General features: G+C 45.8%; 2 protein-coding genes and 1 non-coding gene across 6 annotated transcripts; 2 read left to right on the forward strand and 1 right to left on the reverse strand.

Annotated features, from left to right (window-relative positions):
- Nucleotides 1–406: 406 nt before the first annotated feature.
- Nucleotides 407–5,968, forward strand: LOC112560737 (malignant T-cell-amplified sequence 1-like). Its single transcript, XM_025232764.1, has 6 exons — nt 407–561; nt 2,087–2,239; nt 3,516–3,616; nt 3,992–4,125; nt 4,857–4,924; nt 5,438–5,968. The coding sequence occupies exons 1-6, from the start codon at nt 551–553 to the stop codon at nt 5,517–5,519; spliced, it is 549 nt and encodes a 182-aa protein (XP_025088549.1). The 5' UTR covers nt 407–550; the 3' UTR covers nt 5,520–5,968.
- A 1,134-nt stretch (nt 5,969–7,102) lies between these two features.
- On the reverse strand, nt 7,103–7,174 carry Trnaq-cug. The gene has a single exon. It is a non-coding gene; the product is annotated as a tRNA-Gln (tRNA).
- Nucleotides 7,175–7,419: 245 nt separating this feature from the next.
- Nucleotides 7,420–91,973, forward strand: LOC112560735 (ETS-related transcription factor Elf-3-like). Of its 4 annotated transcripts, none has more exons than XM_025232761.1 (10): nt 7,420–7,570; nt 52,505–52,615; nt 57,049–57,310; nt 83,066–83,212; nt 84,408–84,488; nt 84,772–84,903; nt 85,889–86,005; nt 86,480–86,539; nt 86,735–86,927; nt 87,491–91,973. In XM_025232761.1, the coding sequence occupies exons 2-10, from the start codon at nt 52,508–52,510 to the stop codon at nt 87,597–87,599; spliced, it is 1,209 nt and encodes a 402-aa protein (XP_025088546.1). In that variant the 5' UTR covers nt 7,420–7,570; nt 52,505–52,507; the 3' UTR covers nt 87,600–91,973. The 4 variants fall into 4 exon arrangements, with proteins under 4 accessions (XP_025088546.1, XP_025088545.1, XP_025088548.1 ...); XM_025232760.1 differs by lacking the exon at nt 7,420–7,570 and adding an exon at nt 44,456–45,069; XM_025232763.1 differs by lacking the exons at nt 7,420–7,570; nt 52,505–52,615; nt 57,049–57,310 and adding an exon at nt 59,789–59,891.
- Nucleotides 91,974–124,588: the final 32,615 nt, after the last annotated feature.

Genomic DNA, 124,588 nt, shown 5'->3' on the forward strand with positions numbered 1-124,588 from the left:
TGGACCTTCTTTAGCCTTTCTTTTTTGTTCAGCGTGTGTGTATGGCCGGAGATCTCGGTCCCTGAAGAAACAAGGGTGGGGTGGATTGTGTTTTATGGCGAGCCAGCAACTAAGGCTATATCACGGTAGGGCAGCCAGCCCTGTAAACAGATGCCACATGCAGAGAAAGCGTACCCGAGACGAGAGGTGAATCCAGGACAGTATTGATGACAGGTGTTAACCTCCCCTCCCCCGAAGAAACGGCATGCGATGCATTAGTAAATAAAACATACGAAGAGGAGTAGGGAACAGTAAATTTAACATAAATATGCCTTTCGATACATCTTGACTACATATGCGGTATAGTTACTCCAACCAGAGACGCAACACAAAGGGCGTCTGCTTGAAATCCATTCTCCAGACAGGAAGGAAGGGGACACTACTCTGTCAAACTTTGTTTGCTTCCGGTCTAACCCACGTTTGGCTGTGAAAGGAGTCAGCAAATCTGGAAATATTGACATATTGAATATCAAAACGTTCGACGCTACTTTCAAAAACCTCTTAGACAAAAATGTTTAAAAAGTAAGTATTTGATTTTTCGAGTCCCTGACTGTTTTGTCCCAGCTTTATACCTACAGCTTGCACTGTTCTCCTTTTTGTTTTATATGGAATTTGTTTTCTTGCCTGTAATATTTTTACATAAACACTATATAGATTACAAGGCAAATCATTGATGGTGCCTTCATTGTCTGTCATTGCCAGAGCAAATAGATGTTGAAGAGCGTTTAGGAAGATTAACGTTAAACCTGTACTTTAAAGTATTGCAATATTAATCACTACACAGAAGGTAACAAGCATGTCTTCCAGTAGCGCATCATTGATCACAACACAAAACTATTACACGACGGCGTTTTCCGTTGGAATCAGTTGCGGACTAGCACAAGGGAAGAGTTAAGTCAGAAGTGAAATTTTGCATCATTTTAAATCTTATGCCTTTCTCTGTACAGACATGTTTGTTTCTAGGATTCCGGCCTACCTACTACCAATAACCACCATTTAAGAATAGGGTTCGCAGGGTCCTTACCTATCCTTATAAGTCCTTACGTAGAGAATTTTCGCCGTAAGGCCTTATATAAGTCCTTATATTTGCCATGCGGTCCTTACAATTCCTCACACGTCCTTGCATTTTCTATGTGACCCTTACAAGTCCTTATATCGATAAAATATTACCACAGATTTATTTTTCATGCCTCTTATAAATCCAAAAATTTTTTTTCGGAGTAGACTGTGGCGCAAAATACAGACGATTCTTCACCTCACTGGTATTTTAATCACACAACTGCCAAGTCTCGCTCGCGACGATAACTTTACTTACTTTTCGTGAGATTTTAGTCTTGACGGATGACCACACTTTTTGTCTTGTTGACGATTCAAAAAATGCCAGTCAAGTGTTCTTTTCAGGAGAACTGGCTAAAGGAAGAAAAATATAAAGACTGGTTGATAAAAGACTCTAAAGATAAACATTGTGCACAATGTGCTGCCGGCAGAATATCCTTGAATCTTTCGTCAATGGGCGAAAGTGTTTTGAAGAAGCACATGCTTACTGATAGACACAATAAGAGCATGAAAGTATTTCTGAAAGATATAAACGTTTGTGTTATGGCTTACTTTTGTAATTTGTCAAGTCAGATGTACTTAATAAATGTGAAACTGTCCTCCAACCTGTGCAGGTTGATATATGCAACAGTTCTAACCATGTCAATCTGAGCATGATAGAAGTTGGCTTCAGGGTTGATAGACTACTTTGATTATTTATTACTAAAATAGTAATACATGTCTTTCAGAACATAGAAAAGACCAAAGATTCATAAATAATACCTCTTTTCTGACCTTTTTTACATCTGGGAACCCTGTAATAAGTGTGGACGAAATCTGTTATTTCGTTAATGCCACGTGCAGTACTGTGTATCAAAACGAGACTTTAAATTTTAGGTCTACCTGACCACAATAAACATGTTCTCAAATAATGTTGTATTTCTATTAGAAAACATTTTATCAGTCAATATTCTTTGTCTGCTGTCTTACTTCTATATCAAATCATTTTCAGGTTCAGTGGCAAGGAAATGGTCACTAATGTGAACAACTCCAAATCCTCAGTACAAAAGGGAATCAGAAATCAGCTGGTTGAACAATTTCCTTTTATTGAAGATTATCTGGATGAAATTGTGCCAAAGAAGGAGCCACTCAAAATTGTTAAATGGTAATATTTATTTATATAGTGCATATGGAAGGATGTGAAAGTAATCTTTTATTTAAATTTTGCTGTATTAGTAAATGGATGTCATTATTGCAAACAACAACTGTAGTATAGTATGCTTGATTATAAGAGATATTTTTGTTATAGAGGAATATTTTGAGGCCAGACTTGAAGGCTTCAAACATAGACACAGTTTTAAAAAAAGGGCACAGTATGCTAAAAAAGGAGGATCCATAAGAAGGAGAAGAAACTTCTTTTGAATTTCTCCTATCTGATGCATGGCACAGAGAGGAGAGTAACACATGCAGACTGAAGAGACTAGATCAGATCATAAGGCATCAGTAGTTCAGACCAATATACTGGACAAGGCTGTGAGGACAAGAGTAGCACAGTGTAGCCCTCTTGTCATCAATGCGAGCTCAAACTAGCAGCCAGTGAAGCTTGCAGAGGAGGTGTGTAGCATCTACAGGGTTGAATGTTTCAAACACAGCCAACAGATCTAGCATTGACTGATGCAATATGATTCATGTTGCCAGCTAATACTAGATCATTTGGTGCTCAAATCATCTGCCACTTATTCGAATGATTTTCTCACAGGCTGACTGGGTCAAGTAGATTTTGGCTAGAGAATCATTCAGGAGCTGGAGTAGCACAACCATTTCAAGTACTTTAGACAGAGAAGAGGGCACTGGAGACAGTTTTAGTTTTTGAAGTTATTAGGTTCAATACTGGGTTTTTTTTTAGTGTGCTTAAACCAAGGGTACATCTTCTGTGGACAAGTGATTGATAATGCAAGTTATGGTATTTTATCTTGTGGGATTTAAAAAAAAGTATCGTGCAGAAATTATTATTGTAGACATAAATGCTAAAGGACTGATGAACAGTAGCACCAAGATCTTCAGGAATTGGCATCACAGTGAAGAGTGAAGAAAAGCTGTAATCATTCTGTAGTTTCACATAGTTGGGATCATTTATTGTAGAAAAAGCTTTAAATCAAAAATTCAGTGCAGCATAGTTGCAGATAACAGTGGCACTTGCTATACTGGGAAGTGTTTAAAGAGGCAGACAAAAGACATTCTGGACACACAACATCAACCAATGGCCTGCCCTTCACAAAGTCTCGCAGAGTGCAAGGAAAGCTGTCAGAGTAGGCAATATAAGAATATAATGGTTAAGGGACTAATGAAGGTGGGGGATAGTTTAATAACTATGTAGTTAATTTATTTCTAACATGATGTGAAAAATGCTTCTTGTAAATTTTTCGTCAACATTTATTCAGCCAAGACCACCTTGAACTTCTAGCATCCCAAACTGGAGAGCTGCTGTTTTTTAGACAGAGAGATGGACCTTATTATCCTACTCTTCGGCTTCTTCACAAATGTAAGCCATTTACCCCATACCAATCTTATTTTATTTTTCCAACCTACCCCCTTCTTCTGTAAGGAGATAACATTGTTTCACCGTTAGTCACATAAAATATGACCAATGCATTGAAACGTATGTCAACATAATGGTCATGTCCAGTCATGATTCTTTATCTAGGGCAGTCATTAGGTCTTAAGTAGAAAATTTATACTTGCATGCTGTTTTTTAAGATGGTGAAATATCACTTATTACTTGGATAAGTACAATATGAGTGTGTGAACTTTATTTTTTTTACAGATTTTTTGGTTTTGAATATTTAGAAAGTAATTGGTTTTATTTTATTTCTTGGTCTTAGTTACTGTTGACATTTTAACTTTTATCCTGTTTCAGATCCCTTCATATTGCCACACATGCAGGTAGATAAAGGTGCCATTGGGTTTGTACTAAGTGGGGCGAACATCATGTGTCCAGGCCTGACCTCACCTGGTGCTCGCATGACAAAAGTTGACAAAGATGCTATTGTCGTATCCTTTTAAAATAGCTTATTGTCAGTAGATTTATTGAGAATTGTTATACGGAAGTGTTTGGAATATTTTTATCTCTCTCTTGTTTTGTTGCCATCCTTGCTCACTGCATATACCTTATTACCTCCCCTAGCATGCTCCATGGTTTCAACGTTAGGCATGATGGCTTTTGTTCTAAGAAAGTCAACAGTCTTGAAGAAACAAAGATGTAAGAAAAAGATATTCTTGAATCAGCAAATTAAGACAGTTTATAGTTTTTTAACTTAACTTGCAGACATGCAAGTTTTATCATTATGAACTGAAAATAGAAAACGCCCTTCTTCTGTAAACTTTACTCCTAACACCCTTTCACACAATGCTAGTGCTTTTTCACACCCTTTCCTTTTGCTATATATGCTACCCTCAGTTCTTGTTATTTGGCTCCTCTTTGTGTTTTCTGTATTTGATTTTATTCTTTATTATTACTATTGTTTATTCTTTTATAGTTTATATGTTATTTGTTTTCTGTCCCTCGTATCCTGTTCATGTTTCGTTCTTGTTCTTAGGTGCTTAGAGCATACTCTTTAGGAGTGTTAGTATACGTTTTACAAATTTTTCATTATTATTAAGAACATTGCTTTGTTAGTTTTTCTCTTTTTTTCATAAAACAAACCAAAGCCTGCATTAAACCTACATATCCTTTTATTGTTTTATGAGAGATATAATATGTGGTTTACCTTGACTAGCATAAGGCTATTATGGCAGAGGGAAAGGAAACAGCACTTGCAATTGGCCTCACAAAGATGTCTACGGATGAAATGTAAGTTACATTTACTGTGCTTTTCAAGCAATGCTTCTTCTTGTTCCTAATCACCCCCAGTGGAACATAGGGCCACAACTACACCATGCCATTGGATCCAGTTCTAGCCATCCCTTTCCAGTTGGGACCATGTCATGCCAGCTGCCTCTGCCTCGTTGTGGACCAGTCCCCTCCATGTCTGTCTGGGTCTCCCAACCCTGGGCCTCCCTGTGGGTTCCAGCACAGAGCTTGTCTTGTTAAATTGTCGGCTGGATTTCGCAAGGCATGTCAAGTCCTTATACAGCTGCTTGATGATGGCAATGAACTTTGGTGGAAATTGATAGTGCTCATTTTTTTTCCCTCATGTACTCCTCTACCTCCTTTGGAGAATGCTATGAATTGAAAAATTTGGTAATGACAACACACATTAGATGCTATTGTGAAATCTACGTTAAAAAAGAAATCGTGATTTAAATTTTCCATCTTGTTTGATTAGATACTATAATAACCTGTTACCAATGTTTTCTTTTGCAGTTTGAGCAAGAATAAAGGAGTGGGCGTTGACAACATTCATTTCTTGAATGACGGTCTTTGGCAGATGAAGGCAGTAAAATAGTGCATCTCCACCTTTTAGATACTCAATTCTTTGCATGTATGTTTGTTGTCCCATGCTCATGACACTTCTTGTGATATGGCTGACACCATTACCATCAATGCTGATGAAGATAATTAATATTTCTCACGACTGCTTAGTTTGTATGCCAGGTATACATTGTGTACAGTTTATGGCTGTTCTGGGTTACATGAGAATGTATATTTCACAAGGTGAGATGGGGATGATTGTCAAGCTTGTTAGAAGTGTTGGACTAAGGCTGACTAGAGCAAGAGAGTGGAAAGTGACTGAGAATCTCGAAACGCTTGTGTCAGAACTTGATAGAAAAGGCCGGATGAAATAAAGAGCTATTGTGGAGGATTCCTAGGAATGTTGCCCTTCCTGTCAGTATATCATTGACTTTTAAAGATTGTGCTTATAATGTATTGGTCAGTAAATCTATTCCAAAAGATGGCATTTTGTGATAACAAGTGACTTCAGACATGATTGTGACCTTACTGTGCTGGTTCACATAATGTACTTGGCATTAACTGGGTGTTACTCAAGCACAAAATTTTATGTAAAAATTGTGAAAACCCAGACATCACTATGGTTAACTTGATTTAACCCCAGATGCCACTCCTACATAAAATTCAAAGCTTCAGTAACAATTGGGGTTCACACTAAGGAGGTGAAACCAAAGTCTATGGAGAAAGATAATGGTTAATGCTGATGACAGTGATTTGATTGTCAAAAAGTTGCAGATGAAGGAAGTTAAAACATCAAGTCCTACATTTTTTTCAAAAATACTAATGGGTAGAGAAGTGGGGTTATGGGGTGGAAAAATGATGATGCATAGTAAGTAGAATGTTCTCTAAAACGTGGACAAACTTTTCGTTGCGTAGGTCACTGTACAAAAAAAAAAAGAGGAAGAAATAAGCTGCAAACAATATTTGCTGCAGCAGTTCAGAGTCCCTGTTTAAAAAGGATAACCTTTTTATGTGCTACTAAATCAGGATGTTTGTATGAGGATGCTATCCTTTAGACTTTTACTATCAGAAGTAAGTGACGTTTAATTTATTTTGTGAATGTAAGAGGGCACTCACATTTCAGTGAAATACTGCACAATGATAGTATTTTACTACCCAGAAAGATCATTTAATCTTACGTAATAACTTATTGAATTGTGTATAACATCTCACAAGTGATGCTCTCACTATACCTACAAATTTGTTGTTTATAATGACAAAGATCGCAGTTACTGCTTGTGGGAAGGTGAAACAAAGAGCACAATAAAGATGTGGCCATCAGAGGTGAAATATTTATATAGGAGGAAATTCAGTTTGTTCTGTAGTTGTAAGTATCAAGCCCCTAAATATGAGTAGATCATTTAGCTTATAACTAGTTGTAACAAACAGAAGTAATTTGAGATTAAAAATTTGTTGTTGTTGCGAACGTCCTTGCTTAGGGTATTCACCATAGCTGCCATGTGACTTTCAGCTTCACTGCCTGTTAATTTACATTGATTGAGTACAGTAACTGTACTGTAGAAATTTTAATTACTATTTACACAGTTATGGAATGGATTAGAGAAAAAAAATATTTGTAGGTCCCACCGAGATTTGAACTCGGATCGCTGGATTCAGAGTCCAGAGTGCTAACCATTACACCATGGGACCCTACTGCAGGTTGTTCACTCTATATTCCTTATATTTTTAAAGACAATAATTTTTACAATTTGTTGGAACATTTACTTGGCCATAAAATTTTATTGCAGATTTTTTTATGCCTCCTCCACTAGCAGCATAGTTCTAAAATTGCTTTAGCAGCATTATTTCTTATAATGCTACTTTCTTTAGACTAGCTTTGCCTTGACGTCATTGTAAGGGGTGTGACCTGGCGCCCACGAGCCAATCAGAAATGCGGGTGCGGGAAAGCCCCTGATGGGATTCCATGAAACCGAGCCTTTGAGATTATTGACATTTGTGTGGTTGTGCGCGCGCGAGTTCATGGATTCTGGTGCCGACGATCGGTGACAGCCTCGCTGACGCTACTACTACAACTTGCTAGCAGCCGTGAGTAGCACTTTTGGTCATTTGCAAAACATGCTGCTTGTTTTGTTGCAGGCGATGTTAGTCCAGATTTGAATGGTGTCGGTGTGCTGTGCGTACTTTTGCCCGTCGATACACCGGACGATCAACACCGCGACAGCAGCTTCCACGCCACTGACCGCGCACGATTCAATGTAGTGCACTTGGTGCAGAATATATATGTGTATCATTTTCTAGACTATCTTTCCATAAAACCTTTCCCATTCCTAATCCTACCAACTAGACCACACAAGCAGACGACAGACATGAAAGCAGGGCTGCAACTGATTTCGAGTGACTTTAGTGCAGGACGAGGGACAATCGCACACAGCGCGATCGTGTCAACCTAGCACGTCCAAGGTTGCATCGATCAGCCATTTGTGTGCAAGAATTTGGGTGGTAGTTCTGGGTGGAGGGTCATGAGAGTGGCGAAGCTAGGTTTGTAGGTTTGGGTCGTAACCACGACACTCACTTCCCTGCGGCATTGTCGCGCTGTGCTTGGAGCACCAGCAGCTGTCTCGCGGCGGAGTGACTCATGGATGTGTCTGCTGCGGCAAGAACCCCTCGGCTGCCGCTCACGGATCAGTCATTCATGCATGCGGCATGCAGCGTGCGTCAACTGCCTCGCGGAGGGCAAGAGGAGGAGAAAAAAAAAATCCGGCCATCGATGCTTGGTCACATGACATCGGTGCGGGTGGTATGCGGAACGGCCCGGCGATAAGTGTGATCAGTAGGTCTCTCTGGACAAATAAGTTAGTGAGCTGCTTTTGGAGACAACGGACTTCTGCAGACCACGGCTGAAAGACGATGGCAAGCATCATTTGAGAGAGGTTTTAAGAGGCACACACACACATGCACTTACTTTGGTGGGCGTGGCAGTAGAAATGCCAAGCGCAAAACCCGGTAGAGTGTGGGTGGGGCTTCCAGACGGTGACACAGCGTTTGTTGTCATGGAGGGAAGAGTGCAGATGCACCAATTATGCGCATCACAAATACATCAGTTTCTCTCACTAATGCTTGTGTCTTCTCCCACACACTCTCTGCCCTCCTCTCTCTCTCTCCTATAATTATATGTCATTTTTATTATAATTGTACTGTGACCGAAGGGCGTTGAAACTTTAGGTATAAATAGTTCCAGCTGAAGGAGAATGCGTTATTTGGGTATTGAGGATGTTTTATATCTGCTGTTGTGCTTGAACTTGCTCGTCTCAATGACTGTCATTGTCGTTAAGGTAATCAACCGTGAAATGTGCTTATAGTTTCTCTCACACTTGTATGCACACACACACACGGATGCCTATAACATGGATGGAGAGTCCAAGCGTCCTTTCGATTGCTGATAAAAGTCTTGGATTTACCAGGTTCTGCTTGCCGTAATTTTATTGTGCATACGGTGACCTTTTTTTTTTTTTACGAATTTTCTGGTCATCAGCTGCGGGATGCTTTCAGTAGTTAAACTGGCCTGTCTGTGTTCCACCTCAAGCACTACACACACATATGCCGACCCCCATACATACCCCCACACACATATACACAAACACATTCATATTCACACATATTCACCTTAACGCTTCACTCTACGTCAACCTTCAAGTCACCCACGACAAGTCGGACAAACGCTCGTTTTACACCGTGCAGACAGAAAATCTGTTTTCATCTCTCCTGGCTCACCAATTGTGTCAGTTGGGACTGTACATCGTACATCTTGTCAACTAAACAACCTTGAGCAGAGATAGATACCTGTATCATGTCACCGTGTCGGTACTTTCTACACCTGCACACTATCACACTGCCACCCCTAGCACCTCGTCTCCCCGTACCGTGTCAAAAAGCAGATACATCGCCTTGATGCGAGTCTTTCGGGTGGGTTTCTTCATCAACTATGGCCACTCTTTTTATTACAAAGTCATACCAGTCATTTTTGTAAACGTGTGTTGCTTGAAGATTCGGAAGAATCACGGTCTGGTTCATAAAGTAATATAGATGTCAGTGCTAAGTGTATTTGTCACTTATATGCCACAGATGCATAAAGTAATATAACTGTCAGTTGGAAAAATATTTGTCACTTAAATGTCACACATGCTTTGGGGAAGATATTTTTGGTCTTCTCATATATTGCCCATGAATAGCCGTGTATATATATATACACTCGCGTGATTTTTTTTTAAGGCCATAGTCTCAGAAGAGAAAGAAAGGTTGGAGGGCGGAATTGTTTATCTGATGGGGCAAGGATTTTTTTCAGATTGTTTCGTTAGAGAGGATTATCAGCAATGGAAATCAAAACACAAACAGTATAAAATATTTAACTATAATTGGTATGTGGCATCGTCCCTCGTGAAACCAATCCCCAACGGATATCAAACTCCGCTGATTGTCAAGTCTCGCAAATAACAAAGCCTATTACTTGGATACAACCTACTCTTCTATATACCTTAAATCATCTCTATGTTACTTACAATGTCTAATACAACATAAATGCTATTTAAATATGAGTTGTTTAGGAAATAACAATAAGACAAAGTCGTTAACTGTTCAGTACAAACACAATCATCGTAGGCTTAAATACACAGTACACATCATCAACAGCTTTCCATTTTGTCTTTCACCTCATTTGCTATCTCGTTCAACGACCTGAAAGAGAACTACGGAGAATTTCATTGTTTGAAACTTCGTGCAATTTATGCTTCTAAAATTTGTGACCGGCGGTTGGTCAAGTTCGAGGATGGTGAAGACTGACTGGTGCACTCATTTCTATTCAAATAAACGCTGTCGGTTCTGTTTTTGCTTGTTCGCCTGTCCGTTCTGTTTTATATATGTTTGCTCGCTTTCCTGTGTTTTCTCTTTTATCAACCAGTTTACTTGTTTGCCTGTCTTTTTGTTTGCCTGTCTGTTCTGTTTCATCTGTTTGTTTGCTTGTTTGCCTGTCTCGTACTTCTCCCAGCGTTTTTGACACGAAGGCGTGTGTTCTCTCCTTAAAAACCGTCATCGCTCGGGGTTCGCACCCCTCCCCCTCCACCACCCCCGACTCGTGTAGGGAAGGGGGTAATAAGAGACGGAAGGCCGTCATCAGTCTTGGTTTTTCCCTTGGTTTGTCCTGACAGCAAGAACAATGTGCTTTCGGAGAAAAGTGCTCGCCGTGTGTCATCGTCCTCACCTCACCCCCACCTTTAACGGTCTTTATGAAAAACAACTTTATCTTTCTTTTTTTTTTCTGCTGCAGATTTGATGACAGTAATCTTAGGTGATAATATTTAAAAGAAAACTACAGCTGCCAGTGAATGTACAAAAAAAGGGGGAAAAGCTTTGATAAAAGCTCATCTCGGAATAATTGTGATGAAAGTGGAAAGAAGCGACAGATGATTTGAGGCCGAGTGTTAAAAGGTCATCGGTCAGTGTGGTGACAGGGCTGGGAATAGCCGATAAACCGAGGTTAACTCGCAAGGTAATGCAGTCACCACTTAGCCACCTCCAGCGCAATGGTGATTTACACAAGTAATTAGCTTGCAGCTAAATTTAGCACCATGGCGTCAGGGTTGGAGGTCAGATGGCGACATACATAATTACGGCGCCTAGCAACGCACCACTCGATGTTTTTCCGAACAGCGGTGGAGTGAATCAAAAGTTCGCGCTATTTTGGGGTAGGGGTAGGGGCTGGGAGGGGGAAAGAGCTGCGCTGCGCAGTAAAATGTCCTGAGAGTGGCCGGACTAGTTTTCTCCCGCGCAAGCCGCGGGCGCGGTGTGCAGTGTGCGCTGGGCCAGCGAGTGGCGCCTGTCCGCGGTGAGTGAGGGTGGCGGTGAGTGTGTGCGTGTTGGTGTGAGATAAGACTGACCTCACGAGACACCGGGACTGTCGTACGCTGCACTGTTGTGGCTGTTAACATACTGGGGACAACGACATGGTGTGGCAACCACCGCCAATATGTCATCTCTCTAACACAGATTAGTGCGCTCTTCGCATATTTGTGGCAGTGCGTATGTGTGTGTGAGAGAAAGAAAAATTTAGTGAAAGTCGGAATTAATAGAACTTTCATAGTAGTGATTTGCAAAAATGTGTAACAAAGCATATACTCTCTCTTAGAGATGAAAGGAAGCTGGAAAACTTTGAAATAAACCAACGAGGCGAATGGCCTTTAATTTGTGAGGATTGTTACAGAATAATGTGAAAATTTTTATTCTTCATCGGCAAGTTCGCTGTTTCAGTACACGATGACAACACGACATAATTCCTGCCTACATGTCCGAGAGCTCAAGAGTGAAAGAGAAAGACACACGATACGGTGTAACACGGAATTAATTAAAGTGCCCATGTCCACATCAGACTCTTAATTAAGACTCTTAATTGAGAAGTGTGTGTGAGAGAGGAAGACGAGACAGCGAACGTAGGAACTGAGAGTTTTATGCTTGGTCTGGATTTCAGGATGTCAGGAAGAAACCTGATAGACATCCACCCGCTTCATCCCCAGGTAGTTCAGACTGTCCCTGACATAATAAATTCCACACAAGTATGGTGTGTCGTATCTGCCATAATACTGTATGGTGTTGTATCGGACATAATACCGCAACAGAAGCCAACGCTAAACATTTTTAATTCAGATACTAGTGAGCTGTGACAGGCTGCGAACAACAAACAGCTAGTTACCGGTGACAGTACGACTGTGACAACATGCAGACAGACGGGCAGTGACAGCTTCCAGACATTTCTCATGCACTCTGCGCACACATGCAAACAGAGGGACGAATGGACGACTAGTTACCTCTAGTAACCTTTCTTTGGTGACTGTCACCTTCCGTGACGCAATCGCGAAGCTATCCTCCCTTGGCTGACTCTCGACAAGAGGAAGGCAAGGCTTGAAGAGGAAGGCAACAGGAGGGATGGGTGACCAGCAGCACCGGCCTCGCCCCTGGGAGGGGAGGTCAAGGAGTGCGAGGACTGGCTCGCTCCCCTCGTTGCTGACCTCGAGAGGGCGATGTGGGCAGGTCACAACGGCGGCGAACTGTGTCGACAGTCGACTGCAGTGCACGGTTTGGGGTCAAGTTCCTTCAATCAGGTCAGGTCTAGAACCGTTTCCACCGTCGTGGTGCTGCGCGTGGTGAGCTGGGCTCAGCAACACAGAGGCTGCTCATCACTACAGGGATAAAAAGAGTTAACTAAAATGGTCGTAAGATACCAGCAGTTATGTACCCGATGCTTTATAAGAGAAGATAGAGGGTGTGTGTGGGGAGTGGTAGGGATAGAGAGCACGTTATAGAACAGGGGTGGGCAACATACGGCCCGCGGGCCGGATCCGGCCCGCGACGGGATTTTGACTGGCCCGCAGACTGTTTCTGATCGTACATGATAATGTGGCCCATGAACATTAACAAGACAAATCTGCGTTCCAGTCTAACTGATATTCACGTGCAGTCGTTACTGAGGAATTCTATGTCCGACATGCAGCCAGACTTCAAGCAACTTGCTGACAACTTTGATCGACCGCAGCTGTCTCATTGACTTCAGCAGCTATTGAAGTACATTACCTTAACATCATTAAATACTGTTTTCGGTCTCTATGCTTTAAAATTAAAGTTTGCGAGTTTACATTAAACACGATTTATTCCTTGCATATGTAGATAAATACGCGATTAAGGTATTGATCCAGTAATCTGGCCCGCCAAGGACTTCATTTCCCCATATCCGGCCCGCCGACCGGAGAAGTTGCCCACCCCTGTTATAGAACATCCTCAAGGAAAACTGATTCTGCTAGAATCATCAAAATACTTTGGTGACCTGTTACACGACACCCTTTGTTCACCCTCTTGCAATAAATGTAGCAGTACGAATTCAACAGTATCGAAGGTGGTAATGACAACAATCCTGCTAATAAAAACATTACAATAGTCAGTAATTATTCATTACTTATAAGATGATCTTTAGCTTGTTTCCGCGACATTCACAGAATGCTGCAAACCATTTTTATTTCGTTTAGCTTTGTCGGCATTCTGAGGGAATTTTTAAGAAAAAAAAAACCCGTTCACTTTCTTTAAAAACAGGTTGTATATTGAATACGTGCGCGGTGAACATGTAAATGTATAACAGAAATGTTTGGGTTAACTGCCCAGACAACCTGACAATGTCAGACTTTACTCGTCGGTACTTCAGGGTATCGACAGCTTTATTTCTCTCGCCGTGTTGGTTTATAGAGTACAGGGAGGTGCTTTCCCGAGGCTTCCCAGCATTCCCTCAATGGAGGACGTTACAGTGTCGTGAGCTGCACAAGTGAATACACTGTTTGTCGTCTGCTTACACTGTCAAAATACCGGCAGGCGCGAGCTGTCGGCAATGGGTGGTTTTCACGTGACGTCATCAGTTTTTGCGAGCTGCTTCAGCGGCCATTTTTCCTCCCCTCTTAAAGCAGTGGTTACTGAAGCTTGCTGGCAACTGATCGGTTATCATGGTCGTCTGCGGTATAAAAGGATGCGGAAACAAGCCCTGCAGTAAACGAAATGTTCCTCTAGATGTATCTTTTCATAAAATACCCAAAATTATTTTGAACCAAGGCGACGAAACAAGAAAACTTACAGAAGAACGACGTCGTCTGTGGAAGGCAGCCGTCTACCGAAAGGATATTACAACAGAAGAGAAGTGGAACAAAATACTTATCTGTTCGAAACACTTTGTTGGCGGTAAGAAACCAGACGCTTTCCAAATTGCTAAAGTATTTAACGTTGTTCTGCATGTTGTACACATTGTGATAAATATTTTCTTCATTGTAGGTTGGTGACAGTTCACGTGATTTGAGTGAACATCAAAACAAGACTTTCATTATGCATGACCATGACTAATAAACTATTGCTATAGAGAGAGAGGATAAAAAATGTTATTTCTACTTCATTATTTTTCTTTTTAGACGTGTATTTGGTTTATTTTGTTTCAGTGCTGATAATTATTATTTTTTTGTAGTTAATATCACAAAGATGTAATTCATGGGTTGTTTTATTCTTGTGTCTAGGAAAGCCAGCCTATGTGAATTTCCGGAACAGCCCTTCCTGGCTTCCCACTCTACACTTGGGACATGAGCAATCAAGTACTTGCTCAGAAGCTGAGACTTCGAAAAACAGGTATTTGAGGCTTGTGTCTCGCAAAAGAAGTAATGCATCTGTCCCTACTCTACATACTGCAAGCAAGAAGCGAAAATCAATCAGCAGTGAGACAAGCCAGGAAGAAAAATTATGTGAAAGTGATTTTGGTTGCTCAAGTGCTTGCGAAGAAAGTTTACATGGTGACATAGAAGATTCATGTTCAAATGATCAGAACACTCAAACAGATTTGACTGGACTAAATATAGATGCAATCATGCAGGACTCTGAGACCAGACTTCTTGATTCAGTTAAAAACAGACAACATTGTTCTATTTATGAAAGACAGGTGTATGTTGAAGATGAAGCTAAAGTTCCATTCTACACGGGACTTCCTTCATTGGCAGTAATGGACCTTATTTTCAGAACGGTAGAGCCATACATGTCTAATCAAACACAGTCACTGTCCAAAGAGCAAGAGTTTTTGCTGTGTTTAATTAAGATCAGACTGAACTACCAATTCCAGGATATAGGGTATCAGCTGAAAGTATCCGTGTCAACTGTGCAAAGGAGTTTTCATAGAACTCTTGATGTACTTGTAGCACGGTTGTCTTTTTTGTTGCACTGGCCTTCAAGAGAAGCTCTGAAACTGTCTATGCCTATGTGCTTTAGAGAAAACTTTAAAGATAAAGTTGCTGTTATTGTTGACTGTTTTGAACTTGAAGCACAGAAACCCTCAGGCCAAACCAATCAGATCCAAGTTTATTCCAACTATAAAAAATATCATTCTGCCAAATATCTGATTGGGATCACACCACAAGGTTCAATCAGCTACATTTCAGATGCATTTGGTGGCAGGGCTTCAGACAAACACATCATTGAAAATACTTCTTTGTTGTCCAACTTGTTACCAGGAGATGTAATTATGGCCGACAGAGGTTTCAACATTGAAGATGAAGTTCTTTTTTATCAAGCTAAATTAATAATTCCAGATTTTACCCATGGGAAAAAGCAACTTCACCCACTACAAGTTGAAAATTCGAGAAAAATAGCCTCTGTACGAATTCATGTTGAGAGAGTTATAGGCTTTGTTCGCAGAAAGTTTGGAATTTTGCAGTCTAAAGTGCCTATTGACCTGATGGCAACAAAGCCTGGTGATGATAATCCAGTCATAGACAAAATAGTTCGGCTTTGTTGCTGCATTGTAAATTTACATAAATCCATAGTGCCTATTGAGTAGCTATACTGCAATTTTTTAGTTTGAAATCAGCATTTATTTTCAGAATGCATGCTTGCAATCTGTATATGTTTACATTACCAGAGAAGTTATTCTCAGATATAAAATGCACAATTACCTTACTGTAGTTCTTTTTCTTTCGCACTTTATTTATAATAGCATGACGATATTCAACTGATCAGATAAGTTACTTGGTAAATTGATGTGAAACTGTGAACAATATAGAATTTGTTCTTTGCTGGAGATGTCATGCTTTGTATGATGTTGATCAAAATATTTGCTGTTGACAGAATATTGTTAATATTTTTTGCTTATTAACAGGCTACTCAAACATGTATAATTGAATCAAATGTTATTGTCATTTGAATGCAAATGCCGTTTTCCTCAGAAGCTAATTCAGAGCAATATTGATGCCAGAGCTTCTTTGTGGATTTTAGATTACCTAACCAATAGTTCTTCTTAGTAATCCATATCAGTGATGTTATTTAGATTGGGATTTTGATATGTTCCTTCTTACCCTGTAATGATTTTTTTATGTTATGTTCTGTCAGCAGACACAAAAATTTTCTGAAAAGAATTAATAAATATGCATTTGAATGTGCAAAAGTTCTTGTTTGATGTTAAAGAAGAAAGAAAGAAAAGGTGTGACTGGAGAGGGAGAGATTGGGGTAGCAAGCAATGAGTGAGGAGGTGAAACTGGAGGGGAGGAGGATTGTGTTTCTTATTGAAGGGAGAAGCCACTGCCGGGACAGTGTGTTTTAATAGGGAGAAGAGAAAAGGATTCGGAGAGAGGTGGACGCTTGTTTAAGAGTAGAGAGCCATTTGCTAGACAGTGTGTCTCACTAGTGTGTAAGAGATCGAGTACATTTTAGTTTGGAGGTTGTGTTAGTCGAAGTGTGATTGCCAAGACAGTGAGTTTTAATAGTAGATTCCGTGGATTTTTGTGATTGTGCTAGAAGAGCCATTGCCAAGACAGTGTGCTTCATAATGTGTAGAAGATTCAGTGGAGATATGTGATTGTGTTAGAAGAACCATTGCCAAGACAGTGAGTTTGAATAGTGTGCAAGGAGTTCGGTGGACTTGGTAAATGTGTTTGACGAAAGGAAGAGCCATTGTTATAGTGACTGTGTTTTCATACGGTTTTTTATTTATTTATTTTTTTTTTATCAATAAACATAGGCAGACTCGTATAGGCAAAATCGTTTTGTTTATTTGAGTGAAAGAGCACGCAATTGTCCGACTCCGCTGGTGTGCTCGAGAGACGCTAGCGGTGTCGTGACACAAGCCGATATAGAGCCGCTGAAGAAACGCGAAGCGTTAGGGAAGGAAGATGGCGGACAGTGCCTCGTTGCTAACGTGTGTATCACGTGAGTGAAAACGACCCATTGTTCTGCTTCACTGCTGCCGTCAGTGTATCCGGGAGGGTGCGGCCATGTTGCCTGACGAGGGTTTGCAAAGTCGTAAAGCAAAGCTGAGCAAAGTGTCTCGCCTGCACACCCGCATGTTGGCAGTCGCTCGCTCTATGAAACTATCTTTTTTCTTTAATTCATTCCCTCTCTCTCTGTCACACACACACACGAGACACATATGTACGCACAGTCTCTACACACAAAGGCGCGCATACATACGACTCTCTCTCTTTCTCTCTCTCATTCACACATGAAATACAGCTGATTCAGCAGCTAGCGCTGATGCTTCGATATTAAAATTATCAGCAGTTATTAGCTTGGTTTTCTTTTAAAATCACATGTTTGTTTGTCTTCTAAAAAAGTGCAAAACGTATTTCCACTGCTTGTGACCAGAAGCGCCATTAATTTTGCTCCCACCACACGCGGAATGACACTTTGCAACTTTACTCTGTGAGATTATGTCTCAATATGCGCTCGTGTCTGCGTGTGTGTCTATACGAGTGTGTAAGATTGTGTGTATGCCTTATGCTTGACTGGAGGTGAATAGGAACAAGAAGGTGAGTGTGTATGCGAGAGCGTTTGTGTGTGGGTGTGTGAGAGAGTCTGGGGTGCGGTGGGTGGTTCTCTTGATCATCACAGACTAATAACATCAAAACTGTGAAGCTGACATGCGAGATTAATTATCGTCAAAACGGTCCATCGGCGACTGGGTGACAAATTGTTCACTGACCATGTCAGGCACCCGGTCAGACCTGTAACACGATCTCCTCGTCCTCTGTATCTTCCATCAGCTCCATGCAATACTCACACCTCCACACACTCACACCATCACAGCATGGCTCATACCTCATTCTGTAACATTCATTCATTCACGGAGGTGTTCATGTGTTCTCTGTGCAATGTCCGTTCATTCTCTGTGTATCCCCTATATCTTTTGTGTGTCACAATGTGTAACATTTGTTTAGTTTATGTTTCTGTGCGATGATTATACCGATCATTGTACTGCTATCTCTGTAATATCTCTCTGATTAATTCCTATCTTCATTTATTGTCACCTCATGATTGTGGGTTTGTCTGTTCAATCGTCTATCACTCGATGTGAATGACAAAGCCTAACTAAATATGCAACCTCTGTACTGACCAGGGGTCCATGTACATGTGCCTAGTGAAAATGTTTGTTAAAACTGCTGAGGATGCGAGAAAGTGTGTGTGCGCGAACAGAAATATGAAATAATGTTAGTAGGTCTGTATTGTAAGTAAGGATGTGTTTGGGTGTCGCTGATAAAGGATGCTGGCCTCCCGCAAACGTTGGGTCGCAATAGGGACGCACCTCCTGATGTCGTCCGAGGAATGAAGCCACGCGCATGTAGACGTTGGTGACCTTTGCACTCATGAACTAATTGTGTTGTTTTGATGTTCTATATATAGTTGTTGGTTGGTTTTGTTTGTGCACCGAACACAGCACAGTGTTTTAACCAACAAACAAATCTTTCACCTGACCTAAAACCGAAAACAAAAAATTTGTATCACACAAAACATGAATACTGAGTGAACCTTACTCGTTTGTCACTTGTTGAAAATGACAAACACTGCTTCCCTGAAATGTTAGTTTATAATGATAACCGAACATTTATCGTTTTGATATTATGTAATTTTATTTTAAAGAAGTCGCTAGAGCCTGGTCGCTTTAAAGTGCAAACTTAAAAGTGCAGTGAAATGATGGGAACTAAGGTGGTTCTGTTTTTAAAGAACGTGTCTGATGTTTAACTCCCTCGACAACAAAAAACAAACAAACTTTTTTCAAAAAACTTTTTGTCACATCTGCTTAAAGAGTCTGTACAGATAGCGTCTGAAAACAGTATTGAGCACAGCTTTTAAAAATTTGTATTTTATGGTTTGTGACCGCCTTCCCGTCCCGTTAATCACAACTTGAGCCTTGGGTTGTTTTTCTAGTCCCGCTGTCGTGTTCTGCTCTGTTTCGCACGCGTTCCACAGACAGCACTGCTGCACTAACCCGATGGACTGAATATTGCAACGACCTGTACGCAGTCTGAAGGCAGGGCGTTCACCTAGCGTTCACAACCTCTTAGCTGAATTGCTCAAGGAGGATGGGGAGGGAACAGCAGGACACTTACTATTTGTGCCAAAGAGTCTGGAACGCGATGGCCTGAATGGATGCAATCACTAGTCATACCCCTCCCAAAGAAAGGAAACAGCAAACAATACCAGAACCATAAGCATAATCAGCCACCAAAGTAAAGTCATGCTGAAAGTCATCCAGAATCACCCCAAGACCTTCGTTGGGGAACTGCTAGCATAACAGGCAAGTTTCGGACCAGAAAAACAAACAAACAAACACATGAAGAGCTGCCGTATTCTGACCCAAAAGCCCCAAACAAATAAATTTGTATAACGCCATCGACTTTAAAAGAGCATTGGACAGAGTCTGGCACGAGGGGTTGTGGCACGTGATTCGAAAATTCAAGTCATGGAACACTGTTTAAGAGCTCAGTGAGATCAATTTTATTCGATAACCGACTTTGTAACTTCTTTCCCCACAGCAATGGATGTCCTCCTAGGGTGCTCCCTACCCCATGTTCAATATCTTGAAAAACATCCGAGAACCGCTTCTGGACCATCATACCCGTATTTCCCAGGTGAGCCGATATGCAACTTGTCCTCTGCGGAAAATATTGATGTGATGGTGGGCACCAGCAGTGGACTGCAAGACCATTCCAGCAAACTGACAGACAGGACAAACACGTGGAATGGAGACCAGCACTCACAAGAACAAAGTCATGTTAACACCAAAGCAACAACGAACCCGATATTTATATGAACAGAACTTAGCTCGAAGACATGAACATTTTCGAAGATGTCACTCACACGTCAGACATCTATCGCCAGTTGCTTCCTCTCTCCAATTGTCCCCCTCATCCATTCGCACCCCGTCAACGACCTACATAGCCGTTCGTCAACTGCTACCAGTCAAGTGATGGATGAATAAAATTAAACGTCCCGAAAACGCGTTGTCTTCCTTGAGACATTTGAATAGAAGACTGTTTGCTTCCATCGGAAGTTCACTTGTTTGACTTTTTCTTAAAATAGTATTTCGTTTGTTTCCCTTTCGGCTCGTTAGAAGAAAAGCACTTCCTGATAAACGTCCGTATGATCGCGGAAGCGTGAAGAGCTGAAGGTCAGTCATTCTCGTGAAAAATCTCGTGAAATAAATAAAGACAACCACTCTCGCCCATTCACGCCCTGATTTTACGCTAACCGTTGGTATCTCCATCGGTTATGTTTGTCATCGGCTGCAGCTAAAGTATTCACGTGGTTTACCGTGACCAACGCCCTTCACAGCCCGAGGCGGCGGTTTGAACAAAGCCAGTCGTGCGGAACCGTGTATTATTTTACCTGATCTTTTGTTTTAAGTGCCTGTTGGGGTGGAGCTGATGTGGTCCAGACTGTAGATAATACAGTCATTATTATTATTATTATGGTGAGATAATGCAGTCATTATTATGGTGGGAGTATAATAATAGTCGTCCGTCCTAAAACTTTCTGCACTAGGCTTTGCACCGTTAGCACTATGTTCAGCACGGTCAGCACTACCCTTTGCCGTTGAAAACAAAAACTGAGGTAGGCCGTGAGGACTGTCAGAGCTCCTCCCACAGAAAGGGGGCACTGTCAGGGCGGCCACGTGAATGCACGCCCTGTGAAGCGTCAGAATAGTCGCATTGTGAACTCCAACATTAAAGAACTCTTTGCGCGGACAGCCAGGTAACGTTTGGGGGCTGACGACGAGGGTTTTCTCTCCTATCTCACCCCTTTCTAAAACACACCCACTCATCACTTCATCCTGCCCTATCCTCCATTTTGAAAAAGCTCTCAAGTGCGGCTTAGAGGTCACAATAAAGGTGGGAATGTTGTCGGATTAGACGTGGCCTTGACCTCTCTCACCTTAACACTCACCCCTCTACACCACCTCCCACCCTGTCACGGTAGCGTGGGAACCAGGGAGGGGTGGGGTGGGGAAGCTGCCCCCTCGAAGAGTTACTGAGGGGCCAAGAATGTGAGCGTTGTTCTCTGTCAACATGGTTTGCCACCCCTTCCCCAAGCCGGGCATGCCATTGCACCATCATCATTACCATCGTCATCTTCAACATCATCACTCTCATCGACAGCAACAGCTAACAAGAGCAAGACGACTTTAGTTCTCCATTCTTGTGTCTGTAAGTGCAGCGGCACTTCTGGGTGTCTCGTACTCTGGGTTGAGGTGCACGAGCTCACCCTCTGTCCACACGCAACATTGCCCCATAATGCTACAGCGAGAAGGGGCATTAGGGGCAGTAGGGGCATTCTTATGCAGAGATAAAGAGGGTCGTGAGCTCCGGTCATGCATCCTGCCGCAGTTATGTATGCTGAGGATGCGGGATGTGTGAGACATACTGGAGCTGTCGGCTTCCTGTTGACTTTCGCTCGTGAACTGCATTCCCGTGAGTGAGTGAGAGAGGGAGTGAGTGAGAGGGGGAGTAAGAAAGTGTGTGAGTGAGTGAGAGGGGGAGCGAGAGAGAGTGAGTGAGAGGGGGATAGAATGTGTGTTCTCGGTCGTTACTCATTAAAAAGCACAGCACCCGGTGTTTCACCGGTGTCTTTCACCACTTTACAAATCCAACGAATCGAGTCTTGATGTCCTTTAGGTTGCTCTCGACAAACCCTGAAGCCGTGAGCGGTTCCCTTGACGGGAAGACAGATGACTAGGCACTGACGATGGAGAAGTGATTAACTGACCGTGCGATTTTCTGCCGAGGCGTGGGTCTGTGAGTGAGCAGCCGTCACGCAAGAGTGCCTCCGAGCTCAGATGTGTGTGGTGGTGGTGGCGGTGGTGGTGGTGGTGTGGGTGAGAGTGTGCACGGCCAGAATGTGTCCGCTAGATGGCGCAATCGTGACAGCCGGGACTCGAGTCTTGAGGCGATAGGCTCACCCCACACTTAACATGACAGCTCGGGTCTTTGTGTGAGTGTGTTGTTCGTGAGGTGTGCATGTCTTTCAAGTGTATGTGCACGTCTGTGTATCTGTATGTGTGTGATCGTGTATATGCTTACATATGCTGCCGTTTATATGTATATAAGTATATTCGCGCGCTCGGTATAAGCCACAAAAAGAAGCCCAGGTGTTTAAAGAGGCAAATCAGTTAATGATACTATTTTGCAGTGATGGTGCCGAGTGTGACGGTTATGTTCACTCCGAGGGTGGGTCGGCTGTTATCGAGTTTCCCTATGTTTAGCCCCACAATCGCTTGGTGTCTGTACTTGTAGCTGATAATAAACAACAGCAACCTGCGCTGGGCGGCTGACATTGTCAACAGAATCACTCAGTGTTTCGCAATAAGTTTGCGGAGATGTCAACGTTGCGATACTTCTTAATGTGATTGTGTGATAACGGCCACCGTTACTTGAATTTTGATGAGGGTGCGGCTGATTTTCTCTCCACCACACACACACAGGATATGTGTGTAGGAACACAATATTCTACTGCAATGAACAAAGACATTTTGTGTTGAAAGCTTTTTTTGTGGAAGTAGTTTTCGCATGTATGTTGTTGTCAAACTATTTTCTAATTGCTTATGTTTGTACAGGTATGTGCCGAAATTTTGTCGGCGTTAAAAAAATTTTACCTGTTCAAGAAAGGTCATAAAAGACTTTCACTTTCAATCTAGTTATTGAGTTTGATAGACGCCAAAAAAGGTGGTAAATATTTAAATCCGTCGAAATATCTCATTTCCTTTCCTATTATCTTGTTCACTCTTTCTGTGGAGGTAAGGCATGGAAAGAGAGGTGAGGGGCTACAAAATACATTGTATTTACCAGATATATAATATCAAACATGTGATTGTGTTGGGTAAAATTTTATTTGAAAAACAAATTGTCAATAAATAGAATCGTTTGTCAGTAAATTACAGCGCCGAGCGAAGGGAAGACAACTCGTCCTACTTTCGATATCGCCGACATGTAGACACCGACACCTCCCCTTCTCTGTCCTGTAGTTATGTCTTCGTGGAAACGGTCCCTGTGTGATATCTTTACAAGAACGAGGGCTAGGGTTCCTGGCGTCACGATCCCGTGGGCTTTCTCGTATCCTACTGCGCACCTCAAACAGCGCAGGGTACCTGCGAGTCAGTCATTAAAGCGACACCCAAGCTTCTTAGGATCACGTGGAGGGTGGGGTCACAGATGAGCGGTCGTCATCCACGTCGTTGAAGACGCCGATGTCACATTCCTCTGACTCAACCTCGCTAATGTCTGACCCTGATGTAAGCTCCAGAATAAGTCCACGAATAATCCACGGCAATCTGTGGACAGATCACCTCCTCTGGAGTAAATGCTAGGATAAGTCCACGATTAATCTACGGCAGCATGTGGAGGGTCTAGTCTTAGAGCGAGGATTAACGCATAATTATAATACAGCATCCTGTGGAGAGTAGTCTCCCCTAGGAAGGGTCGTCTCCTCTAGTCTTAGAGCGATGGTTAACCATAATTATAATACAGCATCCTGTGGAGAGTCGTCTCCCCTAGGAAGGGTCGTCTCCCCTAGTCTTAGAGCGATGGTTAACCATAATTATAATACAGCATCCTGTGGCGGGTCGTCTCCCCTAGTCTTAGTCCCTAATTATACTACAGCAGCCTGTCAACGTGTTGCCGTCCCTTTCTGTTGGTTTCGACTCCAGTCCACTCAACTGCTCAACGTTCCAGTTTTTGGCCTTTTAGCTCTTCCTTCCTTCCGCTCGTCTCGGCCTTAGACTTGCCTGCTCTTGATCCCCTGTCTCGACTAGCTGTGTGATTACTCCCCCTGAGACAACAGAACCGTTATGTCACACCATTTTGTCACACGCGTGGTAGTGATTAATCATGGCGTCCACCGGCATCGACCTGCTAGCGAAGCAGGAGTGGGGGGTTGGATGGATGGTCCCTTAGCCACTGCTGTCCGCTGAGATGCAGACGTCATAAAAGCGAAATGTCGATGCACTTGCTGCTACTACTGCCACCACTACTTTTCAGTGTTGTTGGTGTAGATGCCGTTTGTCACCGAGCCGTTGGCACTCAGGTATGCACTTCCTGCTGGCGGTGACCTGCAGAGCGCGCGAGTCAACACTGCTGCGAAGAGTTGAATTGAGCGAGTAGTAGACCATCGCCGCTCTCTCTACTCTTCCACCCCAACCTTCTGCCCGGAACTTTGGCAGTAGTCCTACTGCACCCACCATAAGTACTGAGTTCTATTTCTGGTACGTTGATCACCTGGTGCTGCATTCATGGTCTCTCGGTCCGTGTGTATGTGTTGCGAGGTGGGGAGGTGTGTGCGTGCGTACACACGGAGGGGAATCGTCCTTCATGAATTGCCTTTGTGAAGTGTGCAGTCTTGTAGAAAGTCTCCAGCACGCACACAATGTCAGGTGTTGTCCCATCGACAGCTTGCTGCCATGGACCAGCCTACGGTCCTCGTTACCTTAGCGACTGAGGTCATTGGAGCATGTTCTCTTGTGACTGATTGGCCTGTCTGCAGGTCTCAATCGTCTGTGTACCATAATGCCCTAGTATTCTGGATTTGTAAACAGTCGCAGCACGTGACACTGTTGATACCAAGGAGAGAAAGAAAGTGCGCGTGCTATTGTGAAAAAAATCGACTAAGTGCTATTGCCACTGATGACGTGTGAGTGCGTGTGCACATACCCTGGGTAGCTTGGATTCTTGAAGCCGTGTGTTTGCTTTCTGAGGTTTTATTTTACTGGAATCGCTGCTCACGGCATCCATCAAAAGCGCTTGTGACATCAACTCACGAGTTCTCTTGGGAGTTTCACTGCTTCCATTTCTCTGAGGCGCCTCTTGCTCAGATTCAGATCACAATTGTGATTCGTCTACACTTATTTTTAGGAAGCGGGTAGCTGGTAGACTTTAGGATACTGTTTTCCGAGGCCGCAGCATGCTCCCCCTCCACCCTAACTGTTGGAAGGACGCGCAGGGAGGTAGAAGACACCCGGCAGTTTGTACCATCTCACTCCCTCAGTGATTGACAGGTCATGGGAATATATTTACCTTTATATTTATTTTATTGGCTGTTTTTGTGGCCATTTCCTCGTAAGATTCTCAGAACTAAGGGCAATTATAGCTCAATGATGTACTCGACTTAGCGACGGTCTAGTGAGGTCGCCAAAGGTCAAGAAGGTTTGTCTCTGGCACCCTCACCCTTTGCAGAACGGTGGTGAAGAGCGAAATACTTTCCAAACCACGCAGCCACGCCCACTCTGCTTTGCGAGGAGAGAGAATTTGAACCAGGTTAGCGAGAAACTGGAGCCACGTGCTCTGGTTTTTTTGTTCCTTTTATTTTTCCTGTTTGCGGGACCGACAACAGCGTCCCCCAACTAGGTCAGCCACCATCAGTGTCAACTAGGTCACCTTCCATCATTTCAACAAGACCATCCTCCATCCTCGCCCGAAGAAGCGACGCAGAGCTTGAAAAATTACTGTTCGTGTCAGTAATGCACGAAAATGACAAATATTTGTTTTTGTGTTGTGTTTGAAAACAACTCCGAGATGGTGTTTACTCTGTGACTCGCGTGTTGGTTGTCGTGTTGCTTTGATAAAGTCTGCTAAGTTCGTTTTACATGGTTTCGATTCGTTTACAAACGTGGTGCGACCCACCCCGTCGCTGCAGCGTTGGACCGAACCCCACCCCAGCTCCCCTCCAACGCCGGGTGTATGCAAGACTTTCGCGGTCAACTTACAGCAGCTACTGCGCATGTAGCGTCAGTCAACCGAAACGGTGCGCCTGGGAGGTGGGGTGGGGTAGAGAGAAGGTGAGGGTAGGGAGAAGGTGAGGTGGTTAGTGCTGACACTATTGAGCGAGAGAGAGAGCTCACCTGGGTACTGTGCCTACCTGGCGCGGTGGATAGTAGGTCAACTGTACACCTGTATAGCGTCACCACCCTGAACACGACACCCGGACTAGAGGACTTGGAGAAATAAGGGTATGGGGTCGGGGTGCTGGAGATAGGATATATGTGTAACATGTTTGTGTTTGTGGGATTGCCAAATTACAGTTGCAGCCGGTACACGAGGACCAGGTACATCACTTGTTCTCCGGATCCAAGTAATCAACAACAACTACAGGACCAGCAATAGGACAGTACAGGTTACAAGGTGAAGGCCGACTTGACGTCCTTCACCTCACCTGTCAAAACAATGCATAAAGTACACAAGGGAGTGCGAATAGATTGTGTATGTGTGAACTGGTATATGGACGTGTGTGTAAGTGAAGTATAAATTTATTATTTAGTAAACTTTAACGGAGATTCTCCCAGGTGCGAGGACTGCCCCAGCCTGCAAGAACTCTTGGGTCCCTCATGGGACCTCTTCGGGAAGAAAGTTGGGTCCCTCTCGGGTTTTGGAAGCGGGACCCTAAGGGGACCTCGTAGGGAATTCCCACGGGTTGCCATGTTTTCCCACGAAAGACCCACCCACCTTCCCACCAAAAAACCATTGCATACCCACCGATCGCCCATGAGAAGTCGTGTTTTCCCATCAAACTCCCAACTCCCACTCCCTCTTGCTGCATTCCTCACCCTTTCTCACTTTTACTTACACTGGTACACAGGCTTGCACACCATGAAGAAAACATTCAACAGCTTTTCAAAATCTCGTTTCCTCACAACGCATAAATAGTAGGCAAGAGATATCATTAAACAATTTTATTATTTACACCAAAAAACTATTTTAACAGTTTACATTATTTAAAGCATTAAAATTGTTTTTGAACATAAGCATTCATCCAATTATTTACATAAAAATTGCAGTCAATAATTCTTTTACCCCATGAAAGTTATTTTTGAAATAATTATTTATAACATAAAGTCAAACAATTTACATAAAAGATAGAAAAATATGACACCAAAAATCGATCCATGAGTGGTGGAATCCCTGTAGAAGAAAAGAAAAAAGTTACAATGCATTTACATATTTTGATTTTTGCTATGTAAGTAGAACTAACCTCTCACATAGATGAAAGCTTAACTCTTCCTTTATGCACTCAACACGGGTGGCCGATTTTGCCCTGCTCACTTGTTACGCAGTATTTACATTGGGCTTATGCATTGTTGTAATTTTTTTAGGCCTTTACAGCTCGTGGTTTAAAAGAAAAAATTAATAAATAAGATAGTTTAGGCCTTTATGAACACAATTATCTCCCTTACATGACGAAGGACGTACGTTTGAACGAAAGTCTCGCCGATATTCTACACTACCTGTCCTTTTCGATGGTACACATTGCGAAAATCATGCATCTGAAACGTCGAATAACAAAAGAAAGAACATCCCAGAGGATATTCCTGCTTCAGATGAAGGAGAATTTGACCACGAATGGTGTAAAAATGGTTTTCATCTGCTCCCGAATTTTTTGTTTGAAATGTGTAAAAAAAAAAAAAAAAAATTTCCAAACTTCACATAATATACCTAATTTTGGTTGGATTATCATAAAAGTGAGTTCACGTGCAAGATTACGGTAAAATTGTTCCACTTCTACACATTTTGATCTGTCATAATCAATTTAAATTTCTGTTCTATCTTGTTTAGTTATTTTTTAATAATTTTTTGAAAAAGGTTAAATTCATGCGTACAGGGGGGTTGACCGCCTTTAGCCTTGTGTAAAGAAAGAGTTAAAGCTTTCATAAATCTACTAATTACTAGTGAGATTACAAGAACTTGAACAAGAGTGGAATAAAAAGATTTTTAAACGGTAATGTCTTGATGGCCATTTGTGTGTATAAGAAGTTTTGGATAATATCTGAAAGTAACCAATTAATCTTTAGTACAAAAAGTAAAGTAAATAGGCCTACTGAATAAATCCACGAAGAATAAAACAATGCTCACATTAATAATTTTAACTTGACAACTCATTTTGTAATTCCACTCACCATTAGATGGCATCACCCTTCGAATCATTCCTCAATCCATGTCTCTTGGACTGCAGCTGTGCACAAATAGAAATTGTAAGGTAGACTTAAATGCTATTGTACACAATAATAAATTTGTAAATGTAGAGAAAATAATACTTAGATTCACTATTTTTTTTAAATTGTTCGGAAACTTGTCCTTTTAAGTTCATATTGACGTACACCTCAAAGAAATCAAAACCAAACAAAAACTACACACCAATTAATATACTTCTCAGCTGAAGTGACTGGAAACTTTTTCCCCTTTGGTTCCACTGAGCCAACTCTGAAGATAGCAGCCGTTTTAAAATTCTCCGTGCACGAGAGGTGCTGAACCTGTTAAAAAAAATCTTTAGTTGTTTCCACCATGTAAAATACTACAATACAAATGCGAATAAAATTAATTCACTGGATTGGATATGTTTAAGATATAATGCTGAACCCTACTCCACTGATGAGGGATCAATGGTTGCATGATGAATATAGCTACAAACCAGACCCAGTCTCTTAAATAAACCCTAGTGGGACTTCAGAGAAAATAATGGCATTAAGTGACTCAAATCACCAAGTTAATTAAGAGTTTAATCAAAGCTGTTCTTTATGAAAGTAGAACAATTTTAGTGGTCATAGTTAATAGACACACACAGACTGCTCATTTTGACACCATGAAAAGCAAGTGACAGAATTATTTTATAAATAAAATCTATGCATATAAAATACTACATTATTTTGTACTTCATAAAATGTGTATTATTTTTAATGCAAATATTACACTGACCACACATTCTTGTCAGGAGAGTTAACCTGTAAGCCGATGCTATGCCTGCCTGTTGTTAAATGGTTTATCAAGACTGTAAAGCATAACATACATATTAACTGATATATTAGCTAAAGCTAAAGGTAACATTTAAAAAAGGTGTCTAGTACTAACACATTATACTTAAATGACATACCACTTTTGTTCTAATTCCTTTCTTCATCAGCTCCTCTTTCCCCATATTTTGAAGAAGCAGGGTGACCTGATTCAGTTTGTGAACTACATTCTGTAGTGTTTTGCTCTGCTCATCAACTTTGCTGAGAACTCTGTTCAAAAATGTATTTGAAATCAAAATATTACTTTTAGTCTTAAAAGTAATGACAAAACAAAAACTATGGATGCAAGTCTATTGACAATTTTTTTAATTAACAGAAAAATGTTTAGATGGATATAATAAGGATGTGCATGTAGACCACTAAAAACACAAAACCTGTGCTTGTATAGTGATCCTGATGAAATCATAGAGGGAGACAAAATAAACTTACTGGTAAAATTCACTGAGCCAGACCTAGTCAGTGTGATCTGCAATTAAAGATTGTTATAATTAGTTCTTTTTGTAAATCATGTAAAATAAACTGAAAAAATGGCATGCAGCATTTTAAAGACAAAGAAAATATATGTGATCAGATAAGTGATTGTTAGAAAAATGACAGACTTTGACAAAGTTCATTGCATAGCATTGGATTTAATACATTTTGTTTTAATTTCAAAGTGTATAAGTACAAAAATAAAATTCTTTCTTTTGCTTTGCATTAATTTTCCAAAATTTTAGTTGTTCAGAAAGCAATGTGATTGTCTTGTTGCTTTCCCCTAGAATGCACCAAGACGGACACAAACGTTTGGTAATCGCCGCACCGCTGTTATTGAGAAAGCAGACGACGAATTTCAAGCATGACTCAATGAGTTCATGTCATAGATTTCAACTTCGAAGTTAATCATCAATGATACGAGAGATTGTGTGTGTGTGTACTTTACCTCTTGACTAGTTGATTTGAACCCATCATGCACTGTCCTCTTGCTTCTGCCAATCGTATTCGCGCTCAACATTTCGTTTCTGTAATTAGTAAATACGTGCAATTAGTAGGCAAGAGATACGATTAAGCAATTTGATTATTTACAACAAGAAGGATATGGTTAAACCATTTAAATTATTTACAGCACATATAGAAGACAGCGTCATGTAAAAGCGAGTTGCCAGTGGATGTATGTGTGAGACCTGCCGGGTACAACACGTGAAACATTTCACAAAAAGCACTACAATACTTATATATGATCATAAATTATTCATGACTATCCACTGTTATAAAGTATAGTTGTTTTAATGGCATCTTTCACTTAACTTTATTAAGACTTACTTCAGAAATCGGCGGTGTTTCACTTGAAGATGGACGTACAGTTCAAAATGTCTGCGCGCCGGTCAAAGCTGAACCGGACGATGTGACCTCTGATTAACCCTACACGCGGCGATGGCGAAAGAGGGGGGAGGGTGCCAGCGGGTGGAAGGATGCGACACGATCACGTGGCTACCAAATCGAGAGCGGCTGAAGAAAAAAAGCGCGATGGACGCGTCCGTTTAGGATCGAATTACACGCTTCCCATCCCAAAGTCTCACTTCCCTATAGGGGCCGTTCAAACACCCAAAGCCCATGCACGCTGGGGCCATGTGTTTCGCGCAAAAAAAGAAGAAAATATTAATATGCTCAACAGTCACTCATTTGCTTACATTTACATGCAGAGATCACGCCGAGATATACAAATCATGTGGAAAAGAGTGGCAAGGGGCTGAGGGTCTAAAACATTAATGATGTGGGTCGGGAGTCAGAAGATCGGTTATCTGATGACACGAGTGCGTGAAATTGTTTACACGGGAGGCAGGCGTCTGCGGGTGGGGTCATAGGGGTGGGGAGTGGGTGTGAGTGGTTCAAGTGCTTTTCCCGTGGCTCTGCCAGATCTTTAACACGACAAATCGTTGTTGTTGTTGTTTTGGGGAATTGGACTCACGAGTTTAGACGCTTATCAAAGAAATGTTTTCTGAATTTTGCATGTTTCCTGAAGGATTTCTCTTGTCTTCAGTTCGTGGAGGGTTTCTCGAATTTAAAACTTTACTACGGAGATCACTGAATGGAGTTAGCTTTATCTATTGCATTGACATTTCTTTTCTTGTATTCTGTGTGTGTGTGTAGAGTGTAGACAGACAAGGAGATAGAATAAATGCAAACACTCTAGCCCTACGCGTTGTTTATCCTATTGGCAGGTCTGCCAATGATCCATGTCCCAGCTGAGAAGTTCAAGATTTAAATTCCAATCGGGGAAAACACACTTCGCTATTATCTATTCATCTTTGAACTATCAGAATAAATATATCACTTATAATGTTGCTGCAGACCGACAGACATATCTCCCGTGCAGTCTTGCAAACAATATAAAATTACCCTGTAGACACAATGAGACAAAATATACTCTGTCCACGAAGACATCATGGGAAAATATAAGTAAAGAACCGTTACTCATATCAATGACACCCTAATTAATAAAATGTTAAAAATAAATGTGGTATTTAAGTCTTTTTTGTAGTCGTTCGGTTCTAATAAATTATTTTGCATTGTCGAACAAACACTGTTCTTTTATCCTCTTGGATCGGTAACTGTCAACATGAAATGCCCAGAAAAGATATTCTCTGTAAATGAAACGCTTCTACCAAACTAATAAAAAGTAGTAATAGCTGTTTGCAACAACTAATACTACATTTAACAACCACCTGACACTACTCAAGTTCATACGTTTGTCTTTAAAAACAACTTTGCTTTGTTTTGCTCTTTGGTGGGCTGTGTGCACCAGTGATTGGCGCTCACCCTCTTATTGTGTGGACAGCTGAACAGTCAAAGACAGTCTGGTTGTTGTGAGGTCTATAAAGATAAGGTTCCCCACCATAAACACATATGATTCCCCTCCACAATGTGGAGTTGAGAGTTTGACGATCGTAAACTGTATTTTTAGGTTTTGACTCAGCGAGGTAGCGAGGTAAGATGTGTGTGAGTCATTTATTGTCTCGCTGGAAATTCCGTTCATAAACCCAACCTCCGGGTATCGTTACAATTTTTACCACTTTCACCATGGAGATACAAGACAACACTTTCGTAACTTTTTTCCCATTACATACTTTTATTTTATTTAGGTAGAGGGGAATTGCGGAATGAAACGTTCGCCAGTTAAACTTTACCCACCAATACAGGACATGTCAGGAAACACCAGTCCCATTCATAACTGTTTCTTGATTTCGTTACATCATCACTGCATCAAGGTAAAATAATTCAGACAGACCTGTCACCAGAGATTCGTACTGTTGACATCATCTGAGGAATGTGAATAAAGTTATTTGGCGTCCATTGCCCAACGGGCTGCACACCAAGATGGCGTTTGGATGGCGTCTGTTCCGGGCGACTTGACATTCCCGGCTCGACCACCCTGTTGTCACAGTTTGTCTTCCTTGACCAATGATTGTCTAGTCTTTTTCGACAAGCCCATATAAAATATTTGTCAAACCCTGTCACATTATATTGAGCGCCCCTACAGATTGTTCTTAACCGGGCAAAGTGCCTCAAAGTCTCGCTGTGTTGGCAAAGGTATTATTGGCAATGTATTGACAGACAAGTTTCAACTTCGCTCAGCCTGTTGACCCAGAATTTCCAACTTTCGCCCCAAAAGTGGTTGGGTTTTTTTTTTTCGTTTTATGTTTTCTTTTCTTTTGTTTTTTGTTTTGTTTTGTTTTTTTCTCTTGTGCCCTTCACAAATTACTTCGCCAGTCATACTTTCAACATTCAGTTCTTAAGAAGTCTATAAAGCAAAAATAAAGCAGGTAGTAGAGCTCTCTGTCTCTCTCTCTCTCACACACACACGCAGAGTGAGAGACAGAGAACCATTCTTGTTGCTAACCTCGTGTGTGACGTAGCGGGCGTCGCTTCTGTCGACCTGAGGATCGGTGACGTCTCACCTGGCAAGGTACCTGCTCACAAGCACGAGATTGAATGACAGCTTTCTGAGAGTAAACGGTCAGCAATTCACTCACAGCACTTTGTTTGACAGCAGAGAGATTCACTAGCAATGTACACGGGTGCTTACAAGGAGCTGGAAGACTACCCGAGAGACTTTACAAATCTGTAAAAATATATTCGTACAATCGCATATGCCACCCGTCTGGAAGAACATGATTTTTAATCTCTCCCACTCACACGTTCCATACATGCACTCGTACACACGTGTGTATTGCATGCATGTGCGTGTGAGAGATAGGGTTGTAGAATGGTAGTCAGGTAGATGGTGTTGTACTATTGTTAGCTGCGCTCTGACCGTTTTATTTAGTGCCTTCAGTTTGTCCATATCTGTTACACCCGTTTAACAATGCATTGATCAGGATTTATAAAGGTGACCCACCCAGGCGTGGTTTCTGGAGGTCACAGTGGTCTTGTTGTCAGTCTCTATGTTTGGTCTTCTACACCTACAATCCCTTCTTTGTCCCTCCACCTGAGGTCTCTACAGTCATCGCACGCTCCTCTCTGAGCGTCATTAAACCGTACATTATTTCCTCCTTATTGTTATTATTCAGAAGACAATATACAATCACCTCCAATTTTCATGTGTTCAAAGTCTCTTAAAAACATTAGCTTCCTGTTCAGAAGTTCATTTCCCCCCTTACCCCACGAAAGAACAACTCAAACTTCGTGAAATAAAGATTGTAGCTTTTCTCTGTGGTCGTTTTGGTGTCCACTTGCTCCCAGCTGGTCCCCAGCATTCATTCCCCATTCCCCCCAACACACACACATTAACATTATTTTACTTTATCTGCACTTACCAAACTTTCTTGTCACGAGTCCCTCCCGCAAGGTACTGCACCGTATTTCTTGTCACTGGTCCCCACCCCGTTTAGTCACTACCTGTTTTCTTCTTTCTGTCTTCCTTTCTTTCTTTTCTATGCCGCCACTTTTAACGCCGCAGTGGGTTTGTAAGAAAATTTCCATCACAATGTGCAGGCAAAGTTCGTTTCTATGACAGGAGGCACTTGCTTGCTGGGTGCACTTTGTTGCCAGTTGCTAACCTTTGACACACCGCAACTACACTTTGACTTGCCTTTCACCACAGCTCCAAGTGTCGCCACATGTTGACCATTTCAGTCAAAACGGATCTTAGAGCTGGTATGCTGACTGCTTCACATCATGTCTGTATTTTCCACAGCTTTTCTCAAGCTTCACTGGGCCAAGACTTTGATGGAACGGCCAAGCAAGTCTTTGCGGTGGCAACAGTAACATTTGTAAGCGTTATGAAGTCAGGATGTGGTGTCTTTTGTGCGATAATTAGTTCACGAAAAATAATAGTTTAAAAAACTCCCTGGTTGGGAGATTCAATGAAAATTGAAGTCTGTAAACAGTTGCCAGTTAAAAAAAAACAAACAAAAACAAAAAAACAAACAACTTACAGGGGCCACAGTTCTCTTTTCACGGTATTAGCCAGTCTCACTGACATGTCTACTCTCCCAGAGAGAAGGAATCGGTGTTTTACCCTGAGTCAGCAACCAAGACTATATCACAGCAAAGCAGTCAGCCCTGTAAATAGATGTCAAGCCCAGGGAAAGAACAACGTGCTCGAGACAAGATCCGAACTCAGAACTTCAAATCCTCACTGTTTTGGTGCTGGTCTCTCAGTGATCGGCGTGCCTCGCGCATATTATATTGTTTTACCTTTTTGTGCTAAATATTTTTATTTGAAAAATGGAAATGGATTATTATCTGATTTTCACATTCTCTTTTTTTTTTTGGGGGAGGGGGAGAGGTCATACCCTAACCCCCACAGATACCAAGGTCTGACTGTACTTGTTTATCACCAGCTTCATTCCACATGGGGTGGGGGAGTAGGGAGTATGTCCAACCGTGAGTCCCTTTAAAACCAAAGAAATGGAGCTCCTCCCACTACTGCTTGCATCCTGTTCGAGCATAAAGAGCGTGTTGAAGGCGGTTGGGGTCATTACAGTCCCGCGCGTGCTGCAGGTCCAGGGCCAAACCTACACGAGAAAAGCTTTGCACTTTCTTGCTCTCACTTGTCGGTCAAGAACGCACCAAGAGGGGGCGTGTGTGACCCCCAACCCCAGCCCCAGCCCGATTCTCGCACCGCAGCGCAAAACTCTTCATGTACCGTTAACTGCCCGCCTTTCTTTATCCTCTCCTTCACTCCTTCACTTGTAGCAAGCTACTACACTAGTGCTGGGAGGCTTGCTAGCTTAGCAGTGAGCGCTTGTCTAAGGAGCAGAATGTCCAACGGAAATCGGTACCTGACATACGGGGAATGGTGCAAGTGGGGACAAAAGGTGGTTTTGGTTTGGTCGGTTACCTCCTGTGACCTTTACACAGTGAACCACTAAATGTCCATACACCACAACAATGAGTCTCGTGAAATTTACTTGGAAAACCAGATTGTTATCAGAGATGTTCGTGGGTCTAAGCAGGGTGGGGAACCTTTTTTTCCTGCAAGGACTCTAATTCCAGTTGTAAAACGCTAATGACTTCACGATGGGGAAAGTTAGTCTGTAGTCGTCAGACTTGTATCACGCTGGCATTGTGATTATAGTTGCAAACCTCAAAATAAAATTGTCGAATGTAGAGGTAGATACCTGGGGTGTGCTGGGGCAGTAAAAGTGCAACAGGGTGCAGTGAGGAAACTACAAACACCTGCTGAGTAGTAGTTGTCCCCAGTAGGCGTGATGGCCTCAGCAAGGTGTGATATCAAACATTTTAAAAAACAATCTCACAATAATCTAAATCACAAGTATGCATGCCAACTCCCACCCACCGGTCCCCCATCTACCTCTTCACACACACCTGTTAGGTGGGGGATCTGCCATTACTCATCGTGTAACTGATAGTGGTGTTGCTGTGCCTCGTTGTCGTCTCACCCCGGACACCGCCGTGTAGGAGATTAAAGGGTGAGACAGGCGAGGTGAACATTGTATCCTAATGATGTCGATGTAATCCGGTGCAGCAAAGACAGGAAGGATGGAGGCTGGGGTGAAAACAGTAGCCGTGGTTACAGTGAAACAGTTGCTGTCGTCAGTTTGAAGACACGACCATGCGGCAATAGTCAAACAGATAACAGTTATCGCAGTCTTTTTTTTTTTTTTTATTATCATCACATGTCAAGGTCTTATCGTGTCCCTGTTGTTTTCACGCTGTTCTGTTGTTTGTGGTCTGGAAAGGTGCGAAGGGAACAGTTTGTCAAGCATTTGTTCGACCAGGGGTTCCCAGACCCCAAAAGAGAACCTTTGGGACAAATCACGAAAGTCGGGGCTGTGAGGTCCTCGTGTGAGGTCAGAGGTCAGCAAGACGGAAAACCGGGCAATGTTTGTGTTGGTGTGTGTGTTTGTTTTTTTCTTTTCTTCTTTTTTTGTGAACAAAATATCTTGGAATTAGATCCCACAGCACCCGAGTCTGAGAAACAGCCGTTCTCTACTCGCAACAACAAGTCTTGTAACTCTGATCCTTTATTTGCGTGTTTTAAATTTCAAACCGTGACATGGAGACGTATTGTCCTTGGATATAACTGATGTCTTAGTATGATCACATACCACACACCACACAGATGTCAGACTTTTAACCCTTTCTGTGCACAAGTTACAAGTTTCCTCCACGTCGATGTAAAAAAAACTAGTAATGCAACGTTTGAAAGATCAGTTTATATAAGAAAGGAAGCAGGTATGTATACAAATAATATCTGCGTTACTTACCGTATATTTAAAGAAGATTTTGGCTTAGATAAATATCTGATAAATTTATCCCGTCTAAAAAATCCCTTTTAGGGCTTATAACCGAATAAGGAAAGATGAATTCCGTTTGAAGGGTTAGTAAGGAGAAGAAAAAACTCCGATTGTTCCGGACAGACGGGAAAGGGCGGTGAGTGCCATTAGTCCCCATTGCTGGGGGAGGTGAAGCAGACGGGAGGTACACGATGGAACTGGAGGTTGGCGATGGTTTGTTGGAATTACCTGCGTGATGTTGGAAACGAAGGAAACACAAGAACACTGATGCTGGAATTGAGAAGACAAAGGGCGCCAGACTCTCGCCGCCTCGAGTCCCTTTGTCATTGCCACTCTGCCCAGTAGAACCCAGCGGACCACGTGACCAGGCGCGCGTACACTTGCCCTGTGACCCATGAACTCGTACACGCAGACCTCGTGACCAGGAGACAGGAAGCCAGTCCTCGCCACTTGCCGGCAGCAGGAAATGACGTGCTGTCCGTCTTCGCGGAGAATGAACCCTGACCTTAGGGTCACCATGGCTACATTACTCCCTCACCTCGTTGTTGTGAAAATAATCGTCTACTTTGTTTGTATGGAAAGCACCTGTCGGCATTTACCTCAAAATATTAATACCGTTGTCTTTTTTCTTTCTTTTTTTTTTTTCATATCTCGCTGCACCGTAAATTAGTTTCACGTGGCCACCCGGCTTTTGTCATGACGAGCAAGCGGGAAAGTTGATACTTGTGAAGATGTTACAAAGAAATCACTCACTGGTAGGTGATCAAAGTATGTGTCAAACTTCGTGTTCGTAAATGATATCGTATCACAACCCACCCAGACTTAATGGGTAACATGGGGTAGGGGTGCATGTAAGAATGTCAGTGAAATACGACCTAGATAAAATGTCGGGAAAAAAGCCTGCATCGCATTGATTCATCAACAAAGTCAATCAAAAGTTCCTCCGAGAACTATTTTGATATTTATAACATCATTCCCTGGCCGTACAAAATTGTCTACTTAATAAGTAGCTGCTTGATTTGATCTAGGTGTAGTTCCGCCACAGTGTATTTTCTTCTTTTTTTTTTTAAATCATTTTTTAAGTTGAACCGTGAAAATCAGTGAACCAGCCTTAAAACAGGAATCGAGGTTTATCCAGATAACATATTGTCGGCCTTGACCATGAAGGTTGACTTAATGCCGGAGGAAAGTGAGGAAAGTTTGAGTCTCTGCCTGTGGCGCGAGCAAGGAACGGACAGAAATGCTTGTGCACAGGGCGGTGTCAGAGGTCACGCTCTGCTGGCTTTGACAGAGTCGATGATGCGCAACAGTTTTTCCACTCAGTGACCTGGGGCAGTGGGGGTGGGTGGGTGTGGGTGTGGGGTTGTTATACGTCGAGCCAGCAACCGAGATAGTTGGGGAGGGGACAACACGAGATTTGAGGCGTTTTGTCTAGTCAGCGATTTGTGTGTGTGGGATGGGGAATGGGGAGTTGGGAGGGACAGTGCGCGTGATGAGAGGGTGGTCTGGCACGTAAACTTCAATGAATTATTAATCGTGGCATTTTCTCTTTCCACAACACTCTCCTCCAACACCCCCGTTACCCGAGACATCGTCTGCAAGATTTCTCAACACAAATGTCTGTCACAGACACACACATCATTTGCAACGCACGCACGCGCTCATACACACACACACGAACACACACACACACACACACACACACACACACCACACACACACACACACACACACACACACAGTGTCCTTTGTACCACTAATGCATGCACTACACGTGTAGCGGGATTAGGATGTAAGCATGTGATTAATCTGTCCTTTGGCAATGCTTGTCCGTGGTAGCAGCTTGATGTTTCTGGACATCATCCAACATCCAAAGCATCTGCAGTGTGTTCTGTAGTATGACAAAAATGTCACTGGTACTGACTGTAGCATGACAAGTATGTTGCTTGAAGGTCTTGGTCAGTATTTTTCATAGCTTCAGTAGATTCTCCACATTTTTTCATTTTTCCGGAAAAAGTCCCAATATATATCTATTAAATATTTTACAAATGTCACAGTGTACCACAGTAGAGACAAATATGTGGATGGGAGGCTAACCAGTCGTGAGGCGCAATCACTCACTAGTGTCCAGAAATTGTGGACTGCGGGTGTTACATTGTAACAGGTGTGTACACATTTTATTGTTGTAATCGCATGCAAAGCGGTCCGACTCGCACTTGTAACTGTTGTAGGTGTTGTAACTGTTATGAACAAGCAGTGGCCAGACTTACTGATGTCTGTCACTTGCTCAGACCCTGAGACACCTCCCGTTCAACTTTCTGCCAGTTCTACCAACCTATTCACTCTTTTCTGCAAATCTTTTGAATTCGGTGACTCGGATCAAGATTCACTTATCCTGCTTTAACATTCAAACAGCGCACGTGTAATAAAACTCCTTTTAGAAATATTCTGTCTTTTTAAGCAATACCAGTCAACTTCTTTAATAAACTTGAGAAATAACTTGAGGTTTTTAAACAAAAAACTCTTTTCCACGAAAGAACCCCTACAGACATCATCCGACGCAGACAACATTGTCTTATACATATAACTGTTTGTACAGACCAAGTTCTCACTTGGAGGTCTGACTCCTCCCCAAGCATCCTCCATTCTCAGCACCCGAGTCAACCACGCAGTCCGTGGCAGGGATATGAGTGGAGGTGCTGTGAGGTGTATTTTTGCACACACAAACCCTCCCTTCCTCCACCCATCCCTCTCCCCTCACCACAAAAGACCACGTGATCCCTGTTGAAGAGGGCGACGAACACATGTTTATCAGTGGCTACAAATGGCCGCGTGGACTCGAGATACTTCAGCACCAAAGTGCGAGTACATCGCAGGCTTTCTTGACATCGCTTCCCTAAACACATCCGTCCAGCCAGCCAGCAAGCCAGCCGCCTTTTGTGTCCCGCAGGTTCACGCGAGACCGATGCGTTCTGCGCGATGTGAGACAGCGGCGACACCTGGAGCGGTTAGCTCCCTATTGAAGATGTGACTATCAGCAAGTGTGTTTGTGTGTTTGTGTGGGAGCCTGCAGAGTAACTGAACTGCGCAGGTTTGAATGGTTTTGTTCAATAATAAATTGTTAGACAAAAGACTTTGTGTAGTGTTTATGTGGGAAAGTGTTCTCACCTTCTTCAACAAAGCTTTTTGTAGTTGATGCTTGCCACATCGCATACGACCATTCTGATCCCTCCATCCCCCACCTTCCCCGTTGACTTCACCCGCGACATCAGGATGAACTTTGTCACGTGTTCGTATCTGAAGGGCTCGGAGGGTAGGAGTAGGGATGGATCGGTCATAACATGGCAGAGGGTTTTTTTAATGCTTTCTTAATCAGACAAATATGAGCGAACTGTTTGTCCCAGTTAAGAACGGCCCAGAAGACCTCACACACAAACTCACCTGTGTTGACAGAGCTGTCCTGCAGGTCGCATGTGTACAGGATGCAGGCACGTTCCAGGATATTATTAGACATTACTCACCGCTTTTATCTGCATCCTGCACGAGACATACATACCTGCAGTGGTCAAGGCCAGGTAAAAAAAAAAAAAAAAAAACTACAAACGGATGGGATAGTTGTCATGCTGACGTCACAGCAGCCGATGAAAGCAAGCGGTCGGTGCTACCGACTTGTCTACCTCTGCTGTTGTCACCAACCCTCCCTGTCGCACCAACAGACAATCGCTGGGTCTCAGTACACCTGGGGTTATATTCATGGACGTCGGTCAAGTATCCGACGCGATAGTTAACGGCCGTTGGTTAGGGAACCAACCGTTAAACCACGGTAAAGCTAGCGGCATATTCATGGCAACAAAGCATGCTGGGTTACTAAACCCACGGTCTATTTTAGGCTCTCAGGATATCTCTGTCACTGTGCATGCGTTTACGGGTATATGAGTACTTAGAAAGCAATATGGCGTTAAACCAGGTTTAAAAATACAAAAGACAAAATTTTTATCACCGCTGGAAAATGTTCTCGAGAAAAGTGTTTAACCTATGTTCAGATTAGCCCAGTAAGTACAAAACCTACATTTTGAAGTTTGTTGCACATAAATGTCGTCGCTGGGAGCCGCAACGCACCAGTGACGAGGTACGGGATAAATTTTATGATTTGTGACATAAAACCTCGATGCTAAGCAAACTTTTAGCACTGGGGGTAGTGCACCATCGCGGTTCGGATGTACAAGTTGGTTTTCAATAGCAATTTGAGCCGTGTTCGCGCTAACCGACGATTAGTCGCGTGACCGCCATCGGTTAAGGCTTAACCGACCTCCATGAGTATAATCCCTGGGGTCGGTTCCATGAGCGTTTATATATCTCACCTATGTTTATGTGTGCACAGGGGTCAAGAGGGTTCACGGGCTCTGCGGCTGCTTTAGGAAGCAAGCGATTAGAAATGTTTTACGCCGTGCGAACATTTTAAGAACACGGAAAGACGACACGAAGATAGAAGACTAACCAGGGGTTAGTGCCAGACTTTTGGCAGCACGTTAGATTCTTAAAAGGCAGGCAGGCAAACAAGTAAACAATCGACTAGATAACTATAGTTGTCCCCCCTCCAGTGATAAAAAGAATGTCACGCTACCTTAATGACGTCCGCATGTAAAATATTTAATGGGCGCAGCGAACACAGACTTGACTCATATCCTTCAAGCAGCTTGTGAACGGGTAGGGTGAGGGTGGCAGAGTGTTGTGGGGCCGAGAAGGAGTTGGTTGGGTATTGATAAGGCGCCGTTTTGTGCAACAACCTTTCCCACAACTCCTGTTGTTTTTTTTTTTTTGTTTTTTTAATTTTATTATTTTCTGGGAAACGGTCATGTTTTGAGTGGCGTGTTTTGCCTGCTAACTATATATAAAAACGAATATTAAAGGTCGATACAATTTGGTCTATACGGTAGGAGTGATTCAGAGTGATAATCTTCAAGGCGTGGGGACCGGAGTACCCAGAAGCAAACCCCGGATAATCAGAGCTGCGAATACGTGTCTCGTCAAGACAAAAGTACATGTGGTCTCACCTGAGATCTGAATCTCAGACCTTATAGTTCTCGCTAAAGGGGCAACAGGCAAGCCGTTTACACTGCGGCCCTTCTCTAGTGCCACTCTCTTGCATGTTTGTTTTTCTGCGTCGATCTGATTTAATCTGAACTCATTGCCAGACACCTTTTGTCGGTATTCTGGTCCTTGTGCCGGACTGCTTTCAGTCCCTGTTCTTTTTCTACCACAGTTCTTCTTCTGTCTGTGTATTGTCACTGTTAGTGTCAGGCAGTGCTCTGGAGTCAGCAGAGTGGGTTTGAGGTCGTTATGTGGAGGACTAACATCAATCTATCATACCTGTTCATCCTCCATGGAAGTGTACGATGCCATCATACTTCTGCAGGTTGACTGTGATGGGGACAAGAGAGTTTTGATGTTGGGACAGAGATGCACATCCCGATCATGTTACGTGAGAGGACGTAACGAAGTTTATTGATGTTTGTACGATCTCTGTCCGCATTACCCTTTTTTATGATGCTTTGCTGGTGTTTTTTTTTTGAGGGTAAAAATGTTAACATATTTTTGTAAAGGGCAATGAACCTGGCTTTGACTTCTGGTGATGATGATTATTATTACACGCATGTGTATTATTACCATTAATGGTATGGTCATACGTCTCCTCCCTATCGTGATTTAGCAGAGAACTTCATGGCGGGAATAACATTGTGTGCTCCCCACATAAGAACCAAGCAAAGTGTGTGTGGTGCATGTGACAAGTTAGTGTTTCTTTAGAGTTTCACACACACAAACACACTCTTTGTTTGGAGCTGTACCAGGCCCCCACATGCATGAGTGAGCACCGCTCAGACCTGTGTCTCTGTCTGACTGACATGCTGCTCACCTGTGTTTGCGCACCAGAGAAGTGAAAACATGAGTTATATATACACTCTCTGTCTCCATAACTCAGGCATTAGACACGCCAGGGGTCACTTGCATGACACATTTATAACTTTAAACACTTTTAGGCCTTAACTCTGATTTACAGAAACACATTTTCATAACCTTTTTTCAAAACTATTAAAAAAAAAAAAGATAACGCTTTTTAAACCAGATCTTTGTTTCCGTCAGCACATTTTTACACCTCTGCAGAGCATCTAAATGGCATTTGAGCGATTTATGAAGAATAAAAGTTTCAAATTTCCTTTAAAACAGTTTTTAACATTTAGTCCAACGTGTAACGAGCCCCAGAACATGAGCTACGCTCCGAAACGCCAGCACAGCAATAAAAAAAAAAAAAAAAAGAAAAAGAAAAGAAATCTGCAGTTTGTTGGTGTCTGGTAATCTTTTATTGTTGTTGACCTTGTTTGTTCTCCGACAAGAGCGACTGTAGCCTGATAGGCTGAGAAGATTCAGTCACCGTTGACAGTTGGTATCTACGTTCACTGTGCAGACGATGCCACCAGCGCACATACACAATGAACGGGAAACGGACACGGATAGACATGGAAACTGACATCGTAATTAACGGAAACTGACATCGTGATTAACGGAAACTGACAAGGTTGTAAACGGATGGCGTCCATCTTGCGTGCGTCACTGTCAGACTGGCTTTCAACCCGACGGCGGTTGAACAGTCGAGCAGTTGACTAGACTGGCGAACAGCTGACACGATTTTGATGAGAGTAAGTGAAGCAACTACTTATATTCTGAGTTGAGTTGGGACGCTGCCAGCTGTCTGCAACACCCGCTTCTCTTGTCACGACTAGCCACTCTGTCTTATAAAGAGTCTTTTGTTCTTCTTCTTCGTCTGCTGCCAACCAGATCCCCAGTCACGTACAACCCAACCGCCCACACATCAACCTAGAGAAAAATTCTGTTTATTTCGATGAGGTCATTTTTGCGCGTTAAAAATAAAAGTGAATTTTTTTCCCCACCTACCCGCGTCTGCACGTGCGCGTGACTGTGTGCATCTCACCGGAAAATGTACCCCACATTGATGGATCGAATAACGAGCATAGGAATATGTTTCACAAAAGATTAGGAAAGGGGGGTGGCTGTGAAGACAAGCTCAGCCAATGGAAACACCCGACCTACCCGACTTTCCGGTCGCGACTAGTCGAAGGTCGATGTGACACTACGCCAGCGGCACCCCGGGCTTGACATTGACCTTAAGTCGGGAAACCCCGCCCTCGCTGATGCATCAAGCCCCTCCCACTCTACTCACCGCGTTCCTTTCCCCCCACCACCCCTTACCTACCTTTCCACCCCACCCACCCAACATTCCCCATCCCCCTTGTGTCACTAAAGCTATTGCTTTCAATCCGATCTCGTCTCCCCTCCACCCACGTTTTTCGCTCGGGGTCGAGCCTGTTCCCTCCCATCCGAGCGGAGAGGTTGAAAGCTCACCTGAACAGTGACACATCCTGTGCGTGTGTGCGTGTAGGTGCGTGCGTGCGTGTGCGTCATGCGCCGTATCCGGATCCGGACAAGTGACTTCACCGTGAGTCGCGGTTCAAAACAAGCGGCCCGCCGCACGGACGGTGGCAAAGGTTGCAGCACACTTCGCGGCAGTTGTGTCGTCGTCGTCGCACGTTTCCTGCGTTGTTTTCAAACCAGTGTCCGGTGGGGTGGATAAACTACATCGCACTCACAGGGAAGTGCTTCTACTTCGTGTCCTCTCGTCCTGAAATTCGTTCAGTCGACGATCTCCAGTGTTGAAACGCTGACGGATCTTGTTGTTGTCGTCGTGAGTTGAAGAGGTTGTGTTGCTCTGAACAGATCGTGTGTGCTGTGTTTTTTAGCGTGGGAAAGCTGGTACAGAGCGCAAACGAAACTTCATCATGTGGGTGGATTTTACGAATCTTCACGGGTGTGATCGCCACAGTGGCGGTGTGTTTCTCCTGCAGTGTTCAGTGAAGGAAAAGTTGACCTAAGCTGTTGAATTTGCCTGTGAGCGCATGTTCACAGCGTGTTCACAGGCTGTCTCTCGTTCCAGTGTTTCTGGTGCCAGTTGCAGTGGGATACGAACTTCTGAGTAGTTTCTCCGTGCACGTGTGTGGGTGTGTGTCTCATACCTCCCTGCAGGTCTGGGTGTCACGCATGCCTGCACACAGCCATGAGGACACGTGTACCCACCTCGCTAAACCTCAAGTCAGGAGGACGCAACTGAACGGGTAATGAACTGTGTGTGTGTCTGTCACTCCTTCCCAACCCACCTCACCCTGTTTTCACCTGTCACCGAGCGCCGGTGTGTCATCTTGGTATCATCTCGCTGTGTCACCTTCGTTTAACAACAGGTTGTCGTGCTGCAGTCCCAGCCATTGTTGTGCTGCATTGCATACAGGGCTGGGGGTTGGGTTCGGGGGGTTGGTTGGTAGTTAGATGATCCTGGCGTGGGTTAGATGATCCCATCCTGTCGCCGTGAGTCCTGTCCTCCCTACAAGCGCCATTTCCAGTAGCCGCATCTACAGTATTATAAGTATTCAAAGTTGTAGCTACATACCCTCAGTAAATGGTTTCATACTTTAGAGTATTTGGGTGGGTGGCGGTCTCCATCTTGTCACACAACACAGGCTGACCTCTCCCAGACAATAAGTACACATCGATAAGAATCCCTCCAGGGTTGTAAACAAATAACAGATAAGGGAAGAGGAGCCGTTCTTGTTTATTTTTCGCTCGTGTTGGTAAATTTCAGAGAGGAAAGCGACCATCGATTGTACTAACATGCGATATCCATAGTAACAGATGTTGCTACGAGACGAACATCTCATATGTTCATATATAAAGTTGTCACTAATGTCAGCAAATAATCATGTGAAAACAGACAAGTGAACGCCAGGTGTTCATGGTAAACAATAAATAAACACCAGCTGTTCATATGGTCGGTACCAGGCATAACTGTCGATTATATTAGCAGTCCAGTCACTTTTATTGTTATTGTCCGGTGTGATGGTTGGCACAACAACTTGCTACGATGTCTCCATCTGTTCAGAAGAAATTATGCGAACGAAAAACTCAATGATACCACACTTAGTTCAAGTGCTGGGGCTCGATATATAAATATACATGTATATACACACACCCTGGATATGTTGCTCATCTCAGTGATATCACAGTGATATGCTTTGTGTATATTCAGCGCTTTGTCCTCAGGGAGGGTGAGGTTGACGACAGGAGCATTGCAAATGAAGTGTCGTGTGAAATAGAAAAATAATTAAATGTGCCAACAGTTATGTGTTTTTAATTGCAAGTTCTAACTTTATTGCTGGAGCTGTGAGGTCATCAAGATTAATTACTTAGTCAGCTGATTACGATTCTGCGGAAAGCTTATTGATATAAACCCGGTCGCTTTTTTATTCGCCGAAAGCAAGTAAAAATAATAGTGTGTGACTGCTTTATTTTCTTAAAAATAAAAAACCTTCACGATTCGTTTGTGGACATCTCATTAGTTTTAGGTGAAGTTTTTTTTCTCAAAGGTCTGATGAGAATCACGCACACAGCTCACGGTTTGAGTAAAATATTTTATCTGACTAAATTATCATTGCTTGTCATCTGATAATACAACCTGTTGTCGAGTCACGAAACTGTTACAACCGCTAGAAATGTTTATTGATTTATTGACACTTCAGTCTCTCCTTGACATTATACCCTACGACAACTACAACTCTTGCCGCGTGGAGAGGTGGGTGGGACTGCGATGGTGATCGCGTTTAACAGCCTCCACGTTTAAATCTTTAAACTGGTTTTTGCAAACATCACCTTGCCGCTGGTGTCAGCATCTCCCTGGTTATCGGCGTGGCTGCCGCGGGCCAAACAATGCCAGGTATGCGAGCTAAGGGACAGGTGACACTTGGCTGCTGTCGGGAGTGTGTTCGCTTTGTGGCACGGCCGCTCGAAACTGGTTCCGGTTTGATCGGATCTCTCTCCCTCCCCCCGACACCTGACTCTGGGTGATCGGAGGTAGAGGCTTTATAGGAAAGTGTGCTCAGCATTTAATCGTGATACAAGCCCCAGGCATTAGTCAGCAGTCCAGAAATAGGATATTTTGTAAGCACCCCTGTCTCTACAGCAGATTCCATGCTTTGCTGCGCACAGACAGCCGCAGTGTGTTTGCGGGGTCACCGATCGCGCTAGACTGTGTTGTGGCCGGGGTCACGTCGACTGTCATGGTGGACAGAGTGTTGAGTGGTGATAACTCCAGACACTTGACAGTACAGGGGGGAGAGGATGCTGGCGACAGGGGGTAGTCTTTGTTGTTGTAGTATTGCAGCTGTTGGTGACGATGTCAAGGAGGAGAGAAGACGAGAAAATCGCAGTCCTTCAGGACTGTTTATAGGTTAAATTTTTGTCTTTTCTTCTATCATCATCCTTTACTCCTGTTATAAAAATGCGTCCAGTGTGTACAGAAATGCACGTGCGAGCACACGTACAGACACACTGTGTAAATGTCGGTGACGAATACCATGTACTCGAAAACAAGTGGCTTCTGTGAATGAATAAGTGACCAGGTGTTGTTGGTATGTTACCTGTCAGCCCGACAGTGTTTATAATGCTGAACTCCTTCCCACATACCTCCTGCTCGCTCGGGGTAGGGGGGTGGGGACATACCAAGCTCTCGGGACAAGCGAACCGTGTCAGGCGTACCCGGCGGGGGCTGGGTGGATCTGCATTCGCCAGTCAAGGACGCCCTTTCCCCTGTAACGCTGTATCGGGTGGGGAGTGGGGCAGAAAGGTCGGGTGTCTGTGGGGGGAGTCAGGTGACCCACTTCCTGGGTGCACCAACACGGACACCAGCACCAGCTCCCGACACAGCTGGTGGCGTAAGCAAGCGCGTGTGGTCGATAGAATCGATCGTCGCTCCCGTCACGTGCTGGGTGATCACTGTTGTGTATCGGGTGTCTTGACAGGTTGGTGGTGTAGGGTGTGCGAGTGATCTGTGTGTTTTATGATAGAGAGACTGGCATTCAAGAGTGACTGAGTGGTCCAGTCATCAAACATTCTGTTGTATGGGGTATACAGGTGTACAGGGCAGTCACCTTTTCAAGGGGAAGGGGAACAAGTAAAGGGACCTACGTGCCGATCAGACAAACCGACCGAAAGACAGAGAGAAAACGGGATTAAATCTTATCATTAAGGTCGTCGACTTCTCACAAACGACAAAAAAAAAAAAAAAAGGAAAAAAACGATTCAAAACTGGATTTCACTTTATCCTTCCAGCCGTCGACCTTACAAGAGAGACAGAGATCGGGGTGGATAGTGTGAGAGGTGATGACGTAAGCATTGTTTCTGTCCTTCTCGGATTCCTTTCTCAGCTTCGTTATGTCTGACTGTCGAGAATTCCCGACAGGTAAGGTATGCACACGAAGTGTTACTGCAATGCAAACAGGAGTCATGTTGTGAAGTGTGTGGTTGCTTGGCTTAGCAGGACAGCCCATGTCGGGTGGGGAGTATGGAGCAAGGGGTAATGAAGGTTGGGGATGTGTGGTGGTGGTGAGAAGGTGGGCGGTGAAACTGGGGTACCTGGGAAAAACATCTACACCCGACGGCCACCAGGAGTCACATCACATCCAGAAAGCGTGTCACGAGTCGAGGCTCAAGCCCGGGACTTGACGATCCTCTGGACTGTGTTTGGTGACAAACAAGTGTTTTACCACCGGGTTGTTGCCCCTCTTGTAATGCTACCTGCCACCACCTGCTTCTAACAACACCTGTGCCACCACCACCCGCCTTGTCCCAAAACATTTATAGCTTACCACGCGTGTTCACATTCAGGTCATTAATATCATGCAAGCACTGATACCCATGTGGTACTCGGGTGCAAAAATTCCGCACTTTCTTTGATCATTAGTGCAGGCTGCTTGGGGAAGGAATAGTTTAGTGGTTAGAACATTCATTCATTCACTGGTATCAGTAAATCAACGGTTATGCTGGTCAGCTGGTAGGGGTTGTCGGGGGGCAAATGGCTGGATTAAAGCAGTGACACACAAGATTCCTCGCTTACAACCGTCTTTAGTGGTCGTGTGCAGGTCCTGCATGAAGCGACCAATCCACTCCTTTCTTGCTCTGTCCACCTGGGTATCGGACACCCTCTTCCCTTCCAAGGTACTCTCAAAGACATTCTTAATTTGTCTTGCTGGGTTATATGACCGAACTAATACAGCTTCACTGTTAGAAGAAGAGGTTCGCCGGGGTCCACTAGGGTGGTGACCATGCCCGTGTAGGACACTGACGTCCAAAGCCAGAGGCGCGCCTTTCGATACCCGTGCAGCGCAGCTTATATTTCCCCCACTCGACCCAGCTGTCGGAAAAGGTTACATAACTCCGTAGATGGTCGGGAAATGTAAGACAGCGATGGGAAAGGAGATGGCCACGGCCCTCACAAAAAAAAAAGTTGTCCGTAAAAAGTGGGGTTTCGAACACCTCACTTCCCAAGACCAAAAAAAAAAAAAAAGAAAAAAAAGGTTAGGGGACGACCTTTACCTCTTTTTTTATTTTCGTGCAGAGCGGCATTTCATGCAGGCAGGCAGGCACACATAAAATATCTCATGCACGCAGGTGTGTATAACGGCACGCAGACACACATACAAACATCCCATGCAAGTAGGCACACACACACACACGCACTCAGACACGTGCAGCCCTAACCCCTTCCTCTATTCCAGTCCCTTGAAGGACACCGCTTTGAGTTGCAAGTGGGTGTACATTAACATTTCTCACCCACCTACACCTTTAGTTTTATTTTTACCCACCACATTTTCTCGTTCTCCTGTACCCAGACGTTCGCGGGCGGGAGAAAGATGACACCAGCTTGACCCGGAGGTTGGGGTCAAATATGAACGACGTTTGCTCAGCCCGCGTCTCTCTCTCTTGCCTTCGCGTTCGTAACAAATAAAAATAAAAATACTGCTACCTGTGTGCAGCGGCCCCCGGCTTTATATGACACCCTAAAACATTATAGATCCCTCTATGAAATCCCGATCTTCCTACGATCCTAAGAATGTGCGAACGTGCTTCCACCCATGGGTGACTTCACTCGTTAGTTGCGGTTGGAAGGGGGAGATAATGAAACAGTAAGAAAACAGGAAAGACTCCCGACAAACAAGCCCGTAAACAGGTGTCACATCTGGAGACATCCAGGACGTAGTCTTATGACCCGGACTTATGTCCTGTAATTTTATTGTCATACAGGTCCGTGCGCATCGTGGTGCGCATCCCGTTGGTGACGTCACCAGGGATTTCCCGAGAACTTACAATTTGAATCTCGCAAAGTGGGAAAAGCTTCTCTCTGAGTACTTTTGTTTGTTTGTTTGTTTTTTTTTTTTCTAAACTCTTCTAGTGAGAATCATTAGGTCAGGCAGACTAGTAGATAAACAAAAATAAAAAAAAAAATTGGAGGATCATCCATAGATAACGGTAAACCACAAAGTCGTTCATAGCAATAATTCACTCTTCTCTTGTTAGTTGTGGGCGGAGAAGATTGATCCTTCTCATGATTTGGCAGTTGCGTTAGTCATGTTTCATTCAACAGCAATAAATTTGTTTACCTGGACTTGTTTGCGACTTCAATAAACGTTCTTTTCACGTTCACCATTGTGTGAAATTGAATGTGAAATTACACATCACGCAAGTAACCCCCACCTACCCGGGTGTGGGAAGTGACTAAAATGTATCTACGATGACCTCAGCGTTGACAATTGAAGATGACTCACGTATTGTGAGCTAGTCACGACTGATTCCATCTATCCAGTTTTTCTTTTTTGGGGCCTTGTTGGACCTCGCCATTAAAAAACCGTACATGCAAAAGTAGGTGCGCCAAGTCATATCAGGTCACTGGGTCGGTCAGCTGGAAGGGTCGAAACTTGAGTTTTCCCTGGGGAGCGGTGATGAGGAAGACCTATTGCAAAGAACCCTGAAGCGCAAACCACCATCTTTCTGAATCCTCCAGAGTTCGTGGCCTCCAAGGCAGAAGTTGGCCGAAGCTTTGGACTTTTTTTCAGATCCTTGGGTTTGTTTTGAGAGTGACTTTACTTTCGTATCTAGTCATCCCTAACGTCAGCTGCCATGACATCACGTGATCGACTGGTCCTTTCGCGAAAATGTTAAATATCTCAGTATCCCGAGGAGGGTGTAAGAATAAAGAATCTTGAAGAGGGTTTTTCTATGTCATCATGGGCGCTTGGCTATTCTATAAGGTTTTAAAATGTAAAATTCTGAAGTTAATTATAGATGTGGTGGATCTCTCCTATCGGCCGATCGTCAGGGTTTTCTCTGAAATATTCATCTCTGTACTTCTAGCACTGCTGTTGTGTTCGAATCCCTGCAGTGGAACCGAAAGTACTGCTCAACGTAGACAGCAAGCTGGGGATGAAAAATTCTACTTTTTTTCTTGGTTATAATTTTAGCCCGAGAAGTTTCCGCATACATTAAGGGTTTCTAGAATTGTTCCGAGCTTTTCTCTGAAAAGACGGGAAAATTTTGATGAATTGTTGCAAGGCACCTTTCCCGACCCCTGGTGTCGTAAGCTGTGCTCACTACTTGCGAATCCCTCTCACAACCTCCCACGACAAACTGACCGTGACCGCCCTGCTTCCGCCTGCCCCCACCCGGCTGGTGTCAGTGACGTCACAGTACCCTCCCCTCCCTCGCATTCCGTTCAAATTTGAAGAGCGCGTAGACATGGTGCACCTTTCTAACGGGCTTCTCAACAAGCCCCCATGTTTGCGCAAGGGCGGTAACCTGAGCGAGGCTTCACGCCGACCGACATATTGTCTCGCCTTCAGACCATCTTCGTCGTACGGAGGGTTATTGTCCTTTATTTGGGGTGGGGTGTAGGGTGGGGGTGTAGTGAAAGAGCGATTACACGACTTGCAGGTGAGTGTGCTTTGATCAAGTTAATTCCTCCGAGGCTTACCTGTAACGGCAAATTTGTATCCTAACTGCCGCCACACCGGATGGAGACAATGAGGGAGTGAAGCAGGAGGGTGGGGATCGGCCTGGTTTTTTTTTTTTTTAGAACCTTTTTCACCCAAGCGTTTTATCCCAGGCTTAACGTCAGGCCGAATGTAATGGACTAAAAATGTGACCTCTCGTGGTCAGAAAATAAATGATCTGTTTTTTTAAGGTATGCTGATGGAATGCTTGGTATATTAATGAATCGCGTGTGGCTTTGAATGATTGAGAGATGTGTGAACAACACGAATGGTAGAGACACATCGGGGAGGAGTGGTGACGTGTGTCTCGTGTCTGGGGTCAGGGGGTTCGTGTCTTAGAGTTTCGCGCTTGTGGTCAGCAAGTATAAAGTCTTGATATTCCATCTGCCTCAGCTAAAATAATGCAGTTGATTCCTGCTCTTTCCCTTCCGGTCTTGTCTTTGTTCGGGTGTTGATACCTGGCCAGTGATCAGCCTCTATAAGTGGATACACGAGAGATTAAATCGAACACTTCTTAGTTCTGCTGTCATCTTCCAACTGTTTAACGTGGATGGGGTGGGGGTTGAACGGTCCGGTTACAATTGTAACAAGGCTTGCAAGAGTGGAGAGAGAGAGAGGGGAAAAAAACTTGGGGAAGGAAGGAATAAAAGAAATCTCAGACTAACTGCTCGTGTTGCAGACCATGGTCGATGTGATAAGTCCTGAATCCAATGACGGCGACAGCCGACTGCGGAGCCACTGCGACCCGTTTCTACCCCAGAGTTGTGACACACTGGCGCTGCCGTCCATGGTAAGCAGTTTTCATCCATTCATCTAACCCTCCTCTGCCTCCTGGGTTCATCTTTTAACCACACCTATCTCTTTTTTCACATTCCATTCACCTACCACGACTAAATTATTCTCCATTAACGCCTTTGATCCCTGTTTGATTTTAAACTTTGCCAGTCACCTGTACAACTGAGTTCTCTTCACTCTGTAAGCCCTTCATAAGGGTGGATCCCTCACCGCTCATGCTGACTTCAACCTGTGCGTGTTTGGCAAACCGTCAGGAACCCCAGTTTATGGTATAGACTGTAAACTTTATAATACTACAGGAACCCCATCGTGTCGGCTCAAAACTATACAAACTTAAACTCACATGAAACAGTTTCTCGTTGCTGGTCGAAAGACCTCGTGACGTACAGGAGCGAAAACCTAGCTTATTGTATTTCAGTTAAATTCAAATTTTAATTACCTTTTCGGCGCCATTTTGGCAAATGAGACATAGAGAACCAACAGACCAAGTAAGCTGTCGGCGCCATGAATGAAGGAGGATGATAACGGACCTCTCAAGAGATGGGTTTCAGAAGAAAATCGAGAACAACCCGTTCCATGCATTTAAAAAAAAAAATCGAAATGAATAATTAGGGAAGGGACTCGTCGTTCTCTCACCTCTAGAACAATCGTCGCTTGATGAAAGGCGAGGTGTGGTTGTGACGTCAGATGCCAGTGATGTACAGTCTGGGGTCGGGTGCACGACGGTATAGTATGTCAGTACACACCCCCTTCCCCAAGTACACACCTTGTACAAGTAAAGCTAGTGGATAAAGCAGGGATCGGCAGTACACGATTTTTCTAATGCAAAGAGTCAAACTTCGATATCAATATTTCAATGAGGCTACAACAAGAGCATCGAGTGCAAACGCGACGACGACGACGACGATGATAATGATAATGTGCGATGCACACGAAGCTCAGGACAAGTAAATGATACTACCGCTGCACATTTATCTAAAAAGCGCTGAGTGTATGTAATTAAAGACTGATTCTTGGTTAATTAAAATGGTTGAAGTTGCCAGGTCAGCGAAGAGGCGATAGCTCTGCCAGGGATCTGGCACAGCCCGTGACTAGTCTGTCTTGAAGGCTGACGTGTGGCAGCTAACGGCTTGGTCTATACCAGAAATTTCGAAGAAACCGGTAAATCGCCCGCCTTTTAGCATGCAAATGTATTTTTGGGTGTTTTAATGCAACACACGCTACACAGACGACATGGAACAACCTTCCAGGAGTCCGTGCAATAATTACAGACATCACAAATCAACAACTGCCACACGAACTTCATTACGAGGCTCACAATAATTAGGTCACGTTTCTATAGCTGACTATAAGCCGGCTTGCCAGGGAATATGCAGGAACTCAAATGGACAGATTGACCCAGTCATGTCGGGTCATGCGAAACACGAAAACAAACAGCCGTTGTCTTTCATATGTATTAGGGGTCAAGTGTTTCTTACCATGTAAGAAGTGAAACCAGGATTTATCCGCCCTGTATTTATTAAGATATTTTTGACATCGTAGACCTCAGTAAGTTCTGTCATGTCGTAGACGTCGTTTTAAGTAACGTGCGACAATCTTTGAATACCAGAGTTGGGAAAAGGTTGCACTTACGAATTTAAAAAAACAAACCACACACACAAAAACGTTTAATGATTGCAAGCGCCCGGATGTATGGAGTGTCGTAGTGCCAGTCATTGGCGTCTCTACCCTATGATGTACAAGGCTGTCATCGACCGGCGACCCGCCATCTTGCCAGCTTTCTATTTTTAGCCTCGTGAGTCAGCGTCGTCTCACGTCGCGCACGCTCACGTGCCTGCTATTGATTTGGCAGTTACGACCCTTGACACCTCGTGATGGCTTGTCTTGATTTCTGGAATTTCCCGTCCCTTCTCATCGATGGCGGCGCCCACCGATCTCCATGTCTGTTTACCGGGCCAGGCTGTGACGTCACGATGCGGGAGACTCGGCGAGCCATGGACGCGGCTTTGTTTGCTCGTGACGCTCGTAAAAGCCACGCGCTTGCTTTTTGCTGCTCGTTGACGGCACTAGACAGCAGCAATAAGCACTGCACCCGGCAGATTTAGTACGCTGGTCAATAGTTGTATTCTTCTCTCACTCCTGGTGTAAAGGCTGCTGCAGTGTGTTGTGCAGCGAGGTGCAGGCTTATCTTGCCACCAAGGCCAAGGTGGAAGACGAGTTTGACAACGCAAGCACGCCGTCCAAAATATTGCAGCTCCATTGCGCGCGTGCGTCAGTGGACGGGGAGCCCCGTTCTAGTTAGTCACCCCCACTCTCCACTCGAAAACGAAAAGGTGAAATTCTGTGGAGGGAAAGGTGGGGGGGGGGACAGTTTTCAACAGCATTGCAAGCTGTTATAACGAGAATAAACCCCAGACAGCACCGATCAGATAAAGGCACTGTGGGTTCTGTCAGGCGAGACAGGAAGAAACTGTTCACTTGTTCCTGCATCGTCAGACAGATCTACCCCACCCTTTCTTGGCGCCCAAAGGAAAACAGCACAAAGTCGTTTATCTCTCATTATTAGTTTTCTTCAAAAAAAATCCCAGCAGCACCCAAACACACGACTCTCTTTCATAACTTCATTCTTTTGCATATTTTTCTCCTGCATTTGTACTCTCTCTCTCTCTATCTCACGCATTTACTCTGGGTTTTCCATCATAATACTTTCCAGTTTTATATATCTTACTAGGGTTACTAAGAAATAGACATTAGTAGATCAGCTTAAAGTACAAATCTGCGGGCAAACGTGATCTCACGAGTTTTTCTTTTTGCTGTGTGTGGCAATATTCGTGGGCGTTTATCTCGAGAATGGAAGGGGGTGAGTGTATTTAACGGTATACTCAAGGCTGTGATAAGACTGTGGTTAAGGTCAGTTTAAAAATTATATTTACTTACGATTAAAGTGCACGAGAGCAATGCAGAAGAAATAAATGATATGTTTCTCACTTTATTACCACTTATTAGCACTATTTCGGTTATAAAAAGCGACAAAATCCAGTAAAATCGACAGTTGTGTCCTTCCGCCGAGTAACCACGATATCTTCCCGAGACTGTTAGCAGACGAACCAAGACAGACAGAAAGTGTCGGGAAGTCAGATCATTGCTAGAATTTGAACTCATCATCGGTGGTGTCTCGTGAGTTAATTTAGGTTTAAAGTGAACTTTTCATTGCATAGTTTTAAAACTTATAGAAAACAGTCTCTCACTTGGCAGCAATCTTGGTCATGTCATAAGGTCACGTGACGTAGAACGAGACTTCGTCTCAGCAAACGAAAGAGTCCCGTGTAACTTCTGTTATTAAACACAACATTCGACATAACCTTCAACTTTTTCCACTTGAACAGACACAAAAATAGACGAGATTCGAATTTATCCTACTCTTTACGAGATTCTAAGCAGTTTTAATTTCCCTTTACAATCCCTTAAAAATAGTACCTCGAGCTGAGCTGAGCTCAGTTATAAGGAAGAAAATGCACTCTCGAGACCATTAAGCAGTTCTGAAACTAAATCTAGTACATCCATTGTTTGTATTGGTAAGGTAAAGGTCTGACCTCAGTTCGTTGAGGAGAGAGGTGTTAGAGATCTCACTTTTCTTGGGCCTGCTGTACGTCAGGGTCTTGCCTATCTGCTCTCTTGCTGTCTTACCTTCCCCAACCGTCTAAGGAGCAAGGTACCCATTCCCGCCAGTAGGGTCAACTGAGGGAAGTTTGTTGCCCTACACAGGTAACGAACCTTCCACTTCTCAGTTTCGGATGCCAGCGCTATCCGCTTCCCCTTGTGCTGACTTCAAAATGGCAATGCTATCTGACTCACTCTCTTTCTCCACGCCGCCTTTCCTTACATCTTTTCTGTTTTCCTTTCCCCTCTATTCCCCTCCTAAACTCTGAAGAGTCACGTGTTTAAAAATCTGAACCGTTCTTCTACTGGAATCGAACTACAGACTTCCAGGCAAAAACATGGATAGGGTTCGATTTCCTGCCCTGTTCCCTCTGTCATGGCTGTGTAGAGATAGTCTTGCAAATAAAATCAGTCTTCTGGCTATCTGTATGCTATGTCTGCTGCTTTCGAGTGGAAAAGTGTGTCAATCGCCTCTGATCCCTTCAAAACCTAACATCCTCTCTCTTGAAACCATCTTCTTCAATCACAGTCGCTATGCGCAGGCGTCATTCGGTCTTTCGCGAGACGCGACACAAGGGACACAATCCTGTATTGGTACGTCACCTGATTTACGGAAGTTGTTTCCCCTGTTTCGCACTAACGATTTTTTGTTTTGAGTGCGCGTGTGTTTTTGCTAACGCTTCTCAAAGAAGCTACAAATAATGAAATTTAGGATGCATCTTATCATGGCCATTTTTAACTGATTGTTTTTTTTATTAAAATCTACAGGACTGTGGCCCACCAGTGATTGTGCTGCCCCAACCTAGAGACTTTGTGGAGCTCCTGAGTGAGCGCTTGCATGCACTAGATGCAGACAGCATCGAGGAGGATGGCGACCGCTTCCAGTGCTTTCGTTTTGATGAAGAACTCGCCAGTGAGGTTAACCAGAATGCTATGTCGGACTCAGAATCAGACAGTGATGACTCCGGTGTTAACAATTTCACACTGCAGCAAATTCGTTCACAACGGTGGAGGTTGGACAGTACGGAAGGTGAGCACCTTACATCCTCTTGGTTTAGGCTGGACTTGTTAGCTGCTGCTATCAGCATACAAAGTTTACTTCACAATGCGGGAGTAAGGGCAGATAATTGTTTATCTTTTCCACCTACTCTTCCTTTTTCTTCTGCATCTGCTATTCCATCACCATCTCTCTCTAAGGTAAACATTCACAAGCAAAAATAAATAATAGTTACTATAATAAATGCAAAGAAGTAGAATGCTAGAAATACTCCTGGATTATTCTAGTCTATTTTAACACAATAGCTCCGGATATTGCCAAAAGTTGATTTAATGTACACTCTCACCAACTTCAACTATAGTGCCATCTGGTATTCGTTTACTAACAAGTTTATAAGTGCAGTTACTGATAAATTTGTATTTAATTCAGTAAGAATAGATGCTCAATTCTTCCTGTGACAGAAATCTTTCGTACAAAATTTGTGCATATAATCCCATAGCTCTTTTTAAAGGCCATCTATCATAACTTCTTAAAATGATGGTAATGATACACTTTTAAAAAACTCAGATGAAGATCTGCAAAGCAAGAAAGAGCCCTTGTACAAGGGAATTTCACTTGTCGCAAGTTATAACTTATAAGTTGTATCTTATTTGTGTTAAACTTTGTCCTGAGTCTCAAGGTTGCGAGCAGATTAACAGAATATGGTATTCTCATTAGTTTCTTATGAATAAAATTAGTTTCTTAATAACATTTAAATCAATTTAAATTGATATCATTGAATGAGAAAGCCACTGAGCTGTTGATGTCTTAGGAGAGTTTGATCTTGACCTTTCCTAACTGCAGATGAGAACTGTGATGCTGGAAGGCATTTATCTCATAAACATGGGAGCATTATTCAGATTTTTGGATGTAGTATCTCTAGAGCTAGTTATTTGAAAAAAATTCTGCTCTCAGAAAATGATCTTGGTAATAACATTTAGCAAACTAGCCTCAAAAATAAGTGAAGAGAAAAGAAAGACAGCAAAAAAGAAGTCACCATTTTCCTCTTTTGAAATCTGCCAAATAAAACAAAAAAAATCAATATTCCTTTTAAGATTCCACTCCTTTTTACATACAATTCCACACTTTTTTTACACCCTAATAATCTCCATTTCCAACAGTTTTCCTTGATACTTGTTAATGCTTCAGAAATAAATAGAATTTGCCTTAAGTAACCTATAGCAAAATTGTCATCATTAACTGTGAACAGTTATGCGTGTGCTTAACATTTGAGAATTCCAACATTTTGCTGCTGCCGAGAGCAACCATGCAAATGTAAGTTTATCTATCTGACTTTAGAAAGTGCACAAAAAATAGACAAGACTTTCCATGCTAATTTAGCATGACAAATGATACAACAGACATCTTCAACACCTTTTTTAAAAAATCATAATTAAACTGTTCAAAGTGAACACACTAAATACATATCATGTGTACAGATGCACTGACAACTAGTGTTGTACGTACTAGTGTCATAGAAATTTTAATTCTTAACCGTCCTAGTTTCTTCCTGCTTAGTAGCTGCTAAATATTATCTAGGCATATGTTTGGTTCCCACCACTTTGCCGCGATTAGCAGTATATGGAAGAAAAGTAAAGCAAATGTAGGTTAACTTCAAATGACTTTATATATTTTGTGGCTGAGACTAAGCTTTCTCTGATTTTTTTTAAGAATTAAATATTTATAAGATGGTAAGGGCATGATTTTTATTATTATTAAGGGGCATAATCAACAAGCATAAGTCTCACAACTGTATACAGAGTTCCCTCCCCTCCATGTGCTTTGGCTGTGGACCCCCCACTCCACCTTCACCCACTTTCGATAGTAACGGAAGGAGTGCACACCACATATAAAATTATATATATCCATACTTAATATGTTCTAGTATTTATATTACATGGCAAAATGCTATAACATATTATGTATGGATATGTCATTTGACTATGTTGACTTCGACCTATTTCAGGGTTTTACCTTTACACCCGGACCAAATTTTAAAATATCACGATATTCATGTAAACACACACATCCGACACACACACATATATATAAATTTTAAAAAATAATTTTATTTAAAGAGTCGTTGTTAAGGCAGGCAAAGAGGCAGTGGGAAAGTTACAGTGCCACTTCACAAATAGTCAACCTTAAGATAATCCTCCATTCACTGACAACAGTGAGATCAAGGCTGTGAAGACGTGTGCGTACTTGGTGTACAGGTTCCACGTGTGCGGACATCCATCCAGCCACACTTACAGACTGCCGCTCCACACCTAGTCTTTATCCACGTCCGCGCTTTCGGCCTAAACCTAAATTTATCATTACTCCTTCCTTTAGCCGTGTATGCGGAAGATCAGTTTTTATGCTGTTTTTCAACAACAAGAATGAAATCAATCCGTTTTCACAATCCTAGCGAACTGCGTGTGGGTTTAGAACGGGACTATGTTACCTTGTCTGGAGTTTGTTTCCGGTTTCATTACGGGGCCATGCGGACGGATCTGTTTACTATTGGGTAGCAAAATGGCTACGAAGTCAACCTCACGGAAGAAGAATAATCTAGATCTGTTGATTCAAGCAGGTAAGCTCCAAGGCTGTAATACAGCGAGTCGACAGTCGTTTTACCATGTCGGCCGCGTGAATTTTATTGCATCATGTTGTTATTTTGCTAAATAATGAGTTACAGAAGTTTTAGTAGTGTCCCGTTAAAAAAAAACAAAAACCAGGAAGTAGCGATGTTCGCTTCCTGATATTTAACTCGATAGCATTTGCGTGTTGGAGTGAATGTTGCTAAGAACGCCGTTTAGAGAATTAAGAATGGTATCGTGGTCTGGCTGAAGTAGATATTTCCGTCTGTGAACGACTCGGCAGTCGCCGAGATTGTTAGCTGCAGCGAAGCCGAAGCTCTCAAGCAGCTGATTCGTGTGTAGTTCGTTGTCAATGCTTGAATGTGATTGCGTGTGTGTAGACAGGATACGTGTCATCTTGAATGCACACGTAAAGCTAAAAAAGTATCGTCATCACAGAAAAGCTAACGAACATGGAACAATTAATTGACAGTTATTACAGATGATTATTCAATGATGATTATTCAATATGCAAACACCATCAAATCGGACCACGACAAAGACCAAATATACTGTAGACATAAAAAGTTTGGGAATTAATTTACAGTTTTGATAATTAAAAGTGGCATGGATATGATAAGTCAGTAGTCACCATGATTATGGTTAATTTAATATTTATTCCTGTTATTACATATTTCCTACATCATGTTATAACATAGTTAAAAGTAGCTCAGTTTATATTTTGATAACCAGTATTTCTAAATTTCTGATCACCTTTCTATTTAATATTTCCTGATACAGGATTGCTTTAAGGACTCAACTTCATAATCTTGTATTATGTAAGTCATTGTAACAAGACTATCATTATTAGTTCAAAATGAAATTAATTTGCGGAGATTGTTACTAGTGATTACATGATTTTTTTTTCCTGATATTTCCTTTAAAGTGTTGCTTAATGTCACATGATTCTGCTTTTCATCATTGAAATTACTTTAAAGTGCTCCAGGCTCTATGTATTTAGAAAATAAATGACCTTAATCCTTGGTTAAATTGAAGGGAATTACTATTTAGCACAGCTTGTGCCCATGCCAGAAGTGCAACTAGTAGCAATCTGTGTGTGTGTGTTGTAGCTAAAGTGCTTAGGTTCACACAGTAATGTCTGTTGTTTATTGAACTTTCTGTGATGTACCAAGGGCTTAGACTTATAGTCCTTTTAATCGTTACTTTGAACATCTGTGGTCTTTCTAATCATTGCTCTTACGGAAAGTACAGGTACTCCTACTGGGACATAAAAAGAGTAGAAGGATGTATAGCTCATGTCAGCCACATACCTGATGCTGATGAGTTCATTAACATGTCACAGAAGTTCATTGTAAATTTTAAAATTAATTTTAGAGGGCGAGAGCTTATGTGGATCGTCTTTAATTGTGGAGGCATTAGCTGATTTGGGGGGGGGGAGCTTTAAGCACATTACCTTAACAGAATGCCTAGTTGTAATGAGGGTTGATTTCTTTCCAAAACACAGGTTAAAATATTGTTTCATGAGAATGGAACATTTACTTGTTTAGATTTGGGGGAATTTGTACCTTGTTAAGAATTACACCCAGTCATCAAAAGATGATGTGGGAGCATCATATTTCTTGTCAACACTATCAGCCTCATTTTATTTCTTTAATTTAATTATAAGACAACAATAGATTAGATGTGAACAAGTACAGTAAAGTTATGTCCCAATACTATGATGACAATTTGGTTTCAAAACCTTTTTAAAGTAAAACCTTGGGACCAAGGAAGTTGAGTCTGCTCTAAACAGAATATCAAGCGTTTGCAGCCACCAGTGAATATTGTGGTTTATAAACAAAATCATGCCAGTCCATTAATTTACTTATGATGAGTTTTTTGTAAAATGCCACGAGTTGTCCATAGGGCCGGGATATGGTGTTATCAAAGTTCACTTTATTATTATTAATTCATGATGCTGTTGAAATATGGTCTTGTTAGAGATGTTAGGATAGAAGCTGTTCCTTCTGTGCTAGGAATAATACAGATGGTCTTCAAGACGAGCTTGAGAATATGGAGAAGATGGTAGAAGCAGCTGTTCAATTTCATCACTAAGTTTTTATGCACTCCGCTATACTCAAACAAGTATAACATTCATTCTACCATAAACACAAACAAAAGGAGTGCATCACGTTTTATGCTGGCAGGCAGATTCTAAATGAATAGTTCGTCTGGTGACAGTGGTATTTTTTTTATAAAGGGTTGTCAAAACTTCACAAGCGCTGCAGATGCATTTTTTTTTAAGTAACCTTGAAGAACCATTGTCACATAACTTCAGCCTCATTGTTTCATGCCTTCATAATTACAGCGTACGTTATTGTTGAGAGGGTTAACCTTCCTACTTTGATAATACAGGATTGTGTGACAGGTGGGTTTTATCGCACCAACATCCAGAACAGGCTAAGTTTCAGTGACAGGAGCATCTTATCTGCCTACTTTGATTAGATGAGGTTACACGACAGGTCGGTGACATGCTCATGCATGTGCATATTCTGTAGCCTCTTGGAACTATAGAGATATTCAAATAAGATGATAATTTTTTGTTGTTGTCATTTTTAAATTATGCAAGCTTGTTGCAATGTGGTTGCAAAATGATGAGACATTTAGACACTTAACTCTTTCCAACATACTCTGACATTTTCCATCTATTTATAACAGCTGCTATCAACATGCAACAAATTGCTTACTGACACATTTGTAGATCTTGCTTTTACTTGTTTATGTATTTTCTAGAGTAGCCCAAATGTTTTCTGGATTTAGGAAATGCTGGGACTGTATGGCCTGATTTCTTGTTTGAGAACTTGGCCTGTTACTATATGAGGCAGTAATGTCAGAATGATTTTACACCATAGTTTTGACAAAATTACCTTTATTTGCAGCACTTGACTGTTTAGTCAAAATGGTTCTAACATTTTATCTTTGGCTTTTCAAATGGTGCAGATCCTGCTGCTGTTTTTACATTCTGCAGAGGTATACAGTACAAAACACTTACATTAGCTCCCAAAATGGTTATAAGCGTGTAAAAATATTTTCAACCATTTTCCAGATGGCCTGCTTTTTGTAATAGACTTTTTTTTTTAATGCGCAAGGTCAAGTCCTTGTTGCAGAACCTCATTAGGAAGCTCATTGTTTTTGTTGTATGCATGCTGAGTCTGGCAATCTGATCATTTTGTTTGTGTTTTTTTACTGCCAAAAGCTTGTTTTTTGTAGCAAGCTGGAGCATAATAGTTACTAATGTGCAGAGGGTTTTCGTTACTACATTTAAAGCTCCAGCAACAAATGATTTGTGTATAACAGATTAGAAACATTTGGGAATGTTTATGCAAAACAGAAGTAATGCATGTGATTCATGTAGAAGGAAGCTTTTGTTAGCTTACGTTGCTGAAGTGTTTATTTCTAAGAACATATGGTAGCTTCATGTGTGAATCAGATTTTTTTTCATCTGGCTCAGGGGTGTGTCAGGGGACGAATTAATATTTGCATATGCAAACAATCAGGAAAATCTCATATTTTTGTCATTTACAATGTGGTAGCTGTTACGCCACATCGTTTTTGTATGTGTCTGATTTATTTGGAAGCTTCCAGACACTAATATCGAGTAGATGGCGACGATGTCTCTAGCGAGTAAGGGGACATAACTCTAGGAGACTACATTGTAAGGCAAAGTTTAAGTGCAGTGTTACTTCCCTTTTCCTGTGAAGTCTTGGAGGTTGTTGAATACATAATAAAGAGATGTGCAGAACTTTGGATCAGTTCATAGTGGAGATGGTTGTGAAACATTTTTTTTTTAATGAATAAATCAGCTTTTCACGAGCAGAAATAATCTAGCAGTCTAATGTTTGTTTTGAATGTTTACAGTACATGGTATATTAGGCTCGAAGGCTTTTGAGTATGTGATAAGCATATGTTTTTAGGTTTTCTCCATGGATGCCTTCTGTGAATGACAAGCGGTTTTGGTTTTTTTTTTCTTTTTTGGTCACAATGCTTCTACCCTGCATAATTTGAACAATGCCATTTTCCGTTTTGTCACTGGTATTGATTTGGACATGCGTTTTGCTGCTCAGTGCAGTGTGTGGCATGATGGCTGAAGAGGACAGGTGTTTGTTAATCAGCTGTCGTTACTCTTAGTCTTTCGTTACTTCCTTCGTCAGCACTAGTCCATATCTGATGAGATAATACAAGCTGCCGGTGCAGATAGGTGGCCGTATGTACCAGCAAACATTTGTGTGGTGGAACGCGCATGTAGCGGTGCCGCGAGTAGAGACAAGAGCCCACTGTGTGTGTGTGTGAAGCAGATGTTTGGAAGCTGTTGTGATAAGCAGAATGCTGGGACAGCGTGCGACAGTCCGGAGAAGCGCCATTATTACACTATCACGTGATCTTGATAAGCAGCGGGCCAGGCGCGGAAACAGACTGCAGCTTCTGTGTGCTTTGAACTATTCTTGGTCAAAAGAGCAAACCAGCTTGATAACGGGTCGGTAGATAACGTTGGTGTCGTGGGACTTGGACTGGGGTCGGGGGTCAGCAGAAGTTGACATACTTTTTAATTTAATTATTTGTATTAACGAATCAGCAGCCGCTACAGCTCCGGACACTGGCTAGAAGAAGTGCAGGGGTTAGGGAAACTGTATGCTAATTTTCAGTTTTTAGCAAAGAGGAAATTTCTGAGCCTTCGGTGTGTTTCGCACTGTTTACAGGCGTTGTGCAACAAGTGTGTTTCCGGTGATAGGTGCACCGACTGTCAGGGCTCGACACGGGTGTGAGATTGGGGTAAGCTGAACCGGGTGCAATTAGGGAGGCGACGACCTTGTTAAAAGCCACATCAGTGGCACTGATATATCATGGGCTGCCGGTGAGTGAGTGGGGTGCAGGAGGAGCTGGAGGGCTCGGCACTGATGTAGGTCAGCGAGGTGTTGGCTGCATGGCTGTCGTGTCCCCCAAGCTCTGCGTCCTTCCGCGCACGCATAACGGGCGAAGGGGGAGGGGAAGGGAGGTGCGCCATAAGGAAGTCACATGCCAACCCCCAAGCGGCTGTCGACCTCGGGACAAGTCGGCCACAGCTGTTGCCCAACTATCTTACGTCACCCTGGATGTATGCGTGCGTGCGTTCTCCGGTAGCCTTGCCTTCCAGTACCATCAGCCCCTTGTTCCACCCTCCACTTTGGTACCAGTCCCTCCCCTGGCAAGACTGTGACAAATGTGTTGCTAGGGAATATATACTGAGGGGTGAGGGGGCGGTTGCTTTAGATGTTAGAAACTGGGAAACTAACAGGAAGGTCAACTGGCGTTTAGTAGATTCCTTCCACTTCTGGGGAGAGGTGGGCGGAGTGTAAGGGGCAGATTGTTGTTATTGTTTTGCAGCATCCTGTGGGCGTTTGTGTCTGAGATCAGAATGCTCCTTCTCGTCCCTCGTCAGCCAAGATTCGTTTCATGTTCAGCCTACGTCTAGTCAGGCTTCACTCTCTGACTAGGAATTGTCAGCACATACTCTGTTCTCCGTTTGGCTTTGTGTGTGTGTGTCCTTTTTCTTCCTGTTTCGTGATCTTTCAAGCGGGAGCGATCTTACTTTCAGCACAAGCCACTAACCCCGTTTCCTGTACTGTAGATGTCGCCAAAGGGGGGCCACTTTCACACAGGGGCTGTTTTTCTGTTCTTGCTCAGCCACCTCGTCTTGTTAGGTCACATTCTCTCGCTTTGCATGTACACAGAGAAGTAAACAGTTAAACAGAACATCGCGCTGTCAGACTGCAGATAAACAGTCAGATAGTTTATGTGCAGTTAAAACGAAATAATGATTTGAAAAACAATTCCTTGTTTTGGATTTTCAACTAAATTAAACTTTAGTATCCAAACAACGCCCCTCTGACACATCAACCCCTTATTCCTTCTTCCTATCCCCCCCTTTAAAAAAATACTGCGATAATAGGCAGGAACATGTTGGGACAGGTCAAACGGAAACTAAACTGGAGGTTGGGGAAGGTTACAATCTCCACTTGACTTTGGCCCCTGACCTTGGTGGCTGTTGTCCAGGCCCGTTATCTGCCAGTTGTGAGCGTGGTGTCACTAGCGACTCGGTGCGCGCGTTGCCATGGGCGCCGTCGCGAAACGCGAGCTCCACATAGGTACTGTACTCCTCGCGTGCTGATAAGGCTTTGTTTGTCCGGTCGCTTCGTGTACAAGTACTGTATGTATATCACGTACACAACCTCTGTGCTACGAGATAACTGTAGCGAGCAATACAAGGGTTTGTAAGTAGTTCACTGCTTGAGACTGAACCAAGAGAGAAAACTCGTGGAACATGAGAAGAAGGAACAGTCTTAATTGCAGACACATACAACTCTCTCGCTTTCTTTCTTCTGATTTGTAAAATATTGCCTAGGGTCGGGGCTAAAAATGCTGTCTTATTTGAGAGGATATCCACTGAAGAAGAAGCTAGCATCATGATGCAGTGATTGTGTCAGAGCCGTCCTGCTTCTTGGCGGATGTCCTCCTGCAGCCGCACTTCCTGACACCAGAGGCTCATGGCGGCTGATCGGCCCTCGGTCCCTGCTGTGGTCAGGACACTTAGCAGTTCCGGCAAAATCAAAACTCAACTACCATTAGCCAGAAATTTGTTGAGAGCGACAACGGTGTGCAGGAATGTTGATAGAAACTTGCAGCGTCATCACCTGGGTTTTATTTTACTTATTTAGTTTTTCGTGCGTAAAGATTTCGTGAATGTAGTTTGATGTTGCCAACCACGCTAGCTTGCTTACATACTCGAGTAGTTCTACAAACGCTCTTGCAACCGAGCCCCAGTTAGGGTTGTGCGATTCTGTCACCGTTCTCTCATAACCACGACCCCTGGCGGTTGGTATGAGAGGAATAAGCTTCACATTTTGTGAGAACTATCTCGGTAAAGTGGCTTGTGACTTGAGCACATGCTCTTGACTGTGTGGCTCTGCCAGGCAAACTTTCGTACATAGCGGCCATAAAATTTGCACTAGGCAGTTGCATTTGACTTGTTGTCCGATTAATAAAAGGGGGAGGGGGCTTTCACCCTTCGTCCAGAGCAAACAAGAGAGGGCAGCAGTTGACGACCTTTTATCGGACTTTTTCTCACTTTCATCTCCGTCCTCAGATAGCAGGAATGAGGACTGGAGAAAGGGGTCGGGTGAGGAAGGGTGAGTGTCCTGCATCGGGGACATTCCAGTGGTTGTTTGGGGGTTGGATTTTCGGCGTACTAGCAAGGTCTCTCCTCCGTCCCAGCCTCTCTCTCTATGTACACGAGGCCAGTACTGTTCACTGTGCGGTACATTCTCGGCCCCTACCCCTTGGCATGGCTTGTTATCCTCTTGTCTGCACTGCGCGGGTCACTGGTCGGGGATGAATGTGCAGCCACCACAGGCATGACACCTGCAATGTCGGAGGATGGGACTGGCTACCGTTCTTACCCCTCCACACCTACCCCCACCCCTTATTGCGTTGTCCTTCTGCCTGCGTTCGAGTGACCTCTTGCCCTCCTTCCACTGCTGCTCAGTCGAGCGTGCAGGTGCACCCATTGCGTGTGCATCTTGCAGTTCTAGAAACTAGTCCGCTGATGCATGCTGCTTGGCGTTCTCTGGGGAGCCAGATAATCTCCCTCTGCGGTCGTCTGACGTCATAGGCACTGCAGAAACTGCAGGCATGTGACGTCACGAGGGCTGCGGCTCCCGCTCTCTAGTTGGCAAATGCGGCAAACGGCGAAATCTTTCACCAGGATTTTTTTCTCTTCCCTTAGTTTAAAAAAAAAGTTCTTTTATCTTTCAGAAGAGACAACATTCATCCTCAAATGTCAGGAAGAAACAATTTTTAAATTCAGAAGAAATGTTTTGGAGGGATGAAAGTTTGATGGCACACTCTCCTAGAATCTCGGGCAGGTCACGTGAACTTTAGTGAAATTGTAAAATGTAAGGTGAACGTTTCCTGTTCTGATCTGCTTTCCCGAGCATGGTTATTATTTCTTTGGACAGGGGCGTTTCAGTGTGTTTAAGTGGGATTGCGAATGCTTGCGCAGTGGTCTGTAGCGGGGGATGTGCTGGTTCGTGTGATCAGATCTTTAGTTATGAAGCACTACACTGTGGAAGTTTTTTTTACCCCTGGGGTAGTAGCAGTGGTAATTGTGCCCTGTTGTAAAGTAACATTAAAGCAATATTTACGGAGGCAGACCCCAGTTCACACCTTTTGAGAAAAGACGCTTGCTCATGATGTCCTGACATTGCCCCAGGGTGGGATCCTGACGCCGATCAAAACCTCAATGAAAGGAACATTAGCGCACCATACCCTCTACCCCCATCTCCCGATTTCTTCACTGATCTGTCTCTTTGGTTCTTTGTCGGTTTTTAGTTTGGATTCACAAAAGGACAGGTGGCACTGGTAAGTCCCTTTGTAAGTATCTTGTCTGTTGCCTAGAACTTCGCAGTGTGGGGGAATCCGCAGCTTATCCCTAGTACTGACTTCTTTCCTTGTTTTTACTACCTTTTTTGTCACTAAATAAGTGTGGAGTACTTGTTTCTGCTATTTAAATATTTTTTTTCTTTGCACAGATGCGCTCTCAATCCGGGAAAGAAATCTACAATCACGACACTAATATGAAATACATCTGGAAGCAGCATGTTTGTGTTGTATGCATATTGCATATTGTCAAAGGCTTCGATATTATAGGGTAGGCATTACTTATAGGTAGGATTTTCCCTTTCCTTTCTTCCTTTCTTTCTTTTTTTAAATCTGCTCAAAACCAGCACTTTTCAGGGTAGGAGCGGACAGAAACAAGGTAGGGTTCCTGTCATCAGATACTTGTCTGGTCACGTGATACGCCGGCCGTATTTATTTCTGCTTTTATTGCATCTCGTGATGTATCTGTTGTTTCCCCCTTCCCCGCTCAAGTGTTTGCTTATGCACTTCAAGGATGCCCAGACACGCAGCAAGAGTTATCGGGCGTGTCGCGAGAACATGACCGAGGACGAGATGAGTTTGGCGACGAGGGGTGACAGCAATATTATGGATGGTGAAGCAGCCCCCGACACTGCTACGCCCCGAGGTTTGTCTTGCTGATGCGACTGTTCTTGTGCTGTTGCTGTCATGTTCCGTGCCACCTCCTTGCAGTTCGTCACCCCGAGACTGATGAAGAACTCACCGCGAAATGCGGGCTGTAGGGGTCATCGAGGCGCACGTGGTCCCAAAACTGGGTGAACGGTGGAATGGGGGTTGCAGGGCAGTAGAGGAGATTCCTGCCTCATATATCCACTTCAGAGGTGGGTGCGTGTGAGAGAGAGGCTGTGTGCAGATGCCATAGGACCTCTTCAGCTGGGGGAAGATCACGTGGTTAGCTGAGCCTTCTATCTGTCATATGTGATAATAGGGATTTTTTAAGGACTTCTGAACCAGACACATATTTTATCGGATGTAGTCTGTGTCGCGAAAATGTCTTTCGTGCCCAGTCATGTTTTAAAAAAAAACCAAAAAACTGCCCTGTTCACTTAATCAGCAGGGTGCATTGTAGTTAGTCCTGTCCTGTACTTGAAAGACTAACGGGGCCGTTGAAGAACAGTAAAGTTCCTTCCAGTAAGGTGAGCCCACCCCGTCCCCCTAACACATGCGCTGACAGGGTTCATCCCAGGAATAGCGGGTAACTTTAGAGACAAACCGCAGACATCTCTGATAGAAAATACCTGCGTGAAAATCCACTCACAATTTCCGGCTTTTGTGACTTCATTCACCCAGCAGTTTAATGTTCTACTTTGTATTCTCTCCCCGTCCACCCAACAACTGGTTTATAAGAACAGTATGAAGTCAAGTGTTAGGCATTGTCTTAGACACAGTGAACCACCTACACTTCATGTGCTTGCGGCCACCTTTTCTTCGGGTTTGAGCGTTGTTTGCACAGTGTAACAGCTCCGAGCACGAGAGCCTGGCCCCGCACGTGGAAGCGATGATATTATAAATACACTTTGGCTGGTGTTTGATACAACACCACATCCAAAACGGAATGGCGGTTTCGTGTGTAGTGACATTGCGGGGGTGGGTGTGGGGTTTTTGGTTGAGTTTTGTTTTTCAGTTTCTAAAATCCTTTTTCCAAAATTTCATCTTTTGTTTGCGTCAGAAAGCTTCCCCTCTCACATCAGGTTTAGAAAAGGAACAGTTGTCAAATCCGCTTATCAGCCTCCAGACAAATGATGTCGTTTTCTTCCTTTCTTTGCTTCCCTGTCAGCCGCCAACTATGTAAGTAGCTCGTGCGCACGCGAGAAGTATACGATACACGACGGTTACTGTGCGATGGAGGAAATGGGTGTGCGCACTCCCCTACCTACCCTCCCACCCACCCATTCTTTCCAGCGAACCTCCCGTGTTTCCGTGTCCTTAGTGATGTCGCACGTGGGCCAAGTGTACTTACGCCACCGTCCCACTGCATGTACCTCCTCCCCCTCCTCCTCCTCCTAGATGACAGATGGCGCGTGGGGCTCGATCTAGGTTCTGACCTTGGGCTTAGGCGGCGCCAGGACTGGAGGACACGGTGGTGGTTGGCTTTTTTTTTTTTTTTTTTGTTCTTGAGTCTTGGACAGCATCGCGAATGTTTCGCACCTGTCCGGTCACGCTGGGGTCGCCGCGCAGACATGTCGGTCGGAAAACAAGCCGTTTGTCATGGATGGGTGGATAGAAACGTTTATTTGCGACCAGCTAAGTAATATTTGACTGTTGTGGCTGATACTGAAGCTTATACTAGACGCGACAGGTCTCGTGACCGGTAGAGATGGCAAGATTAAGCGAGGTTTACACGGTTCCAACAGAGAAACTGGTGTTTCAAGAAAGACGACTGGGTTCTTTGTGTCCTGTCCCCAATCCTCGTCCCGGTAATTTCTTCCAACTGGAAGTTTGAAAAAATGCCATGAAACGTTTTAAAAATCAGGTCAGCGACAGTTTCGCGTCACTTGAGGTCGCACCGTCGCGTGTGGCACAAGTCGGAGAATGTGCAACGGCCTTTAGACTGGAGTCTTCTTTTGGCAGCGAGCATGGCCAACCGTTCACGTGCGTAGTACCTGCTTCTTTGTTCCCGGTGTTCCCCTTCTCCCCTCCCCCCTCACCTCGCACGCACGACGCCTGGAAGAAGTTCTACGGCAGAGGGCGCCAGGGGTGCACAGTACACGTCACAGGCGGAGGCGCTTGCAAGCGATGACGTAGCGCGAGGCGTAGCGATTGAGAAGTACGGCAAGGTTCCGTTCCTCGTGTTGGAGGAGTACGGGGGCAGTCGGGAAGGGTGTTCACGCAGCTCTGGAAACCCGCCAAACCAACCGACGTGAGAAAAAAAAAATAATAAAAAGACTCGTCGGCAGCTTGGTTGGCGTCACCATGCACGTGGTTACATAACCAACAGTACCACCAGCACGTTCGCTGTGTTAACAGCCGTGCACACACCTCCATTGTTAAATCAACCGCTCATGTGTATGTGTGCTTGCTTTGTTATTTATGTTGTATAATGTTACTGCCTGTGATCTGTGATACGTCGTCACCTGACCGGGAATCTATGTTAGTCTTAAAATGTCGTCACGAGACCGTTATTGTTAGTATCAGTGCCCTTGAGCAAGAATCACCTTCGACGTGGAACCCTCAAATGGCCGCCGTGACATCACGTCGGTCATGCCATGGGCAGTGCTATGCCCCCGCGGTTGTCCTTCGTGGCACGTAATCCACCGCCGCTGCTGCTGCTGCTGTTGTTTACGCCGCATCACAATGACGCCAATCGACGTGCAACCACACCTGTGACGCGCAGGGGGTTAGTCGGTGGAGGGGGAAGAATAATGTCAGGACGAGTTGGTCACGCCCCGAGCTTGCCTGGCTTCTTTTTTTTTTTTTTTTAATTAAGGCACGAGTGGCTTAGTGGCCACGTAACTACGTCCTTCACGTCTTTTGTCGCCCTCGTGAAAACGTCATTTCCGACATAGTTTGGGGAGTGGGAGCCAAGGTGGTCGCGTGGTCTGTAGAACACAATCCAAACGGCGCGAGGCAGATGACGGCGACAAAAATGTGGAGCGGTAGCGAATTGTTTTGCCGCTTTCCGCCTCCGCGGTCTTCCACCCTGCCTGTGGAGCGGGGTGGGCGAGAGGGGTGGATGTGTGTGAAGTGGTTGTGTGGCGGTGAACGGAAAAGTCGTCAAAGCACGCTTCGACTCTTGCATTGCACATTGACTTCCTTTCTTTTCATCAGCGAAAGTCTGGTGTAAAGATTCCCACCCTCACCCTACTTCTTCGATTGGGACGAGGCTACAAGCCACCGACATAGTTGAGAGTAAGGGAGGGTTTGGGGAGGGGGTGGGGATGGTTTTGAACCGTCAATACCTTTACCGGAACTTTCAGTCAAGCTAGTTGTTCTGGTTGTCCGCGTCTACCTATAACGGCACATTTGCATTGACAGTGTGGTTGGCAAACCGTGGAGGTATGTGGAAGGCTGGGAGTGTGGAGAGGTGGGTGTTTGCACAGGGAGGTAAAGAAGACATAAAGATTGGGTACAGAACTTGTGTCGGCGCTCTCGTCAATAAGGCGCTGTTTTGTACCTGGGATATTGGATCGGGTAGAAAATCTGACAGCTGTTGTTGTGGTGGTGTGTATTTTCCGCTGCATAATTAAGGAGGCGTTGCTTGAGATAGCTGTAGCAACCCACCACCCAGCTACCCCTCTGTTCCAGATCCGCCCCTGGCAAAGCGGGTAGTGGCTCTCGCTCAAACCTTTTGTACAGGTAGGGGGTTGATAAGGTTTTGTTTTCATACATGAAGCCGCCTGCTTCATTTCCTATCGTTTATCTTACCCGCAGTTCAGCCTTGTCTGGTCCTGTATTGTCTCCAGTTCCTGTTTTTGTTTTGTTTTTGTAGGGGGGTGGGTAACGATTTCCTTCAGCTCACCTGAAACCAGAGGAGGCACTTGAGGCGGGACATGACTGGCTATCAGTCCGCTATCGTGGCTTATCTATGTAGGTCTCCGTCAGCGGCGAAATAGTCCCAGGATCAAAGGGTGAGGAACAGGGAAGAGGATAAGGCTGTGTGGGGGTAGACAGAGAGAGGGGGGTAGCGAGCCGGTGTGTTGTATCGTATCAGATAACGACGATAAAACAGATGTCTTCAGCATCGACGTGTTCTTTCCGGTGGGTGTGTGTATGTGTGTGTGTGCGTGTCGCGGATTTGAGGGGGAGGGGAACACCAGGGTCCACTCAAGACATCGTTAACGGAATGAGCGTGCAACCACCACCCCTCCTAACCCTCCCTCCCAACCACCGGCTGCTCGTGGATCGGCTGTGACCTACTCGTGTCCTTGAGTCTGTGCGGCAGTTGGGTCCCAAAACTTTGCACGCGATGTACTGTGGGGATAGAGAGGGGGTGGCTGTGTGTACATGTGTGTGGGGAGGGTTTTACGCCGAGTCAGCAGCTAAAGGGTTTGCAAACGAGTGTCACAACCAGGCTCACTGTGAGCACTAATACCATCTTCAAGAAATTTATGACTCTCGATCTAGCAAACCCTCCCCGACCTCCCCTCGCCACATCCAGCTTTGCTGGTAGAAGAAAGGGGGTTGGGGAATGTGAGGGCAGCTAAACGACAGTGTTGATTCAAGAACTGGGGGCACGGAAGTGACTGTTGTAACAGCCGCTCAACAGCCAGGCATGGTGTGTTCCCGGCACAGCGCCTCCACAAAGGCTGGTTCAGCGGGAGTGCGACCACAGAGAGGATCAGCCTGTAGATGAACAAATACAATACATGGTGTGAGTGAGAGAGAGAGACGAAAAATACATTGTGTGAGTGAGAGAGTGAGACGAAAATAAATTGTATGTGAGAGAGATAGAGGATAAATACATTGTATGTGAGAGAGATGACAGCTCACGTTGACGCCACACTGCAGAAGAAGGCGAGTTTTAAAAGGGAAGAAAAAAAAAATGTGTAAAGGCGGTGGCTGCTGTGTACTGTTGTCGGCTTTACCTAGATACACTTTGATCGATCGCTGGGTGACGTGTGAGCTCTCTTCCGCCTCACCTGTCGCCCGCTTCCTTCGCTCACCTCGTCTGCATCTTAGTTCCGTGCTCTAGACCCCGGCACGCGCTACACACACACGCGGCACATTGCGTGATGGAGTTTGTTGGGGGGGAGGAGGGGAGGAAAGGAGGAGAATGGATAGATTTAAAATAAAAACTCAGGCCGTCAACCGATGTCGCGAGACGACTCGCCACCGCGCGGCAGAGCGTCGCGTCCAACACAAAAAAAGCAAGGCAGGAAAGAAAGCGGCACAGACCATCGCGTTGTCGCCGCTTGTGTTTGACGCGCGGTGTCGTCTGTTGGGTTTTTATTTATTTTTTTTCTCTCTGACCGCTTAGATGAGCGGAGGGTTACTAGCCGCGTTTTGTGACTGTCACACCACCGAACCAGTTTGAAGGGGGGACCACATCACTTCCTGTCCCCTCTTCTCTCTTCCTTCCCTGTCATTGCGGCCCCGCACGCACTGCAACGCCGCCGCCACGCAACACGCACGCACACACAGCGGGCACCGCCCCCTTTCTCCCTCCAAGGTGCACTTCACCGCACGACGACCGCCTCGCCTCTCTCTCTCCGCCGGCACAGAGCCACACAGCGCGTGTGCCGCGCGCCGCCGCGTCCTGTACTTGCACCGCCACCCTCCCGCTCGCCCACCCCTCCAGCCACCCACCGCCTGTCTGCCTACCTACGACACACGAGGCCGAGAGAGAGAGGAGAGAGAACGAGGGCAGGCGGCCTGTAAGCCCGTTATACTTCCACACAGGGACAAGCAGGACACGAGTCACTTAAGCCGGAGCCATCGCCACGGCTCGCACCAACCCCGGTGTTTGCTGCCTGCTCCTAGTCTCGCCTCGTCACGGCCTTTCACGCTCCATATTGAAAACGCTGCTGACGGCGGCCGCTGGCCAAGTTTTTTTTCAGCCACGCGCACGCGCGCGCGTGTGTATATGTGTGCGCGAGCGCGTCCGCCGTGCCTGCATGTGAGTCGGCCGTACGTTGTTGTTGTTGTCGGCCATCTGCTGACTTGTTGAGTGCCGAGCTGCCCTGGGTGTTAAAGTGAACAGCTTGTGAGAGAGCGGCGGTCGCGAGCCACAGGCGACAAGTTGGGAGGATTTTTTTACGAGCTGTGTCGCCCCCACTAACCCTCCATTCCTTCGTCTATCGGCGAGTGTCGTCGTCGCATGCCCTCCGCCCTTTTGCGAGAGCTTCCACCGCCTGCTGCGACGGTTCCTTCCCGTGTACTTTACCAGCGGGAAGTGCTGGCGTCACCGCTGTTGCCGCGCGGCACGATGGCACGTCACACGAACGACAGTCGTCGCCTGGGAAGTCAACCCTCAGGGTAGGTGAGGGGCACGACAACGACACACACACGCACACCGCCGGACCAACAACCACTTTTGTTCGTCAAGTCACCGTTGGAGATTTTGGATCGCTGGCACGTACTTCCCTTCCGAGAAGAAGCCAGAAGGAAGAGCGTCGTTCTCCCCCCGTTGCTTGGGGGGTGGGAGGAGTGTCAGTGAGTGCGTTGGGAGAAAATATTTCCGGAAAAGTTGGGAGTCGCTCGGCGTTGGAAGGCTGTGTCCTCACAAGCCACCCTCGATGTCGTCGGCTTCGCTGTGTTTTCTCGCTCTTCCCGACGTCCCCGTGGTGACAGAGCCGCTGCTGTCGCCAGACACGGAGGATCCAGACTCCTCCGTCTTGGACCTGTCCTTGAAGAAGCGGCCTCGCCTGGACTCCTCCTCGCCCGACGAGCCGCCCTCCCCTCGCTTACGTAAGAGCGACTCGGGGGACGAGTGCTTCAGTCAGGATGAGTTCGGTCTGGGGGATCCTTTCCGGCAAGAAGCTTCTGGCATGGGTACCTACAAAAAACATCTTCTCAAACGCTACTGTGAGTTGAATCTTGAAGATCGGGTGTATCTTTGGGTGTGGGTTTGTTGGGATTTGTTGAATTATTTAAAGTGTGTTTTGTGGGGAGGGGGAAATTAAAATAAACTAGTTCTGAGGTGTATAATAATTTTAGATGATTTCAAGGGGTTTGCAGTCCAGCTTGAGAAATGAGTGTTAAACAAACAGGTAGTTCACTTGCGCGTGTTTTGACAGGTGGGTAGGGTGGGGCGTTGAAGAAGATATATGATAACTTTTTTTTTCCGTTTCACATATTTAGAGTTTTTATTTGAGCGAATTTAGTGGTTGTATACTAGAGAAGGAGTCATTTTGTAGGTTAACACATAAACCATGCTCGGCCCGTTTTGTGACACAATCATTGCTTGTCTACTCTCTCCTTGCCGGACTTTTGTCTCCCTCCGTCCCCCACTTCCTTGCCAACTGCCACCATAAAGAGGGTGTGCGAGACAGTTTCACTTCCTCCTTTTGAGGAAACGAAAGAGAGACAAAGAGTGAGGAAGTGCCGAGGGACTTTTTTAATGTTAATTAATCATCCTGATTTCTTTTTGTTTGGGGACTTTTTCAGAGTAAAATTTCACAATTATATATTCTAGTGTGTGTGAGAGAGAGAGGGGGGGAGCTTGTTTCTGCTGCTATCTCTCCATCGTCTGACGAGGCCACCATCAGCCCGAGGTGTGTAGGGGCGACACAGCAAAGTGCGATGCAGTGAGACGAGCAGGTAGCCTGTTTGTCGAGTTTACCTTTGCTCACCTGCGCATCTGGGCAAGTTGTTTGTTTTCCCAGGTTTCGCCTCGGGTAACAGTAAGCCTCCCTACTCCTTCACCACTTAGGTTATTTCCGACCTGATTTGAACGTGCATGGAGGAGGAGGTGGGGACGTGGGAGTACAGATAATTACGAGGGACTTTAGGGGGTGTGGGGGGGAGAGAGTAGCGGTGGGGAGGAGGGTTCAGTGGGGTAGGAAGGACATTGTGTGGATGACGTCAGCTGCTATCATAGCTGCCGTGTCACGTGTAGAGTTTAAAAATAATTATATTTGCTCTTGAGTAGCAGTCATCTCTTTCCTGTAGTGTGAGCTGTCGTCTGTGGTGTACAGGAAACCCACATAGCATGTAACCCACATTTTATACATCACCCGCCTCCTGCTGGCCGCCACTCTCTCCATTTTGTGTTTTAAACCTGCTGTTTGCATGGAAAGGTTAGTTCACGGATAGTTTGTTAGCGACAGGGAGTGTTAAAGACTTTGCCTCCACCTCTCCCTCCCCATCCCACGTCTCCTGCTGTTTACTTGTGGTCACAAACAAGTTGTTGATAGCGACTCGTCCACTAATGTGTTGAACTTACAATTTCGTTTTTGTTTATTGCCGACGGGGAAGGTGGTGGGAGTTGCAGGGGGATGAGTGTGGACATGAGTAAAAGCTGTGTAAGGAGTTTACGGGGGATGAGGGCAGATGCTGTAGGTGCACTGGTGTGTAAGTGTGGCTGTCTCTCACACACACAAACACAACACGGCCCTGGTGTGTTGCTGTCACCTCCGCTGTTGCCCCACAAAACAACTTGTCGCCTGCCGTGTTGTCATGAAACACAGACCTGACCTGCATGTTGCTGTCACCCTGCCAGTCCCTCCATTGACACCCTGCACCCGGCCATTGTCGTAGGAAATGTCCGTACAGACACCACACACGGTGGCACCCGAATCTTCGCGTGTAGTATCTAAACTAGGAGTAAGGAGATTAAAGAGGTCAGAAGAGGTCGAGCATCTTTTTGCATCGGAAGTTTGAGAGATCCCACCCACTCTCTGCTTTCGGATTTTCTTCTACAGTATCCTGAATGCCGGGTGGCTTCCTTTTGCCTACAGAATAAGCAAGCCCAGGATTAAAGAATCCTCGCTGTACATTGGTAGACTTGTGAGCTCGGTCATTGCTCTGTTGTGGAGTTAATGGCTGGAGGCTGTGAGATGCAGTTTCTTCTCCTTCCTCCTTTTCTACCCCACCTCCACAAAAAAGAAAATGGTGGTCTCACGGAGAAACATGGTCAGTGTGTCATCTGAAGGTCGGGGCTGTAGTTGAAAAACTTGTGTTGTTGACTGCAGCGCAGCTTTCAAGTGGTGTGAGGTCGGTGGGGCAGCTTTCAGGCGGTGTGAGGCTGGAGGTGGTGTGGTGATGGTGGTGTAGGTGGTGATGGTGGTGGTGCCCTCACACTGGCAACACAAGCATGCAGCGTAGAGCCGGGTCATTCAAGGTTGCTGGCATTCTTCTTTCTCTCGCTCATCCTGAAAAGCGTGCAGGCCGAGCTCGGCGAGGACATGGCTTGCGGGGACACAGGTGGCCATCACACACTCCGCTGTCACCTTTAAGGTCATTTCTCTGTTTTCCCTTGTTTTTACAAGCATTACATGTTGCATGCCATGTGCTTTGGTAATTAGTGAACGCAAAAAAAAATAAAAATAAAACCCTCGGCGCAGGTCACATGGCTGGCGCATGGCGCACGGTGCAGGCCGAGGAAGAAGATAAGAGCAAATTAACGCAACAGACGGTTGGGTGGAGGAGGGGGCGGGCGGAACTGCACGACTTCCCTGACTGATGGCAAAGCGCATCTTGCAGGGGGACAGGCGGCGCCACCGTGTTGACGACTGGCTAGAAGACTGAGAACACGGTGGTTGTTTTTGTCCTGGCACAATCGCAAGTTTCCACTCAGATTGTATGCTAACTGCTTTCCACTTTTTGCCCCCATTGTCTTTGGGGTAGGAAGGGTACACAACCGGAAGAGTTGCTGTTTCTGGATTGTGTGAACTAAGGTTTGGGTGGAGGGTAAAGAAAGTGGTTTTTGTGAGAAAAAAAAAAATGCTGATCCTTCTGGTGCAATTTGTCGCCTGAATCAGCAAACTGTATCTTTTGTCATTGTACATCTATTGCATTTCATCGAACGCCTTGCTGCCTGGAGTATTTCCTTGTCGATGAAAGGCCGCATTGTGTCTGCTCCATCCCTTTTCTACCCGTAGGATGCTGAATACCTCATGAATACCCAGAAGACTGTCCACAATCTGAGGTTACAAACATTTACAGTTGAGGTGTCTCATTCACCGTGTAGAGGAGGTTGACCGACTTCAGCCTTTTGATAGTTTGGTAGGACGAGGCCGACCTTTAACCTTATACATCGTTTGGCCTGCCAGCTAAGAAGCTGCAGTAATTAAGCGGCGACCGAAGCGCCACCTAGAGGATGACATGTGAATGTCTCAAGTCGGAACTTCCGTCTAGGATTTAAAAAAAAAAGTGACCTTCAAAAGCCCGGACGTTTTCTTTTCTCCTCACCCACCCCTCCACCTCGGTCTGTGTCGGAAATCCGGGTAGCTGGCGTGTTTGTGCTTGTCTCGGCCTCAACCTGTGGCGGGGTAGCTTGGCGAGTTTGCCCGCTGCTGACAGGGTAGGAGTGCTGACACTCCGGGTACCATCAATCATGTAGTGCGCCCGGACGTCAGATCATCTTTTGTTAGCCAGGGCAAATGGGTCGGGTGTGTGACTTGCACTCTACCACCCGAGTTCTTGTCTCGTGTTAACAGTTGGTTTTTTTCGTGTTGTCTGTTGGTCACGTTTGAGAGGGTTTAGCAGATACGAGAAACAATAGCACTTGTTTGAGTCTTCAGTCCTCTCCGCGACCCACATCCGAGGTCGTACCCATGGCGCTGGAGATAACGGTACTTCGGAGGCAGGCCGGTTGTCTCCCACCCTAAGCGACAAAGCCCCAGGGCAAAGTTGATGGACAAAGCAGCTTGTAAGGCAGCGTGTGCTCCCCTCACCTTAGTAACGGGGTGTGGGTCAGCACAACAAAGTGCAGCGTCGGCCGTCCGACAGGACCGGGGTCGGGTGGGGATAAGGTGAGAGGAGGCGAGGGGAAGATGGACGAGTTACAGGCGCAGCGCAATGTGACGACAGCAAACAGCGCCAAACATTTGCTCTTGGCCTTGTCCACAAGCCGCTGCTGGGCCGGCTGATTGTTGCCAGAACCCCTGGGATATTCCCCCTGGCATATTCCCCTTCCCCCTTCCCTTACCTGCGTGGCGCTCGCGCTTTTCCTCCCGATCCCCCCCTCCGTCCTCATCTCTTTCCGGTTTGCGTCTCGGCCGCTCGCCATCTCCGGGGTCAGTCGGTGCAGCGTTCACCTCTCGCGTTCGTGTGTGCGCGTGACAAACCCACAGCCCTCTCTCTGTCGGTCCGTCGCAAAAATTCTGTGACAAGGGAGACGGGCGCACTGGCGAGAGGGTTCACCCAAACGCTTGCTACGATCTGTTGGGTAAACAGTATTTTTGGCCAGCTCGTCCCGCCTACGATGGTCAGCCGTTGTGCGCGTGACGATGGGGATGGGAGAGGTTGGGTGGAGGGGGGTAGGAAGACTGGCGGTTACGTTTGATCCCCAGAGTAAGCAGCTGCCACTGAGCGAGCCCGCGATGCTTGCATCAGCAACTCGTCTGCTGTCCACTCACCCCTACTACCCTAACTACACACCCCGCCGCCAGTCTCTCAGCTTGTGCAACTGGTCTGTGAGGGTGGGGTGGGGGGGGAATTGAAAGACCTGCCTGGGTGCACGGAGAGAAGAAATTCGGGGCAGAGGTGGCGACTTCAGCTAGTGGGGTGTACACACAGGTAATACGGTTGTGACATAACATGTAGGTACCCGAGGTGTTTGGGTGGGGAAGGCAGGGGAGGAGAACTCCACAGGTCAGTGAAGGTTGCCGTGAGTACGGAAAGGACGCATGTCCTCGGCAGCGGAAAATTCTAGTTGGTGTGCGTGCCGGGTGGAAAGCCCATGCTTACTCGGTGATTATTGCGGGAAATACAATACTGTTTCTACATTGCCGAGGCCAGGGGCTTCCTGAGTGTCATGGCGACACGAGGCAAAAATAGCATCACGTATTGTCAGTCCCATCTTCCACGTCCCACAGCCCCCACCCTACCTGCCTCCCTCCCTCCTTCCCTCCCTCCCAGCTCGTGTGCGCGCACGGGTACTACGCAGGGTGGGTTATATGCGCAGGCTTTCACATGACAAACAGGGTTTGTCTTTTCCTCGTCACACGTCCTCGGCTAAGACGATCGGTCATCCTGATAGGTGCGTGTCCGGGTACCAGCTGTGTCGACACAATCGACGCCAGGCTGCTGATGTACCCTGACAAGGATTTGAGACTGAGGGAAGAAGGAGAGAGGAAGGAAACCGGAGTACCCGGAGAAAAGCCCCGACGGCCGACATTGCGAGATTGTGCTGGTGATGAACTTGCTGCATTTGGCAGTTTACCAATCTTTTGTGTGTTGGGGTGGGTGAGAGATATCCACCCTGCCTAGATACGTCGTCGACGTTAGATAAGCGTAGATGCGCGCTCAGGTGAGGAAATGAACCCACCTGTATTTCCTGGAGCCTGTGGTATGGTCGCCAAAGTTAACTTATCTCGGTGGCCGGTGTTCGTGCGTGTGCTGCAGTAAGCTAGTCCTGTTGAACCAGTTCCTGATTACCTATCTCTTTGTCCTCAGCCACACTTAGTGCGGGGACCAGCTAGGAGTTGGTCTTGTGGGGGAGAGGGAGAGAGCGGGGCCAGGTAAGAACACCTGACGCAGTCCGCCTAGGGTGGGTTGGGGCTGTGTGTGAGAGTAGCTGAGGGGTGACTCCATGGAGCTGTGTCAACGGCCTGCTTTCATGACTACCCTTCCTTTCATAATATCCTTCCTCGTTGAGCGAGTGTCGCCGCCACTTTAATGTGACACCACTTCCCTCAGTGCCAGCATGCACGCCCCCTGGAGTCTTCTCTCTACCCCCACCCCGGGTTCCACGTGATTTAGCCAACTGTAAACTGACCCAACGGCTTTTGTGGAGACATTCGGTGTCATACCCGGATAAGGCAAACTGGATGTGACGTGTCATACTTACCCCTTGCCCTCCTCTCTCTCTCGTTATGTTTTAATATCTTGAAGTGACTGGCTCAACGGGTGGGTGGTAGGGTGAAAGAGAAAACACGGGTGCCGCTCAGTTTGTCTTTCCTGGAAGCTTAGATATTTGCCGAACACCGAGACCAGGGTAGCCTGGTGAATTTTTACTGAACACAGTTTCGTGAACCTCACCCTCCCCTCGCCTCAGTTGCGGTGAGGACAGAAGTGCAAGTCATGATGGCGGACTGACAGGTCGTGATGGCAGACGTCAGTGACGCCGCTACAGGGATCAGACCTTGACATGTCAACTGACAGATAAGCGGACAGTGACGAGGGCTTAAGACAGGAGCGGTATCTAAGGTTTACTTATCAACTTCGTCGTAAGCTTTGCTCAACCTCACTGTGCACACACATACACGGGTAGCTCAAAGTACGGGTAGCATTCAACGTTTGTGAAACATAGGCAGGGAGGCGGGTGACGGGTTTGACATGAAAGTTGTAATGTTTAGTGGGGTGGGGTAACATCGAGGAGAGCTTATTGACATACTGGACCCTGAAGACATGTGACCTGTGGTCACTCCGATGTAAAGTGTCCTGCGGGTAGGTGCGTGTTTTGTTGCGCGAGAGAAGACAGGAGATGAGAGAATGATGATGTTTATATGCGTGGACATTACGCAGAATATGTCGGGTGGTGGTGGTACACGTTGACCAGCGATCTTTGCATTAGAATCACACAACATCCACCCGACCATCCCCCTTTCCCAGGCGTCAGCTTTTGTTTGTTTTTTTTTTCCCGTGTAGCTGACCTGACGTGTTTGTGCTGGTGTGGTGGGCGTGTCCTGTGTGTACATGTTTTCTTTTTTGGGGTGAGGAGTGTCCTTTGTGAACATCCTTTCCGGTAGGGGTTGTTTTTTTATTGACAGATTTTCTGGGTCGTCACCTTTATATACAGTGTTGTGGTGGGCATCGTAGGTGTGCACGCTCCGTAGGTGAGCATTTAGGGGTGTTGGGGTGGGTAAATGATCATTGGACGTCCAGTCTGTAGAACTGTCGGTCAAGAATACAATTTATAAGTCGCCGACTAGAAAGACATACCCAGGTGGATCACTTCAGACATTTAAAGTGTGGGAACATATGACACCACGTGGACAGCAATAACAGAGTCGTCACACATACACACGTATATTGTCATGGAGATTGTGTGTGTGTAGCTTAGCACTGTGCGGGTTTAGAAGTGGTTTCTGACGAAGGTTAATACACGGACTGTCGTTGTGGATTGTTGCAGTGGATGCCTGCGAGCAGCAGCAGCGGAATGGCCGGCAGGTGGCAGCAGAGGCGCTGCTCAGCATGGACTCACCCAGCACCAGCGCCGAGTCGCGAACCTTCTTGCAGGGCATCCTGGCCGCCGACCACAGCCTGCACCATCACCAAGGTGAGTTTACAACCACCCAGGGTGTCTGTCGACACCAGTCCCATTGTTTTCCATGTGCTGCTGCTGCGGGATCTCTCTGGTCCCTAACATTGAGTTTCCTTCTGTCGGCATCCAAGTCTGTGTCAGTATTATGACTGTCGTGTATTAAGTATCAAGCAAGAGAGAAGACATTGGATCTTCCTTACAAAACCTAACATCAGTATTCACACAAACACGGGTATCTTCAGATTTAGGTCGTGCAGCTTGACCAGGTGGTCAACGATGACAATGAAGAGGTTGGTGGGGAGCCATTGTGTCCAGCGAGGGAACAGCGAAACCGAGGGCAGCAAGTTGTTGGGGAAGGGAAGAGATGCTAGGGGTTGGAGGGGTCAGGAGGAGCAGTCTGCCAACCGGGGTCATCCAGGACAAGGGCAAACTGGAGAGGGTAAGGGAGAGGTGCACCGAGGTTGACTAAAGTCTCGGGCGCTGGGGAGGGAGATCAGTGGCTGGCAAGAAGAGGAAGAACAGGAGGATGAGAAGGGAGGTGGTGGTGTTTATAGAAGGGCACGTGTCGGACATTGGCCGGACGGATATCCCCCTCCCTAACCACACGCAAGCGCATAGCCGCACGGCCACATTTCCGAAGCTGCTTGTTTACCAACAGACCCATCGCTGCTAGGGGTCACTCGGTGCAGCGCTGAGTCGGCCAGTAGCCCGGGCAGGCCGCCTGCTCTCTCCTCCTCTCCTCCTCCCTCGTCTTCCTCGCCCCCTCCACAACCCTGCTTCCTCTTTGTACTGTCCGTGGCCGTGTTAGTGAACTGTTCACGGCGACATTCCAGGGTCTTGCTCTGTTTTAGTTCTTGATACCTCTTCCGGCCTGTGGTCCCTCCATGTGGTGTCTCGTCACCATGGTAACGACAGAGGACCAGCGTGCGCACCGGATGTGCATGGGGGCGGGGGAGATGAAAAAAAAAACCCAAATAGACTATGTAGCTAAACCCATCGTCACGTTAGAGAAAAATAGTCTTTTATCCGATCCTTCCGCTCTCCTAGTTTCTCTCATCTCATCTTTCTGATATTAATTATGGACGACAGATGGAACATGGGAAAAGACAGGTCGCATCACATTGCAGACTGATGTAGGATCAAACAAACTCTTTTGCGAGTAATCTTGCACATTTCATTTACCAGATTTGTTTGTCTCTTTTTTTTTCAGCCTCATTGCCGCCAAGCCCTGCCGACAGTGGAGTGTCGGACCTGGACAGTGCCTCTGATGATGTCAGACTTCGATTACATGGTGAATATATTTATGTGTTCTTGGCTAAGGAGGAGCTTGACAGAAGTCTTAGTGTTGGTGATAGAAGCATAATGATTTGAATTCTCTGTAGCCAAGCTTGTCAGATGTTAGGTTCAGTGTGTCTTTTTGCAGAGAGTATGGGAGGGGGAGTATGGCATAGCAGCCGTTGGCAGGCTGTTTCTTGGCAGAGGATGTTGGGCACTTGGCAGAAATACTTGGGTGTGCAAGCAGGACACGAGGTGATGCCAGTGTTATACTTTACCTCCTCTTGTTTCCTCCACAGCTTTCGCTGCCAGCACTGGTTCAGGTCTTCAGGTACCCGCGGCCTTCATGTCACCTTTTTGTCAACCCCCGCCCGCCCATCAGCCTCTACCCGCACACTTCAACACGGCAACACACATCACCATGCGGCCAGGTGAGCGCCATGGCACCTTGAGTGTCACTCGGGCTCCGTGTCTGTGTGTTTGAGTGCGTGCGTGCGTGCCTGCACTTTTACCCCATAAACATGTTGCACTGTTCATTCATTCCCTTTATCTGGCCTCTCTCGCACACAATGACAACAGCCAGTTCAGCAACTAGGACGCCATGTCTGACGTCACTTCCGTTTGATCAGCCTGATGGTTCCACTCCATGAAGCCCTACGCTGCCCCTTCCTTTCTCTATTTTCCCTCCTATCTCAAGTTCAAACATGAATAGTGTGTATTCGGGGTGAGGGGAGCTTTGCCTGCGACTGAAGCCCCAGTGAAGCAGCTTAGAGTCGGGTAGTCTAGTCGTGGGCAAGACAAAGTGAGCGAATTTTTAGGGGAGGCGGGATGTGTTTGTTGTATCAGACCAAATTCTTCCATTGCTTTTGTATGTAGAGTGAACGAAGTGCTCCATGTGAGCAGTAAACCATGCTATCTCATTTCTTACTCCTGATAAAGATGGTTACTTATATTTGTATTTTTATGGGGCTTGGCTCTGGGACCAGAAGCGCAGATTTTGAACAATACGCTTATATTTGTTAAGAAAATGTAGTAGACGAATTTTTGATGTTGGATTGGTGAAAGCAAATCGTGTACCTCTGAAACTCACCTTCACCCCCAATACTGTCTTAATGAGGAGAGGGTGGATGTAGTTGCTTTCGTCGCATTGGTTGTAATCTAGATTGCTACCTACTCCCCCCACTTCTACTTAGAAAGGGCTGTGGACAGAAGCACATCGCACATAACAATTACACTAGCTAGATTATCGAAACCCCTATTGTGTTTGTGCCCTTAACCAACCTTGAACCCTTGTGGACGGGAGGCGTTGTTGGACAAGACCCAGTCCCCAGCGCCTGACGAAGTATGACCTTTTGACATGGGGCCGTGATAATGTCGTCTTTTAACAGCTGGCCTCGCATTTGTCTTTGTCAACAGCCGACCCTGTGTTTCCACCCTCCAGCCCGGCCCTCCCCACCACAGCGCCCCCTGCCTCGGAGTCGTGCCGCAGCAGCCCCCCGCCTTCGTCCCCAGATCGACCGAAGAGTAAAAAAGGTTTGTATTCATGTTTACTTCTCTGGAACGTTTGACATCTGAAAACGGTGTAGATACTTGACCTGAACTGGTGTGTGTCTGTGGGATTGAGAGGACTAATGGTTTGCTTCACACCAGTTGGTAAGGTTGTAGTTCACGGCGAATTAAGCCACCCTGCTAACATGTTGAGAATATACTTTTTTTTTTTGGACTGCTGGAGAGGAAGGGTTTGTGTTTGTTGACTCCTGGGCTCTTTACTTTCTGTGTCCGGTTTCGGGGATATGTGGGACAGAGGAGGAAAGCGGTTAGCAAGGCGAGGTGGTCGCATTTAGAGACTGAGGGGATTCCACGGGGGTTTCAGTAGACAAAAGCAGTTGGCGGTTAATCTCGCGGGCAAATAGTGGGAATCCGTATAGCATCAGTCAGCTTAGCGTCTTCGCTTCCAAACGTAGCAGGTTGTTTAATAATCTTCCCTTCCTTTCTCTTGCTTCACAGGTCGGAAACCGAAGGCTGTCGAATACCCGGTGTGCTCACAGTCCAAGCGGAAAAGAGAAGGTTAGTGTTTGCCGTGCATTATGGCTAAAGTCAAATGAGAAGAGTCTTTGCGAGGTTTTTGAAAGCTATTTTCGGTAGTTGCAGAGTGGACGGACGGGCTTTGGTTGCTCTGCTCTGTGTGTGTTGCTTCATGCGTGAATGCTTGTTTTGCTTTTCCATGGAAACGCACGACATCTGACCTGTGTTGGGTTGCAGGTAACACGACGTACCTGTGGGAGTTCCTGCTGCAGCTGCTGCAGAACCGCGAGACGTGCCCCCGCTACATCAAGTGGACCAACCGGCAGCGGGGCATCTTTAAGCTGGTGGACTCCAAGGCCGTCTCCAAGTTGTGGGGTATGCACAAGAACAAGCCGGACATGAACTACGAGACCATGGGCCGCGCGCTGAGGTGAGTGAGGAAGAGCTTGTCTTTGCGCAAGCGCCGCCTATTCGTTTCCGGTCTAGCCCTTCCTGTACACTTCCGGTGCTTGCTTCCTCCTCTGGTTTCCCTTAGCACCCCACTGTAACTACTTCATGTTGCTGTTCTTTTGTTGATCTTTGCGAACACGGTCAACGAGGTCTAGCGGAAAGGGGGAATGTAAGTGTGTGTGGAGGACGGGGGGAATGTAAGTGGTGGGGTGGTGGTAGGGCGGCTTTTGTGCATTCACGTGCATACGCACCACACGCACTTATCTAACTTAGCTAACCCTGCTCCTGCGTGTGTGTGTGTGTGCGTAAATGATCAAAAACCTTCTTACCCACTTAGTCTGATATGTGAGTGGCTGGCATAGTTTGACAGGACGGTCATCTAAAAGAATTGCCAGTCACTGATCTGTGTGTCAGGTTAAGAAGGCATCCCCTAGACAGACACTAACTGTGAGTGAGCAAAGACTTGCTAGTAATTAGCTGCAGCAATTATTATTCATTTTATTCATTACTGAGACTGATATGGGTATGATGGATGTGTTGCAGGTATTACTACGCGCGGGGCATCCTCAACAAGGTGGACGGGCAGCGGTTGGTGTACCAGTTCGCCGACGTGCCCAAAGGCATCGTGGAGATCGACTGCAGCAGCTGCTGATGCTCCTCTTCACCTCCTCGTGGCCAAATGTCACGTGGTTTTGACGCTTTTGGCTTTTCTCGCACTTTGCCCAGAAAAGGAAGACGTGCATGTCTTGAAAAAAGGTGAAAGAGAGGAAAGTCCCCCTAGACTTTGTTTTCTTTTTTGAAAAAAGGAAAAGAAGGGGAGAGGCAGCGTTTGTGTGCCATTGATCGCTGGCTTACCGCCCTGGCCTCCTCATCCAGTTCTTTACCTTGTGGTTTATTGCCTGAAGAGTCTCCAAGACTTGAGCTGTTTCAAGCAGTACAACCGTGTCTGGTGCCTCATAAGCAGTTGGGCGATGATAATTTTGTCATATGTGTGCGTGTCTGTCAGTGTGTGCTTGTGTGCCCACTGCGCAGACAACTTGTTGAAAATAACTCAAACCAAAGGACGCTAACAATGCAAGGATGACGCTTCCTGCCTGCGCCTCATCCCCACCCCAACCCCAACCCCTTTCAGGAATGTCGGCGTCTGGGTAACTCACCCGTTGAAGCTTTTTGCACCAGACTGATGTGCCTTTGTCAGTGTTTTCTTCACCTGTCTGGCGCAACACAGCCTTGTTAGGCTAGCTAGGAGCTCATGGACAGGCAACCACGGACATTGTTTGCAACTGCTGGTGGTGTTGGTGTGCTTGTGGACGCAGTTGCTGCTGTATGGAACCCGAGTCTTCTGGTATCGCAGCTCATCGACGCTGTGGCTGGGAGGAGTTCTGCGACTGTCGACACAGAGACATGCCATGGAGGAGTTCTGTGACTTGTCAACAGAGGATGCTCTGTGCACCCGAGACACTAAGTGGGTGGAGTGATGTACACTAGACAAACTTGCTGTTGGCCATGGAATCTCTGTCTACCTTTTGTGCTTAGGGAGTAAGAGGAGTGGAACAAGGTCACCCAGAAGACCTCGCAGGCTTTTGACCGCGGCAAGGCCTCAAGCTACTCGGGAAAGCTCACTCACTGGAAGCATCTGCAGCTATACAACAAGGACAGTCGAACCTTGTACACATATACATAACATACACTTACATGTTCTTTGCTCGCCACAGGTTTAGCTTTGCTGTTAGCTTTGGCTGAGGATAAAAATGGCATTTTTTTTTCTTTTTAATGGGAGAGAGGTAGGGACAAAAATGTCAGAGCTACATAATTTGCTCACCCATGCTTCCAAAGTCAGTCTTGGCAGCATGCGAGGCCATGAAATTGTATTACGTGGTATTGTGGGAGATTTGTTGCTTAGTGAGGAGAGAGATAGCTCAGTAGAGTTCTCCCATAAGGCGAAACTCAGCCCTGACCTTGCTGTCACAGAAAACAGGGTTTCTCGCCTGAATTCACATTCAAGGCTTCCCTCCTGATCCTTCTCCCTCCTCTACCCACCCACCTTTTTTTTTTGAGGGGGAGAGGGCTCACGTTAAGGAAAGACAAAAGGGCAGGGTTTAAAAATCCATCGTTCAAACTTTCGGGTGACCCGGGAGGAAAGGGCATTATTGGCATGTGGGGTGGTGGGTGGTGCTAAGGTTTGAAAAGTAGTATCAGGGTTTTTTCCAGGCGAGTGAGAGAGAGACTGACGGTTGTATATCGCCCTCAACAACGCGGCGTCTCGCCTTGACGACCAACGTGTGAACTCGCTTGTTGGTGGCGCGTCCTCACGAGGCAGCCAAGGGCGGAAATCCGGCTGAGAGTTTGTTGACTCGCGCCGTTACATCCCCCTCCTCTCTCTCTCCCCCCACCACCCCTGATTCCTCTTCTTCCTTCTTGATTTTCCCTGAGCGAAAACAAAGACTTTGTTTTGTGACTGCTACTGAGGAGAAAGTGAGCCAACTTCATTCTGCTTACAACGATGCGGTAGTAAAACGGGGAACACATGATGTTCCTGGTCGCCTGCTTTCACGTGACCCACGTGATGGGGGGGATTATTGGAGGGGGGTTCTTTTCTCCCCAAGATGCCTTTCGTGTGTCAGAACCCCATGGGAGGTGAAGGGGGGATTATGACTGGGGTGTCAACGTTGTTGTTGTTGCAGGCGTGTATTGCGGGAGGTTAGTCTGACCGCTCTGCTGTTTTTTGCTTGAGGGTGAGAAGAGATGACAAGGATGATGAAGACGGCGATGTTGAGAAGCACGCCGTTGACGCTGTACGCAGGTTCCCTTGTAGCATTTGAATGTAGCCAGAGACTGTGATACCGAGCAGTAGCTAACAGCAGTCCTTTTATCTTGATGTGGATTGTACATAGGCTGTTAGCTGATGTTTAACGAACAGCAGGGGCTGTTTAAAAAAGATGGGCGACATCGTTACAGTGTCTTTAACGCATTGTTGAATTCTGTTTTTAAAAAAGTTTATGTTTATGTTTCCTGGGTGATTTTTTTTTTTAACGGTGAAGGGGTGGAGGAGGAGAAAATGTGTGTTCCCTTGATGTTAGCCATCCTCCATTCCAGAACTAAAACGAGTAGCTGTATTGACACTTCAAAGATAGCGGCAAAGGATGCTGCTTTTACCCCTTGGCCTCTTTGTGTACGGGTGCGAGTCTGTGTGTGCGTGCGTGCGTGTCCTTTGATTGGTAGGCTTTGTTATAAGACCTCAGGTTGGTCCTGATATGTTGATATTTGCTATTATACAAAGCACGTTGATAATCAAAGCATTTGCTCGCCGCCATGTTCTCATTTTCTTTCCCCCCACTTCCCCTCCCATCCTCGACTACTGCTTGGGGTGGCTACAGCACCCAGTTCCATTGATGGAGGGTGAGCCGCGGTGACAAAGAACTGCAAGTTCGTCTCATTCCATAGACTTAAACCACCACCCGCGCTCCCACCCGTCAACGCTGCTTATAAAATAAAAATTAGAACATTCCCAATGAATTCGTGAACATATTTACGAACTAGAGAAAACCCTTATTTAGACACTTTATAAATTTATTTGCCTTGAATTTCCAGATACAACCCTTTGTTTTAAATCCTGTGTTAATGCTTGTGCACGGACAGACGTGATGGAAACTGCATGCTGACAAATTATTTGTACACCTGTGTGAGTGTTCCCTTGTGAAAACTGTCTGCTCTGATGTGGGTTTCTTGCTTTTTTTTTTTTAAAGTTGTATTATGACTAACGCGGCTTTGTTCGCAGACTACATAAGTCGAATCAGCAAATGCAGACACGGATTTCCGTTGAACCGGGGATGCTCCTGTGTTGGTGCACGCAGCGATCTGGACATGCGCAGGAGACGCTTGACGTCATAGCGTTGCTTGGTGACGCGCTTGTTCTCTGAAAACGGTTTTATTTCTTCTCTCCAACCCCCCATCCTTTCCCAGCTACCACCACCCGTGCTCCCAGTTAGTCCAGTTCCTCTGCTTCCCACCTTTTCTGATCTTCGTGGTGTTGGAGCGTGTCGTGGCAGCCGTTTCTTCTTGCGCAACCATCCATCCAGCCGACCGCACAATGTGCCTTAGCTTCACTGTGTGTCTGAACCATTCTCCTTCCCCACCCCGCCTTCACGTTACTTTGGCGTCGTGACGTCAGCGACGGTACCCGGAAACGTTCAGCGTGTCCGCCCTGGTGGTGCAGACGACGACGGGTGCGCACACACCCGCATAACTAGTTTTGGCCCCTTTCAAGTTAAGCCGCACTTCTTCCCACCCCTACCCGACCGGGTACCTGCAAGCCTGCAGCCAAACATCCACCCTCCCCATCCCACCCCGCCACTCGCGAGCGCTGAGCAAGTTCTCCGTGAGGCGTTGTCCTGACTTTAGGTAGAGGTCGGGGGTGGCGAGGGCTTCTCGTCAGGGCTGGGGTGGCAGGGTAAGGAGTCTCACGATAGACGAGAGCTGCTACCCCCGAGCTGGAGACTTTGCAGGATCGTGTGCGTGTGTCGTGGTTTGATTCTGCTCCTACCCTCACTTTCCTCGACCCTCTCGTTCTGTGTATCATCTATCTTTATATATATATGTCCTCTGCACCGGCTGGACGGTCCATGCTTTGCTGTGCTGCTGTTAATGGCTTTGAGGTTTTGGCGCCCGAGATCCTCTCCTCAACTAGTGCCACTGTTTTCCGTGTTCTTTACGGTTGCCTTCTGAAGTCAGTGTGTTTACGTGTGCGTGTGTGGATGCATGCATGCGTGCGTGTGTGTGTGTGTGCACGTGCGTGCGGAGAGTGCGAAAGGCAGCGCGAGACTGCGGTCTTACAATAAGATCTCTGTCCTGTGTACAGACGCAGCAACACTCTTGATACCTGTACATGTTCTGTTGATATGGAGTGTACTGTACAAAACTGCCTACACCTGTCAAGTGTACTTGTACGACTACCCCGCCTGTCTGGCCCCTTGCGGACACCAGCAGTTGTTAATCCAACATGGAATAAAGTAGTTATTTTTGATGTGACCTTTCTTCTCGTCATTTTGGTGTGTTTGTGCGTGCAGAAGGAGGAAGAGAGATTAATTACTGCTTTTGTCCTAATTGTTTTTTGTGAGGCACACGAAGCATCTGTACTCGAGTGATGGCAGGGCTGCCGGTGACGTCACAGTCTCACGACCCACACAATGCTCGTGCTGGCTGTGAGTGTGTGTGTGAGAGTGTGAGTGATGTCTTTAGCAGCAGCGCCTATACGTCACCGCCAGCACGGCCTGGCGCAGCTCCAGATCCCAAAGACTTTCCTAACGGTTGTGACGTCACAGGCGGAGCCCCAAAAAAAAAAAAATCCCCAAAGCCTGAGGTCGACACGATCACAAGAAGATGGATTTTCTTTTGTGGGTGAAGACGCACAAAACTTCGAGATTTGCCCTCCACGCACAACAAAAGGGTGAAGTTCAGAGGGGTATCATCACTCGACAACCTTGACGATAGTCATACCTAATTAACTAACCGGCATTTCTTAAGTGTTCATAGTTGAGCGAACTTTAATTTACCCGCTCCACCCACCCCAGGTTCTGTCTTGTTCGTCAATAATCCGCACTAACAGGGTAGCGCGAGTGCACCCGTGTTTCAAACCAAGAAGAAATTTTCCTGAAAGGGACGAGAGAGACCTGTAAACTCAAGGACAAGGCTAAGTAAATAGAAATCTTCCGTGTTCTCCTCCTTCCATCCCACCCCGTCACCACCGACCTAACGCTTGACTCGTTCTTGTCAACTCGTGTTGATGTTCGTCGTAATTAAAACAGTGAAGGAAGAAAATCACCCTGAACCCTTCCTCGTGTCTCTATTTTCGTACACGGGGCTGAGCGTCCCTGCACACTCCTTCCTCACCCCCTTCTTAAAAAAGATGGATGCAGGCGATGGGATCTGACCTCTCTCCAAGGAGGCCACCGGGAACAGACTGTCTCTGGGCTTTCTTTTCCTGTCGAGTATTGAAATGGATGCAAGCACCTGGGAATATTTCGTCTTCCCATGGGGCACGTCTACCGACGAAACTAGTATCAGCTGACCACAAGATCGCCTGAGGAGAGAATCTTAAAGACAGGGTTAATGGGAATTCGAATGAGATGCGTAGACAAGGATTACACAGTTAAAAAAAAAAAGGGCGATAACGAACAGAGAAAGAGTTTACTACGACGAGGCTCAAGAACCACCTCCGTCTGCAGAGGAGGTGTCCCCATGGCTCAGGAGTAGCCGACCACCTTCCTGAACACGAGAGGATTTTTCTGGTCACATCCTGGGCTAAACTCGTCGCCAACCTGTCCCGATGTTGACCCCGATGGTTATCAGCTACCTACCATAGCCTCAACTACCAGCTACCCCCTCTAACTTAAACGTTACGACCCTATATGATGCCTAAGGATCTAAGTTACTTTGCAACAGATAGCACCGGTCAGCTCGTGATGACAATTTCTACCCTAGACTAAAACAGTCGGTTTTCCTCCACACCCTCTCCCCAACTTGTAATTTTCGCCAGTAAATGTCTTTCCGTCAACATAATTTCAATCGCCCTTGCAGTGCTGGACATATGATGATCTCACTGGAGCTCTGAGATGCGTCGACCTCGATGTTGCCACCCTCGCACGACACCAAGAACCTCTACTTGCAACATGTGACCCGGCACGAGACTTTGTCAACGACTGGTCTTCGAGTTACCTTGTAGGGTGGTGGATGCCGCTGTGGCCAGAGGAAGAACTGGATTCCGAACCTCAAAGACCGGACTGGTCGTCCTGCCGACTCTCGCCCACAATAGGTGGGAGGGACGAACCTTGTCAGCTGCCACATCTCTAACCCCCACCGCCCGCCTTCCCCCAGCCCCCAACGACAGGTACCGGTCAAGGGAAGAATGAGTTATGAAGCGAGGGTAAGTCTCTGCCCCGGGGAAACATGGGGAACTCAAGGACAAACGTTGTTTCCAAATTTACAAAGCTGTGTCAGACCTGCTGGTGTTGTTTCACCTTATAGGGCCCTAGATAGAAACCAAGGGCAAAAAATATCTCCTGGGTACAAAAATAAAAGTGTCCACGAGGGTCTCGGAAGAGTTGTAACGACAAAAACAAGACTTCTCCAGTTCGTCATGTTGCCCTGGGGGAAAGGATTTACTCTCGCTTCATTATTACACCCTCGTCTTCTAACCTCCATGAACAGCTCCCAGCAAGATCGCTTCGCAAGAAGGTCCTCATGGAGCTCAGGTATTCATCTCACTCTCTTTTGCGCATCACGTTTTCCCAGAACTTTATCAAGTTTTATTTGTGTTATTGTGCTCACCTCAGCCACCACCATCACCCCACCTCCACCCCACTGTCGCTTGTCCCGAGGTCCTGGGAAAGTTGTTGTGTCTAACGTCCCTACCTCGTCTCGGCAAAACCACCCCAAACCCGCTCGACTTGCCCACCGCATTATCTGCACCCTTAAACTCGGTGCCGGTGAAAATGTTCGTCCTCGGGACCCGCAAAGGTGAGCCAAACCGTGGAGCAGGGATGTGGTGTGGAGTGAGTAGAGACGGAGGGAAGGCACCGAGGGCACACACACAACGTGCAGTGTTTTGCAGACGTAAGCGGAAGCGACAGCAGCCGGAGTGTGCGTGAGAACCACGCTCCTGGCAGAAGGGGAGATGGGTGTAGGACAAGGAGTAATGAAGGGGGGGGGGATAGATTCGGGGATGAGGATTCAGGGGGAGAGGATGATGAGGAGGGACCCGTCGTAGTATATAGTACGACCCGGTTCAGCGGAGGTTGGCGTGAACCGTGAGCTAAAGATAGTCGCTTGGGAGCATTTTGCGGCGGCTGCTGCCTCTGAAGCTTCGCAACCGCGCATGCGTGCATTCCGTAGCCAGGGGGAGGAGGAGGCGACGGAGGGCTTAGGGATGGCTCCCGCACGTGTTCCAAACGTTCCCGACGTCGTACGCGCCGCACACCTTCGCTGACCCACCCCGTTCCCTCATCCACCCTCACCACCACGTGCGTACGCGAGTGTTGTGTGTTTGTGAGTCTCTCTCTTTCTCTCTCTCCCCTCTCACACACAGCTCCCCAACCTCCACTTCTCCCACAACCTCCAAAATCGTGGGCAGCTGGCCAAGTCCGCAGCGTAACCCTGAGCTCACGTCACATACCCCGCGTGCCAGCCGTCGCTCGCCTTGTTTTATTTTTCCTGCACGCTAGACGTTTTTAAACATTTTTTCAACCTTCTAATCACGCAGCCCGGTAATCTCACCTCCTCTCTACCCCTCGACCGTGCGGCGTGTAACAGCTTCTGCCGTGCGACCCTCCAGTCAAAAAAATAAAACGCTCGTTTTTCTTTCGTGACGTGTGTCTTGTTTCGCACCGACACAAATGTCTTCAGGTGTTTGGCCGAGGGACCACAGTTGTAGGGAGGAAGGATGGGGAAGAGGAAGGTAGGGGGGAAGGTGAAGATTAGGGATGGGGAGAAAGACGATAACCTACAACCGACAAACAACTTACACATACTATGTCAAGTAGGGTTTTGTTGGGTTTTTTTTTTTTTAAGATGTAAGGGGGAGTGAAGGACACAATGTTAGATAACCGCAAAATTGGGAAAATTTTCAGCTGCGCCTGACTCCAGAAGACAATAAGGATGGACAGAAACGACGACGATGATAAGAATGAGATAAGGAAATGTGGTGGTGACGATGTTGATGGTGAAAGTGAAGATTCTGGTTCCCTCCCTGCCCTAACCCACCTACCCACATCCACGAATATTTTTTTTAAAAAAGAAAAGCTGTTAGCGATGTGCGCGGCTTGGATGTCTTGTCCTTGGCGCATCCTTGACGCCGTACACACGTGCATGTTTAAAAGTGCCTTCCACTGTCACTTCTGATACAGGCACTGAGGTAGTTACAACGGTCTGTAATCTCCCCCAACCCCACAACCCCAGCCCCAACCCCACAACCCACATTCCTCTATTTAGGCAAAGCAGTTCTGTTTATAGTTCTCAGCCTTTTGTTCTTGGTTATTTTTAAAGATTTGACGAAGACATTTCATGGTTCTTTCGGTGTATGAACATGAAAATCAGATCGAGGCTGGTCGTGTGTACCTACACCAACGACAACAACAACAACAAAAAAGAACAATAAGGGAAAAAACTCTTTTGTGTTTCAACATAACTTTTGCGTTTGTCTTACTCATTGATGTGTTGTTTGTTTTGTGTTTACTCTCCTTTCACCGAATTTGCAAAAACTGGAGGACTTCTGTGGGTTGTGTTTTTATTTATTAGTTTATTTTCTGCCTGATGAGCAGCGTGCAGTGTTTTTATCTACAGAGGAGGGACAGGTCTTCCATCTAGAAGGTTCAGGCACAAGTGACCCAGAAATTCAAAAACAAAACGAAAACAAGGCTTCATTGTCTTGGCACTGACAAGCTCTCCCAAGATTTAACTGCTTCGGCCAACCTTGCACCAGTTGCCTCCCTCCACCTTTCCACTCCCCGACCCCTCACAACCCCCGACACCAGGAGGAACTTTGGTTACACTTGGTGTGACCGTCCACAACCAACCACCAGACCTGTCGGCAAATTGTTTGCATGGGCACAAAATTACAGGAACTACAACCGACAGCAACCCTCAAACATTGACCCTCCCCCAACTCCCATCCATGTACTAACAAACGGCTAATGTGCACACGTGACTGAGTTTAAAAATACATTTGAACCGAACAGCAAAACTCGCTCAGGGGGATGCGACGAAAGCGAAAACAACTCGAAATAAATTGATGTTGTGAAGCTGAAGACGCGGAAACAAAACCTCATCCCGCTTGTCCATACAAGACTACAAAGCCACGTGACCGTCCACACGGAAATCCACTCCACGCCGATGTCGACTGTTGTCGCTGCCGCCTCCGCGCCGCTTCACGCCTTCGCGAGGTCGTCAGGACGCGGCGCTCATTTGCGGCATCGCTCGCGGAAGTTTTTTTTTTCCCCGTTACTCTTTTCTCACCTCCCTCACCCCACCCACCAGCCCCCAGCTTCCCCCAAACCCACTTCTACCACCATCACCATCCAACGACTTGGTAGGGAAGTGTCCGGGAGGTGGTGGCGGAGGGAAAGCAGTGGGGGGGGAGTCTTTCCCTCCCTACCCACCAACCCCCAGGAACTGTTTGTCGACAGCAGGTCAGCGAGGCGAAGCAGAAGCGGCAGCCAACTGGTGCTGCAGACGTCACAGCGGGCTGGCGGCGCGGCCAACACAAGCCAACTGCGCCAACCGCCTGCAGCGCGTGCTTACGCTGTTTGACGTCACAGTTGTGCTATTTCGGGAGAGTTGTGACCTCCTAAAAAAAAGAGCTCCCGCAAAGTCAGAAATGTTCCTCATCTCTCGAGGACAGCAGCAGCAAACAGCGGTGGGTAAGGTTTCGGCCTCACCTCCCTACCCCTCCCCCCGACCCTCCCTCCTCGTTGCTGCTGGTGTTTTGCTAAACTCCTGCAGGAAGTTTTTGATACATTTTTCCTTCTTTCTCTCCAAATTTACTAGCCAGCCTCCCACTGGCAGATGATTAACAATTCAACACCCTGATTCACTGTAAGTGAAAGAGAGTTAGGGGTGGATGACTATCGCGTCTTTAACCGATTTCTTGACAGCAACTTCTTTGTCGGATGACGGATCAAAATAACCGCGGAACTCAGCGAAAACAAATAATAATAACAACAACATAAAATGATGTCATGCAGGATCGGAAATAGCTTTGTTTGCGAACTTGACGATGTCTGGCATCAACATTAGCACTATTACAGACCACAGGCAAGGAGGAGGGACAGGAGGTGAACACCCGAGTGTCGAAATGCGCAGTGGATGGGATAGCTGCAGCTCTTCTGGTCTGGAAGGCGGAAAACCACAAATAATAATAATAATATGAAATATTTCGTTTTGAGGGTGGGGTACAGGGTGTGGGTGTAGAATGGCGGAGGTCAGAAAGTCTGCCAAAGAAAAAGGAAACACATACAAACAACAAACTCACACACGTACAAACACACAAACACACTGCATTAACATTAAATCGTCAAACGAAACAGACCGACAATTGGAAGAGAAATGAAGACATTTTGTAACGGTAGAATAAAAAGGTTCTACGAGAAAGGTAGCGGAATGCTGATGTTTTGATTCTTTGGCCACTTCTAGGAGGGATGCGAAAATACCCTACCGCACCACCCGATCATCTCCCATTACCCTAAACATCGAGAGCATAGACTACACCTGTGGCCTGTCAGAACTGACTTCTTTGCAAAGAACAGCCTGGTTGGTGGTAGATGAACAAATGTAAAAATATTCCTCATTGTGATACACTGCTTAACAGTTTTGTCGGATGTCATTTTCCAGGTGAGGGAACAGGTCGCGTTGTGACACTAGTGAGGTCTCACCATTGTCATGAATGAAGAAAGAAAGAAAAAAACCTTTTCAACAGCTTTTCTTCTCCATTTTTGTTGCCATCCAGCTTCCTCCTGATATTTAATTGCATGGGAAAGCCAGCTGTCCGCGGACGCACATCAGCTTCCATGTCGAGCCTGCGAACACGGAACGAAACATTCGCGCAGCTCTAGCACGATGGACCAGTTCCCAGAGGAGCGTCATCCGCAAGCTTCACCTCTGACCTTTCTCATGACATGCTGCTGTCCTCGCCAAGACGAAGGCTGCTGGGTGCGGAGGGAGCGAGCGGCACCGCGCGGCAGCCAGCGAAGAGCGGAAGAGTCGCTTGTCCACCGAAAACGCGGAAATGGCGCATGCGTCATGGCGCTTAACCGTCCTTCCCGTTTCCTGTTTGTTTCCTGCTCAGCGGGGAGCTGCAGCTCGCAGACGACACCTCGACAAACGGTTTTAACGCACAAAGCCAATGCACTCTCTCACGAAATTGGAGAGGGAACTCTGGGCAGGTCATTCTCTTCACTTGTGTCCACCAGCGGGAGGACATCTCTCCTCGTGTCCTCCTCGCAGATCGTCGCGATGGAGTCACCCACGGGCTCGGACATCATTGAAAGTATCCATCGCGACATCACCCCCTTACCCCATTCCTCCGATCATCCAAAAGAAGAGCCAGGAGGTCTATAAATAGCCCCGGTCGCCTCCGTTGTACTTGACTACCCGCCAGCTTCCGTTGCTGGCAGTTTGCAGATCAAATGTCGATGCTGACGAGGGGGACTGCAGACCTGTTTCTACTGAAAACAAAGGCTTTCCTGAACTAACAACCTCCAGGGTGTCGCTAAAGAACCGGGGATTGTGGGAAGAGAGGGGGGAAGGTTTCTGGGGGATTATAAACATTTGGTGGAATTCTGCAACGGAACAAAATAGCTCATTACTATAATCGTCATTATCGTCCACATCAGCAACCACACCCACACAAAAACCAAGTGCTTATGCTAGTGTTTCCTTAATTATTATTATTTTTTATTTATTTATTTTTTTTTTTTTGTAGTAACGGTTGTGACTGACTAATACAGTATTTGTGTCACTGTTCCGCTTGAGGGCCGCGCGGCAGGCGATGGCGGCTATTCGCAGCTGTGCGACCGCTGACGGCGATGACGGCGATGACCAACTCTCGTGCCGCGCGCACGCGCAATCGCCGCGTGATCGATAGAACCGTCTGGCCACGCACGCCCCGTGACGTCACCAGTGGCCTGGAAACGGTGGCGGCGGCGAAGAGAGTGTTTCCGGAATGCGCTAAAAACGGCCGCGTCGCGCAGGTCACGCGCCGCATGCTGACTTTGCAAAGCGGTTCCGGCGAGAGCCTGCTTCGCTTCCACTTCCTCTTCTGCGCGCGCACCTGACCTTGGGGCGTCCACCGACGTCGGGCGACGAACTGCTGCTGGTGCTGCCTGGCACCCGGCGGAGAGGTCAGAGGGCATCGGTAGGGCACGCAGCATGGGTTTCCACTTGCTGAAGACTTTGTTGGTTTTTTTGTTTGTTGTTTTATTAATTATTTTTTATTTTAATTATTTGTTTGTCGGGATCGTGAGCGTGCATGTGTGTACATGAATGTCCGCCTCTTTCTCCGTTTGATGTCTCTATTTTTAAATGCATTCAAAGGAAGATATGTCACCTTCTCTGTATGCGTGTTTATATTTGGTGGGTGGGTAGGTGATAGGTCTTGTCTACGGTCTTTGTACATATATATATGCATCTGTGTGTGTGTGTGTGAGAGAGAGAAGAAAGATGGAGACTGAAAAATATATACGAAAATTAACTAGAATCGGGAGAAATGAGAGAATGGGAGAGCACTGGGTGACCATGAGGCTAAGTGAGTAAAAACTCACTGTAGTTTGTCTCTCCCACGGTGGTAACAATGTGAATTACGCAAGATAAGGTTTGCCACAGGGCCAGCCAGTGCGGGATGCAGGCTACAGATGGTCTGTCCTTTCACTGACACGACGTTTATGTGCCTGGGTATGTGAGACAGCGAGAGTGAGCTACACATGTGTTTGTGTGTGTGTGTGTGGATGTGTGGTGCGGGCTTTCAATGTGTGTGTGGTGGGAGCGTCCGTGTGTGTGTGGATGGATGTGTGGTGTGTGTGTGCTTACCTCTGTGTGTGTGATCGCTCTCCAGCTCTCCTCACTCTTACATCATGGCCGCTAATCGAATGTCAGTGTTTAACTTCCTGACCTTTGGCAGATGTCACGTAGTCTCTTGTGCCTCGCGAGGTCACCTGCCTCCTTCTTTGTCTCCTATACTATTTAATATGTTTCTCCCCAACAAAGTTGTACACACACACACACACAAACACTCAAACACACATTCGATGACGTGTGTGAAGCAAAGATAATGTGAAGTCTGTTGCTCCATCTCTAGGACATCCCACTCACATTACTACTGAACATGTTCACTACAATGGCGATGCTAGAAACCTGCAGCAGCTGGACTGCTCACAGCATTTCCTGCAGATGGACGTGGTGCACACTTCAACACCAGCATGCATGAACACAGCTGTTAGTTTAGTTGACAACAAAACTGCTTTCCACTCAATAATTATCAATCACTGCGCACGAGGAGAAAACCCTGACAACAGTGAACAGGTGTTGTCAACAAGAGAAGATGTACGCCTCGAGATGAGATCAGAACCCAAGCCCTTAGTATCTTCATTGAGGTAAATGACTTTTATACCGCTAAGTAGAAAAAGACAGACTTCCAGTGTGGTGCCGGGTCACAAGGTCACAACTGACCAGTTTACGATGTTTGAACTTTTCTGTTATAGGGGGTCTTGGTGTCCTATGGGTGGTGCTATGGTTCCTACAAAGTCACTGGTGTTACACTGAGACCTACAGAAGCTTCCTCGCTCACTTATTCTTGGCAGACATGGGATTTACAGCGATGACGGCGATGACCACATCTTTATGCCAAGAAAGCCCATTCCAGTTTCGTGTCTGGCATCTACAATCCTCCCTACTACATTGGTGTTTACAGCCCTCGTCAGTCCCCAAATCCTGGCCATCTGACCTCTGCCAGTGTGGAGTATGGCAGGTATTTTTGAGGGGTGGGGAGTGGAAGGAAGGCAAGTACCACGAGGTTGTAGTGTGGATGTAACGAATGACTTCATCTTCTCATCCTTGACCCAGAAACACACCAACCTTCTGGGTGAACCCCACGGGCGAGGCTCGGTTTGAAATGGAAGACAGACTCATTAGGTCAGGGGAGAGAGAGAGCAGAAAGGTCCCTGTTGCCTGCAGGGAGATGCGATCTCTACACACAGAAGTCCTCTCCTCCTCTCCATGGCGACCTCTATGGCCCGGGGGATGGGGTCGGGTGTGACGTGCAGTTGGGTCGCTGAACTAAAAAAAGAGGACAGGAGTGCACTGCCATGATTGGCTCACTACTGACCAACTGACCACATCCTGTACCTCACCACGACTAGATGGCGCTGGCAGCCCGGAAGCGATGCAAACAGCTTGTACGCGAGAGAGCGAAAAGGGGGAAGATTGAGGGAAGAAAGGAGTTGAAAGAAGGGGGAATAAAAGAATTTTAGTTATACAGTCTTCGTTGTTCTAAAAACATCGCCGGTGTTTGTTGCACTTGTTAATTAATGACCCCGGTCTGAAGCGGGTCATGACCTGCGTGTCGACACCTTAGAAGAATCTGACAGTGAAAAAAGAGCAGCGGAGGAGTGGGAAGGGGAGAAATACCAAAGAAGAGAAGGAAGGATTGACATGTGGAAAAACCATTTCATGCTCTCGCGGTTACCGTTAACTATTCACTGTCATTCTCGTTCACATCACTTCCCTTCAGGTCGAGTGAACTACGTCACAACACGAGGTGCAGATTATTTTGGTTTCTTTCCACCAGCAGCTGACATCATGCTCGCTATCGCCCTCCGATGTCCACACCTGTGGGGATGCTCACCTTGGAGGGGTGGGAAAAGACAAGCAGACAGAAAAAAGGGGGAAGAGACCTCCTCAACCGGAAATGACGTCACAGAAGCGACCGTTACCTCGACTGTTTGGTCAAGCTCATGCTTGCAGCTGCCATGGAGAATTGGAGGGCATGAAAACTGCTTACAGGGGCGTGCACCCGCATCCTCGCTCCTCCTTCGCACTCGTACTCATGTCTGAAGCCTTCAATGTGTTAAGTGAGTACTGCTCACACCTGTGCAGATTGATTAGGGCTACTATGTGGAGGAATCCTGGGGAAACAACAGACCACGTGCTACATTCTGTGTCAGGTGAGGAACCGCCATGTCCTCTGGTTAAAGGCGAACCTCGAGTCACACTTGGAGTGAAGCTGAAACTTGTTGGCAAGTAAACAGAGAAACACAAGGCTGTCTTTATTTTCCTACAAATATAAATAATTAGTTTGTTACAAAAAGGACCAGAGAATTTTAAATAGGTTAGAAGAAGCTCACGAATGAGCCAAAGACTGAAGAAGGAAGCCAAGATGTCTGCGAACATTTGTGATGTTGCGGAAAATAGTCAACATCTTGCTAAAACCCAGATGAGAAATGACTTGTTCAGAGCCTCGTACCTCTTCAACAGATTAAAAGAATTTTCTCATTTTTTTTGAATTTCATTTCATTTCTTAATTTGGCTGAAAGTCGAGTGCACTTTTCTAGCCATGAGCGACAGAACAAAAAATACCAGACAGTAACGATCACATTACATTTTGCAGACTGACATGACAGAAATATGACCAACGATTAAGACATTCTGATGATGAGAAAGCTACTTGATATTAAAACAAAAAGAAGTCTCAGAATTAGGACAATGCAAGTGATTTAGAACTTTACAATGACTGACAGCAGTTCGTCTAAAAATAATGTTGCTCGCTCTCAGGCTTGTCTTTAATATGGAGCACGAGCTGGAGGATGATGTTGTGAAATGACCTTTAACTGGGTTCTGCGAGGAATCAAAAACAAGGAGCAGACATAAAGGTGTGCAAATAACTATGGAACATTTCGTAAATTTTTTTGTTTTGTAATGTTTTTAGGAGTCAGAAAGGAGTGTCAAAGGCTGAAGGCGTCGGTCGTGACTGAGGCAATCAGTGCACCACTAACCTACATGCGACCACCTTGGTTTTCGTTGAAATCATCATTATTGTTCACATGTAGTCACATGCGGGTAGCACGTGCACAGAGATGGAACGATTCCTCCCACCCACCCCAAACATGTCGCAACATTCGTTGGCTTCCTTTCTGAATTTCTTCATTCTTTATTTTATATATACTACCCGTCTGACCCATCCTGACACACTGGCCCAGAGGCAGGTTGAACGGAAATTCAAATCCAATCCTAGATCTTCACTCAAGAAAAAGAACTGATTCATGGAACCTAAATAGTGTTACCCAACAATATATATATACAAGAGAAATCACCCAATATCTACTGAAAGATCGAAAAAACTCTCCGCACCTTTTGGACAGAAAGACTTTTTGTGTCCGCCCTGAGACTCCAGGTTCGAAAATAGCCTGTGCTGGGGCCCTACCCGAAATAGCCCGACAGATTATTTCCAGCTACTTTGGATATTCTGTGCATCCGTGAAGCAGGAAGCTGGTGTTGGGACGAGCCCCTGAATCGATGGCCTTTTGTAGCGGCCCCGCCGAGCGCGTGGAGTAGAGAGAAAACTAGTGGCAGGTTGTAGGCCGGGTTCCATTCATGCGATATTTCTGGAACCTTCCTGTCGATATTGGGCTGGAAATAAACTCAGCAGGCTGCCGGTCCACGCCCTGGAGGCGCGCGCCGTTCGACAGACGTGGGCAGGTCTTCCGTTCCGGCGCCGCGGGGACGACCGTCATGAGGCTGGCGCTATATCGGGAACATGTCATCGATCCTCCGGTGACGGCCATCTTCCCGCCCCACATCTCCATCTCCTCCTCATCCCCTAGCACACACCTTTCCCCATCCTTTGCTCCTCCCAGCTGTAAGTCACTCGTCAGGTACCATCGACCGTCGAGAAGCCAGTCACCAACTGGCCCAGTGAACTCGGCGGCGCCCTCCGCGACAGTTGGTAGGGAGGTTAACGGCAACGGCTGCGCGGTCCATCTAATCTTCTTAACCTTTCCTTTCTCGCCATCACCACCTAAGACCTCCATCCTTTCCCTTGTCCTCATCGCTGTACTTTGCCGCTCAGCAGCTGGCCGTTGTCTGCGGCGGTAAAAACGGACGCCATTATGTCAACCCTCCATGCCGGAAGCTCTGGCTGGCAAGACAGGTGCTCGGGGATGCAGCCAGCGGTCCTCCATCTTACGTCGCAAACAGTCGCCAAGAGCTGTCATTGTGCGGGGAAATCGATTTAGCTTCCTTTACCCCATCCACCCGCTGTCACCATCCATCCCCTACTAACCTCATCTCTCAATGGCTGCTGCTGCTGCTGCGTCTATGACGCATCTGCTGCACTCTCGTCGGCCTTCGGCAAAATTCCGGGGCTACCCTCGCGTCCCAGATGGCGCTAATTACCCAGAACTCCTAGTGCCCTACTGCCGGCGACGCCACGCAAGAGGGGCGAAGGGTGTGCAAATAGCAAAAGGCGGGTGGCTGGTCGAAGCCGATGACTGGGTAGAGGTGACGCGAGGACGCCAGTGACTGGGGCGAGAAGACGGTGTGTGTGTGTGGGCGAGGAGCCTGGGTGCGTGGGTCGTGCTACCCGGTTGCGCGTGGGAGGCCGATCGTACCGCTGATAGACTGAAGGCGCTGGTCGAACTCCGGGTGGTTTCGTAAGTATTGAGCCAGCGGGTGTCTGTCAAAGGGCGCGCGCCATTGTCTGCGACTGGTGTGGGCGGGAAATCTGTAGTTCGTCAATCAATGTGTGACAGTCCCTCTTGTCTTCTCACTATTTCTTAACTTCCCTTCCTGCACTTTATCGGGCAAGCTTGCCACATTTCCCACATCTCTATTAAAAAAAAAAAAGAAAAAAGAAAAAAAGAAAGGGGAAAAGAACCCAGCAAAAACCAAAAAAAGAATTCAAGAAGAAAAGTTTTGCTAAATATCATTGTCCAGAAGATGTGTATGTGAGATGCACGAAATGGAAAATACAATGTTTCCCAAAATAAAACCAGGTCTTATACTAATTTTTGCTCCAGAAGAAGTATTAGGGCTTACATTATTTTCAGGGGGATTTCTTACATTTTCCATCTACAAAAATCTGCATTTATTGTAATACAGTCTTGTCATCTTGTAGAACATCGGCATGAGTCTTCAAACCCCGAATTTCTTGCGACTTTATTTCTTGTTGAACTCATTTCCATTATAACTTATATTATCATTTATTTGACATATTATTACATTGTTTTTGATTACATGAATGCTTACAATAAACGATAATATAAATTTAACGGACAATAATATTAGTGAGTAAATAAATAATATTAATATTTGTACACTCCAGTACCCACGGCGTGAGTTTCAACTGACGAACGAACTCCGTCTGTCTGGCTGACGATCTAGTGCTTTTTATCTGGGGTAGGGTTGATACCCCGAGCATCCTGAAAACTCTTTCTAAGGCTTATTGTCGGAGAAACAAGGTATTTCCGTGCTCATGGCATTTAAGATGATGGTAGGACTTGTCACGTGACCTATGGCAGAAAGAGAACCTGGCAAGTCCTTCTTTTATTTGCCACCTACTCCCCCCATAAGCAATAAGAACTGCCACCTGGGCAACAAGTTCTTACCTAGCATGTCTACAAAAATATAAATATACTAAGCAAGCCAACGGGATGATAATGATGATGATGAAGGTATAAAGGGATACAGGTACTATAAATAGCATACACACATTCAGTGAAATAATACTGCCTGCCTGAGATAGTCTCGACTGGGCAACTGACTGCAGATACAAATAACAAACAGTTTAATAGACCATCTTTACTTATTTTATTTATATTTTTTTCTACTCATACACACTTGTTCTGATCTACAGACAATCCAGGCTTCTTCTTCTTGTCCTCCTCCTTCTCTTCCTGCTCCCTCTCCTCATCTTCCACCACGGGCACCGAGCATCCTCGAGATGTTTGTCGCTGATTGAATTTTGTATCCGCGCATGTGAACACGGACTGAGGTGCAGGTGATGAATGTGTCTGTGGCATCCCGCCTGCTGCCTCCCGCTCCATGAATGTTCTAGACAACTGTTCACTGTTGCCTGCTCGGTGTCAGGAATCCACAGCCGTGTGGTCTGCTGACCCCTGTGCTGACCCCTGAAGTTCAAAACACAGCTTCCTTGTCGGTATCTTGCACCTGCACTTTGAACTCTGTGACGCTGCGTCTGTCTGTCTGTCGATGTCAGGTCTGTTATCTATGTATGATATGATTATTTATAATCTCTGTTTGCATTGTTGTGTATTTCCTTTTGTTTTTTAAAGCGCATTGCGCCAACCGTAAAGTGAAGTGCACTACAGAAATTATTATTTAGAAATTATCATCATCATCATGGAGGTTGGGAAATACTTCCACAGAGGGACAGACAGAGGAAAGGAGAAGTGATAAATGGTTTGCACCTATATACACTATTGTCGTCGTGTGACCTCAGGGTCACTCCCTGTTACACCAACAGCAGCCAGAATCCGGCAGTAAATAGTCAAGTATCAATGAGCGAACTACATTTTTTACTTTGTCGCGAACCAGAATAGCATCCTAACTTGATGTGCAAAAAATGCACGCGAAGCCCCAACGTGAAGAAATGCTTACAGTCGTTGCACGTCTACCCGACCCCCTACCCCACTCCCCTCAACAACCCCACCCCACCCCACTCACCTTCCCTCCTGGCAGGTAAACGACAATAAGTGTGACCTACTTCCCCTGTCGATACCCGAGTTCCTGACTGACGCACGCGAGACAGCATGTGACCGAGCGGCGGGTGAGCTGTCACAGAGATCCCATGTCACCCGACTCGGCGCTGTCCCAGCATTTCCGGCATTTGCTGCAGAAGTGGTCGGGTAGAAGTGCGTGTGTGGGGTGGAGGAAGGGAGGAAGGAAGGGAGGAGAAATGGTTTGAGTGAGGAAGAGGAGGGGAAGGGAGGGTTGGCCTGCTTCACGTGCTCTCTCAAGGTGATTCGACGTTTTTCATGTCGCGTTGAAGATCGACTGCTCGCTGGTTCTTTCCGCTGAAACTTCCAGAAGATTCGATGTAGGAGGGAGTGGTCTTGTACTTTCTTTCTCTCTGACATGCGCGTTGGCTGTCGTTGTGCCGAGACAAAGAGGACACCCGCCTTGAACAGTTCCTCGTTGGATTTGTCAGCGTGCGTGTCTGTGTGATTTTCTTGGGTGGAACGATTAGAAATGAAGCGTGTCATGCTGATAAAGACATTGCCAGTGTGTGTGACTGACTGTACGTGCGTGTGTGTTTGTGTGTGTGTGTGTGTGTTTGTGTGTGTATGTACAAGAATGTAACAATGGTTCACTGTCAGCATGAAGTTTGACCCCCTCTCCCCTCCCCGAGCATCTTCCTACTCCACTGCCAGGAACAACAACTAATTGCTCGACATGTTCTCTGCCACAGCTGTGTCACAGCAAGTCACAGTCAAACCTCCATGTCAGTAGTTCCACCCCAGCGACTCCAACATTCACACAGGTGTATTCAGCTTAAATTAATCTCTTCACTGCACAGGGATGTTCTTTATTGACAATATTGAGGAATTAATTGTTTTAATTAATTTTTATTCAAGCACAATTTCAGTTATAATGTCTGATAGGGACAGGCTGTTCTTAACAGGCCACAGTGACAAAGCTGACAGCTTAACGTTTGTGTCTTGAAACGTTTCTGGCTCACATCTACCCGGAAATCTTCAAGGCGGGTACACAGCACTGTCTCACCCTCCTTTGCTGAGAGGCAGGGCGCTGAGGACACTTCTGTTTAAAGCCTTTCCTGGATCCAACACTTACTTTCTGGGCTTATATAGGTTTAGCTGACTATTAGCTGACTATTAGCTGACTATTAGCCGACTATTAGCTGACTATAGGAAGTTACTCCAGACCTGCCAATCTCTACAGACCATCAACAGCAGGTACCGGCTGTGACATGTGACCACGGAACTATGGCATTTAACAAATAAATCACGGATTTTCTGTTACTACGACTGTTAGTACTTTAATAAAATTCGAGGAATTAAACCAACAGGAATGAGATTGTGGTAAATTACCGGAACACAACTCCAATAGGACAGTTGTAAACTGGTTTGCATGGGGCCCTGATACTGTATCTACTCCTGTTATCATCTTTTTACAACATGAAGTGGGTGTCATGAGGGTGAGTTTGTGAACACTTTCAAGTTCTGATTTATGATCAAGGGATGTTGTTAGAAGGGCATTCTTGACAGAGAAGTGAGATCAGTTGTCTGACAGTAGATTGAAAACTGCTTACACTGACAGGTGAACAAATATCATGATTCCTGTAGCTGCTCATAAAGGACTGCACGCTGCAGAAACTCACTTTTAGAACAGGAATGAATGAAACAATGATGAATGAAAGCAGACATATGTAGTAAGATTTGAAACCTCCCAATGTGTCAAATTAGTTCAGTTCGCAATATATAAGCCTTGGCATAATCTCATCTTAATTATAGAGAAAACAATCAAAGCCTCATTAACATAAGGTCTCTAAGGTTGCTCGTTGTTATAGCAACACTTTATTTTACTCCTTTCAGCTTTTAAAAAAAGATTCCAACTTTTCTTGACATCCTTAGAAAGGTGTAAATATTTGTAAATAATCCACATGACTTTGCTGCATCATTGCTCACTGTAAGATTCTCATCTGTTATAAAATTGGGTTAGTAAACCTTTTGTTCTCAAACTATTTCTTAAATAAGTTATTTCCACATTAATTAAAAATATATATAAAGTATAAATGTTTATATTTATTGTTTTTATTTAAACACTTAAAGTTAACAAGTGAACATGATAAATTCCAGATGGCTAAATGAGAAATGTCAGTGACTTCAACTGTAAATGTAAAGGATGATAAGACTCCATGACAATCTACTCTAATGTGTTTTCCCATTTTTTTAACAGTGATACTTGGCTACACTTTGGCTTATCTACTATTTTATATTTGCTGCCATGCACACAGGTCTTTGTCATCATCAAGATAAGGTCACTTGACCTGGGAAGCCATCTGAAGTGGCTATAGAGTGATCGCTATCTCAACCTGTCTGATTCACCGGATCTTAAAGACCAACCCGAGTGCAAGAGCCTTTTGCACTCTAATGACCTCAGTCGTGGCACCAATCAACGCCTCTAAATCATAGTCACAAACAACAAAACATTCCTGAATTTGAATTAGAAATTGATGAAATATCGGGAAAGACCATGTGAAGATTCACAATGAATGGAATGTGTTGATAGCAATGAACACATCAGCTGACCACACCTCTTACTTACACGTGAGTGTGGTGAACAACTGCAAAGCTTATTACAAATTAATTTTGCTGAAGTAGTGATTGATTCAGACTGAAATCACTAAGGCAGGAAGGAAGAGATGAGACACAATAAAGGCGGGGAAGATGCAAGTCTGAAGACTAACATGAGGCTTGACAGTGACATCAGCACAACAAGATGGCCGCTCTGCTCTCCTCAACACACCTCAGGTGAGTGACAGTCGGTAGACCGCGAGAAAGCTCGTGAATGGAGGACACTGCACTTTAGCTCCCTCCTTGTCTCCCTCGGATCACGTCAATACAACCACCAAACCCTCCCACCCCAACACTTCCATTACCTATTCACACCTGCCCGCGATTCCCCGTCTGTCTGTCTGTCTCACACACAATGACACACACAATGACACACAGTCGCGTGATATGTCATTTCTGTCATAAAGAAAACACAAATCAACATGTTGATGGCAACTCACTTGTAGAAAAAGTGGGTGAGAGGCAGCGGGTGACACTATCGTGGTGAGCCAGGCCCTCTCTCCACTTCAACATTATTTGCATAAAGTCGCCAGGTGTCGCCGCTCCCATTGCAGCCCCGCGACTGTCAACAACCTGAAAATTGAGTTCATTTCCTTTTTTTATGTTGATCACCTAGTGGCGCTGACGTCAAGAACAACAACAACAACAAACATCGCGAAAGTAACTGTCGCATGGCAGTAAACTCTTGATGGTGTACTTTGTTGTTGCTGTTGTTTTTGTTGTTGTTAATACCACTGGCTCGTTCAAGATTTTGCTATCTTTTCTGTAATAAAAGTGGAATAAATACTTCATTGACTATTTTTTAAAATTTTTATTGACTATTTTTTAGACGATTTTACATGAGTGTGTAGAGGACTGTGGGTGAGCTCTGAGAGCATGATGCAATCAAGAGTACAGTAGCACCAGCTGACCACAGCCAGGTACCAATCCCATAATATCACACAGAGGATGTAGTCTCACAATACAATCATGGACTTTTGTACTTGATAGGAAGCCGTCACGATTGTGTGAATATTGTCAACAGACTATTTATTTCTGATTATCTGCAAATAATGTCAGTATATCGATAAGTTTGAGATCAGGGGTTCGAGACCTGACAGGGAACCGTGCGGGCGACTGATGATCTTCATCGTTGGTTAAAGGATGACTTCTGTGATTCCTATTCGGTGAGGAGCTGAGTGCAAGTCATGCAACATGTGGCACTCAGGAAACGAACCCTAGACTTCAAGAGGTCGACTGATAAAAGCTTTTGTCGACCCAAGGAGCGCCATGTGATGACTCGCACGCGCGAGCTGACGAATAGACCGTGACATTGTTTTGTCATTTCTCATGCTTCCTAACGACACATCCGCCTGGTGTGTAATAGTCGCCAGCAGTGGCATGACTGTTAGCAAGAAAACCTCTCAGTGAATCTGTGTGTGGGGTGGGTAGGGTGTGTGGGGTGGGAGGTAGATGGTACTGTGTGCATGTGAAGGAGAGGTGAGCGAGTGCATGTCAACCTACAGGTATCAGGTATATCTCCGTGTGGGTGGATCAGTGGGCACGACAACTGCGGGTGCGTTCATGCGTGTTCATGGTCGGGTGTGTCTCAAACGTGGGTGGATAAGCGGTAGTACCCGACCAAGCTGCACGCCTATTCAAGCTGGCTTTTTTTTTTAATAACTTGAGCGGAATAAACAAAAGATTCTTTGGTCTTACAAGTCAACCGAGTCACACATGTCAACATTTCTTGCAGGTTAACTTACTTGGAAAATGAAAACATATTGCTCCACCTATCAGACATTTTTTTTTAACATTTTGTTGACACTTGAGTTCTGATAGAGATCGACTTCTACTTGGGTGCCAAGTCTCCTCTTTTCTTGACCAGTATCAGGTGTGTATAGTCCACCTGAGGTCAAGACTTTGCTAATATCTTTTTTTTTTCAACTCTTGGTTGTTTAATGACTGATGTCTGTGTGTAAGTACGTGCGCATGTTAAAGTGCGTTTGAAGTGCAACTGAGCTGATAAACAAGTGTGAGTGTTGGGTGCATACCCAGCCTAGAATCTCATGACGGAAAATCTTAATGTCGAAAACGCATTAACCGACAATCTTCACTTTTTTTGGTGTTTTAGGGGGAGGTCACGTGATGGATGTGCTGCGTGACTCAGTGGGAGCTTGGGGACTGGGACTGGAGGGGGACAGAGTCGCTCGTGGCTCTAAGAGCAGTCCGTCGTCGCCAATACGGAAATCCTCCTCGCTCCAATGACGTCACGAGCGCCCCGCTCTTTTCCTTTACTTCCGGCTCCGAGAATTAAATCGGGAAGCGCATGCGTGGTGTCAGTTGCGCGACGACGTCGTTGCCACCCCTCCACCCCACCCAACCGTCCTCCACATGCCACGGAGCATTCTAGTAGAGTCGGGTACACGCTGACGCCATCGGGTGTTGTATTCCTGGAGACACAAAGTCACGTGACGTTACAGCGCGTGCTGAACGATGGGAAGGCGAGAGTCAGCACGATGCTAGGGGTGTGTGTGTGTGTGTGCGTGTGTGTGAATTAAGGGGGTGGGGGTCGTACTTGTCTGGCGCTAAGCTCCCCTGAGAAGTAAAAATGTAGTCCGCGACACATGACATTTCTCACTCGGGTGCATACACGGACTTCCTTTGGGGATCCGATTGCAGATGAACCTTCTGTTCAGACTAGTTACCAGACTCTCACTGCTCCATTTTCTTTATTTAAAAACACAGAGCATGTAGGGAGTGTAAGTAGGGGGCTGATCGATTGATTCTATTCCAAACCTGTAGTGACAGATGAACGAACAAAGCCACAGAGAGAGAGAGAGAGGAGACAAGCAGGCAATCAGACAGACAGATAGGTTGTCGTTGTTTACAGCTTCTATAATTTTTATGGTCATACCTGTCAGATTGGAATGATGTCACAGTCAGACCACGTGATTCTTCTCTACATTGTTGTGACTTCTTACTGTTAGACTTCATATCTCATGCTGTTATCGGTTTCGTCTCTTCTATCTTTCAGACCATCCTTGGCCTTCTGGACTATTGTATCGCTGAGATCGTTGTCACCGTTGACCCTTGACCTCTGTTCTGACGATGATTGAACCAATGGTTGCCTGCACTGTGCCTTCATCGGTGATTTGATGGATATTCTTTAATTTGCTCTGTTTTTATTCTTCGCCTGCGAACCAAAGAGGCTTAATTATTCCTTGTCGGTATATAACCCTACCGACCAGCTCTTGCGTTTGTCAGTCGTGCCATGTCCACTCACACCACATAAACATTCTTTGTCACCGTTACTTTCGCTCCTCCACCTGCAGCAGGGAGGCAGGAGGCACCGCGGAAGCTGTGATGAACGCACCACGTTGCATTTTGCGTCACCCTGGGGTCACCCTGGGGTCACCACAAGTTCCCCCTATTCTTATTAGTACTGTAATCGCTGTGAATATCATCTCTACGTAAACCAGCCTATCCCTCCATCCCCCCAAAAAGATATTAGAATCGTTCCTTAATAAATTATTTGTATTATTGCTAATGGCCAATAACTTGTTTACTCCAATGGTTTCCTAGAAGGCGTCACAACTACCAGACTTTGTCATTCTGGTCACATCCGGTATGAATGTACTGGGGATCCCTTCTCCTCTCCCCTACTTTTTTTAAAAACTTAAAGCTAAATTGCAATTTGTGTGGGTTTTTTTTTCTCTCTGCATGTGGTGTGGGAAAGACCGTAATGTCACTGAGAGAGAGAGAGGATGAGAAGGATGAAGTGGAGTCCAACTCGTGATGATAACTAGATGACAAGGTTGATGTGGAGCTGAAATTGTTGGACAGAATGACGAGGTTGAAATAAATATCAGATGTTACTCCACACTTTATAAGCAAGGTTGTCTGCTCAAACCTTCTTTCTTTCTTTTTTTCCACGCTCATGTCTTTAATAATGTTCCTGCTATTGTACAATTTTCCTGCAGCTTCTTGAAAGTTCTTTCAAAACCTTTTGTTTGATAACAACTATGCATTTGACTCGCCGATTTTCATTAATCACATGTAAACTGCTATATCTGATTTTAGTGGGCAATAAAATGAAGTTTATATTTGTGATGGACTTTAATTAACACTTTGTACACCCGGTCCTGGACATTGCATTCACTCCACCCGCACTCACAGAAAATTTATTCATCAACAACTGTAACATTTCTCCACAAGCCAATATTTAAAGTGATTGTTTTTTGTTTCATTCATTCAGTCACCCGCGGCTGCCAGCGACAAATTATTTGTTGACAAACTGTCGGGTGGACAAAAGTCAACTGAATGACCTTTGTTGAGTGCGTGCGAGAACGGACACCGCGGCGGACGATGGCGGCGAGGTGATGTGAAAGTCGCTCGACCCCTGACCTCTGGTACAGCGACACGGACGTTGTAGACTGACAATAGGTGGCTTGCACCGACAAGAGGGAAGGAAATGCCGATGTATTCTCGTCCAGCGGCTTGTTTGTTTCACTCCACCGGCCTCATAAAGTGTCTTCTGTCAAATTTATTGCCCCGGATTCATGGGAGCAGTCCAACAACATGGAGGCGGGAGGTGACGCGGAAGGTGGCGCAACATGATTTAAAAAAAAAGAGCCACGCACTGCATTGAAGATTGTTTCATGAACTTTCGTTGCAGGCTGCTTGATGGATGACTTCCGGCCGTTGCTACTTGGGATTGAGTCTGACAGGACACAAGACGAGAAAGTTCGACAAACGGTAAAGCGTGCAGCGACAGGCGCGGCCATGTTGTGTGACGTCACAACTGTACGAGTGTCTCCTAACGTCTTTTATCCCCACCCCGCTGCCCTCCACCCGCCTTCACATAAATGAGGTACATAATATTTGGAAAAAAAAAAAAACAACGCATCGAAACATTTGCTCATTCGTCGACCCCAGCCCTCGTCTCTCTATCTCTTCATTGTTGTGATATTGTGTCTACACTGGGGGGAGGGAGGGATTAATCGTTAGAAGGACCTCTTGTGTTACTGGGTGGTTACATTCTGTTACACCTGACCCCAGTCCATAAATACAGGGTTTTAACCGCTGTCTGGGGTTGTCCTTTACACAACTATGGTAGGTAACAGTGTTTAATAGATGCATGAAAGGTCAGATGCAAAAGTTCATCTGTATCTCAATCTCCACACTATGGCCATTTCCTGGTCGGGACCGTGTTGGCCAACGTCCCTCTGGGTAGGTCGTGTACTGGCTGAAATACCCGGGGGTCAGGGTATTTGTCCACCCCACATGCACGCAATGTCACCGTATCGGGCTAAGCTTCTTATTAAAGGCCTACTCGGCACAAAAACTTTTCTGTGAGTGGGTTTAGGTCGTCATGAGATACTGATTCTCATCATAAGAGAAGATTTTTCCCTTCAACATTGCAGTTCTCAACTAGCTTTAGTGATTAAAGCTTCTTTTTCCTTTAGCTTCATAGAAGTAAGGTTGTTGATTGGGTAATGAATGTCTCATTAATACATGCCCAAAGCTCTCACCAGGTTCTGTGAGGTTCGTCTTGTACTTTTCTTAAAATAAACAATCACCATTCATCTCTGTATTTCCATGTTCAGGAGATGTTGACATGTGGGACTGTGTGTCTTTACAGTGTTTAGCCTGATTTCATTCACACAAGCTGACACAAGTGAATGGACTGGTCAAGTGGTGTTACAGACACAGCAACACCTATCACCATCCATATTCAGTGATGGAAAGTCTGGAAAAAATGTGTCCACAGACCGATCTTTGGAGAAATCAACTCAGCTGAGCTTTTTATCGGTCTGTCGGTCCACACTGCGGAACCCATGAACAAGTAATATAATATTTAATCTGTCTGAAGCCGCAGCCTATTTATATAACATACATCAGTACCAGACCGCCATTTCCCAGCATCCACTGCTGCTCGTACCTCCTGAAAACCTGTCAGTCTGTGATCGATTCTCGTTGAGGATCATCAGTCTGATCGGACTTTATAACTACTTTGCGAGAGAAGGATCATCTGTTGGTCCTGTTGGCAACAGGCGTCTTTATAAAATGTCAGCGAACTTGGTGACACCTGACAGTTAAAGATGGCTGCACACTGAACAGTATGGACAAAGCATGATGTAATTTTACTCTTACCCTCCTTTCCCCCCTTGTTTTTTAGTTCCCTCCCCTGCTGTCACTCCCCGTGTGAACTCCCTTCCCGTGCTTTTCTCCGTTTGCTCGCTGCGCCATCTGGCGGCTCATAACGTCACGACGGTTTCGGGTGTCACAGGTTTATTTATGTCAGTACCCGAGACAAGAAGAAGGAGTACAGGTGCACATAAAGACACAAAAAAGAAAACGTCGGATTGAGGTTTGGCTTTTTTTTTTTTCTTTCTTAAATCCTGTTTGTTTACTCGTCGCCGTCATTGTAATTAGCCGATCCCTGCACTCGTAGGATGGTTTCAAACTCACTCCGCCTATCTTTCTCTCATCTCCCCTTACCCGACCCCACCCGACCTGCCTTTCGTGCTACCCGCTTGTATCTGGGTTGGGGTGGAGAGCATGGTAGCGGGGTGCAGACGCGGAAAGGAAGGAGGTTTGCAGACGGAGAAGACGACAGACGAAGGGGAACGGATGAGTCCACTGCCTTGCTGCAGGGGACGCACCTCAACACACCTGTGGACAACAAAAGGCAACGGCCCGCCTGCTGTCGCCAACTGTAAGCCCTGTGACGTCAGCCAGGTGTGCATGCACGTCAGGTACAGGGAGCGAGAGGAAGAAGAGGGGGGAAGAGAGAGAAGGGGGTGCTAGGAAAGCGAGAGCCGATAGACAAACAAGGAAACAAGTTTCGAGGGCCAGCCGTTGGAGTAAGGGTAGGGTGAGGGGTAGGGTGTGGGGTCGGGTGGGGTTGGATTGCAGGAAAATGCAGGCACGAACTTGCTCGCCCCATTCAGACCCTCGCGACCCGCCGTCTCGTTGCTGTCAAAGTACAGACGATGATACGAGATAAAGAGCCTGCAGGTCGTTCGCCTCGCCTTGCTCGGGCCTGCGGTACCCGTGTTCGTGGTCCCCAGCTGCCCGCGGTACCCGTCGCTTGTCAGGTCGACTAACCAGGGGGTGGGCAAGGAAAGAGGTTTGACCGAGTTTGGATGTTTACACAGGCACTATTTTTTAAGTTGGTCAAGAGGTTTGAACAACACTCGCCTACCTTAAAAGCTCTCTTGCCTTTGGTGATCATCTGATGGGGTACACACGCACGCACGCGCACAAACGCACGCATTCTCACATAATCACTGTCTTACAAACACACAACAAAAGATCACGAGAACCTCGATATTTCCAACAGTTGCTCACACCATGGACTGACTGAAATGAGGGACAAGTGAACTGACGTCTGCGCCGTAATTATGGTGGGTAGGTAGGAGGGTTCGTGGGTTTTGGTTTCCACCCGTTAGGGTTATGTGACACCACAACATTTCTCTTGTAGATGTGAACAGCTCATCCCCCTCCTTACAAGGAAATAATCTTCCTGAACACAGCTACAGTACATAGTTTTCATGTACTAATGAAAGCGGGTGGCATAGATGATTAGGCGGGCAGTTCGCACACTAGTTTGATATCCGGGTGGCGCATTGCGAACTAACCCCCTACCCCATACCCCGGCTGACCCACATAGTTGCTGACCCTGGGTTGCGGAAAGAAAGGCACAGAAAAATACAGCCTTTCCTCCCCAGCGACTGAAATGTCAAGGACTCTCGTTTACTTCTACTTTCCCTCCCCGCCGCACTCTGCACGACTGTAATATACCCGTACATGGCCAGATTCTATCCGCACCCAGTTCTTGGCTACCGCTCGTTGACAACACGGCCTCCACCTTGACGAACGTACCTCTAGCGCCCTCTAGTGGCCGACTCGTGACAGTTCTCAGGTGTCTTCCTACCTTGACGGCGGAAGAGGAATTACCTGAACGACGAGCAGGTCACAGGTCGGGAGAGAGGGGTGGGGTGTGGCGGGGTGGATTGTGCAGTTAGGCTTCTTTATGACAACGGCGCAGGTGACAGTTGGTGTAAACACGTCACAGGATGCCAGACATGCCTCACGAGCACTGACTGGCCTGACCTCTGGTGGCGTGGTGGCGCTAAGTAGGGTCGGGTGCAATTACGGGTGGTTTGTTTGGGATTGTTCCCGTGTTGACGACCCTGTCGACTCACCGCCTGGCAACAATGTCAGGTCTCGACCGTCTTGTCAAGCAGACCGCAGGACAATCAGAACTTTCATGTCAACAATCCGAGGGACAATCACGAGTCGCTCATCAAACAATCCGCAAACAATCTTCTCGCTCTTATCGTCAACAGTCCACAGGCCAGTGTCACAACACTGTTATCGTCCGACAATACACAGGTAGTAAACCAGCGTGCGGGACAACCCACGACAGCCACGACGATCTTGTCGACAGCTCGACTTAAAAGGGTAGAGATATGGGTACGAGGGTGGGAATAGGTGGGACGGGTGGATGTTGTTGTGGCGTGCCTGACGTCGAGGTGAGCGCCCTAATCCTTCCTTTCAGACTGTGGCACCCGGCCGCCATCACGACTCACGTCCGCGGCCACGGGCGTTACCCGGTTCTACTCCTCACCCCACCCCTATTCCCACCCTGCTCGCCACAGTTTAGATCGCTGGTATGATATATTATGCACCCGGAGCACCCAGCTCATCTCACTCGCACGAACAGTCGAGGAGTGAAGTTGGAGAGTTGTTTCCTTTATCAGTAAACAGAGCGTGAAGGAAACATCAGCGGGTGAAGTACCCTCTCCTGGCTGTAGATGTGACACCACAGAATGGCTCTTTCTCAGTTTCTTTTCTTCTTTTCAGGGTGTGTCCCGACATTTTCCCCACAGAGGCAGGAGCACGCCATCCCCCTCCCACCAACCTGCGATCTTCCACTCACTTTTTTCCTGCACGGCTTTTTCCGGGTGGATTAATCATGAGACACTATTTTGGGTAGCGTTACCGCCAGCAGGGGCGACCTTACACATGAGCAGACTATTCACCTGACAGGGCCCAACAAATCCCAGGGGCCGCCACGCCGAATTTGTATTGAATATCAAACAGAAAGAGAAAGTAACGACACGGAATGAGGCCGAAAATGTTTGTTTGTTGTTGATTATTGCGCTGTATTTACTACTGCTGCTAGAGTCGGAGCAGTTAGCTATATGTAAGATTATATCGTTCTACCATAATAACAATATCGTGGGCCGCCACTTGGTTTTATTGACATTGGCGCACGAAGGGGCCATCGACACTTTCTCTGCCCCGGGCCGCCCCTGATGACAGTCACTGAAACCATCTCTTGCCAGACAGACCCAGGAGGATGCGCTGCTCCTTCATCCCCATCGTCCTGCTCTCACATTCCCCATTTCCCTCCACGTTCATTGTCCGCTCCCCACTCCCCATTTCCCGGCTGCGAGATTCCCCACTGGTGGCTGCGAGATTCCCCAATGTCCTGCCTCACACCTTGCATCTATGTATTGAGGAAACAGGCGATTTGGGACGAGACTGCTACGTGTCGCAGAAATTACACAGACCCTATCAGAAAGAGAGAGAGGAGCACAGCTGGGGTCACAGTCAGACGAGGCAACATATGAAATATTTGTTGGATTATCATAATCCTTCTTTACAGGATCAAGTGCGCGCCACGTTGCAAGGTTTTTACATCATGATTGTGTTTACCGGGTTGACAGGACCTTTTACACTCTACTTTACCTACTTTGTCACCTCGGTCGTACTGTGTGATCCTGATTTTAACACAAAGTAGCTTTTGGGTGTCTCTCTCTCTCACTTCCACCCTCACTCTGTCTTGTAAGATGGACTGTTGCTACACAACCACAATTCTGTCCAACATCTTGCATTTTGCAGGTGTACATCGTCTGGACTTCTTCCGGCTTGAGTGAACAGGTTTCTCTGAGCCAGAAATTTCCAATGCCCAACTTTTTGCAAACTGTTTCCCCTAGAGTGCCTAGACCCCTACCCACACCTCACCACAGCCATCACAGTCCATGAGAACTTTCTCCAGTCTCGTCAGTGAAGGTCACGCCCCAGTTAATTCACCTTTTTCACATTTTGCGCAGCGCAGGTCTGAGCCATCGGCACGAGTCCAAGTGCCCCGTGTGCCCCGTGTGCCCCTTACCTTGTGCCGAGTGTGAAAGGACGTCTTTGCTGACTGGAGGTCGTCAGACTTGACCCTTGGGGAGAGGGGCTGCAGGGTCGAAACCTTGCTTTTCTACCTTCGTCTCAGCTTTGGTGTTGAGAGTTATTTTTAGTCTTTTGAGTGAGATTAATTCTGTAGCTTTATGCTCGGAATTATTTCCTTAGCCTTTGGGGTCAGATTAATTCTTTAGCCTGAGGTCAGTTTAGGGTAAATCCACAAGAAAGGTTAGTGGAGATTATTAGGACTGGTAACTCAAAGGCTGGGTATGTTTTTACCCGATTTTCCAACACGAAATGTGGTAAGACTACTCTCTTCTCCACAGAGTGCGTCGATGCGTGAAGCGATCAGAAGCTGTGACAAAGGTCACAATGTCAGGGTAGACCAGGTTTGGTCGGATGTTAATCCACATTTATCTGATTGAGAACAGGAAGACAGAAAGAGATGAAGGGGAGCGTTTCTGACGGTTTAACAGAACATTATCGTCATTTATCACAAAACTGCGCAGCGACTTTCTTAAATTATTTTTTGATTAAACTGCACAGGGGCTGAGCTGGGAGCACCGACAGAAAAAAGCTCACAGCCATGATGTCAGGTCATCCTCCCATCGCACTCCATCCGCGCACCTGAGCGGATCAGAAGCGGAAGACATAAAGACTATCGAGCTGGAGGCTGTCTACCTGCGTGTCACCTGCAACTGCGACATTGATAGCCGTGCGTGGCTGGATGATGAATGTCGGCAGCTGACGAACTTGGTGATGATGGTGGTGGTGGCGGGGATGAAGGAGGGGGGATAACTCTATTAAGGCGGTAATTAGTATTCGTGGGACTGACTGGCAAGGGAGGCAACTAGCCGGCGGAATGCGGTAGTGTCGCTGTCGCGTTATCGTCGCGGTGTCGCGACACGTGAGAAGGTGCGAGTTACTTCCTCCTCAACAGAGCTGACAATGATTGCGCCGCTGTTTGTGTGTCGATTATCCCCCTTGTTCCGGTCCTTGCTCTTCATTTCGCTCAATTTTCTCTTTGAGTCCTGAACTGTATCGCTGTTTTCTTTCAGAAATAATAACATGTTGGGGGTTGTTTTATGATTCTTTAAGATAATAAGCTACAAAGGGCGGCAATCGTCTTGTTTATGTAACCGCTTGCAAAAGGAGTCGAGTTTTATTGTGAGGATTTGCTGGTGATACACATACATAGTATTTAGTCATTTTATGACTTGAAGATCACTGAACTGAATAAATCCACTTTGTTTGCTGTTTCCTTAGCTTGTGGGGAGGGGGGGACTATTTTCTTTATATTACTTAGATAATAAACAGCAGGGGTTAGGGCAGCTTTGTTTTGATGGTAGCCGACATTTTGTAACATTTGTTGTGTAATCATCTTGAGAGATCGCATTCATGTTGTGAGTAATAAACAAGAAGCACATCGCTTAGACTGCTACAAATGTGTGTCGTGTAGGTAATAAACTGTGACGACAGCAACTGTTCTGGGATCACGTGACATACTTATGTGACGAGCAATGAGGCAGCAATAGTGTCACGACTGGATGTGTAAGGCTGCTCTCACACGGTACGACTTAATGTCATAACGGGGAACATGTTTCTTTGGAGGGATTTCTTCCTCCCATATCCCTTCAATGAGGAGCGAAAAATATGTGACAAAATAACTAAGTTAATTTTTTTTCTCCACGAAGAAATGTTGTATAATGTTTTGGTCAACCAATGTTGTGCCATGTGAACCTGGCTTAACGGACATTGTGATCGGGGTTCGCAGCATTCAGATGACAGCAAAAGATTTCTGCAACATCATAAATGGATAATTTCTTTGTCTAGACATTGTTGTCATTGCATGATGACTGTAAATGAAGTGATTAAACAAATATGATTAATTATTAAATCCATTCCATGATATATACACACAGTCTTGCAGTTCTTTCCCCATACCCGCTCCGTGATTATCGTTTACAGTTGACACACGCGGGTGTCAGAGCTCAAGTGAAATGCATTTGGGTCTGATAATATTTTAATAAAGCAGAGTGTTTTGTGTGTGTGTGTGTGTGTGTGATATCATATTCACACCATTTGTCCGACTTATCTCCATCAAATTTGCCGAGAAAATCGTTACTGGAATGGTCAAAGGCTTTGTGTGGTAGGTGTACATAGATCGGGAGGATGTTTATTTTGTATGTTTATTTTCTGCGTCTTCGATGTTACAGCCAGTTCCAAGTGGAAGACAACTGAAATTGCGACATACTTATACAAAGTCGAACAAAGGTGGACAAAATCATAATTGGAGACAGCACACGCACGCACGCAGAGAGAGAGAAAGGTGGGTCACATGACAGCGGCACCCAAAATGTCGTTCGCGCACCTGTTGTTGAACTAGACCTGGGAACATGGAAAATGTAAATAAATAGTCTTTTATTGTTTTAGTACACTGACACCACGATGAATGAACTTGATGAAAAGCTGAGCATCAAACCACAGCTGGAAAAATTAATGAGAAATTAGCCCCGGGTGTTGAGAATAAATCACAGGGCTCATGCACAGGTTGTTGTCCTTTTATTTCCTCATTTCCTCCCATCCCCATCAAGTTGTGTCTGAGCATCCCTAGCCCTACATCAGCACCAAACTCGTGGTCGTTGGCGGTCTTTGCGAAGCTCACCATAAGCTGTGTATGACCTCGCGATGAACCTCAGAGCGGCTGTAAGATAAGAAGTTTCATGTCGTAAACAACTTTGCTTTCTCCTGCCTGTCTCTGTCTCTCTCCGCTGTCTTGACACAAATCTGGAAAAAAGAAAGTTCTTTCTTGCTTGTCTCCTGACAGCAGCGATGTCCTGGAAGGCTGGCAGGGAGGAAGTAGATCTTATTAGCAGAAGAACCTCTCACGCGATCGATGTTAACCTCCTCCTGGCTCGCAGTCATCGCTCCTGTGGTCGTCGGGGCTCGTGGATGGCGAGGAAGGGGTTAACATCGATCAGGGGAAGTGGTTGTCGCTGACTCTTGCTGTTTCCTGGCGCTTGTCTTAAAGTCGCCGCCGTTGCCATGGCAGGCGTGTGGAAGCGATCACCCTTCTCTCGTGACGCGGGTTAATTCAGGACTCGGCTCGTGTGCGCCATGGCCTCGGCGAACATGGCTTCGGAAGTGGAACCTGTCCACTGGAACCTGCAGGCCAAGCAGCTGGCATTTGCTCGGCACTGAGATTTTAGTTTTCATCTATGTCTGCATTTGCCTTTCTATCTCTTTCTCTTCTAAACTGTTTGGAGCTATGTCCTTCTGATTGATTGATTGATTGATTGATTGATTGATTGATTGACGTAGAAGGTTTGTCGTCTACCACTCGTGTTTTACAGACGCGGACGAGGAATTCATGGCCGTTATATATATGAGATATATGGTCAACTCTGTCCATTATGGTCAAGCTATGATTTTTCCTTAAGTTTTAAAAAACTTTGTCCCTTCTACACCAGCTTCTCTTCTCCCTCCTTCTCTTGATAGCGTATTTTTTGTTTGACAAATGATATATTTATTTTCACTATGACAGTCCTTAGTGATCACTATCGAGTTCATCATCATCATCATCGTCATTATCATCATGTATTCATCATTGCGTCAGTTTCAAAAGCTTTTATGTCCATTAAATTGAGTGACCAAGTTTGTCTGGCTGTTGTTGTAAATAAGCGGCACTGTTTGCCTTGGTGTCCTGATAAGACTGTCAGATTAGTCAGTCTGTACACAAGCACCGCGGGTGGATTACAAGCTGCTAAGTCTGGCAGCCGCCATAAAGGAACGTTGTACCGCGATGATTGCAATCCTTTGCACAAAGTTGTTACACCCGCAATTGTAATCCGTGACCTGCAGTCGCTCCGCCTGGTTGACGATGTTCAATACCTGCTTAACAAGTTGTCTGACACCATAACGGGGCACCACATTGTAACCTGTTACTTGATGCTGTCATGCTTTTGTCTGCTTTTATAAAAGAATCGCGGTTGGAGTCCATGGCTTTAAGTCAGTATGAAATAAGATCGAGCATGCATGACATCTCTGCAATTAAAGTCCGTGACCCAATGAACCTGATTAAGCCTTCGAACATACTGTTGTGAAACAAAACAGACACAAAGACGAGAGAGAGAAGCAACTGCAAGCAGGGTGGTGCTCGTCAATGTTTGTGGCGATGCTAGAATACGACGCCAACGCACCCCAACGGACCACTTACCCCCCGAGCATCGTGAACAGGAGTCACGACTCTGCTGCTAAAAATCCTGGTGAATGATGTCGACACGAACCCGGGTGTGACCCTCAGGTGACAGTGTGAGGTGATAGACTAGTCAGACTAGATGGTGACGTGGAACTACAATAGTTACGTCACCGTGTAACCTCGCTCGTAAACCTCGAGTCTGTAGCACGTGCTTCTAGAGGTCAAGAAGGGACAACGGATGTATTCTTGTTTATGTTTGTATGTGTAACCTTCTCTTCTGTCACCGACCTCAAAGCCACGTGTCGCACGAGGGGAGATAATTCAGGTGTGTGCTTACAGAAGAGCATCTCTCTGTTCACTAAGGTCTCAAGTCCAACATTAGCA

The sequence above is a fragment of the Pomacea canaliculata genome, linkage group LG3 (genome assembly GCF_003073045.1).
Source record: "Pomacea canaliculata isolate SZHN2017 linkage group LG3, ASM307304v1, whole genome shotgun sequence".
Lineage (NCBI taxonomy): Eukaryota > Metazoa > Mollusca > Gastropoda > Architaenioglossa > Ampullariidae > Pomacea > Pomacea canaliculata.

Coding starts and splice junctions, on each gene's coding strand:
- LOC112560737 (XM_025232764.1), top strand. Junction 2,240..3,515: donor CCACTCAAAATTGTTAAATG/GTAATATTTATT, acceptor ACATTTATTCAG/CCAAGACCACCTTGAACTTC. Junction 4,925..5,437: donor AAGATGTCTACGGATGAAAT/GTAAGTTACATT, acceptor TTTCTTTTGCAG/TTTGAGCAAGAATAAAGGAG.
- LOC112560735 (XM_025232761.1), top strand. CDS start 52,508: ATGGTCGATGTGATAAGTCCTGAATCCAATGACGGCGACAGCCGACTG. Junction 84,489..84,771: donor TGTCAGACTTCGATTACATG/GTGAATATATTT, acceptor TTTCCTCCACAG/CTTTCGCTGCCAGCACTGGT. Junction 86,928..87,490: donor ACCATGGGCCGCGCGCTGAG/GTGAGTGAGGAA, acceptor GATGTGTTGCAG/GTATTACTACGCGCGGGGCA.